The following is a 144,179-nucleotide window of genomic DNA, read 5'->3' on the forward strand; positions in this document are numbered from 1 at the left end:
AACTGGTGTTCCAAATGTCTCATGTGATTTAGTAAATAGTAATACTTCCACAGGTAGAAAACCAGTTCTGCACTATATGATCAGCGCCATAAAAAAAGACTGAGTGCAGCAATTTCAGTTTTTCACCCAAGATTTGAAAATACTTTTTTTGGTATGTGAATGCATCCAAATAATCTTTCCAATTCCTGCCTTTTCTGCTTTCCAAAAGTATTAGTTGTAGAAAACTGAATTGAAGGGGTGTTTATGTAAAGATGCAGAACAGTAGTAGTAATTACAACTACAACAACAATAATAATAATAAAATAATTTCTACTTTTAATTTCAGATTCCACAATCACAATTTTCTCACAGTCAGTGATTAAATGTGAAATGGCCAGAGTACCTGAAAATACAGCTTTGATTGCCAACTATGCAAAATATAGACAGTATATAATGTAGTATATGATGGGATAGGCATGAGAAAATTTCCATGCTTCTAACTGTTGATTTCCTATCTTCAGAACAATTACATCAGTGCATTTATAAGTAACTTTTTTCTTTTGTGGCATTCCCATGGCTGTTAGCCACATTGCACGTAAAATGAGTGAAATCTGGAATCTCTCAGGATTAGTAGTTCTCTTTATTCTTTGCTTTGTATTGAAAATCGTTCCTGTCAGCTGGTGCTCTCCAAGCTGCCTGGAAGAACTTTGGCATAGTTTTCCTAACCTTTCAAACAGTAAAAGCAAAACCCTGCTTTGATTAAAAAGGAAAAAAAAAGGCAAAAAAAGCCAGAGGACTTTGGCCCCAAGCCATTAAGGATGCAGGCGGCTGCGCTGCGGGCTGACAGCGTATTCCACAAACCCTGCAAAGTTCTCCTCGGGGTCCCTGGAGTGGCTGGGGCACTTTGCTTGTACTTAACATATATCAACTGTCACCCGACAGCAGTCGGTGCTGCACTGAACACAATGGAACATCCAGATGGTCTAAACAAAGCCAACAAATGTTCACTGCTATTAAAAGCTGTTTACATCAACTTCCAGTATTTCATGTGCTGAAGTTTATATTGTGTCACTACTGGGGTGCTTAGCTCCATCCTCAGCTCAGAGCAGGGATTTCTAAACTATTGTTGCTTATGTGTTAAAATAACATTCTGAATATGCCTTAAATACATGCCACTGAACTTTTTTCCCCCTTTTAAATAGGAAATTGGTTATTGTATGCTAATTGCATGCTTTCAAATATTGTAATTGATTGTCCCATCTAATTTCCCCTTGCTTTTCCCCCCTGGTAGCCTCCTTCCAGTACCTTCCCCTTGCACATGCATGTCCGACTCATGCTGCCTGTCGGGCACACAGCTGGGGGCTGCCAGGCTGGGCTGTGTCACTGCCTCAGCACAGGGTGCCCCCACTGCTCCCTGGCCAGCTGATGGAGGTACTGGTGTGTGGTGTGGTTTGCTTTCATCCCTGAAACACTCTGAGGCATCACCTGCTGTCCTATTAGTGATCAACACGTGGAGGTGACAAACGGACATTTCACACCTCCTTCCTCTGACCCTTGTTCCTGGTGTCTGCTTTACTGGAAGTCCACATCCCTGCCTTCTACTTGCTGAAATAAATTAATTGGTGGGACACAAGCTTAGATGTCTATTTTTTTTTCATGAGGCTGCAATAAAATTCTTAGGGAGACTGTGAATGACAGTGGTATATTTTGCAAGTGTGATTTCTGATTGATCATACACCATTCTTGAAAAAAATGACCAAAAAACGCTTAGAGCACTAAAAATATCCCTTAACTGCATTGATTTAAAGAATTGAGAGATATAATATTCTTTCAAATGTGAGTGAAAGATCACATGCAAGCTGTTGTCCTTCTGTGGAGTATTTGTTTGCAAAATAAAAAATTTTTTCAATTAATTTTAAAACAAAATCTGACTAGTCTTCCCTTCTCTGCACAAGCACCAGATTAAGGCATTAGAGAAGAACAAATTCAATCTGTAGCCTTTTCAGGTAAGAACTTTTTCTTTGATTTTCACCCTGCATATCTAACTGTTACCGGTCACCGTGCTAAAAATAATAAAATAGAAAAAAATGAACCTGAAAAACATTTTTAGACTACAAGAATCTAATATTCTAATATTGGCATTCACTACCTTTTTATAATATCTGTGGTGTTTATCCCAGCATATGTCATTCACCTGCATGTTAGTTGTAGAACTAACTTTCAGAAAATGGACAAAAATATGCTTATTTCTTCTGAGAGAGAATTCCCATCACACTTTTGGGTTTTTAAATAAATAGAGCTCTGCAGCACCATAACAGAGCTACTGCAAACATGTTCTGAAGGTTTATATGGGGTATGCTAGCAATATTCTTTCTAAGATGTCTGTAGTTTGAAGATCTTTGAAGATGTAAATGTATGAATGAGCAATTGTAACTCTGAATCTTGCTTGGTGTTTTTAAATTCTGACAAAGCAGAGGTACTTCTAATAGAATGTAATGTGTTACAGAGCTAGTTTCCTCACTGACAACAGCATGTGACCATAGTGTAAGTAAAAAATATAAAATTTTACTATCTGTTTTCACTATTAGCTGCAAAAGGTATATGGCAAATAGTGCATTTTACTGTTGTGTTTTAGCTGATACAAGACTAATTCCTGTTTTCAGAAGCTTTGAATATGAGATTCCCAGATTCAAATTGGATTTGCAAAACTTTTTAAAGTCAGTTCCATTTCATTCTGAGCTTTATTAAATATTTAACTTTAGGCTGTTTATTTGAAAATCTTGTTTGTAGGATTTTCCCTCACACTCCTCAAAGTGTTGCAGAGAACCAGAATGAACTCCACTTTTTTTCATGTTCCTCTCATTATTTTTTTGTTGCATAGCTAGATCTCCTTTCCATACTCTGTTGTACAAAGACCAAATCCTTGTCTTGGCTAAGATCCTTAGGTATAAAGTTACTGCTGTTACTGAATTTCCGGTCAGTTCCACAATGCTCCTGTTGTTTTCAGAGATGAAGTGACTCCTTACAGACATTATTATCTGGAATCTAATGGAAGGGGCCTGATCCATCTCTCTGGCAGGAAAGGTCTGTGATTCACCTTATTGTCCTGAGTGTTTTTGGTCATCTTCCTGTCCTGGTAGGTAAACGGCACCCTCTGCAAAGAGATAGCTCCCGGCATTCTGGTGAGTTTGTGTGCAGGACGCACTCTGGAACACCAGGGTAAAGGTTCTACATAATGAGGTTGCACAGTGTTCAATTCTTATGGGGTCAGTGCAGCAGAATTGTGGAATATATAGAAGAAGTAGGGTTAAATCCTGGTGGAACTGAAGGCATAGCATTTGAGATTTCTTTCCTGGAAAGTCAGGCTAGTTCCTATGTTATATTGCAACATGACAATAAAAGAACCAAATATTATTCTGCATTACAAAATGATTAATCTCTGATGTTTCCATCCCAGGGAGTTTATTGCCAAAACTGTAGGAAGTGGATGCATAAGGAAATGTTTTACAATAAAGATGACATCATTAATCTTCAGTATTTCTCTAAGCAAGACCTTTCCTGACCATGCCGAATGATAGAGAAAAAAATATTTTACTTTATATAAGGGAACCCTGAGAGGTATTAGGACAGAAAACTCTTCCAAAGCCATGGTTTTCATGTTTGACAGGGGTCAAGCTTTGTGCCCGGTGTAGATGAGCCTTTGGAGCCAGATTGTCAATCCAAACGCAAGCTGCTCCGTTTCCTGTTTATGCCTGTGCAGAGTTACACATCCTGACTCGCTTGCCTTCAGCTGCAGGTTTTTCCGCACTCCCTAGGAGATTTCTTCCTTAAAATGGTTTGTTATTTATCATTTAAGTAAGCCATTGGAATTTTGTTAATTCCTGTTTTATTTAACACATGCAAGACGGTGTCATTAGCTAAAGGAAGATAATGTTACGGTAGTAAGAATTACTGATACTACTAATTAAATGACCTTTGCAAAACAAAATCTGGTCAGCCTATGCCTGAATGCAGAGAACTGATGCCAAGTTTACTGCTTCACAGAGGACTGGCCTATTGTATATCTGACCTGAGGTTATCAGCAATTGAAACCTGGTCTAGTAATTTAAAAATAAGCTTTTTGTATATTACACATTTCCATTTTTCCATCTGTCATAAGATTAAACATGTTTCAGCGTAAAGGGACATTCTTAGAAGAGCAGTTTGCTTGGTATGTTTACGAATATGCCTTCGTTGACAGACTGTAAGAATTTTTTATTGTTCAGCAGTATAGCTCCTAAGTAGTAATATCTTTTTTTTTTTCAATTTCCTCATCCAATAAAGTGGACTGTAACCAAAGAGATCTGACCGTTCATGGTGCTTTCTCCTTTCCCTTTAAATTGGAGCACAATGAGAAAAAATTTATTATAGCCGGGTTAGGGCTGTCAGAGTTGTTCTGCATTGGCTAAGTCATGCTTTTCTTTAAAGGTAAAGTTTTAGTAAATTTAATGAGCTTTCTTAATAGGTACCAAAGAGCTTTTGTTAATGGTCTGTATGCTTGGCTTAAAAGCTAAAGAAGGGTAGTTACTGAGGAAGGAGATTGCTAATTAGGCCTTACTTCCAAGCAAATGTGATAAAGTGACTGACAATGAACTACATATTCCTCCCTCCACCTCTTTTGTTGCTTTACCATAGCTAGAAATTAGATCTTTTACACATGCTACACTGATTCATATAAAAGGATGATATTGAAGTTTGAAGGGATTTTATTAGTTTAACAGTGAACTTTGCCATAAAATAATTAATATATGGCATGAGTAGAGTGAGTATGTAATAAAAAGTCATAGTATGTTGAACCAGCATAATTGCAAGGCAAAAGAGCATTTTGCAGCTTATCTAGAAATTTGACAGAATTAGGAGAAGCCATATTTTCACTGTACTTGGTAGGAGAAGAATTGCATGTGATCTTCAGCTGGAGTCAATTGGCCTCATTTCAAAGTTAATGGTCCTTTTGGCCTTTACACTATCAAATAATATAGCCTTTGACATACTGATAAAGACTGGCAAAAACAGTAGCCATAATGAAAATGAAGAATTTCTTCCTTTGATCACTTTTCCCTAGTTTGTGTATAACTCCATTAAACTTGGTATGGCTACCTATGCTTATTAATATGGTTCTTGGTATGAGATCTAAGTACTTCCCAAGGATTAATGGGTTTTAATTTAGTGATACCACTATGAGGCACAAAAATCTCATTGTTCCCGTTTTAGGAGACTGAAACTAAGCAAGTCCATGCATTGATTTGTGTAACTTAGTGTAAGACTCTTAGAGACATTTCCACGTCCTGCTCTGAGGTGGGCTCAGCCACTCCTCCTAGAAACTTAAGTACCAAATATTCACACCTGAAATCTTTGTTATGAACTTTGTGCCCATTAAAACTCCCCCTCTCCCCACAAAAAGGAAACCCAAGGCAAACAAAAAACACCCTACAAACCATCCCAATCCACAAGCCAGCTTTGGAAAAGTCATTACACAAAAAAATCTTTCATGTGCACAACTGAATTAATTCCTTTTCTCCCAAAGCTTGTTTATATTTAATGACAGAGTAGAGATGAGGTTTAGAAATTTGGTTTTAATAGATGTTAAACTAATCACTAAATGCAATCAGGTTTGTTTCCTATGTTGTTTGAAGTCAAAAGTGTGGTCAGAGGTGCTTTCCAGACATTCCCTGTTGTCTTGATAAATTTTCTTAAATAACAACTGATGATAATATTTATATCTTGAGTAATGTCAGTATTGTTTCTATATTTTTCTATTTTTATATTCATTTATTGTTTACTTCTCACATTATAGATATACCTGATGTAAATTGCAGAAAATAGCATTTTAAATGCTTTTCCTGAATTGTCTTCTAAGTACCTGTAAGATCATGAAAACACCCTGCAGTACCCAAGTTAACTTTAGAAGGGTTAAGCAGCAATTCCCTTGGTGACCATGTTCACATTGTGAGATGCATCAACACACATGTTTTGTCTATCAAGCCAAAAGAATATCCCATTTAGGGCTTTTCCCCACAGTAATCAAGGCTGAAGACAGCAAAACAGCATTCCCTTCAGAGGATGCAGCAACAACATGAACTCAACCTTTGTTAAAGGCTAAGCTCTGCTACCAGTTCCTTTTGCAATATGTTGTAGTGTGACTTAGTTTCCTACAGTGAAGGCAGACAAGGTAAAAAATACAAGACTGCAGAATAATGTAATGAAAATGTGCTGCTCTGCATAAAGCTCCTGAGTTTCAGGCTTGCTGCTGGTCAAAGCTGGCCTATTGACCCCTGTCCACTCTAGCTGAGCTAACCTGCAGGTCTTTGCTAAGATATGTTTGCAGCAGGAAAGGTCTTGGGCTCTGATGAAATACAGAAGGTGTGCAAATAGGCTTTCCAGATGGTTTAGTTAATCAAATTAATATAAATCTGAGCCTAATGCCTTCCTTTATTTTGGAGGTGAAAGCAGTGTTGGGAAATACTTGAATCTTTGAAAATGATATTAAAACATGGTATTTGTTTTTCTCTTTTCTTGTCACTATTTTTTTTTTTACTAACAACAAAATTGATTTTTGCCTACAAAAAGCATTTTGGCTGTCTCTTTCTGGAAAAAAATGGACTGGCATAAAAGCAAAGAGCCTGTGGATTTGGCAAGATGATAAACACAAAGATTTCTCTTCCATTTGCAGTAGAATATTGCATTATGAGAATCATGAAGAGCAATCTCACTTCTATGCACCTTGGGATGGCTTGCTGGAGACCACTCAATTTTACTTCAAAAACCAACCAAATATAACTAAGGAAAACAAAACAAGGTATGTTCCCAGCTTTGTTTTAAAATATCATAGGCATATTTTTACTAAGGACATAATTTTGACAGACCCTTCTTTGTAAAATTCTCGTCTGCTCTGATCATTTGATAAAGGCTAATTTTTCCAGGTTGCTTTGCTTTTGTTTAGTTTATTTTTTTTCTTCAGAATTCTTAACCTTTTCATACTTTCAGTGTATTTTTAAATTATTGCCAAAATTCCCCTTCCTTCTCCTGTGGCTAAGCAGGAAGCCAGCAGGATACCAATACTGCTTACTCACGGAAATTAAAAACAAAACAATAGGTAAGAAAAATAAAGAAATAGAACAAACAAGAGACACTATATTTTCTGTTAAAGCTTAATGTGTTGTGCACTGGATATTCAGTATACTGGACCTTAAAGTATTGAAACTTCTGCAGGGGAGTTTCTGCAGAATTTGACTCTTAGTTCTTTATTTCAGTGTCTACAGCTGAAACATGGAGTTAAACTGCTAGTTTGTCTGTGTATCCAAACTCCAGGGAGAAAAAGCAGTAAGTCTTGGAGTCCATGGCCTAAGTTCAGGGGTGATAGTTTTTGGAGAGGCATTCTGTTTACTGGTTTATTTTTGTCATAGCCCTGCAGGTGCTGGTGTTTATGGGGTCTCCAGGCAGATACAGGTGATACCAGGCTGTTTGGACGTGTGTGTTCCTCCTACCCTCAATGTGTGAGGTGGCTCACTCTTGTCAGGTCTTTCCTGAGATGCCTGGACTCCTTTTCCTGAGCAGAACTGCAGTGTGTGCCAGGAGAGCACCGTCCTTTGAACCAGCCCGGACATGGGCACAAACATATCCCCTGCTTGTGCAGTTAAAGATTACCGTAGGGAGAAAGAAAAGGGGAAGTATGCTTCCATCTTCTTTTCCCTTTCTTTCAGTGATGTGGTGATGTGATCAAGTTGCCCATTTTCTCTTGAATCAAAATACACCTTGTTAGGGTGGCTATTTGAAACCTCTCCTAATGCAATTACTTAACTTCATTTATGTAACTTGTACCTCACCTCTCCTTCAAAAACACTGATTCTGAATTCTCAGTCTCCTGTTTTTCTCCAGTGTTGCGTATCTTTTATTCTCTTACATTTTCATTTGTAAGTTCATATGAATGGAGACTTGTATCCAATTCAACATCTTCTCTCTAGACTTTGGGATAAATAGACTTCTCCATTTGCCACTCACATGTGTATGAAGAACAGTTCATAACATGATTGAACTCCATTGATTTTTCATAAAAGTTTAATAAGCTGATACAGGTCAAAAGCATTGCAAAATTTGTTATAAATTCCTGTGGTGATCTGAACAAGACATTGGGGAGAGCTGGCACCAGATACACTTTGATTTACATGAAGGATAAATGCATGCATAAGTACACGTTGATTTACCTGGAGGATAACAAGGAGTTGAAACCTTTTGGTTAATTATTTGGAATATTGTGGTTCAGATTATGAGCTTTATAACCATTGTATGGCTCTCCTTGTTTATGTTTTGTATTTGTTTACAGGTGATTGGCTCATAACTGCTTTAGTAGGAAACTAGGATCTTGGAAAAATACTTTAATTGCTTCCCAAAAAGAAAATCTCAGATTTACACATGAGCCCACTGAAACTGACTAACTAATAGTTGACTAGCATTGTATGAATCCATTCAAATTGGAGGAGGTTCCAGTTGTGCTACAATTTTTGATCAAGTCTGGGCAGAATTGTCCGATAAGTTCCCTGAGCTGGTTGCTGTATGAGTTAGGTCATGTTTGAAAATTGCCTGGACAAAATGCAGAGCTAGTGGTACCTCAGTTGCAGGTGTCCTTTGGGCTTACAATACAGAGAACACCCATGCAGAAAACCTCAGTGTCTTCTGCAGGAGCTTGGAGATTGCCCCCAGGCCCCATCCCCTTGTCTGTGCTGGTCTGGGCCTGTGACTGCAGTGGGGGAAGCCTTGCATGGCCCATTGCTGCTGCTGAGCTTGTGGCCATGGGCCAGAGTCACAATCTGACCCTGGCCAGGTCAGTCTGGTGTGTCATCCCTCAGGACATAAATCTTTCATGAGCCGCAAAACCTTTTTATGGCTTAACTTTGTTCTTTGAGCGGGCAGACTGCAGAGGAACAGGATGTTTATCGTAGGTACAGTGACCATTCCCACTGAAGAGGGAATCCTTTAGGATGGGCACAGCTCCTTAGCGGGAAGCACCTCCTCTGCCTTGGCACAGAAGTGTAGATGTGGGTCCTGAGAACCTCTAGTGTGTGCTGTATTCCTCCCAAATGCACTAAGAATAGAATTTCTTACAAGTAAGGCACCATGTTTAACATAGCCCTTATGTCAGCATTATCACATGAGGTCTCACAGGGTGTGGTAAAATAATTCTTATCACTAGCTGATGTTTTGGTGTCACATGTGGCATAGAGATGGCTTCATGAAAAAGTGTAGAATTTTCTTTCAAATTCAAAAATCATTAAATACAGTTTGTTAAGAATATTAGGAAGTTTTGGCCACAGGTTTTGTGGCATGGTGCAAGTATCCTTCTAAGATAACCAAGAATGCCAACTTTCATATGGCTCTAACACACTGAAAAATGAGCCTTATGCTCCCTTGCTAGCTGGCTAGTGTAGTAGGGGAGAATTCAGTGCATGAATCCAAAGCCCTCTGGAAAGCATTTCTTTTATAGCTCCAATAAAGTCCTCTAGCTAGTTCAGTGTTTGCTATTGACACCAAAGGCACCTGAATATTCCTTAATGTACTGGAATGTCCCAGAGGGTCACTAGTAAGAATTGTGCATTTTCTGGTATGGCACAGAGTTTTTAAAGGTTCCTTTCTATTATCATCTTCATTGCTGTCCTACAGATGAAAAAACAGGCAATTTGCTCTTTGCTTTATGCGCTGCCTCAGTGCAACAGCCGTGTTCCAGTGTGATGCACTCAAAGTGTCAAGTACGAACCCAAAACTGGGGGGAGGATTCTGCAGCAGCTATAAATTCCCTCTTCTCCAGAGGTTATTTCTGCACTCACCCTTGATGTGCAGAACTTATTTCTGTGCTTGGGTTAATGTTTAGGTTTTCTTTATAGGTCATCTTTTATTCTAAAAACTAAATAGAAATCCTTCTGTTCATCTATTAAATTTGTGCTTTCTGTGTACTGTACGGTATGTTTAAGGGAGGGGGATATTCTTTCTTGAATTATAGTTCTTCAAGTGAATTGGTTATTTTCTCTATAACCTTTCCTGTCAGTGCCTTCAGAAAGGCATTCCAGCAAATCACTTAGGTGTTTATATTTTATGGTTTGTATCTTATCATTAAAATATGTTTTAATATAATTTTAGTTTAACCAGTGTATATGTCAGGCTCAAGATCTTTGCACAGTGGCTGTTGCTCCTAAGACACAGTAATTTGTTAGTAGCTCAGCATCTGATCTGTTCCACATTTCCTTCACACAAATAGGTCTTGACTTATGTTGTCATTAGTATTTATTCTGATAGGAAGTATTTATGGCAAGATTGGGACCTGCAGACAGTTAGCAGGTTTCAAAAGTCAGTGGAGAAGTGATCTTTTAGCCAAGGTGGCTCACCAAAGAAAAAACATGTTCTGAGCTAGGGATGGACCCAGGAAAAAGGTGTGGAGGACTTGGTTAGCCACAGGTCTCAACAGCAGCCTCCTGCCCTTGCTCCAGCTCTGCTCTCAGGTGTAGCAGCAAGGGCAGGGTCCTATGGCCCACCTAGTCTTGTAATTTATGCTGAATGCTGGACAAGGTAGGATACTGAAGCTGTTTATTTTCCATTCCTGTTCTGCAATGCCCAAATTACTCTGAAATTCCTGAAAGTCACTCAATTTGGATAAGTTTTGTGTGTTGTGTGTCCCCCTGCCTTAGCTGCAAAGGAGAGTCATCCAGGTGAAATATTTTTTGGACATACTGGGAAAAGAGACTGTATTTATATGAAACTCTTTGTTGTTTTTTTTTCTGTTATGTGGCCATTGACTTTAGATACAAGAAAAGTAATTTTTATGAATCCTTTCCCACTCTCTGAACATTAAGCACCTTTTTGCTGTTGTCTTGCTTATATTTTCTTATGAATCTCTTACTCTATGAATATGTGTTATTTTTTCCTTCTCTGCAAAGACTTGTGACTTTTCAAATGCATGTGAGTAGTATTTATCCCCCTCCCTTCAGGAATGTTTTGACTACTTATATTTTCTGTTTCTGAAGGATTCAGCACTGTGGGAAAACAGAATGCTGTGTAGAAAAGAAATCAAAAAATATTAATGGATTTAAATGAAGGGAAATGAAAATTAAATCCAGATTCACATTTGCCTATAAATGATTAGAATGAGCACAAGTATAATTTAATAGAAAGTAACTTAACTGTAGCTTAGTAATTCTCTACTTTATCCTGTGTGTGAATAGTTAGAAATGTGGTGTGCTAGGCAGGGAAAACAGTGTTTCTTACAGTTTGTATTTGACCATTGGAAAACAGTAATGTAGGGAATCTTAGTGATAAATCCAGAAAAAACAAGTCGACATTCATAAAATTGGCTTATTTATGTACAGATGATACCAGAGCTGCAGTTAACACTCAGGAAACTTTAAATTTCTGTCAGAGGCCTCTGAATTTTCTTCTTGTCTCTTTTTTGTCTTCTCTGCCCTCCTTGCCATGTTTCTCTTGTTTTCCAACTCCCTACTTGGCAGTTCCTGCTCCCCCTGTGTTGTCTCAGATCAGCTCAGCTGCCCAGGGAGGTGGGCACTAATGCCAGCACGTGGTGCTGACTTCCACAAGTCTGTCTGAAGGTGGAGGCTCTCCAGGAGCCACCAAGTTGAGGAGTGCCAACACTGGCAACGTTGGGCTCTTGCCATTCTCACAGTGCCTTTGTGGCCATGTGTAACCTCCACTGCCCTAAGCAGGGACAAAGGACACCCAGAGGGGCTGCAGGAGATCCCCACACATCAGCACACACCACACAGGCTGTGGGAGTAACCCTAGAGAGCTGTCAAGGAGCAGTGACCTGTGTGCCAAGTGCAGCCACCTCTCACAGCAGGAGCTGCAGGAGCACGGAGAGCCTGGAGTTTCTGGAAAGCAGTGGGGGTGTAGGAATAGGCTGTGTCTCCTCTAGTGGGACAGATGTGCTGCCTTGCACATGCCATGGTGTTGAGCAGTGGGGGTGTAGGAATAGGCTGTGTCTCCTCTAGTGGGACAAATGTGCTGCCTTGCACATGCCATGGTGTTGAGCAGTGGGGGTGTAGGAATAGGCCTTGTCTTCTCTAGTGGGACAGATGTGCTGCCTTGCACATGCCATGGTGTTGAGCAGTGGGGGAAGCTCCCTGAGGATGGGCCTTGCCTCAGCTGTGGGGATGCTTGTGGGAACTGCAGCCAAGTGCTTTAAAATGAAGTGTATGCATGTTTCCTGTATGGGAAGAGCTGTGCCCTGAGGAAATGGGCAGTGCTTTGAATGCAGAGGGTTGGTGTCTAAACTAACTTTTCTGGTGCCAGAAAAGGAGTGTGGGGCTGAGGAAAGGGAATGCAGCTGAAGGATTTATGTATCTTACTATTGTTTTTGTCAGTAATTGTCTTTGAAGTACTTTAAGTGAAATCATTGAAAAATGTATGAATAAATAATATGAGAAAAGACTTAATTTTGGCCATAAAAATATTTTTGGACTAACCTTTTAAGCTTTCACCTTAGTGTGTTAGACTCTGTAGTCCCAGAGTAGCTGTCATTAATTTTCATTTCCCCTTTACCATGAAATTTTCATGGTTTGTCAGGGTTTGGGGCAGTAGTCTGTGAAGTGATGGGCACCTTTCCTCATGTAACCCCTGTGCAGAATTCCCTCCTGCCCACCAGGCTTTGAGCCCGGGGGACACGTGCTCTTGGTCTTCTGCTCTGTGCCTCCTGTGACATCTCCATGCCTTGCAAGGTCTGATGGGAGACAGGGAGAAAACCTTTGTTTGTCCCTCAAAATGGAGGCAAGCAAATACCAAAATACCTGAAACCTTATAAGACTTTATGTGAAAGAGAGAGGTTCAGATACAGCATTCAGTGTTACTGATGTGCCTGAGAGCCCCTATCCACGCTCTGGTTTCTGCTTTTGTTTATGCTAGAGGAGTGACAACAACAGAATCACAGGGGCTGAAGTTTTCCTCTGTGGATGTTGCTTGGGTACAGTTTTTCTGAAAGGTTTTTGAGGAAGGCACTTCCTTGTTTTTCTAAAGTTTTGAGGATTTTTTTTTTCTCTCTGGTTTTTTAACTTTTTCTGTTTACTTCTCAGATTATAATTCTGTTTTCCCCTTTGTGCCTTTTTTTTGCTGCAGGCACCTAGTTTTAAATTTTTGTATTCTCTCTTCTGTTATGTTCCAGTGTGTAGGCTGGTTTTAACCTTGAATTTTTGCAAAATATCCCTTCCCAAAACATGCATGCCTTCATAATGTGCTTTATTTTGTGGATATATAAACTCATTGATCAGACTGGTTTTGGTATGATTTTGGCAATCATGCAGGTAAACAGTAAGAGCAGACCTACCTATTCTATGTGAACAGTGAAATGCAACTGTATTGTCAGAGAAATTAAAGAGTGGTTTATCTCTACCAGCATTACCTGTATTGCCAGGTGGTTGGTGTTACTATCTGCACTGACTAAAGCCTCTAAATCTCATGGAAATACATGATACAGATGATCAGCTGAAGTTTGTTTTAAGGGATTTGAAACAGGATGCAAGTTCTCTCTTTTTAAGAGGTTCCCCACCATCTTTCTGTAAATAGTCTCTATTAGTAATATAACACACATGTCACTAGTATGGACTGTGTTCTGTGTCATGAAATGAGTAACAAAAAAGATGAAATTTTCATTTTGTTAAGTTCCTCCATAGGTTGCTGGCAGAGGAAGGAGGTTGGTGGGTAGTGCTGGGTGCATAAGTGGTAAGATGAGCGCACACTCAATGCTTTGGTGGACTTTTTGATACATCACTGCAAATGTGAGCACAGATTTAAATAAGTGAATTCTTTTAAAATTAATTCAACCCCTTTTCTGGCAATACTCTTATTGAGTAAGGCTCTCTGTAAGAAACCCTTCATTTTACAGAGCCATTTCTGGTGGCTTTGAGGAGGAGCTGATTGCAGCATTTGGGTGTGACTGCAGAGGGGTAATAACCCTGCACTGTGTGCAGGGGCTCAGGGCAGAATGGAGGCTTTACCAGCACTCCCCTCCTCCTCAGCTGTGTGTACCCTGGCACAATGATCCACACTGTGGGTTAGGATGTTGTGCTGGCTAGGTAGTGGACTGTGAAATAGCTTCTTAGCTATATCAATATTTATGTTATGACCTTCTGTCCCTAGTGAAGGCTTATTTCTGAGAAATTAAAAAGAAAGAGAGAAACAACCCCCCTCCACCCCCCAACAACAAAAAACCCCATCCAAACTTTTATAATGTAAATAAGTTGAAAACCCCACAAAACTTCTATTGAGAGCTTTCTGGTTGTTGCTATGTTTTGGAGTAATCCATTGTCCAAGATACAGCAGTGCTATGATCTATTAGACTAATATATCATAAGAGTGTCACAGCTTTGATGATGTATTAATGGAATACATCGTTAGGGTGCCATAGCTCTTATGATGCATTACTCCAAACATGACCAGCTGGCTGGGTTAGCATGCAAGCATGGGTGTGTATGAAGTCGTGTTTCTCTACCTAAAAGTTCATGTGCAAGAAAAGTTAGGAAGACCTGAAAGTCAGGAGCTTCTGAAGAGAGGGATTGAGCTGGGTAGGACCAAAACCAAGGCTTGAGCTGTATGCTTGCAAAATCTCTGAATGTACAGAAAATGTGGGGAGGGAAGAAGAAACTGCCTTTACTGAAGCAATGACAAATTTTCATTCCCTTTCAAAGAGTACAGTGGTATGTGCTGTATTACATGAACAAGTTCAGCATTTTTCAAAAATGTCTTGACAAATTTTTTTCAGGGTATTTTTTTCAATTTGCTATCATATTTTCTGGGAAAATTAGGTTGAATAGGTTTTATGCAGATATAAACACCTCTGTCATAGCTCTTATTAATAAATTTTTTGTCGTATATGTCAGCTATTTCTGGTTTCAGAGAAGAAAGTAAGATAAGTTCTGGTAAGCAATCTTTTAACAAAATTTGTTTTTACCACATTTCCAGACATAGCCAGCTTTGGACAAGCTTTGGAGAAGCAAACTGATAAATCTCCCTTACCCTGAAAGTGATATCAAACTTGGACAAAAGGCATTTATAAAGCACATTCAATACTGATGATGATACTCACCTCCTTGTTCCCTAATAAAAAGACCTTGTGTTGTGTGTGTTTATACTTACAAACTTTCTATCTCCTGCCTTTTTAAAATGTGTTCTATTGTCTTGTTACAGATGTTATTGACTGCATGTATGTCCTTGAATAGAGTCTATTGCCTGATTTTGTTGACAATCCAGCTCACAATTGCTCTGGTCTTGCACTGGTACACATTTGCTAAATTTGAATATTGCTGTTTAATCTAATTAATCTCTTGGGGATTTTTTTTTGCCATTCATAGAGCTGGGTGCAAGATTTGCCCATTGTTGACCTTTTTCCTCCCTCTGCCACACTTAGAAATAGAAGGATGCAGAGGCAGATGTAAAATACCACTTTTTGCTGAATCCATAGAGAGGAAAGTATGGGAACATTTCCAGGCACTGAAAATCAACCTTTCCAGTATAAATTGCTCTTTTGCTCTTTATGATGCAAGGCATAAAGTATCCAGTGAAAAAGTTTCATTTTTCAGGTTTCACAGCACACAATATTTGCACTTTGCCCACTTTTTACATCACAGTATCTTGAACACTAGATGGCATTGGCTTTGTTAGTGTAAGTGGGGAGGAGAAGGAGGATACTCAAACCTCCTACCTTCAGCAGCCCCTGTCTTTCTTCCTGCCATTCAAGAAGCCCAATCAGACAAGAAAATCCTCAAGTTTCCAGAGTTAGGACCATACCAAGTGCTGCATTTTCAGGTAACCTTCCCTGATTGCTGCCCAGTCAGTGCCGAAATGACCCAGCCTACTTAGCAGATTCCTGCTGATGGGTGGTTTTGCACTGCCTGTGCAGAGCTGAGATTGTCCTGCAGCAACCCCAGACATAACCTGTGGAAGACACCGTGCATGGACTTGCCAGCTACTGTGTTACAATGCATTCACAGGGATTAGCAGACTGCATTCAGACTGCATTTTGTCTTGGTTGGGGTCTTGTTCTGTTTGTGGGTTTTTTTGTATTTTTTTAACTCTCTTCAGCTCTGCAGTAGTCACTGTGGTGGTTAATTTCTTCTGATCCTGTCATCACTCTTGCCCATAAGTACAGGAGATTTTTATATTAGTGGGTATTCTAGGCATCTCTCATTGGAAGCAGCAGGTAACTAGGGATGTTAAAAGCAATCTGCAGCTATAGATTTGTATCTTTTCAGGTCAGCAGAACAGTGTTTTGCAGCATGAAAGCTGACATTAGAAGTCGTGTTGCTGTCATTTAATAGTGCTAGTATGACCTTGGCTTTGTGTTCCGTTTTGTTGTAGGCTTATTTATGAAAGCCTAGGTGCAGAGCTTGAAGAAAATCTTGGCAAGCTGGTTGTGAGAAGTAATTTCTGTGTTGTTTCTGCTTCAAAGCTTTGCGTGAACTGATACCAAGTGACTAAATCTGGGATTAGATGGCATCCCTGCATGATATGGGAATTTGGCATCACCTCAGTGATGCCCTAGACCGTCTTTAATGGTCTGTTCTGACTCAAACCATTCTATGATTATTGGAATTTAATTCTGTTGACTGAACCTGTTTCTTTAGGGATGGTTTTGTAAAAAAGGGCTGTGAAAGCCATTTGTGCTCAGTGATACCACAGGATAAGATCAGTAGTAGACCCAGAATTCCCTTCTGTCAGAAATGTGCTGTTTAAAACACCCTGGGTAGGTTCCATCCCTTAAATTGGCATTATTTGTGGAATTTATATAAGTAGTAAAGGAATTGTTTGAGAAGCAATGCTTTGTTCCTGCAATATAGCAGTGTATTTTATACAAGTTGCTGTAGTCTTTGATTGGGGAGTCATGTATAACCTAGTATTAGAGGCAATTATTTTAATGACAGTTTAGTGACATATCACCAGACTTGGAGCAGATGGGTAAATGGATTCCCAGAAAACTGTACCTTTTGTTCTGTGATTATTATCTAGCTTTTGCTGATTAAAATTAAGACAGGAGGCGGCAAAATAATTAAAGTAGTAGAGCCTGAGTCAAGAAAGTGACTGAACTGTTTCATAAGGGTAGTAGTGGAGAGAAGTATGAAAGCAGGGCTGTCTCTTGCCTGCTATTCCTTTATTAAGCCTAAAACCTTTTCAAATGCCTGTTGTGGTAGTAGCTAGGGACTCAGCCCCAGCTCAGGGCTTTGTCATGCTAGTGATTAACATACAGCTTTCTCTGTAATGGATGAAATTAGAGTTTTGTTTTCTTTAATTAGGGTTGGGTTTTTTTTGCACTATCATAGGGGTAATATCAGTGATATTATTAGAGAGCAGTACCTTTCAGTTGTAGACATGCTGTGTTTCAACTTCTCTGAGCACAAAAGCACTCACTGCTAAGGCAAGGTGATAGAAAACTCTCTCATTCTTAACATACTTCCTGTGTGTTGTATCAGCCAGAGCTGGAGTGTGAAAACACTTCTCAGTGTTTGAAATGCACTCTTTGGAAGAGCTGTAATAGCTGTGCTTTGTGGCTTTAGCTTTTGAAAATCATATGCCAACAATCACATGGTCCTATGGTTGATGCAGTCCTTATGGTGTGTTTGAAATGTTAAATGTCCCTCTGGAACAGTGGTTCCTCTCTGAGGAACCTGTGCACATGAAGCACGTGGGGACCCACCCCAGGAGTTGTGTAGTTTGAACCCTTGGCAGAGTCAAAGAACAAAGGAGACTTACTCTCACCTGTTGTTGAACTAGGAGGTCCAAAGCAGAATTTTCTGAGGGATGTATTTCCAGATTTGTCTGTTTTCTTCAAGGGAACTTGGACTTTGTGTTCATCTCTTCTTCTATAGATGAATTTAGTTACTACATTGTTGACACATTTGCTTTAATATTGTAAAATAATCCATTACTTTTTACTCTGTTTTCACAAGCTTAATGTTTCTAAAATGTTTGGTGTCTGGTAACTTCCTCCCATGGAGAAGGACAGCTGGGCACTGTCCTGCTCTGCTTGCTGTCCTGACCAGCTCTGGCAAGGGACAGCCAGGCAGTCTCCTGAGGGGACATTTCAAAGCAGAGGAGGTGGGGCAGGGAGGAGAGTCTGATGGCCTCTGTGACTACTGCCTTGGACATGTACCTTAGTAATGAAGCACAGAGTTTTAGGAACTTATAAGGGATGTTGTCTTGCTTTTGGAAATGGAACGTAACGTTTCAATGCATTTGTCTGGCTGCACTGCAAGGTTGCAATGGATTTGGAGAGTAAATTCTTAACAATGAGTGGAACTCTCAGAACTTTCATTGTAATAGTACGATGTGGGATCCAAGCAAGTGTTGTAGCATAATTTATCGATGCCAGTGCTGGCTGTGTGTGCAAATGTGATCTTCCTGAACATGTGCGTTACTAGAAGCTGCCATGTTTTTTCCTTTGATAAGAGAGGCTGGTTTGGGAAATCAAAATAGATTTTCTATCTGATAGTTTCACAAGAAGTTCCTTGTAACTGTAACCACTGGCCAATGAGCCAAGTCCCCTCATCAACTCTTTCACTTAATGATGTCTTTTATTACAGTTCAGCAACCCAGTTGAGTGAGTAGCTGCATGGTGAACTAAGTGCCTCTGACAGCTCAGCAGTAAAAATTTTTGCACATCAAGTGCTGTGAAAATGTTCTCCCATGGCTTGAGTAGGTATTTTTTAGTGTGGTTTAGGAGAAATTACACACTAGCAAAACAAATCAGGGGAATAAGTAGCCATCAACATACAAGTAATGATCAAAGATCTGCTTGCTTGAGAGAGGTTTTACAGTGTGTTGATATCACCATACATATCTTTGTGGTCAGAACTTCAACAACAAATACAGAATGAGACCCATTCCTAACCTTTTTTTATTTTTTTTTTAACAACCCTATGCAATCCTCCCTCCTGGCTCTTCCTTGCAGAAAAGTACACTCTTGTGTGGATTAGCTTGGGAGGTTTCCAATTTGCAGTGTGTCAGGGACAGAAACCAAATAAACTCTGTTACGTGAATGGGCTGTGGAAATAAACTTCAGTATAAGAAAGCGAATTGACCGCCCTGAGTCATTCTCAGCTACTTTATTTGCTCTAATTGGTTTGCTTTAATTAATTACATTGTTTGCACTTCTGTTGTGATTTTGTACGTCTTCTAATTAAGTCTTGCCTTTTATCTTTTCCACTCTTACTGATCTGTGCAACAGGTATGCTAACTACCTTTTGGCATCCTGGCTGGAAAATGAGAAAGGTTTCCATCAGCAATGTCTTGGTGGTTACACCAAGCACTTACACAGGCCATGTAAGTGCTGCCTGTAAACAGCCTGGGCTGGGGCACAGAGATCCTTTTGTAGTTCCAGAGGTATAGATGGTGCCTAGGGAGTGAGACATGGCAAAGGTCTGAAGCTCAAGGGGTTTATTTCTGGGGAAGTTCACATCCTTAAGATCAGTTTCTTGGAAAAGGCCCTGCTTAGTTTTACGTTAATAAAAGATGTGTATTTGGCTTCATGTCAGAACTAGGAATTCACAGACTTTGAGAAACCTTTGAAGACCGTTACAGCTGTAATTGGTGTGTTTTGTCTTGGGTGGAGAATTGGAAAGGTTTATTTCGAGAATATACACTCTTAAGGGCAGGAACTGTTACTCATCTGTGTTTGGAAAGCAGCACCAACACAGTCTGGATAACAATGATACTACAGAAGGTTAAAAGAACAATTAAAGAGTGGAAATAATGACCTAAGGGAGAAACACTTAACTTTAGCACACCGATGACAGCACATCGTGTGTTTGGGGAAATCCGAGGGGAGAGAGAGTGAGAGAGTTGTCAGAGAGACTAATACTCTCAGAAGAAATATGTTGAAATCTCTGCTTACATTTCACAGAAATGATATCAAATAACTTGAAGAAAATTCCTTTGAAACGGAAAGAGGGAATTTGTCCTTATTTGTGTTTTCTCCCAGGAGAGCTTGCCTCGTTTTTTGGTTCTTTCTCTTTCCTTTCTGAATACCTTGGGACACGGGGAGTCTGTCAATAAAACAACATCTCCAAAGCCACACTTTATTGTGTGCAGGGAGATGCAAACAAAAACTACTGGGTAAAGCTAGCTTCCCAAGGCCACTCTTCCAGAGCAGCCTGGGTGCTCTGGAGCCAGCCAGCATCCCTCCAGGGTGGATACACCAGCGGTGTCATGTCCTGACGCCACTTAGCAGCTATTTTTTGTGTTTGTTGCAGGTTTGAGATGTTATTGAGACCGTCGTGTTTCTGGAACAGCACAGGATGTAGGTCAGCCTTGGCTATGTCCTGCACGTGGGAGGATCAAGGCGATGCATCCTGGGCATTTTCAGGGATCACAGGTGAGTTTGTGACTGAAGAGAGTTATGAATTCCTGGGTTGTGTGCTCTGGATCTCCAGAAGACAACTCTCATACAAGCTGAAGTACAGACCTATGTTCAGATACCTCACAATTGACAGGTCTATTGAAAAAGAACAGAATTTTATATATATACACAATTATACATACAAAATCATAATAATGATAATAATTAAAAATAAGAATAATAATTTTTAAAAGGGAGAGAATTTTTGCTCTTTTATCCATCTTCTGGAACATGTCAATTATGTCTGTATATACACTTTTTTCTAAAATAGTTCTTTAAACTACAAACAAATTACCATTTCTTCCTGGCTGCGTTGGTTTGTATTGTATTACTTGCAGCTTTCATGAGAAGGCATTAAAACAAAGCAGAGCAACTATAAAGTAACTACCAGGAAGAAAACAGGGTTTTTCTTGTGCTCTTGGCCTCGATTTTATCACCCTGAAGTGATCACTTCCTTTTTGGAGCTTTTTTCTTGTTTTGTGTATATTATTTCTGTGTGTAGTTGGTCACATGAAATCAGCCTCCTAACAGAGCCAAAATGTAAATTAAAAAGAAATTGTTGAGGAGTGAAGCTAACAGCATCAGTAAAGTGATCCTTTAATAAATCAATTATAGTCTAAATATCTGAAAATACCTGTTACTAACATTCTGTTATTTTCTTCACAGCTCCTGCAGGCAATAATCAAACAGTGAATCTGTGTTATTAATTACTTCCAAATATATAAATGGGGAAACAGTTCTAGAGCTGCAGGTAATCTCCCCAAATCTCCCTCCTGTCTGTGTTTCCAGGTTGGCAGCTGCTGGCACTGATGTTCTGTGTTGTGGCACGGGGAGCAGTTGGGCTGTGCAGTGTTTGCTTCCAGTGAGTGCCCCTGTTGTCTCCTTGGAGTTGCTGTTCCATCCTGACCAAGACATTACTGAGACACCATTGATGCTGCTCTGCAGGACATTCTCAGGACTCTGGCACACCAGGTGAGGTACCAGCCAGCTTTTATGACAGCAAGGAAAGGTGTCTCAGATGTTTCACTACAGAAAGTAGTGAAAGTAGTTATTTAAATTTTTTTTTTCCTCTGACAGATGGCCAAGGGGCAAAGTTGGGTCAAAGTTTGGTAAATAATAATTAAAAACTCCCCAAACAAAAAACCCAAACAAAACAAAAAAACCCAACAAAAAAGCAAAATTTGGTTCCCTTTTCTCTTTTTGTCAATGGCTCTTTTCTTGGTTATGTTGCATATTGCTAAGCATGTTTTTAGTGAAGAAAGGGTTGTCTTCCAAGAGTTTAATCCTAGCTCTGTTTAGATTTGTCTATTAATATTTCTGTGCAGTTCTTTGACTGAAATTCTGGGATGTTTCCTCCTTCCTCTCTGAAAACAATGTTTGGTAAGGACTGGAGATTGTTTAGGTCTGTGGAACTGGTCATTGTAAGCCAAGACACAGAGGGCTGATTGGTGACCTTGTCTTGCTTTTGGCTGGAGCTTCTTCAGGTTGGTGTGACCAGGCCCAGCAATCGCTTTCCTGTTTTGACATTGGTGGTTACTTTGCTGCTTCAGACATGCAGACAATATTATGTCCTTGACTTTTCCCACTCCCTGACACATTAAAATCTCTCCTGAAAATCCTGATATGTTGGTAAATTTTACTTACGAGTTTTGGTTTTGATACAAAGAAAAGGAAAATTAAAGTAGAAATGTGGCAGAGGGAACCTGAGTGGTACAAAATGAGTGGGAACACAACAGAAGGGTCCCCTGAAGAACGGGGGCTCTCACTGGGAGGGTGTGGGGAACATCAGTTGGGTGTTCAATAGCACAAGTGAGCAGAGGAGGGACACTGACCCAAAGAAAGAAACAAAAACTGTGAGATGTGTCCCAGCTCCACCTTCTCAGGTTCAGCACCACTGAGCTTCAATATCTGAGGTTCTGTATGCAAAAGCATGCAGGACTTGGGGCGAGGCTGCAACTGCAAATCCAGGTATTGTGTGACTCATAGGAAAGTGGTCTTGGGAAGAGTAGAACATTGCTGCGGAATACTTCAACTGCATTTGTGAATTGAAAAAACAATTTGACACAGTTTGTTAGGCAGCTGTAATGTTTGATGCTAAAACTAAGCATGCTCCAATAATAAGCTTCTGTTTTCACAGCATGAGTTGAATGAATTGATTAAAAAATTCAACCAATTATTCCATGTAGTGTTTTTTAATCTGAAATTTATATACAATGAAAAATAAAACAAAGTTTATTAAATGAAAATTAAAACCAATATGGCTTACTGTGGCAGGTCCCTAAAATATATACATGATAATTTATTCAGGCCTTGTTACTACTTCAAAGCAATTATAATAATCCAGTGTATTTTATTTATTTTTTTGTTTTAGATTAAAAGTGAATCAGTCTTAAATATTTATGAAACATAAATATCCTCATGTCTCCTCCATGTCTATGTGCTTCTCTTTTTATTTTACTTTTGGAGCTATTCCTCCCCCATTATCTCCTTTGCTATCTACTATAGTTTATGGACTGATCATAATAGACATTTACAATACTCTGTATATTTACTGTTGAGTTCAAGCACAGGCAGTCCTACAGACCTTCTCTTAATGTACAGTTGTAATGTGCTGCCTTGGTACACGAAGCAGAGCTCTTTGCAGAACTTCCCTTTGATGCATGTTGATCAAGATCAAGTTGTAAAGAGCAGGACAGCTGTTGTGATGTAGTGCAAGGTTAAACACCAGGGTATTGATTTGAAATGCCTGCCTCACTCTGCTATTCTGCACCAGCACTCTTTGGCTTATATGAGTGGGAGGACACCACTGCGAAGCAGGAGTTGAGCTGTGCTATGACTGAAACTCAATGTCCCTCAGGAAGCTGTGTCTCATAAAATATTTGCTATAGGAACAGAAGTACTGGATGTTTGAGCATGCTTTAGGAATTCCCAGAGGTGGCATGGGGGGTGTGCACATGTCTGTAGGCATGCCAGCAGCTACTGAATGGCCGTCAGCATTTTCTGTTGTACAAACAGCAGATTGTTTGGTGTCCTTCCCACAAACAGGCTTTATTCCCTCTGCTGCAGAGTCCCTGTTTTGGTGGATAATTGCAACTGACAGCCTGGACTGGTGGTATCCAGCAAATGTTCAGCAGCATCAGTGGCAGGGTGATTGACGTGAACACCGCACAGGGAGGCTCTTGCTCTGTGAAAGTTCTGGTCTGCAGCAGCATGATAAGCAATGAGTGCTACTGGAAGCATTCTGACATGCTGCATCTCAGCCTGAGAGGCATTTCACCCATTTACATCCTGATCCTGAGCACAGGGAGGGCAAGATGTCAATGGACACAATTTTGATTTCAGTGCTGTTGGTTTTGGCCTCTGTTTTGTTAGCAACAAATGGTAAACCCTGCAGTCCTTGCTGAGGCAGGGCAGCAGTGGTCTAGGCCTCCATGAATACAGACAGCATCAGGAGCTTGTGCTCCACCATCTTGCTTAACCTCATGTCTGAATTATTCCCTGGGGCATGCACAGGATGTTCACAGGCTTACAGCAGTTAACACAGAACTCTAGAGAAGTTACAGTGAAATGGAAATGAGTCAGGGCCATCCTGGGGCAATGGTGAAAACTCACCTATTTTTGGAAGTCTGTGCCAGACTTCAAAACTGTCAGTAAGATAGAGAGGATTTTGTTATGTATTGGAGCAAACCCAAGGGTTTGCAAAGAGTGTTTGATGCAGAGAATACATCTTGTCCCACCAATGTGTGACAGACCAGATTGTATCTATCAAGCAACTTCTAGTGCTGCTGTCTTCTGCTGAGGTGCACTGGTATCAGAGTAGGCATCAGCTGTGTACTCCATCTGAGGGTCATGTCCTCTTTTACCCTTATCATTAAGGAATTTTTTTGTTGTTGTTGACAAGGTGCCCTTAGAAAATGAATAATTTTTCTACTAAAGTGCAACTGAATTTGCTTGACTGTCACAGAAGTATTTGGGCTCATGCCAGTATCATTGTGTAATACAGCTCTAGGATCTGCCCCTAAAAGTTTATCTGCAACTTTCTTGGTTTGCCAGTTAGTTTAATGCTGTTTGCCATTCCAAATTCCTACAGATGCAACTATATGGAATTTCCCTGGAAAAAGACAGCAGCTCTGTCAGAGAAGGTAAAAATATTGTTAGGACTCCTGTGATGTATTTAGACTATGGACTTCAATGTAGGGGTTAATAGAGTGTTATTCAGTATTCCAGGAAATTGTCAAGATCACCAACTATTGTACTGGCTTGACCTGTGTTACATTGAACTCACTCTTTCCATGTTTCCAATAAAAACATACAGCAGATTGTTCCAGAAGCAGTGTCAAACTCAGTTAAAAATAAATCCCCTCATACTTTAAACATGTAGTGTGTATGCTAAATATATCTCACCAAAATATATCTCTTGTAAGGAAAACGATCTAAAATATATCAACCCTGAAATCTCCCCTGGGTCTCTGCAAAACCATGGGTTTCTGTTATGATTCCTAAAAGTTAAAATAATCCTTCCTCATTTATAAGCCACCAAATCCTCTGTGTTTTACTCTGCTTTTATTGCAACACTAAACCAGCTTTGTTTCATTCAAGTGCAGGATTTGTAAATAACTAATTATAGCCCTGTTTTTTCCCTTGAAGCATTAACATTTGGCACCTGAGAGAACAGCCCTATTTCAACTACGAAACAGTTCAGGGGAAGCACTGGACTGAGTCTCAAAACAGTAGGGTACAGCTGACAAGCTCTCTTGGAGCACTTCACCTCCTGCTCTCAGAACAGCAGTCAAATGAGCCAGAGGGCAACTTTAGGAAAATATTTTCCTCTAGTAGCAGTTACATCTGTCTCCTTGGCAGCCTGCACTGGCAGTCGTGTTGGAAGCCGTGGGTTTGCCCCTGGCCCTGCCATGTATTTACATTGCTGAGAGGTTATCCTGAGCTCTACTGGATTCTGTTACCTGATTTTCTTTTGTTCTGTCATTTTCCCTCCCTGATGCTTTGGCTGCTTAACTCTTTATGGGTACATGTAAAGTGAAAATTACATGTGCAGTATGAGATCAAAAGTATTAATTTGAAAGTATTAAGCAGTAAATTTCTTTCTGGTTAGAGATTCAGCTTTTCTTAAGTGTTTTAGCTGTATTTACTTGGCTTCAGCCTAGGCAATGTCACCATTGCTGTGTGAGCTTTTGAAGGTGCTGTTCTCTACACTTGTATCTTCCACTTGTATCAAATTCTCTTTGGTGCTCATATTTCTCCTGCATTTTACTCTCCTCTTCTGAGTAACTGATTTTTGACTGATGCTTCATTTCAGTGGAATGATGGTATTATAAAGACAATTATAAAGTAATCAGCATAGGCATATCAATATTTATTGAAATACTGAAAAAAATAATTCCATTGGTGATGAGAAACTCTTGGCAAGAACTGACATGACAATATGTATTTCACTGATACAGTAAGAGAACTTCAACTTCAACAAGTAACTCACTGCACATTCTAAGAGTTGCATGGATTTAAATCCAAGGCAGCTGCAGAACATCTGTAATACAAATAATCAGACTTTACAGATTGTCTGTTTACAAACACAGAACAACTATAATAAACCAGCCAAAGCTAAACCGTTTTGAATTTTAGTCTGCTTTTACTAATATATCCTGTAATCAATAAGGCAGTCAGAAGAAAATGCTTGGTTACAAAGTAGTTAACAATTAACGTGAGTGGGTTTTTTTAGTGGTTTGTTTTTTGTTTTGTTTTGTTCGTGTACTTTGGGCAATATGATGGGATTCTTGGAACCCCGCATGTAGGCAAATACATGTTCAATTATCTGAAAGCATTTTCATGAACCTAAATTGTTTCTTTCTTCTACATTCTTATTTTAATTCTTCTGTCCTGTATATGGATAATGGTGCTATGAATATTTAGCAATAATTTTTCAGCTTTTTCCTTAATATTCAGTGAAGTTCACTGTAGCATTTCAACAGGAAAAAAAAAAGAGAAAATACAGAATGCAAACACTTGAATTAATGCATTGCTTTTCTTTCTGAAAGGAAAGAATGACCACACTTAACTTGTTCATGTGTTTCACAGGCACGTCAATCTTTACTATTCTGTTAATTTCATTTGTTTGTTTGAGGGAGAGCACTGGTATTTGAATAATGTTTCTGTCTGCCCTGGGGGATGCTGAGGGGCTGTGCTCGGTTTGCTCGAGGTCTGTAGGACAGTGTGTGTATGCTGTGGTACAAGACAGGCATGTAGGAGTTGCAGACACTTGGCTTTGCTGTGTTGGTACCCTATGCATGGACAGAATATTAGAGCTGATTAATACAGGCAGTTAAATAGTGTGCTTCGTACTAATGCAGATGTAATAACTGATGTCTTTGGTATACAATGGATGAATGGTTGGATGGAAGTGAGAGAAATGCACCTTTTCAAGTTCACATGAAACAGAAAAAGTTACAACTCACATAATTTACAATAGATTTAAATAAACTACATTTAGGATTATGAAGATTTACAGACATTTAATCAAGTGAATGATTTTAATTTGTAAAGACCCTTCTGTGTCCCTGAACTATGTTCCACTAACTTGAAGACATGCTACAGTAAACACATATATTTGGCTTCTTCATTCTGGCTATATCTTATATAAAGATGAAACCAAAGAACAATAAATTAGCATCATAATTGTCTACAGTGAAAACTATCATATACAATATAAATAAACTATTAAAAAGCCAGCAATCTTCATGAAAAAAAATTAAAATATTAGGATTTTATACAGTTTCTACAAGTGATTGTGCAGCCAATAATCTCAAAAATTAAAGTAAAAATGAAATACCCCTATTGATTTTAGTGTCTCACGACATACAGTAATTAAGTACTGGTAAAATAATTACCAATTTAAAAGAAATAATAAGGAAATCACTGCTCTGCAATTTTATCACAGTTTTTCCCCACAGGACCTAAAGAATGTAAACACTATGTTTTTGTTAATGCTAGAGATTAATACTTTATTTTGAAATGTATGTTGATCTACACCTGCGCAGTTACCTTTAAGGGTAATGAAATAAGGCAAGACTTATAAATGTGGCGCTACATGTTAATACTGATATCTTCATTTGGACAGAGAGAGAAATGTTTGTTCTTTTCTAATATTTGTTCTGCAGCAGACTTTGGCCTACATAGACACAGCAGTATCACTTTTCTTTCTTTGCGTAAAGTAGATATATTACCTAACTTTGAAAACAGGAAGTTTCGTTAGATATTGGATGTTTGAGTTGAAATTTAGTTTCCAAATTACTGGCAATTTTAAAGATTATTTCTTAATAAGCTCCGTGGCATCATCCAGTTGTACAATTCACTTGTCACTTCTTTTATCACAAAATTCTTTTAAAAATTTATTTTTGGTTTTTTAACATCAGTATTTGGTGTTCTAATTTCTGTTTTCTTGTCAAAGAAAGTGTTGTTTAGCATGGCTGAAATATCTCTATTTTCTTTGTTTGGAAACAGCCATGAATATATAGCGGAGCCATCTTTTAGCAGCTGGTCGAGTATGCAGTTGAATTGGCTAATTTATTTTGGAATATTTCCTTAGCTGCTTAACTGCTATCTGATAAGAGCAGTAGAAAAGGGATACTGCCTGGTAGAACAACATGAACACGTGACAAAACAAACTTCAGAGCACAGTTAAGAATGCCAAGCTAACTGGATCCCAGACTCTTCCTAGGAGCAGTTTGCAGGCCCCACAGGCAGGCCCAGCCTCGGAGGGTTTGGTGGCCACAGCCACAGCACGTGGCCTAGGCCAGCTCTCTCTTACAGCTTGTTCAATGAATGCCACATCATTTAGCACAGAAGAAGTAAGTGTTGGGTCCCTGTAAGGATGGCAGAAGATGCTGTAGATGCCATTTTGCATCTGTTGTGAGTGTTTTACGAGTCCTTCTATGCAGTGAAGGAATTTAGTGCACTCAAATTCCCCACCATCTTAGCTCAATAATACAGATCAGGGTTTTTTTCACTTAGGTTTCTTCATGTTGGCAATCAGCAGAGTTAAATATACAATGATCATTCTGTCCTTTTTCTTGTTGACATTGGTGATGGTATCCACTTGGTAAGTTCACTCCAGTATAAAGTCCTATATAGATTCCTTTGGGGATGTGTAGCATATGATTCACAGTTTGCAATACAAATACCCTGATACATCACTTATTTACTATTAGTATTTGATTATTACACCATTTTGCAATGTCTTAAAACCACATTTTAATTAGTGTTGCTTGGAGCAGTTCAGAATAATTTCTTTTCCTTGAAAGCAGAAGCTCTAATGGGTATAATTTATGCTCTCTTTGCATGCAGCATCTCAATGAGAAGGTTATTACACGGCACATCCCCGTTCAGGTGTTTGTAGTAGAGGTATTCTTCGGCCTGCATACTGATGGCCCGGATTTCTGGTAGTCGCAGGAGAAGCTGCCCAAATTTGTCTGTTTGCTGTGGGTAATTACACATGGTGTAGTCCAGCAGAGCAGCATTCACTTGTTCCTGAACACCTTCCACAAGCTGGAAGTTCTCGAGGTTTTTGACATCTGAATGATAATTTAAAAAAAAAAACAAACAGAAAAAACCCCAGGTAACAATTCAGTTGCATTTTAATTCCTGTTTATGAAGTCAACGTTTCACTAAATTGATGTATTTTTTTGCCTCCTGACAAAAGCATACTTTACAAGCTGCTGAATATTCAGTGAACCCTTTTGCCAACTTTCCTGGGAAAATGATCACAAAAGAGCTTTAGTGGAGTGTCTTGTTGAAATTCTGCATATACCTCAAATCAATTAGACACCAATGGAGTCTGAGCAAGGTCAGCTCTTTTCATAGCTAACAAAAAGAAAGGTTGAGGATTCCTAAAGTAGAAGACCATAATATATTGCTAGCAAATGAGTCCCAAGAGGAAGCCCTATCTTTAACCTACTATGTTACACAATTCATATAATTCTGTATTAATTTTTCTGACCCAAGGTGAAATCTATGTCCAGGGTATGATGTAGTTAATTCTAATAAAAAATGACAGTGCTCTTGTTTCTGTTTGACATTTTCAAAATGATTCTGAAAGCCTTTGACTTGCCTAGCCTATGTTAATGAACCATCTGGTACACTCCAGTGACTGCCAAAATAATATTCCCTACTAGAAACTCTCTAAAATATATATTTCACTGACTAATGATCTTTATAAAATGAAATCATTGTCCTTTGGGTGTAATACTAGATAAGAATGGTGCCCTTTAACCTGCATATGGTTTCTGAAATCCAACACTGATTTTTTTTTTTTCTGGTATTGGACAACGGGGCATTTACATCAGCACGGCAGGTACAGTTTGTTCACTCTGCCTCTGTTTGATTATCTTCTGTTCCTATACAGCAAGTCCAAGCTCTGGAAATGCTGGTCAGAGATAAATGCCAGTATATTACCTCCTCATTGTTTGCTCCCCTGTGTAAAAACCACTCGGATGAAATTGTCTTTGAACATGTCTGGTGAATGCAGAAGTTATTCTAAAGCTTGCAAATTAGAGTGCTGCTCTAATGCAGGAAGAGGGAGCTGATTAGAAAGCACTTGCTGGGAGAGCTTGTTTTGGTTGTGTTAGATCATTTTTACCATCAGCAGAGTACTGTACCACTTTCTTGTAAGGCTAGAGCCTGGTGCTACTGGGCACAACTCTGCGGCTTATTCACTTTGTATAAAGACAAATCTGTTCATCTGTGGATATTTTTGGAGCCCAGGAGATGGAGAATTTTGCAGAATTTGGTTAATTGTAAATGCCAGCCTCTGATTGTGGGGAAATGAGTGTTTTCCTTTGCAAAACAGGAACACACGTTGGTCACCCGCTCCATCGGGAGCCTGGGAGGCTGTGGAAATTGGGTCTCACTGCAGCTTTTCCTAGAAGTGCTTTAAAGAGAGCAAATACTGATTTCTGCACATAACTTTGTGCTGGAACATGAAGGAAATGGTTAGAGGAGACAAATATTGTCTTTAGAACAAGAGAATAGGAAAGATGCCAAGGGTCCCCGTGGCAGCCGGTGGCAGCACACAGAGCCTCCAGAGCCGAGTTCCAGGCTGTGAGCAGGAGCCCCTCTGGAATGTGCTGGCTGCCAGCTGCATGCTGGATTCCCTCTTGCATGAACCGGGGCCAGTGCTTCCTGCTGGGGTTGTTATTGCCTGCCTCTTTCCTGTCCCAGTTTCACTGTGGAAATGAAGCGAGTGACTCCTGGATTTGTGCTGCTTGTTTGGGAACTGGGGACATAACATCCACCAGAATTTTGCTAGTTGACTTAAGGAACTTGCCAGTATTACTGAAATTGTGATGGCTGTCCAACAAGAATCATCTGAACTTTACATTATCCCAAGTGAAGAGGACTGGAAACTTCAAAGCTGCTATGCCTGGTCCCTTAGCTATTCAAACTATTTATCCAAAGTCTTTTTGCCAGTGTCTCTGGAGATCTTTGGATAATCATGTTTTCCTGTACTACACTGGACATTTTCTCATATAAAATATAGCTGTTTATTATTTTATGTACCTACAGAAAACTCCCAGGGTATTTTGTAGCTAGTGTAACCTGGTTTAAAAATTGGGTGTTCTAAGCATATTTTTATAAAGCTAAAAAAGAAACAGTATTACCTATCACAATTAGCTTAAATAGGTTGTTTCAGATGCAAAATATAGTCATGAATGAATTGCTAGAACATAAAAACTCCCACAGAAAACAGGGACTATGCTGGAGATTAAACTGTTTACTGATTAAACTGAAACAGCAAGGTAAAATGTATGATGATTTCAGAATCAGTATTTAGAACTTTTTTCCTCGGTAAAAATCAGGAAGTTTTACGAACTGTTATCTGATTCAACCCCTTTTAAATTCAAGGGGCATCTTTCTCTTACTCTCTGTCTATTTTGAGCTGTACTGTGTATGAGATTGTGCTGCTTGGAAAACCAGGTTCATTATTATTTTTACCTCCTGTTTAAATGTTATTGTGTGGATTATATATTTATTGAAAAATCACAAGATAAATTTTTACAGAGATAAAGAAGAAACAAAATGTGATAATTGCAAACTTTTAATATTTTTCTACAAAAGCAGCGAGTTTAATATGTGTTTTAGAGACACTTATTCTTCTGTTTGTAGCTGAATTGATGCCATACTCCAAGACAAGAGGCGGCATATTTTATGTATTATATATTTCCCCCAAACCCAGGCTCAGTGGCTTTTGGCAGTGGGTGCACGGGTGCAGTGTGAGGTGCTCCTGTACCCCTGTCAGCTCTGTGGCCTCAGGGAATCCCATGGGCATTGCAGAACTGCAGGGGAAGGTCTGTGCTGGTCTCTTTCCTCGTCTTGGGACAGTTCCTTCAATGTGGCAACAGAAGCACTGCAGCCAAGATTTAGAAACAAGTCCAGTTTATACTAACAATAAACAAAAGTAGTTCTGGGTTCCTGTGCCACATTCAGCCTGGGGAAATACTTTTAATGTCTTTCCTCTAAACAAGTTCTTGCTACTTGTGGTGAGGCTCAGTGCTTGTAAACAAGATATTGTTAGTTAACCAGTGAAAATATGTAGATTTTCCTGACTTTCTATACTGAATCAGGGACAGTCCAAGTAATCACAATTTAGGACATCACTACATAATTCATTTGTGTGTAGATGTCTTCAGGACTGCAATTACAATAGTAGGGACATAGAGGCAACCTGATTTGGGGTGAATCTCTGTGAAGTGACCAAGATCTCTGCATATGACTTTTGATGTGTGTTCTTATCTCATATACATTAACAGTGAATGTTGCAGTAAAGCAAATGAGACAATCTGAACAGAGAGAAGTCAAAGGATATGTGCTGAGAGCACTGTGTAAAACTCCAGTGTCATCTCTCAAGCTCTCCTGGGATACTTATATGTTGTCAAAAATAGGTTTGCTAAACCCATAATTGCAATAAAAATTATGGTTTTTTTTGAGAGAGAATCATAAACTGTAGCTCTGGTTAAGATGAGTAATAACAAAGGAAAACATGTGAATATTAAGTTATTTCCAGTACCTTCAAATTATGCAGGTAGAACAAGAAATGGTACCATTTTCACTGGTGGTACTTAGTGTTGGTTGGTAGTGATACAAATAATAATGTTGGGGTTTAAGTAGATGGTTTTCCTGTGGTTTGAGTTTGGTTTTGTGCTCGGTGTTTATTATGGAACTCTGGCCAAACAGATTTAGTATTACAAGTATTTCCTTAGACTGCTAAGGAGTTAACTTGGTGAGACACCAAGCAATGCTGGTGTAGCTGCTGAAGGCAGTCAGTACAATGAGCGTGAAATCTGCTGCTGATGTGTACAGCACGACATCCCTTATCCTTTCACATAATTCCTCATTCCTGTTAATTTTTTTTGTAACTGGAATGTCTCTTATCGATCTTTACATCAGTTAGTAACAATTTAAAGTACATATGTTTAAGCTTAATGCAAGAAATAATTTTCTGAAGTTTAGATGCTTGTAAATTAAATAAGTAGGAGTAGGTCCCCCCTCCCACCCACACACCCTTTAAATCCTAGCAGCTAGAAAAAGTGTTTTGTGTTGCTACAGTAAGTATCAGTCTCTTAGCTCTTCTACTTTATTCACTCAGGGACTAATTACCAACTTTTTACATGAAACAGCCTTACTGTGAGCTCACAGTGGGGCGCGCATCTTTTTCTATCCTTATTGAAAAGTAAACCCTTAGGTCTTCTGGAATATATTATATGTTTTACAAGAAATAGCAATTGCTTTTCTGTCAAACAAAGAATTTTTGTTCCCTATAGCTTACTTTTGACGATTAAGACAAAAACAGTATTATAGTGTGTCAGGATCTGCTCTGCAGTCACAGTGAAGGTCTGCCAGTATTCCCAGATATCCCCCATTTTGATTATTTTCCACATCTGCCATAAAACCGTGCGTTAAGCTGAAACTGCATACAACATTCAGCCCAAGGAGAACACCTCTGCATATTTTCCCCCAAAATGGGTCTGGTCTTTAGAGGGGAAAAATATTTAGGTTTCAGAGAGATTTTCTCCCTCTCATATTCCAGACATGAAATACTGAAAATTTGGGGGTGTACTAATCTATAGAGAGTTTTCTTTGGTCTGGGAATTTTGAAAAGAAAAATGAAACAGAATGAGAGATTTAACTTTGAAAAATAGTAACTCCTTGGGAGCACTAAATATTTCCTAGAGAAAGCTGGTTAAATTTTACTGCTCATGTCTTTTATTCGATGCTGTTTTTACATGAAGCCATGAAGAGGTGTGAACACAGCTCATTTGCCTCTTTGTGTTTTGCACCATTGCAAGGACAAAATAAGATTTTGAGCTTCTCCATGGGAAAGAGGATTTCTCCCTTTCACAAGGCTGCTTCCAGTCTCATGAATACTCCAGGCACTAGGGCTTGTTACCAGCCCTGGCCTGAGCATCCTCACCTGAGAAGGGTGAGGAGCCCTGTCATTTAAGGACTTTATTGAAACCCAATGCCTCTGAACTTAGCAGCTCTTTGCAAGGAGCGATTAGCTCATTGATAAACTGTTATAGTTCTGATGAAGACTTTTACCCCAAAATAGTTCAAACAGGGGGAATTAACCAGGACTGAGGTGATGTTATCAAACCTCCCTCTATTTGAACAGTTTTGTACTACTTTTTCATATTTTCTGCTAGCCCTGCAAAATCTGTGCATTATAGGACTTAAAACACAGGTAGATTTTTGACATGTGGTAAAAATTTTTTTGAGGGCAAGTGTACTAATGGTTGATAAAGTGCCAATCTCTGAAAATTACCCACAATTCTCCTTCACTGAAACTAAGGGCAACAGCAGCAGTTCCATATAGCACATCTGTCATGAAGGCAGATGCATGCCATTCTATAGCTAAGCCTTCTTGACAGACGAAATGCTGTAATGAAGGAAGATTTATGGTAAAGATAAGCTCCTTACTACAAAATTCCCCTCAATTTTAGTACAGCAGGACTGTGCTGAATATTATTCACTTAGAAGTCATGGGAAACAATTCTTGATAAATGTTTTTTAATCAGTGATAAGCTGCATATATTTAGCACTTTCCAAACCTTGAAAAACCTCTACACTGTAAGAACAAAAAGCACTTTTCTTAAGACTCTCAAGTCCAAACTGAATGTGTAGAAAACTTTTCCTGTCTTTATGATTCTTTTTTGGCAGTGGCTAAGCTGTCTGTAACAGTGCAACAGTTGATCTCTGGCTATTTATTAGGGTCATAAAGTAATTTTCATTTTCAGTTGAATGTAACATCTGATAAAGGGCACATTGTTTTGAAAATCTTAATTAAATTCTTCTATAGCAGAATGTTTCGTTCATACCAAGTATTGGGCAAGACTGTATATATTTTTAAAGTGAGAACAAGATACTTAGGAGAACAAGCTGCAATTCCTAGTCTGGATCCTATTTCACTCCCTCAGTTTTCAATCTTGATGGACTTCTGGTTTCTTTCAGAAGAACTCAGGCTCAACTGAAACATTTTCATATTGCTTTATAGTGGGCTTCTTTCTAATGCTATTTAAAATATTGACACCTATTCTTCTGTTCTAAAAAGATTGTAAAATGATGGATTCTTACTGAGAAGCTCCTGATGGCTGTTAAAAACCATGCTTATTGATTTTGTGAGTAATTCTATAATTGCTTTTGGCCCTGTTAGCTCTGCAATGGGAAGAGAGACATGGGAAAAAAAGGTGGATTCCTCTCGTTGTGTGAATGTGGAAGTAGGTTACTACATTTCAGTTGTTACTTTTCTTACAGTACCAGTAAAGACAAAGGGCAAAGCTTAATTTGATTTCTTGAATCTTTATGACTGGTGTAGTTACTGAGTCATCACTCAGGAAAATAGAACAGCTTGACTTTCAGCAGCTCAGGCTGCATTTACTCCCTTGGAAGTTAAACAAACAAAATCTCCACTCACTTCTTGTCCTGACACCCCAGGAACCAACATGCTTATTATTTGCACATGAAGCATACGTGATATGGTGGCCATTGAAACACAATAAAACAAGATCCTGCCAGGCCTCTGATAGAAGAGTTGCTCACAGATCCTGTCCCAAATTCCACAGTCAGCTACGCCCTTAAATACAAAGTCCAGCATTTCTCACTGCAGCTTGGGAGGGAAAAATATATCCAGGTACAGCCACAAAGCCAGGGGTGGTAGATCCACACAGCCAGGGGTATGGGGAGCCAGTGGGGATGAAACTGTGCCCCAGCCCAAGAGATGTGGGGACAGACCACAGCCCCAAGCAGTGGTTCCACTGCTGGCATTTCAGCTTTGCCATGCTTAAACTCCACTACCACCTCACTTTCTTTCACTTTCTAAAGCTCCCTCTCTGCCTGAAATTCTGCCCCTGCTGAAGTCCAGCCTGGCTCCTGCCCTGTGGGTCAGCAGTGAAACGTTTCTTGTCTCTTGCTTATCTGGGACTGAGGGCAGCCCATCCATGGCCCAAAGGTTTATTCTGTGGGTATTTTAGTCCATGCTTCAGCATTCACTGATATGAATGTTCCATATAAAAGAGTAGCTGCTGCTTTCTTTGAAGACATGACAGATGAACAGGAATTTGGAGAGCAGTTGCTGTGTTGTGTCTTCAAGGAAATTCCCCAAACAACTGGAGTCTCTCACCATGCCAATGGGTGGTGCCTGCTATTGCTTGCTACAGGCTGTTCTCAGTGAAGGTGTGCTTCAGTCATTAGGTTGAAGCTCTGCTGGTGCATTGGAAAAATTAACCCAATGTGGTTAAGCCCATATTTACTGCCTACCTTGCTAGGCTGGTGGAAAGGGAACCTGCCTGGGCTGATGTGGCTTTCTGGTTCCTGCTTCTAGGCTTGTTTGTGTGTTTGATCTAGTGACCGCTTAAGGTAAATGACAGATCAATTATAGAAAAAATGTCTCAATCTAAATCTCTCTTTTCTAGGAAGAAAAATTGGTAACCACTGTCTTGTGGAGGCATGGTCATATTTTTATGAGCACACATTGGTAAACTAGGGCAGAAATGATTTAGTAAAGGTCTCACAGATAAACTGAGAAAGAAGGTGAGTCAAAACTCATTACTTTTCTGAACTCCTCACCTCATCCAAGGGTCATAATATATGTTTGGGCAATAAATGTTTGTCTTTGAATATTCAGTTAGAATGAGCATTGGTAATAAAACTACTGTACTAATTATCCTCCTATCACCAAGCTTTATATATATATATATATATATATATATATATATACATATATATGCTTACATGCAGGCAAATCTGCCAGAGCAGTAGTATCACAGTATCAAATTTCATAAAGGCAGAAATGAGGCTTCTGATGAACTAAAAAATGAGAGAAAATAAGTAGGAAATTTATTGAACCAAAGAGTTTCCCCAGTTAATTTCTGCAACATCATTTGAATCTTCAATAGCACACAGAGTTGTTGGTGTTTTAAGGGAATTATCTGTCAATGCCTGCAATTTGTAGGGTGTGAATAGTTTAAGAAGTCATAAATATTTATGAAGTTCCTGGGAATGGTGATAGGACATCATACAAAGTCCTTGAAGTTATGAACTGAGGCAGAAAGGGTGTTATATGCAAATTGCAATAATAGTGTGGTATAGTTTTAAGAAGACCAAAAACCAGTCTATTATTTAGGTGAGAAGAAGCTGAATATTTAGAAAATAAGGAATGAAAATTTTTGAGAGATTTGCTTTTACCTAGAAAAATTTTACTCTGCTTTTGCCTAGACATTTGTAACTTTTCTGAATGTTTGCCTTTATTGGTCTCATGAGAAGCTTGCACATTATCTGTCTTTTCCCTTTCTATCCCTCTCTTGCTACTCAAGTACCGTTTGAAGTAGGAATAACGGAACAGATTAATCTCGGAGGTATTTTTGCTGCTGCCACTGGAAGGTGACCAAGGGGTAATATAGTCCAAAAAGAAGAAATATAAATATTTTCTGGAAAAATATAGGATATAAATTTCTACTGAGGTTAAAACACAGAAATGCAGCTGCCACTGAAACCTTTTTGAGTATCAGGCTCTATCCTTTTATAAAGCCCATCTGTCTCTGCAGATTATAAAAAATGCATGATCATAAAAAGCAGTACTCCTTAGGGGAGAAATCTCTCTGTACTAATCTTGTAGTCACTTCACAAAACAGTTTTTAATCCCAAATTTGCATTAGATTTTCAGTCAGGAACTTTTGTGGTTTTTGCAAAGTTTTCCTATTCCATTAGAATAAGATATGAGGTACAGTTTGTTCAGGTGGCAAGTCCAGACTATGAATAAACCAACGTTATCATATGAAAGAGAATTAAACAGGCAGATCCAAGTGGGGATATATTAAGCCAAATTTAAGCTCCAGTAGTTGAATTTAGCCTGTACTAGATGTCTGGTTTGCCTCAGGATATATTCAGCTTTCCAGCTAATCGACTGAGGAAAACTGCCTCAGGTATGATAAAATTTACAAGAGAGCTCAGTCGAATAGCTCTTGTTATAAATACTAGCTTAAAGGCATTCTTCTGGTCTTTGGGATCAGAACTGTATTTGCATTTAATTATTATATTTCAAACTTTTTCAACTTGGTTAAAAATATTAGACCAGCCAGTTTGGATTATATCATTATAGTGCTCTCCAGATAATGGTTGAACTTCATACCAGATTTTTATCACTGGGTGAATATTGTTTGGCTTTATTCTTTTGTTAAATCTAAACTCCCACGGGAGTAAAAATTATTATAATATATTGTCATTGAGAGAAGGAGAATTAAGCAAAGGTGTTTTAGTGATGTGCTGATCTAAGAGGTACAGCACTCTGCTATGATTTTCTGTCAACATAATTGACCAACAATTCAGAATTTTAAGTCTCTTGCACTATTTTCAGACAAGGCTTAGTGTGAGAACTAATTGTCTTTTAGTCATTGATTTCAAAAACCTCTTTTTACCTTTTTCTGAGACTTTTCAAGACATGGTTTTACTAGTTCTATGTGCCAATATTTGCGCTAACAGCTTGAGGTTTTTTTCAGCGAACCAAGTTGCATCTGTGGAAGCTGATTCTAGTTTAGAAAGAACATGAAAAAGACAATCACCTCTGCCTGTGTAAGATACAGGAAGTGGAAATCAGTAACAGAACTATTTTCTTTTATAATTGTGCTGAGATAACATAAAATTAAATGCTTTTATTTATTTGCTCAGTACTGAAAGCACTACAGTAGAAACAAATACACGATGCCTGTTATCCAAACACTTCAATTCTGCTATTATTAAGAGGTGGACTCTCCTTTAGGCAGTTACAATTCTTTTCTATGTAAATGTAGCTGCAGACAGCTCACAAGACATTGATGGTACACTGAAGCTGGTGCTGTTTCAATCCCCTATCAAATTAGCACTGACAAAAAACCACACTGGCTTAGATGAAAAGAGCCAACAAGTTTGGTAATGTCATCTACAGGAGTGTACCAGTCACCAGATCACTGTCACACCTGACTGCAGCAGCCCATGAATTTGCTTAAATGTGTAAAGGAGAAGTGCCTGTATTGCCTTCGTGGACAATGAGCACAGCCGAGGGAGATAATTTTCTGCTGCAGTATTTCAGAACACATTGTTTCTGACATTAGATCTGAGAGAGAGTTGCAAATTTCACTTTTTACTGTCCCAGATATCTGCCCTTAGTTGTGGAAATGGTTTGGCAAATGGGACGACAGAAGCCCAAATAGGGACATCTCCAACTACACTGCAAGTGTCAGTGCTGCCTGTAGGAAACACTGGAGAGGTACCCAGTGTGTGTCAAAACAGCCTTTGGACTATTTTTGCAAAGATTTAGATGTGCTCTTCATCCTTATTCCTTAAACTTTTAAACATACACATATGAAAGCTAAAGAAAAGCCCACCTGAAAGTCCCTCTGGCAGCATGGTTACTCATCAATCAGACAGGGTAGGGAAGCGAGGAATAGAGCAAAGACTCCTACACCTGCATTTCAAACATGCAGCTCTTAGGAGAGAGAGAGTTTTACTTTTCAACTGCCTCTGATTTCTTGACAGGAAGTCCTGGTCAGAAAGGACTGGGCACTCTCAGTGAGGTACTGCCTCAGCACATTTTTAACATTTCAATTGCTCAGTAAGAAACAGCAGCAGGAAAACTGCAGATTAGTGCTCACTGCTCAGCTCAGACTGAAATATTTTGGTCAGATATGGATGAGATGTTTCCATAGATAACACAGTCACAAGGCTTAACAGGAGGAGCATGAATTATGGGGCTTCAGATCTACACTAGCCAAGAAATTGTGCTTTCCTGTAGCCTTGGAGCCATGGCAGACAGTGGGATAAGCATTTGGCAGGAGACAATTGATGTGCATACACATGTGCATCCTCATGCTTTAGTTTCATGGAAATCCACAGGCTCTCAAATCTAAGGTACTGAGCATCAACCACTGCATTTACAGCTGTAAATCACCATAGTCTCAAAATGCCAAAGTTACCGCTAACTCCTGCAGCAGAGCTGCCCACCTGCCCTGCAGGGGCTCCTGCCCAGTTGCTGGGCAAATGACCTGAAACGTTGAATGGCTTGGGCTCCTTCAAGGCAGTGCACTCACATGCTTACTGTTCTTGCCTTTCTTCATTTACATTTGCTAATTGGAAGTTAATTTGTTCCCAGAAGCAGGCAAGTGTTTTTAAACCAAAAATTCCACTATTTTTTTCCAAACCTTGTGTAGAAAAGCAACTCAGTGCTTTTCCTAGTGCACAGTCCTAGGAGCACCTCTGAGTGTGTGGTAACACTGTGCTGCCTCTTTCAACTCTATCCTATTTGTGTTTAACACAGAGATTATTGGTCTGTTCACCAGTCAACTTGCTTTGACTAATAAGATAGACTAGTTCAACAAAGATTAACACAATTCTTACTGCTTCTGTCCAACCAAGTTAAGCACAGCCCAGCAATTTATTTTGGTATTAATTTCCCCTGTCAGTGTTGTATTAAAAAAATACACAGATGAGAGTACAGAAAGTACAGATCAAGCCTGACACTTCGGGAAAAAAATCACATACTGGAAAACTTGTCATAGAATCCATGGTGTCAAAAATCTTAGATATTTGTTGTTTTCAATTCAGACATTCTTCATTTAGACCAAAATAACAGACATCCGTAGTGCACCTTACTGCTGGTGACTATTTAAGAAGTAGGTGCTCTCACAGCATGTTACTCTTTATGTGCACCGTAATGAAAGTTCACTATTGATTTTTCGGTAGCTGCTTGTAACTATTATAGTTGATACATCAATAGAAAAGGAAAGCACAATGTTTCACAGGAGGCAGAAAATCAGAGAATACATGATGCTGTGACAGTAAATCATGGCATAATCTCAAGAATTGATAGATGGTTACTGGTAACTTGAAACCCATGGCTTTCTCTGAAAAGACTAACCTATAATCGTCCAATATCTTCTAACAGACTGACTGCCCATAATAGTGGTAAAGGACACAACACAATGTTTCATTTCCAGAATAATGGTTTCCCCAAACCAGGTGGTTGTGGTGGAATTCGTTTTGTGTGTTGCAACAAAGGAGGGAGAAAGAGTGGTGGGAATGCCATTTAGACTAATAGTTACAAGTTGTAGGAAAAAGACATTTTTTTTTTCAGAAAAGAGCATAGAAGGGTTTTGTTTAAAAAATAAAAGAGGAAGAGAAGTTGTCATTAATTTTTAACTTGCAAAAGTCTGCAGTTAGTTGAAAAGGAAATGCAAAAGAGCTGATTATTCTTGAGATCAAAATATTGGAGGTGTTTTGTCAAGAAAGGCAAATGCAGAGAAAATACATTTACTGTAGCTGTTTCCAGTTCCACAGTATCCTGAAAGGGAGCCAAAGGCACGTAAGTAATGAAAGCTCTTTTAAGTGTTTGCTTCTGTCTGCTGCACTTTTGAGGGGCATAACAATCTCTGAATTTTACAGTATGCCTAGTGAATTTTTAACAGGAAAGTTCTTAATTGCTTTGTTCCCTCTTTACTCCCTGGCTCATCTCTGTAGCTTCATCTATGGTTTTAATTAATCGTGAGGCTCTTTTTTTCCTGTCTCAAAACAGAAAGTGAGGAAGTGCCGCCCGTAAGAAGTGGCCAGCTGGAGCACAGTGTGCAGTCTGGATGGCACTGCTCCCACAGTCACCTCTCACAGTGTTCCTCCCTGGAAGATATTTTCCTTGTGCAGCATTGTTTTCCAGCACTTGAAAAGTGGCATGTGATTTTGGTACCTGCCCTTTTCCCCTTTGCTGGTGACTCCATTCTCTAAAGACAAATGTGTCCCAAATAGGATGGCCCTAGATAAGAGGAAAGGACTTTCTCAAGCTACAACCCATCCAACCTGCCTCAACTAGGCTTGAAGGACACCTGTCCTGCTTAGGCTCTAGGTTTTGCCCTAGTGAAAGACTGGACAGTGTTGTCTATCTTGTCCCAAGCAGTTTGCTGATCTCTGTTACAATTTTTGGTGTTGGGGAGGAAAGATGCTGTTGTAGTCTCCTTCCCCACTCTGTTGTTGAAATCTTTCTCTTTGCTGAGATGAGACTTTCCTTCACCTGGCAAGCAGAGGTGTTGTGTAATATGTTTATAATACTCATCAAACCCTCCCAGTACTGAAGATGATATTAAATGTAGGATTTTCCTTAATAATTTTTGAATAACCTTATAAAGAATATTCTTGAACTACTCTTAGGATGATGTGTAAACTAAATTTCTTCAAACCACATGGACTGTTTTGGGGTTTATTCTTTCAGTTTGCCCCATGCTAAATGGCTCTGCACAGGACCAGGGCAATACTAGGAACTCCTGCTCTGAAAGCTTCATCCAGTCTTGGTAGCAGCATTGCCAGAACGTAAGGAATTGCAATTTTCATTCTCCACCCCTTTCCTGCCAGCAGAAATCATCTGGGACACGCTCCAAGCCACAAGCTTGTGAAAGAGTGTTTCTGCACAGTCCCCTTCTGTCTCCCAGTTCAAGATTCGAGCTGTGTTCAAGGCTGGGCCATAAAGTTTGTTTCTGAATTTTCCTTCATTGTTTCATTCCTGTTTGCTTCTGTTTCCTCCCTTTCCACCTCTGGCTTGGCTTTGATCACAGTTCTATGGTTTCTCTTTCCTTCCTGGCCTTTTCCCCCCATTTTCATGACTCCTATCTCAAGCCCTCCAGTCTCTCTCTGTTCCACTGGTCCACACCCCTGTTGTCTCTTGTTTTCATCAATCATTCCTGGTTCCTGATCTGCCCAGATGCCCTCTTCTCTTCCACTCTTCTCCCATCCCTCTTGCAGAACCTTTTTTTTGCCTGTGATTTCTTTTCACTGTTGCTTTACAGCATTTCCCCTCTCTGTTTTAATTCCCTTGTTCCTTTAAAGTATTTCACCTCTCTATTTTAATTCCCTCAGACACAGACTTTGCTTTTGTTTCTCATTCAGTGCTCAATCTTGCACAAGCAGCAAAGGGCTAGGAAAAAGAGGGAAATTTGCCATAGTCTACAATGCATCTCCAGTAAATGGCCAACATTATCCATGTATAAACTCAGGTAAGAGCCTCTGCAATGTATTTTTTTAACTAGAAATACATGAGGCAGTTTTCAGTCTATGTATTCTGGTTTTAAAAGTATTTAATAAGCTGTCTGTTACTAATGCAAAGTTAATCTCATTCAGTGAAACATTTAAGCTTATGTTCAAATCAAGACTATAGGGTAGTATTACTGGCTCCAAGATTTAGGATATTCATTCACTTACTGTATTTTAATATATAACCATTTATTCCCATGTTATACTAAGCACTTGACTAACAAAAGTAGTCACTGATGTTAAAGATTTCTGCCAACAGCATCTGAAAAGATTCTATGTAATACTGTATTTCCTTTGTTACCTATATAATACCTTTAAACTTGCAACTTAAACATCTAAAAATGGTGAGGAATTGTAGAAGTATTCCAAAAGTTGAGACACCTATAAATGTGGGTTACATGCAGGTAATTTTTCCCCCTTATAGGAGGTGTTTAAAAACCATCCTTACTATTATTCTATAAACATAATGGGGAAAAAGTGCAGAGCACACTGATTGGGCTGTTCTGAAATCCCCGCTGTCTCCACACAAAGACAACAGTACAGAATACAAATATTGCTTGATACCCATGTTTCTAATTACTTGCAAGATTTGTATCTAACAAATATATGACCTAATTTTCTCTCAAGCATCTAATCCTATTGTTATTTCAAAACCTTGTTAAATATGCATTTTAGAAAAAAAGGACATGAAAAGGAAAAGTACTTGCCCAAGATGGTTAATCTTTTTTCCATGGCTTGCAGCTGTCAGACAAGCAGACAACATAACCAAGTAATGAACAGATTGAATCAAATTCATGCCTCAAATAATGCCATTGTACTCAACAGTTACATGAGGTAGGAATTTGCAGCATTCATTGCATTTAATGAAATAAAATCAGGAACAAATCAACAGCAATTATTAACTTTCCTCTATAATTTAGTGTAGTTTATTCAAAAAACTCAATCAGCCATGAAACAGAAGGCTTTCTCTGGGATTCCTGGAAGATTTTTATCATTCACTACTCCTACATGCAGGGCTGAGATGAATGATAAAAATTTTATTTATTAAAAAATATTGGTTTAATTTTGAATTGTTCCTCATAACCCCAGAATTTGTATTTTATTCCTTTTATATTACATGCTTTTTTCTCCCAAACCATTGATTGTATATTTCATGAAGACAGATACCTGGAAGATAGACACTGTCCTACTTTCTTTCATACTGCCTGCATTTGTGTGGAACCTGCATAGGAGGATGGACTAAAACCTGCCAGCTCACTGAAATAATGTTCTTAGGAGCAAAACATTGTTTGTCAAAGTCATCACTCTGTATGTCATTTAACATCTTAAAGAAATTTAGGGACCGATTTTTAATTGTTTGGCTTTGCTATGGGTTCTGACAGGTAAGAGAAATGAATATATCTTTGTTTTTGTTTTTCCATAAAGAAATAAAAGCCAGGGCAAAACAAACAAACAAACAAACCACAACACTTTTTCCTGCATGTACTAAATAAACTTCTAAAATAGTCCCTCAAAAGATGAATTGTCAAAGTTTTAGACCTTGAAAATGCAGCAAGGAACTATTTTCATGCTAAGTGATTTATAAAGGAAAGGATCCAATTTTCTCAAAATGTAATCAAGATATTTTAAATCAGATTAATTTTAAAATGTTGTTTGTTATGAAATCTGTAGAGATTTCAAACGGTGTTGTTCCAATCTGCCTCTACTCTACAAAGTATCTTTAATACTTTGGATTTTACCACTGTTTACAAAGATAGATAACTATTGCTTTTGTTTACCAGATTGCATAGTTGAGATATTATTTTAAGGACTTCAAAGTAATGGAGTGAGAAGCAGAATTAGAGACAAAAGGGTTGATTTCTCTGTTGAGCAATGCTGTATCCATGAAAAGAGAACATCCCTCATGAGATTACTCTGAAATGAGGTTTTGTCCATATTCATTTGCTTTACTTTCCCAGAGGGTTAAAGTAGAAAAGTGGAATAGCTCTTCTAGTGGCAGAGTGGAGTAGCCTGGCTGCTTTGCCTAGATACAGAGAAGAGTTAAATGTTCTAGGAGCAGGCTGGCTGTTTAACTGTTCTGCTGGCCCTCATCATCTCTAGTAAGAAAAGGATCCCTGATTTCCAAGGCAGCATGGAACATACAGCAGTGAGGGACTATGAAAGATTGCTGGCAACTGTTCACATTAAAAGCTACCAAATTTGATTTTTTCAAATGCAGAAATATTTGTAAAACCTGAAATTAGAAGGCATGATAAATTTCAACTTCTTGACTATTTAGGGACAAGAAAGGACCCCTATAAACATCATTGTTACCTCTTTCAGTCTTCTGCTCACTGCAAGCCATAACTTTCCATCCAACGGTTGGGCATCAAGTCTATAACTTTTGACTGAGCTCTGTTGCAATAATTTAGAGAAGTGCCATCTTGACTTCAGATTTAAAGAAGCAGAGCTTTCATCGTATCCACAGGTGATATCTTCCAAAAGCCAGTGATCCTCACCTGGAAATTTGTGTATTCCTAATGCAATTTATCCCAAACTGATATTACAGAGCTAATCCTGCAAATGTATTCTCACTGATTTCCATGGGATGTGCACAGGGGACATTGTTTAGCTGATTAAATTTTTAACAGACACACGTTGCTTCAGCAGATCACATCTAAGTGCCCCAGCATTTCATCCTTTGGCAGTGGCAAACAGTGCTGCCAAGGTACCCTTCCTATTCATTGCTTCCCTGTCTTGGCAACTTTGCTTTCCCTGCCACATTCACTTTCAAGGCCTTGTGGCTGTTCCTGCCTTTACCTGTCATCAGTCATTCAGTGTCACAAGGTCACCTCCTGCCCTGGACTTGCCTGGAATGCCACCTCCATTTCCCACCTACCACCTTTCCAGACCAAGTCCTTTTCCACTTTCTCCTTTCTGCCTCTCAGGCTTAATATGCCAGATCTATTTATTCACCTTCTTCATTCTCTTTCAAAACTTTTTGTAGTGACATCTGAGGGAAGCCTGGGCTGGGTGTGCTGGGAATGTGCCTGTGATCCCTGCATTGTCTGCCAGTCAACACCGGTTTATCAGCAAATATGGAGATTGTGTAATTTTAAAGAAGCAATTAAAAAGGTCACCTGCCATTCAGGATTCCTCATCATAACATTAGGAAATGTTCCTATTGCTAAGTTTGTCGCAGTGAAAGGATCATCCTAGCTAGATGTCTCGTTCTCCATTTTTTTGAGTTCACTCCCAGGCACTCTGCATATAAGACAATAATTTAAAAAAGTCTATTTGAAATGATGCAAAAAACCCAATCAGAATCCCAGGGAGCAATTTTTTGTCAGAAATTGGTATGTGGAAAAAGGTACTTAAATAAATCTTGATTTTATCTATTAGTTAGTTGTCAGCTAATAATAAATTATGTTTAGTTCTTCCCTTGTTATAAATACATATTGATTAGTTTTAAACTCTGAACTTCAGAATGAGTTATATCTGGTCATTGCTAAACTGCTCTCTTCACTAAGAAAAATATCCCCAACACCTATTATACTGCACTTAATTAAGACAAGCATCAGCTTTATGTACCTTTATTTGCTTCTGCCAAGTCTCTCTGGTATAAATATTGAGCAGTTGCAACTCTGGAATACTAATTGGTCCTTCTTGAATTCCACATGATCACATAAACTTTAGGAAGTGTTTCTCTGCCAGTATTAGCCTCCAGTACATACTTTGGGTGGACATGAGGGTTGAGACAGCCTGAATCAGACAGGTATGCAGTTAGTATTTTTCTGAATTCAGATGTATTGTGGGGAAGCCTGAAAGCTGTGCCAGAGTGCTGTCCAGAACCCCTCAGCTGCTGATTTCCTGGTTTTTACCAGGTGCAATTGTACAGGCATCCTTGGGTAACAGAATGGGTGAATCTAAGAAAACTTCCAATGGTTAAAATAAAACCACCTCGTTATTACAGCCCAACTAAACATGTGTTTTATAAACAGCACATATATAACAAGACCTATGGAGGTCTAACAAGACCTAACTATTTAACTAAGAATAGTTGTGTATTTACAAACTCCCAAAAGTAAAAACAGCAAGAGTGATCACTTTGAAGAAAGCATTAAACCCTAAGTACTGTTTGTCCCCGTGAGAGAGAAGTCATGTGTAATGACAAGTCCAGCCTGGATAAGCTCTCCATTAGTGGCTTGCACTGGCTTGCCAAGGAAGACTGTCATGTAATGCTTCTCACTTCAAATTCACAGCACCTGCTTCATCTTTATCTGCAATCAAGATCTAAATGCAAAATTTGCCAGGTTATATCTTTATATCTGTAGCACACTTAGTTATCTATAATTCTGCATGAATTGATTATTGTTTAATTTTCTGGTCTGCTTTCCTGTTTTCCTTTTGGTTTGATAAAACCCCTACCTCACTAATTCCTTCATTTCATTCTCCTATTACATTTGTTTGTGTGCTCTTAACTATCATAATTAGTACAAAAATCTAGTCAATATTCCCTGTTATATTACCTCCAGCTGATGCTTATCCTCTTATTTTCCTGTCTGCATAAGTATGATATTAAACTTTCAGCAAAAGTATGGTAGTGAAAGTATTGACAACCTCATGTTTCATCTTAGTTTGCTGCTGTATTTTTTTAATCTTCTCTGTGTGTTTAGACTGGAAGCTCCCTGAGGCAGAGATTCTGCTGGTCTGTAAATCTAATAGAACAATGACTAGAAAAATGATGTTACATAAAGTACATTAAAAGGTGCAATAGCTATTTTTTTCAGTTGCAGATTGCTGTGTAACTGCATTGATTTGAGTTGCTGCACCAGGTGGAACAGAGCACAGGCATTTTGACAGAAATGAGAATGGAGTGTTGCAGATCTAGATGAACTTCTGCTGAATTTTCTGCCTAAGTAAGACTGGTTTGTTAAAAAACTGAGTTCTTTTTTGCTAGATTTTTTTCTGTTGCTTAAGCAAGAGCCCATTGTTTGATGACACCACAATTAAATGTTTATCATTTGTACTGGACCCTCTTGACTCATGTTAAGTGGGATGTGAGATCAATAGTGGCTCTGCAATTATTTGTCCATTGATAAAGGCTTCATTTCTCAAATGAAGTACATTTGTCTGTGTCCTGACAGTGATAAGGGAGCAGTACCAGTCAGCTGCTGCCTAGTCCAGCATTGACCTGCACAGCCAACAAGTGCCTGGACATGGGTCAAACTATGTCTAACTTTTTCTTACTGGCATTTCACTTTACAAACTGCTCTGATGGGAGTTTAAAAAATCATCCTTGCTGAGTTCACATAATAAAAGCTAGCAGGACAAATGGGAAGTTTTTGTAAAGAGAAAACAATGACTGATTTCAGGTAAAATGACCAGTCCGTAAAGTTACTGGATGGTAAAATGAAGATGACAGAAAACATTCCATTTAAGGCACTAATTTGGTTATTCAAGCATCATTTAAATTTAGTAATTTGTCAAATTTAATTGATGAAAATTTCTTTTGATTTTTTTTTTTGTGATAGGAAGCAAAGTTTGACTCCAATAAAAAAGAGTGAAATTCTCTTGGCTTTAGTGAGGTCAAAATTGCATCTCCCAGTAGAGCATATGAATCTATTTCAGCCCCAAACTTAGACAATAAATCTGATAAACAGTTACAGAACTGTGTGATCAGCATCTTTCTCAGATTTTTGCATTCCATGTGTTGGACAGGAGCTCATCAAGTAGTATTAAAAGTAGGTTTAACACTCAAGTCAGTCAAAGATTTTCTTATTTTTTCTGATTTTTGCAATTTGTGCCTATATCTCTTGAGCTGCTGGGTTTTTTCTGTTTTTTTTTTTTTTGTTATCCACCTGTCTTTAGATTGCAAAAACAATTGGCAGACATACCTGAGTTAAATTGTGGTTTGACATATTGATTACTTCACTCCCTAAGGTGGAATTAAGGGGAGAATATCTCTATCTGTGAAACCACAGAAATGATGCCCCTGAAAACAGACTTTCTTTGGGGTTTGCAAAAATAATGTAAACATCAGTCAAAGAAGGGTTGGCAAGGGGAACTGCAGTCAAAGACTTTTATGTGCAGAGAGGTAAGAAAAAGCTACCCGTAAAGACATTTGCTTTTTACAGCTGAGAGAGGGAATTTAAAAATTATGTAGTTCTTCATATTTAACTATTTTATAGCACTGAAGAGATAGCACAGTTAAGAGACTATTTACCAAACTATTCTGGCTTACTGAATAATTGCTGAGTCAACTGTACCATTCTGTAGTTGGCAGTATTGGTCAGAGGGTCCCAGCCAGAGCAGGTGGCCCTGGGAAAGGATCAGAGCTCCTTTGCCTGGGGTCCCACTCAGCGAGGTGGTGCCATGACTGCAGGAGGAGTTGTGTGCTGCCAGTCACAACTGCTGCACATAATATGCATCTGGCTAAGCCTCAGCAGCATCTTCTTTAACGCTGCCAAAAATCAAAAGGATTTTCCTGTATAAACCCTTTGCAAATCCTTATGAGTAAATAAAGAACAATTACCTCTTTAATTCAAAATCTTGCTAGCAAAACTGATATAGCTTAATTCTATTTTGAAAAAATATTCTAAGTACTTTGGGTTTTGAACAGGGCTTTACTGTTAGTTTGCTAAGATAATAACTTCTGAAATGTTAAGAAAAAAGGCAGAACCAAATTCTTTGCCCTAAAGGAGATCGCTGGCTTTTGAATAGACAGACAGAATGGTACAGCCATGAATAGCAAACAGCTTTATAAGACAGTCTCATATGTATACAGTCATAAGAAACCAAACAACTTCTTCTCAATAAATTAATTCTGTGGATTATTGACTTCATATTGCCTTTGAGAGGCTTTATAGCAAACATTTACTTTTCAATCAAGCACTGGACTAAAGAACAATAGTAAAAGGTTTCATTGGCTTGGTTAACACTCCTATGAACGTTCTCAGAAATGTAAAAAGGCTGTGTCTTGAAGCACTTTTTATTCCATTAAACATTACAGAGCCAGATTGTCAACAGCTGAGGTTTTTGAAATATTTTTTTTATTAAGTGATACATTATTGGCATTAGGACCAGTTTTCTGTAGAGATGCCTAAGAGATGTAGATATGTGCTAAATGCACCTAGATACTTAGGTACAATAATTGCTCCCAGTTATTTGTGTAGAATTTGATGCTTAGGTACTTTTGACAGCCCTGCTGAATGCCTACCAGCATTGTTAGACACTTCAATGTCTTCTAAACCTGACTTGCTCTTAGGCTGTGAGGTGTCTTTTTAATTTCAGCTACATGATTCATTTGTTCTTTTGGGCAGAAACTTAAGTGCTAAGCTGGAAAAGGTGTTTTTCATTTCAACCTTGTCATCATTCTCGTTAGGTATTTGCCTCTGTCCTGTGGGTCAACTGGTAACATCTTTACATTTTACTCTTTGCATAGTAACATCTAACTGTGACTATTAGCAAATGGAATTTGCAGTATGCTAAATAATGAACCAATTGATTTCAAAGGTGTAACTAAGACCTGTCTTAGCTACATGACTTTTACATGCAAGTGATGTGAATACAAGGTTCCTATTAGCAGCAAAATTAGCTTGTTTTGTAGTAGCATAAATGAGAGAAAAACTGGCTAACCTGGCTTGGTACAAATTTGCAGGTTATTCCTGCCCAAGTGCTTCAGAAGTTGAGCACAGTACCTGGCAGAAATAGAAGAGCTGGAGGTGTGAGGATGATTCCTAAATCAGTGAAAAGTACCAGAACAGCTGATGAAAATCATTAAATAAAAACCCTCCTAAATGTGAGGATTTGCCAAATGCACTTCATTTATTCAGCTAATTTAAAATGTCTCTGAACTGACATAAATTCTCTAAATATTTTATAAGAAGAAAGCTACAGGCTTTATTTGTGCCACTGTATAATGACTGAAAAACCTACTTATGAGTTAGGAAATATGAATTCTTGTTATCCATCAGATTAATTCATAAAACATAATTTCTGCAACAGATGGTTTGCTTTCGCTTCTCTGAATCAAAGATATTCAAGCAATGAAACCCTGAATAGAAAATGTTAATAGTTACCAAGGAAATCCATCATCTCTTCCTAGGATTCAAAATGGACATACCTCAGAAGGGTCCATTCCATTAGCATCAGTCTAATTTCATTATAATTTGTAAAATCTTTTCTATCTTCTGCATATTCTGTCCCCTGTACCTCTGAAGTATTGGTCTTTTATCTTCCCTACATTTAAAGGGAACTTTATCTAAAATTTTCTCAAGCAGGTTCAAATTCTGTAACACCTAGGAGGGACATATTTAAGACTGTAATTGAGATCTACAATGTGATCAAAAGTGTCTCTTTTAGTCTACTTGCAATTGTATCACAATAATTTATTTTTAGAATTTGATCAATTTACGGAATTTTTTAAAAACTGAAAATGAAAGGAAAGAATTACTAAATGTCACCACTGCTGATATCTTTCATTGTGTCCTTGGCTCACTTACTCTCTTTGTAGACAAAAACACCTTTTCAGTAAAACAGGAGGTTTTGCTATGGAGGCATGGCTGGGCCTGACCTTATTTATGTTTTTAAGTTTCTCCTTTCAACTCTCTGCCAGAAAAAAAAGCTGCTCACTTGGGCAAAGTTCATTTAGACCAGCTTTACAACAAAGTGCAAACCTGAGACAGAGGACAGGCAGAAAAATCTCTTCCCATGAAGTCAATAAGAATCCATCTCTCTGAGTTCTTTTTTATTCTTGGCACCAGTGATTTTTCTCAACTGATTTATTGGAGGGCACTGGTTTAACTAATTTGTCTTGCATAGGTATTTTTCCCATTCTGTCCTCTCCACTAGTACAAAACAATCTTCCCCTTAAAGATTATTTCCTAGCCAGATCTCTCCTAAAGCTATTATCATTAATTTGCACTTTAGGAGTTCCTTTCACTTTTAAAAAACTATGAGATACATTCCTGATTTATGGGTTACAGTGTGACAGCCATCATATGCAAAGAAGATTGTTTATACTTACCACAGACATCCTTGAATAAGAGGGAAATTTCAACCATATCCCCACTCCATGTGCTTTACATAACTGTATTCTATATCATTGAAAATCATGGCAATCTGTATTTTCCACTGTTCTCCAGGATGTCTAATAGAATTTTATCCTTGTTCTGGAAAAATCAGTATTCACATACCAAAATACAGAAGGTTTATAATACACCACAAAATTCCATAGGTTTTAGGAGTAATTTCCATGGAAACACACTTTTAATGCTTATACATAATTTCCCTGCAACTGATAATTTAAAAATGATCCTCAGATTACTGTGAACCACATTAAACATATTTCAAAATCATGTGTTTCATGAAAAATTGAAGGAAACCAAAATATTTTCAATGTGTTTTTGAAAAACCAGTAAGTATGAAGATTAGAGTGTACCTACCTAAACTAAACAGCACCAGGAATTTGAGACAGACAAATTCTCGTAGGTCAAACTGCAGCGAACGAAGCTTTGCTACAAGTTCTTGTGCATGGCTCATAAGATTGTTGAGGGTGGCTCCAGCTTGGGATGCTATTACGGAATAATCCACCTGTAAAAGAGAATTACATTCCTATCTGGTTGTCACGCCCAAACTTTAGGATATTTCAAGCAATAATATGCAACCAGGATACTCCTGGATATAGAAATCACTCTTAATTTAATGATGTTACCAAGTCAAGATGATTTTATGTATAAACCAATTTCAACCCAATGGTATATATTGAAAATAACATTAAACCATATATCTTAATGGTACGTGACATCACTGTGAGTGCTGGTTTGTCTGTATTAGCTTTTTTAGAAGCTTTAAATAGCTGCCTATGACACTGGTAGCTGTCCACATCTCAGACTTGCTCCTTTGGTGTCTCCTTGTAATAGTATGATCCTGCAGAGAACAACTGATGGAATGAGCTTTGTGCCTACCCTGGCTGTATTGCTCCAGAGGGACACAATGATATTCATGGGAAACAGTCCTGTATCCAAACTTGGCCAGAAACATCTATTCAGGCCCAGAAATGTCGGTGTATTCCCACAGGAAACAGAGGTATTGTGTGGGTGGTTGCTGTTCTCCTCAGCTACACAAAATCCCTGTAATTGTTGGAATTGACTGGAACTCGCTTGTTCTGGCAACTGCTGCCCTGCAGGGGAAGGAGGGGTGGCAGGTGTGTGACAGCCCAGCTGCCCTCACACTGTTCCCAGCAGTGACCACAGTGCACAGAGCTTCTTCCCCTGGGCTGGGGACACAAGTGGTGCTGGCCTCTGCTGCCCTGGGCATGCTGTCCCTTGTCCTCAGGGCAGGCTGACCTGCCTGGGAGCTTTCCTTGTATGCAGAGATCCAGCGGAGGGCTGGAGTTAATACACTTATTAACAAAGGGAAAATTCACAAGCACAGGATACTTAAGGCCTGGCATTGCTGGCTCATCCTTGGGTGATCCTCAAACCTTGGGCAACCTCCCCAAGCCCAGCAAGCTGAAACTGTTCTGGCTGCTGCCAGTCCCATTGTGGGCATATTTCCATGCAGTGACTGCCCCAGCCCCTGCCACTCTGAAGGTGTGCCTGCTTGTCACAGGATGGTGACCAGTGGGGAAGGGCACAGCCTGTGGGAATGCTGTGATGGGAAGGAGAAGGGAGGGGCTGGAGTGGGCTGGCTCCAGGACAGGGCAGTGGTTGGTGTGGAGCAGGGTGTAACTGCTGTATCAGAACTGGGGTGACCTGAGCAGCAGCTTGAGCTTCAGTGCTCAGCCCACTTCTCATCAGAGTGCTCCACATCCCCTGCAAGTGCCACTGTCCCATGGACATGGCCTGCTGTGCTGCTGCTCCCCACAGAACCACTCCTGGCCAACTGGCTGAGACCTAAATGGGTCAGTGGCACATTTTCAAAATGCTCTAGTATTACCATCACCTTTCTCTTGTAGGAGCCTCCAAAACAGGGAAATTGCTAATCACACTTCATCTAAGTGAAGTCTGGCTGTAAATTACGACTAAGCACAATGGTGAGTGCTTGCTTTGGGTCAGTCATTTGTTTAATGGAATCAGTGCTCTCAGCCCATCTCTAAGGTTTCCCATAATAAAGTACTTAATAAAGAATGGAGTGGTATCGCCACAAGAAACAAACCAATACTGCAAAATTTTGTTTTTCCTGGCTCTGATCCCTTAAAATCTGTTCGTTTTATTTTTTAAACATGTTAAGTAACAAGTATGTAGATTTTTAAATTTTTAAAAATTATTTTATTTTAAAACTATTGAATTGCTTTTGCTCAAGTATAAACAGCAGTAAAACTTGGAATACTTCTAACCTGACAAAACTGCAGCAAGGAAAGATAGAAAGATGACTAAAAGAAACTAAAATTAACTTTTCCTGGTAATGACCTTAATATAATCAATAAGTTATTGACTTTTAATAAGAGATTTCATTTATATGTACTCTTATTGCACCCTATAAACTGATTGGAGGTAACTGCACAAATAAATGAGGTTACACTTTTTGAATGGAGGTTAAGAATAACAAACAACACTTTGCAGTGTTGGAGTAGTTTGAGTTGAGTTCATGCTTCAATTAAATCAGTGGATTATGCTGAAGAATCCTGTGAGGTAGGTTATTGCTCTCTTTTATACCTGGGGAAACTGTAAGTAGTGACATTAAATTGTTTACTCAGGGCCAAAGAAATCTGTGGCAACACTATGATCTGATCTTTGGAAACCCCAGCCTATCCATCTTTGAAAAACTACTTGCTAGTTCATCTTTTATTTATCACTCTTTCTACAGATGCATTTATGCATATTTCTTTATGTATATATACCTCTATAAATAATAAGAAAATACTAAGTTACATACCTCAAATAATTTTTACTCAAAAATCAGTTGGATGTAGTGACATGGTTCAACTACATTGTATTGAGAAACTGGTCGCATATAAATATGAAATTTCATAACTTAATATCCCTTTTGTAATTGTTAATGGGGGGGAAGTTCCAAATCCCTTACTGAGCTTCCAATTTGTGGGGAAAATATGCTACTCACTTCATAAGGAGAAGTTAAGATGTCTGCATGTCAGAATATCAGTGGCCTTAGTGCAGCGATTATGCCATAATGGAAAAACCCAGTAGATGCCTGGATCTCCCAGCATCCCTCTACTGGAGAGCTCTCAGGCAGCCTGCTCCTCTTTCAGGTGCATTTAATATTTGCAGCACCAGCAAATTTGTCTGGGAGGCAAGTCCTCATCTGCCACTCACCAGGAACAGGCTGTATTAAATTTTTATATTTATTGACATTTCATTACCATAATTGACTGCAGTTGGTTCTCTAGTAGAAGGCACAGGGCTGCCTCCTAAGCAGGAGAATTGGTCCCTTGAGTAGGATTTGCAATTAAAACAACGCAGAATGGATTTTTTTTTAATTGTGTAAATATGATGAGTTGAATTTTCAGCTTTAACTAGAGAATAGTAGGTGTGCAGAAGGCTTTTTTCAAGAGTGAGCAAAATTATGAGTCAGTGGAAAGACGACCCCCAAAGGTGTCAATCAGTTTATACAAAAGCAACTGTGCATGAAAAAGCCTCAGTTAATGTCTATTCTGAAAAAGTGGTCACATTAAAGACTACACTGTTCTGCTTGCTTGGTCCTTTATGCAGAAATTGATACTAAAATGTGTATTAATTCTTTCACCTTCCAACATGATTAAAAGCACTTTTAAAAGACAAAGATTTAACCAGCTTGGATTTTGTGCAAAATGCTTAATTGTATAATGAAGTCAGAGCATTTACTTTATATTGCACATTTTACTTCATGTTGTGTATTGATTTCATTTAGTAAAACCAAATCCATGACTGAAATATTCTTGCATCCCAATTAATACTACTACTTTTCACATTGATTTTGATGTTGAGGATGTTGTTTGGCATTTTTGAAAACAGCAGCTTTGTCAGAGCTTCCACATAGCCTAATTTGGAAGTACAACAATGAGCTGAAATTATGTCTGCACAAACAGAAGTGTGAATTCCTGCTGTACCCTGGGCTAAAAAAATGCTGTGGCCGAAGGCCAAAAATAAAGGGAGCACTTGGGTTTTTTTTTGTTTTGCAAATGGTGTTTCATGGTAATTAAAGATTTTTGAAGACAAATTACTGGGCTCAGATAGTAATTTTTCTGGTGGAATCAGATGGTGGCTTCTGGTATCACCTCCTCTATGCTCACGAAAAAGTCTAACACTTAATGGTGGAGTTAAGTTCCATTTTTCTTCTAAAATTAAGGAGTGTTTCATTATTCTAGAGTATGGCTGTGGCTTCATGGGTAAATATTGTGTGGAACTGCACCATCCCTTTTCTATGCTTCAGCAAGCTTGAAATTATCTCCAGAATATGATTAGAGTGATTTTACTTCTTGATCGTGTTGCCAGGTGCTGGCTGTCCCTGAATGCCTTTCCTTTCAGCCAGACAGGAATTGTACAAGTAAGGAATAAAGCCCCTGCTGTAGCTCTGTTCAGTATAATCTAGCAGACTAAGGCAGTCCAAGTTAATAAAAGATTGGGTTCATATTGGATTTAGTAAATTAGACTACTGTGAGCTTGGGGTCTGAAGGCAGAGGCAGTGGGTGCCCAGGTGCAGCAAAGGAAGCATCCTGCTCCTCCTGCTCTATGGGGTGCAACCCTGGCCAGCACCTCTGGCTGCTGGGGGGCTGCTCCCCAGCACCCCCTCCTTGGCTTCAAACAGCACTGAAAGCCTGGCTGGCCCACACTGACCTGCCCTGGGTCTCTGAGCCCTGACCCTGCTCGAGTGGATGCTCAGTGGATGAGCCTCATCTCAGAAGCATGCATTCAGTATATAGCAAACAAGCTCATTCACTATTGCAACCTTTCCACTGTTTCCTGAGATACAGGTTTCACTGGAAACTGCAGTGGTTATTAATCTCGTTTTGGGCTTTTAATATAATTCTTTAATTAAAAACAGTTACATTTCTAAGGAAATAAACATGGAAAACACTTTGAAGAGGCACCTACATAGAAAAATTGAGGAGATTTCAGAATGGAAAAAACCCACAGATATGCTTGTATCTGCTGGTTATCAGGTTTGGATATATTAATTAAAATTTTGTTGACTTATGCAGCATAAGATGCTTGTCATTTTAATGTGAGACACAATAATAGAAGATAATGAATTAAGTTGCCAGTGGCCTTTCCCCTAGGATGATATGGTGCTTGATAATTAACTATAATATGCAAATAGTAACACTCCAAAGTACTGCAGAGTACAATAGAATCCATTTCTTTACCAAAGTGTTATAATGTACTTTTGTGGTTTTTTTAAATTTTGAGATGAGATGATAAACAAATCACTGCTGTGTTTGATATTCAGTAAAGCTGATCAGAAGACAGAAAACCACTGGAAAAAATTTTGTGGATATCTGTGTAACATCTCACAAGGCTGTGTTAACTCAAACTGCTTCTTCAGGAGCTTTGAACCATGTAAGTTCATTCCCCCTTAAGACTTTTTTATTTTACCCAAATTTCTGCTCTACTGTTTAAAATCCTTTCCCACAATGGGTAGTCAAGACTGGTTGTACTGACCTTGGATCCCATCACTATCACTACACCAACAGGCACTTGGGACAGACTCACGTGGTACTTTCTTCAAACTGAGTTTCTGAACAACTTTGTCTTTCATGCTGGGCAAGCTTAAAATCAGCTAAGGGATTTTTCCTGAGTTTGTGTTGACAGATTAGTTCATTAGCATGGGACTGGTCTGGAGGACTAACAGGCTTGGAGAAATGCTGCCAGACTCCAGGCAAATAATTTTGTTTTCTTTCTTACACAGAGGAGCCATGTGTATGAAATACAAAAGAAATGTGTTTCCCATGAAGACAACAGAGTCAGCATGTGTAAAATGAAAGTTCTGGTGTTCAAGGATTCATGTAAGGTGCTCTCTCCATGAACCTTTACTTTAACAGGGATTTTAGACTTAAAAATGTAGCGCTATGATGGTTTCATGGCAACACAGCAAAGTACATGTGAATTAGGATCAGGTTGTTCATAGGTATGTCTATAGCTACATGAAATACTCAAAATATGTAACAAATATTTGGAAAAACCTGAATTCAGGGCACTTCATGATTATAACTGAATTTTGATGTGCTTTACCCAGTTTAACTGAGCACATCTAGTTAATCCCCAAGGAGCAGCCAGCATAAAATCTTCATATTTTCATAAGGCCCTTTTAACAATGACCACAACTTTCCTTTAGGCAGAAACCACTAGACTAAGGAACTGTGCAAAAAAGCTAATACTATACTGAATAGTGAAATAATGATTGCTTGACCTCATTTGTATACTCTTTGAATCAAATCCTGTGTTTATTTGCTCATGTAAGGACTTGTAGATTTGGCCCTCAAATGCCAATACCTCTTTTGTTCCCACCACAACTATGAAGCCTCACTGGCTATAACACAAATTGAATGGGAAAAAGATATTTGCTAATTTCAAAAAACATAAGTAATAAGTTTCCACTAGATATCCATGAGCTTTCTATACCTATGACTTGTGGATGTCCTTTGCAGCCACTCCTCTAACACTCTTGTGCTTTTGTACTTCAGTGATACTTCTGGAAGGGTGATCTTTCTTGACAACACCATCAAGATCTCCTGCTCTTTCTCTGGTGCTATGCTTTAGAATAGAAATCCAGGTGTAAAGATGCATTTGTGTGATGACTTCAACTAAATCAGTAGTTTCAATGTTCTCAAAAAATCTGAGATTTAGACACATTTTTGGATGGCCTTTTTAATTGGAAAGGCTTTGGCCAAGCTCAGCAGAGGGAATATTTGGCAGTAGAGTGCAGGTATGAACAAAAGGAGCAGATGAGGCTACAATTCACATGTTGTGCATTGACTGTTGCAGGAAAATGCACGAGCAACAATATTCTGTGCAGAGCTTTAGCATCTACCTTATGTGTGCTGGGTCTTGGAAGCTGGCAGTGTATTGCTTTTGTAGAAGATGCAAGAGGAAAGTGCTGAAGTTGGAGGAATTAAAATTCTGTAATTAGAAATGGTCTGTTAAAATTACATGGCACATGGCAAGCCTACAAAACTCAGCATGTGGAGAGCATATTGGCAATGATTTACAATTAACCACCACATTGCAAATCACTCCTTAGCTGTTTCCTATTATGAAATTTTGAGAGTTGTAAAATGCATTTGTGCTACTTTATTTCCTTTTGAAATGGTAATTGCTACTGCTGAGGGGCAGTACTTAGTGCAGAAAATGAAGTGTGCAGCACAGGGAGGAACTTGTTTCTGAGGAACTGCTGAGGAATTGTAATGATCTGAAAAAAGTGCTTTCTTGAAACACATACACACAAAAGAGCTTCATTTATGAAACCCCAAATAAATAACAAAATAAAATAAAACACAGTCTCTTTTTATACAAGTCCAGAGCTTACTAGTTTGTTGCTGACTGCACTTTTTCCCCATCAAAGTGGGAACAGTGGATTGACACTGTGTAAAACCCATAAGTCAGTGGCTTGAGGGAAATGCAGATATATGGAAATGTGATAGGAGTGCCCTAAAGTAATGGGTTTTGAGCCAGTGTATTTGAAAATCATCAAGTGTTCTTCTAACTACAATCCCCTTTCAGATACCTAGTGCAGCACTGACAGTGGTACCGCCCTGGGGACCTGGATGAAGTTTGGCTTTTGTGTCTGAGGAACAGAGGCTGTGCAGTCTAAGTGGAGAGAGCAGGTATGTTCTAATTAAGGGATGGTAAGTTCCCCCCTTACAGCTTCCACCTTGATGGTGATTTGTAAAAAGGACAGTGTTTACGAGTAGCTTTTATGGAGGGATATATTAAGGAAAGCGAGGAGTGAGGCTTCTCAGGTCTTAAATTTGCTAACTTGTGACAATAAGCTTGATCTCTCAGGTAATAAAGTTGGCAATCTAGCTCAGGTCTTCAGTTTATAGTTATTATCTTTGAAAGCCAGGTGATTGACTGTAATTTTGCTCATAGTGCTTGGTTGGTAGCAGAAATATAAACATCTACAGCACTTTTCATCAGAAGTGTCAGAGTGCTTTCCACACCTTAATCAACTAATTTTTATGAAATGGTGGCATGGTTTTTCCCTATCTCTTCTGTGGGAACTGAAAGGATCAGGACAGTAATCAGAAAGCATGCAGGAATGGTGCACTAGCAAAGACTCATAATGCTCATCTAGAAGTGTGGCTTCCCAGAGTTATTTTACAGTTTTTACAGAGGACACAGCCACAGTTTAATTGTCCTTTCATAAACACATTTGAACAGATGTTGTGTCTAAGAGTGCAACAGTCTGAGTCCATGCTTCCCAGATGGTTTACCTTGACAGGTAGGAAAAGAAACAGTTGTATTGGATCAACTGGATCAACTTGTCTAAAAAAGTAACTCACTACAGGGATGTGCAAAAGCAGTGCACAGCAGCTGAAGCCAGGAGTGGCTCAGGATGGGTGATGCAGAAACACCATCCATGTCCATGTCCACTGCCATGGAGTGATAATGTTAAAAAGGGTTCAGCTGTAGTTGAAACTTGCAAGGGATGTTGAATTGCTAGTCTCGGATAAACCAGGAAAATGTGGGACTGCAGCTGGATTCAGATGGTGATTTTGTGGCAGCAAGCACAGACCAGGCTGAGGTTCTCAGTGCCACCTTTGCCTCAGTCTGCCCTAACAAGATCTCCTGGGCTCCATGCATTGCATCAGGGCTCAAGGAGGAAGAGAGTTATGCTCATATAAGCACTGGGTGTAAGTTGGAAAAAAAAAAAAAAAGACTTCATAGGAGAACCAAAGAAAAGCTTTCTTCCCATGGAGATTGTCAGGCAGTGGTACAGGCTGCACACAAAGTATTGCAGTTTCTATTCTTGGACGTTTTCAAAGCCCAGCTGTAAAAAGCCCTGAGAAACGTGGTTTGAGCAGGAGTTTGGACTGGTCCTTAAAATTCCTTCCAGTCTGAATTGTCCTGTGATTTTAAGATTTGTAGCTCTGGCAATTCTAGATATTTTAAAACTTCTGCTTAGCTCACCCAGCCTTGTCCATCTAAATAAAAGAATTTGTTCAAGAAATGATTTTTACCCATGAAAATAATTTGAAAAGATGCTGGTTTAAAGTAAATGCTTTTGATGCAGAAATTGCCTATAAGCCATGTAGTGGCACAGCTCTGGCACTGCTGCAGCACCTCGACTGGCAGCAGCCTTAGTGTGAAACTGTGCCGTGCACAGCCCAGTGGGGCAGGCGCCTGCTCCTGGAAGCAATCTGGCTTTTCCACTGAGGAGCCAGTGGGGCCAGAGCTGAGTGAAACTGGACAAAGCAGGGACATTAAGGGAGATTTCAGAAACAGCAACCAGAGACTCTGTAGTTCAGGTCTAGTGTCTCCCTGTTTCTCAAAGAGAATCTGTGATACATCCATGGGAGTATGTTCTGCAGCTGTTAGGAATTGTGAAATGGGAAAAAAGACTGGCTGTAGAATTCTTGTTGCTGATGTAGTGATATCACTCCTGCTCTTAACCTAAGTGCAAAGAGGAAAGTAAAAATGTGATCGGAGACTCTGGGGGTGCTTCCACCAACTTCAAAATGACAAATTTTGACATGGAAAGAGAAATTTGATTTAAAGAGGGATGTATTAAAACTAATTTACAAACATGGGCAAAAATGAATGCAGTCATTCCAACATAGCCAGGTTTTAACCTAGTTGGAGACTGCCTGCAAATGCGCAGCTTCCCAGTCCAGCTGCTGATTTGCAAGCAGTACATTTAATAAGCATCCTGCTACCTGTTGTCCAGCAGTGAAGAAACGCTCTGCTTTGCCTTGAGATCATGTACAGCTGGGGTTTTTATTTTCAAGGAAAGATAAAAGTGGCTAATGAGGTAAGAATAACTACTGTGGGAAAATAGGGACAATGGCTAGAATTTAAGGGTAGTTAGATACCTCTAATGATTTCAGTGGGATTTAGGCACTCAGTAACTTTAAAACAGTGCTAATCACATAACAAAGGAGACACTAATTTATCAGTTCTCTCAGGAACAGAAACCTGTCAATGTACTTATAGCTTTGTAAACAAGCATCCTGTGTGGTAAATGAAATAATTTCTAGTAAAATAGTCTATCTTGCAGAGCATGAAATGGAAAGGGAATCAGTCATTTTCTCAATTGCACCAATATAAATCTTGATATAAATTACCAAGAGTAATGCTTTTGCTAATGCAATTAGGGAGTACAATGATATCTGAGATAGGTTAGTGACTTTCCATGAAGTGCAGGAGTCAGTTCTGTAGATAGAATTTGAGTTTTCCCAATTCCTTTCTTGAACAAGTAAATCATTTTTCCTTTCTACTGTAGACCTCTTAATCATAAATGCAAACAGGAGAATCAGAATCCTTCTGATTCTTACAAACATTTATTCTAAACGTTAAGAAATGGCTGCATCTTTAAAATTATAGCTAAAGCTGTAAGCAGATTCCACAACTTGCAGACACAAATGGTGTAGCACAGGAGAAGGAGCTTTTTCCCACGTGTGTATAAATTGAGGCAGTTCAGTTCAGTTTGCAACTACTTAAATACCAAAGAGCCATCATTTGTTGTCACTACAAGACAGAAGCATAATGTACAGGCACACCTTGCTTTTCTTTGATACTCTCTCTTTTTTTTTTCTTTTTTTTCTGTCAAAAGCAGAACAACAATCTTAGAAATAAGGTTCTTGTTTTACTGTCAAGATCGTTATGCTTTGGAAAGCATAGTGGAGACAAAACTTTCTATTTCTTTTGTGTTCTCAGTGCCACCTGAGAACACAAAAGTTCTCACTATGTTTTCTCATAGTTTTCTTATATTTACTACATTATAGCTCTTGCATTTTGGGAGATCCTTGTATCTGACACATGAAGAAAATTACCCCTGGATAGCCATGCAGAAAATGCAGAGTGCATACCCTGAGACGGTTTCTGAGACACTATCTGCTTTTATAGCCTATGAACAGAATAATTTTCCTGTGATTAGGTGTCTCAGCTGCCCAGTTTCTCACACATGTGCATATGTCTCTAAAAAAAAGGTATTTCTGAGGTAGTAAGCAGCAGGCTCTCTAGATTTCTGACCCAGCCACTGCTTCTTTTCAGTAAGTCACAATTCTGAAGGGAAGAAAACTATACATGCTTAAACCTAAAGCATTAGGTTTGGGAGTGTTGTTGTTAGAAACCATTTAGCCCCAAGGAAATACTGCTTCTTGAGGAACACTTCTGTTCTGCTGCTTTTCAATTACTGAAGTATTTGAAAAGCAAAGTGCTTATGATTATATCTGCTTTTTCAGGTTTATCTGTAATCGGCAGACTAGAAGCAGAGTGCACAAGTGATTCTACCTACACTACTTATGAAGGATCTCTGAGAACACAGTAGTGCTTCTGACCTAGTTAAACTCCTGGTATTTTGAAAATTATTATAAAAACAAGAGATGAGTATTTCTCTCAGACCACATACTCACTTGTTGCCCAGTAACCAGAAGGATGGAGCCTTCTTTCCCATGTACCACTTGCCGATAAATGTGATCCAGGATTAAGAGTTCGCTCCAGCAGTTCTGAAGCAACTTCATTTGGTCATCAACCTGTAAAGGAAACACAAACATTGGTGACATCACTCCAGGAGTAAGTCTGACATCACACTGGGGAGGCAGCCCTCCTTCCCACAGCTGGCTGACATCAGGAGAACAGAGATGCTGTCTAGAACTATTCATGCCCAAAATTGCTGTTTGCAGTTGAATAAACAGAACACTGCTGTGGCCTTTCTCTGTAAAATGTACAGAATATTTACTCCTGATTAGATTCTAGGAAAGCAGAACTAGGAATTAGATTCTAGGAAAGCAGACCTTTGCGTTGTTATGCTAAGTAGTAATAATTGTATATTTATGCCAATGGGATTTTATTTTTACCCAAAACAAGAAGAGCAGGAAATAATGCTGATGTGAACTTTCTCCTATTCCCCATCTTAAACCTTAGCTTCTGGAAATAACAAGGAATCTACAGATTCACAAGTGTTATTGCTTCTACAGGCCCAAGTCAGAGACAGGTCCCTAGCAAATTAAAAAGTGAAGAGAGGTTAAAAAAAAACTTTAAAAAAGGCTGTGGTTCTATGACAAGAGAACACTTCTTAATGAGCAGAAGCTGAGCAGCTTTGAGTGTCACTGGTAGGGCAAAAAGGGGCAATGCACAAGTCAGTGGTGAGCAGCAAGACACATCCATGAGTGGATTTGGGAACAGAAGGAACATACTGGGCACCCAGAACAAGGAACCTACATTAAGATTTTCTGAAGCGATTTGGGATCTGTGTCTTAGAGGACAAAGAAATGTATCTGTAAAGTGACTGTAAATGCAACTAGATTGTATTCAGTCTTCACTTGAAGACTGAAAAAAAATTAGGATTTCCATGGAAATGGGAGAAAAAATTATCACAAATTAGTGGAAGGTAGCCTATGAAATTAAGTCATGGTAAGCATCAATATCTTCCGAACCTATTCTTACTGAGCTTCCTGATTTCTTTTTAAAATCAAAGTCTTTGACTTTAAATGGGTGCCCTGAAAGAATTGAGAGGTGCGTAAATTAGTCTTGCTACAATTCAGGGTGGTAATAGCACCTATGTAATTGAAAGGACTCCAAGAACCTGCCTAGACAGCAATTGCTGAACAAATTAAAAATGCTATAAATGCTATAAATCTTGTTTCAATTGCTTTAGAACTAGATTTTGTCATATACAGGAAACCGCACTACAAAGAATAATCCTGCATGAGCTGAATTAGATAATGCAGTAGGTGTTTTCAAGTTTTATCAAATATGACCTAATGAATTTTACAACTTTGTTCTTTCAGGCTTGCTTTCTAGTTGTGTAGTAGAGAAGGAAGTAACATTTCTTATGAATAGATTTTTGTAATGTCACCTGTGAAATTTACCCACTATTGTGTCTCTCGTTCCAGTCACTTGCCACATAGCTCAGACTTCAACATCTGAAACAGTGAAATCTTTGCTTCTTCCATTTGTCTTAACTTCCCTTCAAAGGCACAAGAGGCTGTGTGCTGCTGTTCATGTTTTCCCACACAGACAGAACGAGGCTGATTTGGTATTAAAAATCTCTTGCTCTGCCCACAACATGTATTTGACTACAAAACTGTTTCAACCAATTGATTTGTTGGCTCAAGAGAGGACAGTGAATCACCACATTGATACACTTGGGCCAGGTTTAATTAATTCTTTGAAAAAGATATTTGAAATATACAGATTCTGTTACTCTTGCTTTTTACATGAAACTACTCTTTGATCATTTTCTCCTCTGAACAAAAAGGGGTTGAAAAAATCACAAAAATCAGAGACATCATGTTAACAGGATAATGTGAATTTCACACAAAGCTATCACAACTTACATCCAAAGAAAACAAATTTTGAGAGAGTTTAAACCTTCAGCATCCATGTCATAACACCTGTTACCTGAAGAAGATGTCAAGCACATGACTGGACTATAAATGACTATATATTTCCAGTGTAAGCCATCTGTCTCAGCCACAGGCTTTTGAAAACAAACCACACTTTAGAGGTCTGGCTTTCTGAAGATCCCATCAGCTACTCCACAATCAAAGCTTACCTCCCAAGCTCTATCCTATCATTACTGAGGCAGTGCTGTGAGAACAGTGCGAGATGGCAAAATCACAAAAAATTGTTCTGCACATAGTCTGTTCCTGCTGTTTTACAAGCCTGACAAAACTAGCACAGTGAACATCTGCTAGTGGTTCACAAAATCTACTCCTCTGTGTTCGCTCTAATTTAACTAGTGAAAGCCCATAAAATGTATAGCATAACCAGCTCTATACACATCCCAAACACTGTGTTGCCTGCAGAAGATGATTCGTTCCAGCTGCTTTTGCCATTTTAAGAAAGATCTGCTTCAGTTTGCACTAGGAAGGAAGAAAGAAACATGACTTTAATGAGGATTGTGTATTACTAAAAGGTAGCACAAATGACCAGTTCCAGCCTACTTCTGAAAGACACGTAGATGAGGAAAAACATTTAGATCACATTGAACAAAACCAGTAACGCACCACTTCTTATGTTGGAACAAGCTGGTAAAGTTTATGACGTGTGTAAGTGCAGCAGAACACAAACACCATTGTGTTTCTGTGGCACGTCAATAAATGTGTTGCAGAAGCATGTTGTGTGTCAAAATGAGAAAATCAGCCTTTGACCAAAACAATTATGTGCCTGAAACTGATCCTGAAGACAAAGAGACTCAAGTTTGCTTCTGAAGAGGAAGGTCCTCTGCAGAAAAATCCTCTTGTGGACTTCAGTCTTCTGACTCCAAACCTGGAGAAGGCTGCTCTGCCATTAGCAGTGTAAGCAGAAGAAAAGGTAAGATTCTGTCTCCAAGACAGCCACATAGAGTATTTCCAGGAGTGGAGGAAATGGATTCTCAGTTTGAAGAGGAAAGGTCTAACCCTGAGCACTGTGGTGACAGCATTATCTCTTGGCAGGAGAAGAAGATAGGAATGGGAGTGTCACATCTGCCTGCTAAACCCTGGCCTCCCCTCAGCTGGGCCCTGGGCTTTTATATGGAATTTAGTGGAAGTTTGTAAGTCTTACTGAGGCCTCTATTGACACTGAAATACACAATCACCCCTTATCAATTATAGTTAAAGGGAGGACTTATCTCAGAAATGCTGGTTACTCATCTGAAAAACTATTTGTGCTGATGTTATAGATGAGGAAGGCTAGTGTGACACAAGAGTAGTATTGTTGTAGAGTGTATGCTTCCCACAGCACAGAACGTTAATCATTATAAACTTTTGTTTTTTCTGAAGAAAACCACTGAAATTGCCAAACAGTAAAATGAAGAATAATGTGTATGCTTTGCTGAAACTCACCTTAATCTTATCAAAACCACACTGTGTCTTTCTTTTAGGAAAGTATTTCACAATATTTCGCGCTGTAACCAACAACTGCAGATTTATTGCAATTTTTCTTCTGAAGAGATATTTTCAGCCTGAAACTTGATGAATTACCTGTTAAAAATTTCAGGGTCATGGGTTTTTTGCGTTGTTCTAAGTTAAATATTTTCTGTGTAATTATTGCTGCAGATTCAGTTAAACAATGTGTTCACCTTTTACCCAGTTTACACCTACTTTTCTCAGAAGCTGGAGAATCCTTTTTCATCTCTGTTCATTTACATCAACTTGCCACAGTAGCTTTGGGCTTTTCTGCTACTAAAAATTTAAAAGGGTATCTAATGATTTAAAAAAACCACAATAATTGAAATTTATGTGATAAGACTGTGCTGGATTCAGCTGAATTATTTTTACTTATGATTCTAATAGGGAATGCAAATATGGAATAACATGAAGCATTCATCTCATAGTGCCACTTTTAAATTCTATGGCCATTGAATAGCCATTTCCTAGTGAATATGAAGTGATTAAACATCTGTCTGAACTGCTCAGCCTGAAGCACATCGGTTCAAGGAATGGTTGAACTTTCTTTCAAATGCAGTTAGGAGATCACTCACAAGTCATTGCAGACATATAATTTGAGTTGTTACTCCATTTTCTTATGCTATAGTGGTGCAAATCACCCCAAATCAAAGTTTTATAAGACAAGTGCACTCCAGAGACTATTTTTTACTCCTGAATGCATGCATGGTTTCCAAATCATTATATAGGTAGGGAAGGATTTGGACTCTCCAGATGGCTTGCTGCTAACAGTGGGAAACCTCCTGTGCAAGGTTGCTGTCAAAAAGCAGCACGTAGCAGCCAATGTGATTTTAGAAGTGAATGCACATAACTTTCAGAATCAGTGAATGCCCTAATAAAATGTGATTACTGCCTATAATCTCAGTAATAAAATGCTACAAAGTTCAAGAAGAAATGATTTAATATTAACTATGATTGTTCCAGCTCTTTACTAGAAACCTATGGGTTATAAAAATTTCTAGGTGAAGGCAGGGAGTGGTCTTTACAAGTCTGTGTTTGGTTAAATGACTCTCCTGTTTCCATCTAGCTCTAGCATGAAGGGAGTACAAATCTATTCAAGTTTGGTAGTGCTTTACGTTTGTCTTGATTTAAAAATGAAAAGAAATAGAGAAATACTTCAGTGTGTGTCTTTTCCTGCTCCTTTGCAGCCTGTACAGAGGCTGTTACACAAGTGCAGTTGTACTTGGAATGTACCTCTGTGTGTAACTCTTTCTCTAGTAATTTCTGAATCCACCAGTCAGACACAGAATATTTCCACAAGAAGCTTTACTATTCAAGATACTAAGTTTCTATATGCTTTGTTTGAATCAGTGTCCACACAGAGGAAAGTAACTGCTGAATACCACGCTGAAAGAAAGGTTAATGTACTCATCCTTTATTCAACAGCAGGGAAGTAAGAAAGAGGAAGAGAGAAGGACTATAATGCTTCATTAGCTCCTTGCTTATGGAACCATTATTATTTGGAATATCAAATTACTTTGGAATTTTTTAAAGACACAGACAAAGAATTTATAGCACGAAGCAGCATTTGAGAAGTCCCCCACTTTTTTACCCTTCCAAGCTGTGGAGGGGTGCATGTGTGGTGCCCATGCTCTGAAAGGTGAGCAGTGTTTCCTGCTTGGGAAATGTGGGCAGGGAGAGCAATGGCTTTGCCACAGCTTCTCCTCTCACATGGCCCTGGACAGCTCCCTGGGAGATCACTGGGAAAGAGGGCACCAAAGCAGCACTGCCCAGACATTTCCCAGTTTCTTTGCTGATCCTCCAGAGAGTCAAAATTCTTTAACAGAGCAGCCTTGAGCATCAGCTCACACTCATCCTCTTTTCTTGCAGGAATAGAACACAGGTGCCTGAGTCTGGAGACCTCAGATTGCTGAAGGAGTAGGGGTGGGCAGCAGATGGTCATCCTGCTAAAGAATTAGATCTCTCTCATGGATCTCTGCACTCCATTTAGAAAGTATTCCCATCTATTAAGGAGAAGGTAAATGACCAATCTCAATTCTACAAACATCAGGTGAAAGGGCTGTTACAATAAGTTTTCTGTGTATATAAATCTATTATATAGGGCATCAAATGCGACGCATTGCACTCCTATTTCTTCTCCTTTTCCTCACATTTATCTCAGTGCAAACTGCATGAAAATGACTTGGTATTTCACAGTCAGCATTATTTCTGATGAATTATGAATGTGTTTTTCTTAGGTTCTTTTTTGGGTGGTTGTGGGTTTGTGTTTTTTATTTTATTTAACTGAAAATAAGAGAAGTATTTCTTTTTAGTCCCAACTGAAAATTTTGCTTACAATGCAGTGTTTCTTGCCTCTCAAAGTGAATAGAAAGATAAGGAAAAGGGAAAATTAATTATTTTTGCTATCTGTTTCACAGAGTAGAGGCACCTTCTTTAGCACTGGACTGATAGAATTTACCTTCAAAATCCTACTCCTGTGGGTATTTCTGCAGATGTTAGTACAGCCTAAGCTAATGCATAGTTTGGTCTAGAATTTTAAAAGAATTAGATAGAGCTATGTATTTTATGTAGCAATTTTGGTGCTAGAGCTGTGTTGATCACTTGAATTTCTCTGGAAATCCACCTGTTTTTTTCTGATGTCAACAAACTAACTACAAAATTGTGTTGGACCATATTCTTAACTCTTAACTTGTGTGGATATCAGTTCACTGACTTGCAATAAAATCTGAATTAGGCCCACGTGATGAATTGTTAGCCTTGTGGGTTTGATCTGCTTTTTAGGCTTCACAGTGATGTCCCTTGGGAAATCAGAAGACAAAACTGAGTCCAGTAAACTTTATGGTACTACTGGTGAATGTATTCCTAGTATAGTCTATCAGCAATTTCACTGTGTTGTAGAGCGGCCTGTGATTAAAGTCTCTGTGGTCTTCTCCAAGTCTCATTTATTTTAGCATTATCGCAGAGGATTTCTAATGTCTATATAATGTTCTATGTCTAATTTCTTTATAATGTTCCTTTTCTGTTTGGTGATTAATTGCTTAAATTATGTTTTCATTTTTCTTACAATTAGTGTATTGCTCCAGCTGAAACATATTCTAAGAGTCTACAGATAAACTCCAATATCAGCTCTCATTTTTAATATCATTTAGATATCAGCAACATCAAATCTCAACAGGGATCAATACAATATATGGGGTACATTATTAATATTAAAAGACAAAGTTCTAGTAAGAACTAACATTATTTTTGACAAAATAAATACTCTATTAAAACTCAATCAAGCAGGCATTGCTTAGAAAATGTTTTAAACTTGTGACAAAAGACACATGCTAATACCAGAAAGCAATCTTTAATATGATAACAGGCAACCGGAGTAATTTCTCAACACACTTAGGATCCCATTCTTTCAAGTGTTGCATGCCCCAGAACACTGTTTTTTGCATGAGTTTTTAACAAGAGTTACTTAAATCAGCTCTCATTTAAATTACACTATGTGGTTACTCTTCTATTTAACAGGCTTAGTGTTTATTTCCAGTACAGCTGTTAAGTGGGTGTGGAGTATGGGAAAAAGGCAAGTCATAAGTGAAGAGTAATCTTACTCCCTTTTAACAGGTGACACCTACAATGTTGGTTTGTGTACACAGTGTGGGACTGTATTCCTGATTGCACCAATGGGAATATGCAAATAATCACCTGAAGTCATGACTAAAAAGAAGTTACTTTAACATTAGAGCACTGTAAATGAGAGAAGAACGATTTGCCAGGTGAGTATTAGTGACAGTCAGGGTTGGACACTGACAAACCACACAAAGAATCCAGTACATTTAGTTTTTCGTACAATTTGTAGTTATCAGCAAATCAGTAGTTTTTTATTTTAAATGTTATCTTTTGATTGAATGGCACTGTGATATTTTTCAGGAATTAAAATTTGTTGGTTTATATTTTATGTTTCATAGTCCTCTTAAAACTTTTGACAGACATCCAGCTATGGAAAGGCAAGTATTTCCTTCTGCCCGTATTTGAATCAGGGAAACATAAGGGTGTAGAGTCTCCAGACTGAGGGCTGGACACAGAGTCACCTGTAATGCACTTTGGCAGTAGAGGCTGGTGTTGCTGTGGAACACTACACTTGGCATACAAATGTATTCCACTGTGTTTTCCTCTGATTTGTTGTAGAACAGCCAGAAAAAGCCACAGCAAAAGCAGTAAGAAATCATGAGAAACGGTATCTTCAGTCAAGATGTGAAAGGAGATGGTGTACTGATGAAGAAAAAATACAGAAATGTTGTCTCACATCCTGAGGGCTGCAGCAGTAACAGTAAGTCACTGGGGCAGAGATTAAATGAGAAAGAAGACGCAATGCTACGGAGAAAATGAAAGAAAGATCAGCCTTATGAATAGGTGTTGTCATGTATTAAACCAGTATCCATCTGACTTGATAGAAAATATTGCTTAAAAACACCACCAAAGGAAGCTGAAGTCATACAAGAAGGTTGTGGAGGTGTAGTGATGCATGATCCAACAAGGTACACAGGGATGATCTGAAACACTTACTACTTCTTTTTTTTATCTTAGAAACATTGCAGGAGGCTCTCAGCATGCAGCTACTACCATCTAGCTAAATCCTTTCAACTAGGAACATTGCCTTCAAAATATGACCTCCTTTCCCAACAGAGCCAAGTGTGAAAGAGCAGACAGAGCCATGTTATTAAAAATCACAGGAAGTCCTGATTGAATGAATGTTTAAGGAACAGGCAAGTGTGTATTAAATTTTTTTTCCATTCATCCTTTCATTTGGCTTTGTTTCATTTATTCCTACTTCCTGTTTCCTGTAGTCTAATTTGGAAATCTCTGAAGTATCATTAAAATACAATTGTCACAGCTCTGCTCAGGTCCCATATTGTCATTAGCTCTGCAATTAGGATTAATATTAATTTTTAAAAATATCTTTGGAGATACTGGTTTTACTTGGGTTGTTTGGTATGTTGATGAGAGGAACTTTTGCAGTACAGAGCACAGAATGAGTGGGAACCTTATAAGCAAAAATGACAGTAGACTGTGACACAAATCAGTCAGCCTGACTTTCTCTGCTGTCACAGCCAGGCACAGGTATACAGACTGTGAGTCTCTAAATTGGGTTCCTACATGTCTGCATGCAGTAGAAGATTAGCTGATTAGTGTGTTTGGAAAAATTGAGAGAGTAAGTACATCTAACTCACTGGGTTTTTCTTAGCATGTTTCTGAATGACAGCAGGGATGATGAACAACAAAATCCAGCTGCTCTAATTACTTCCTCTTCACTCATCAGTGCACCACACACCTCTACTGCAGGAGCTAAGTTTCAGACTGGGAGAGGCTTGGCCAATGGGCAACAGCTTCCAATAAAATGGAAACATTTTCTTCAAAAAATCTTTTTTTGCATTGCTTATGTGCAAGTATCTGACAATCTGCTATTAATCAATTACTTTGGTTTGTAATTAGGTTTAATATGAATTTTATTATTGAAGGTTTGACATGACTAAAAGATTACCATAACACCCAAATGTAAGAAGTTTTGTTGTTTATTCCCAGGTTAAGCCCAATTTTACCAAAGTAGAGTGCATGATGACTCTGCCTCTAATAAGTTTTTCTGAGCTGTATTAGAACTTTTTAAAATATGGCTACTTAAACCTGTATCAGGGCAATTTTTCCTGGTACATAGAATAGCTTGAATGATTTAAAAGTATAAATGAATGCAAGATTATACAAATATTCAGCATTGTGTCACTGACAGGTAATGGACTGAATACTGTCTTTGGCTAATCTGCCTGAGGGTCTGTTTCTTTTAGAATATAAGATCTTTAGGAACAGACTGACTATTACCGTCTTTGGGCAGTATCTGTCTATGTTACCATAAATCAAATAGCAGTAAAGGGTTGCCTGACTGCATGGAGCATACATGGACACTTCTCTGTAAATAAAATTATCAGTCTTTCAATCTAAACTGCCAGCTTCCAAAACAAACACAGAATGTCCAGTTATATAATACAACAAGATATTATCAGTCAAACTCACTGACTTCTTACATAAATATGACCATCAGCTTAACAATGCCATGAGAATATTTTGCTCAGTAATCTTTGCACTGTGGCATAATCATATAACCTGACATCCTATGTAACCATGAAATACCAATAGTTGTGGCATTATACAGAATCCTGAGCGTGAATGATGCACAAGAAATTCTTACATTATGAATGTCTTCAATATTGATTCTACAATTCATATGCAGACAGAAATACAAAAATGCCTGGGTTTCAACAAAAGGCTTCAAGGAGCCAGTCCTTACTTTTACTGCTTTGTATCTGTAAAGCCTTTGATAATGCACACATTTTTAAAGTACACCCTAACATAAGCCAACTTCTACATTCAGCCTCATAAGACAGCTCTTTTTGTATTTCCTCTTGCATGAGCACACACTGCACCAAAATCCAATATACTGTATCAAATTTATGCATTTTGCAAATATATGACTATTTGATAAATGGAGTTGAAAGTTGAAAATGGTTTTTTTTTTGGTTACTTTTCGCAAATGAAGAATGTGCATAGTTTAGTTTGTAGCTCACATGTTGCATTTAGATTGCCTCTTTCTACAGTGCAATGTGCATATGAAGTTCTCTGAGATGTCCTAACTAGATTCACTGTAAGTACTTATCCAGAATATGCGATTAAAATGTAATTAATTTCTAGATATCATCAATATTCTGTCATTGCATAAGGGGAATGGACTAGGTGACCCATGAAGTCTATTCCTACCCTCATATCTATTATGATTACTTTATATTAGTAAAATTACTTTTTAAGGTCACTTTTATGTCATGGTTCCCCTTACACAAATATTTGGTACGTTTGGCCATTTATGTGTATTTTTTCAGTTCTGCTTAGCATGGATTCAGTACAGGCAGAGCACCAAATGAAGGAAAAACGTGATATTTTCTTGTAAATAATTCATAAAACAACGTTATGACCCTTATTCCCCGCGAGGCACCCAGATAATGAGCCACCCAAATGAAGCAGTGAAAACATGTACTTCCTCTGCCATGGGTGTGCCCCTGACAGACTCCTCAGGGTCACAAACCCATCAATCTCTTTTCACACATGAGCTAATCAATTCAAAGAGGGAAGTGCCAATGAGCTATTAGATCAATATGGTGAAGTATGGAGATTGATCTTATCCCAGAGTGACTACATTAACAGACTCGTCAGTGTGACCTCTGCCCTGCGGCGCACATTATACAGGATTGCAAGTCTGAGATCTGAATGAAGACCTCAGGTCATTGCTTTTAATAATCTGCTTTGCTGAAAGAACTAAAAGTAAATCTGTAAAGGATGACTAATGAAAATATGAAGTGCTTTCTGCTCCCCTAGTCTTGGTATGCTTGCAGAAATCACACCAGCTTTTTACAGCAGCCAGCAGCATTGGCCGTGTCCCACAGGCACCTGCTCAGCCAGGCCGGGCTGTTGGCGTTTGGGAGAACAGTTCAGTACAGCCTCTGAGAGACAGTGTGCTCTCCAGAAACCAAATACAACAGGATAACAAGTACTAGCTCTGTCAAAATCACTTAAAGTCTTGGCTGAACTGCCAGACTGAGAGCTGGACTGGAGTCCTGGTGGTCTGAATTATTTAGCTGGTGTAAGTGGGATGGCAGGAGCTGCCACTGCTGTGGAAGTTGCTCAGAGTGCTGCCATGCACTGAGTGTTCCTTCACCAAGCAAAATGTTCCCCGTACTTGCATTAACTCGAGGTCCAGCCCTGGGAGTCAGTCTGCTTTCAGTGAGGCCAGAGGCCAGTGACTTTGGGGAGAATTGATCTGATCAGAGGAGCCTGGTTCACAGAACTCATGAGCAATATGTGCATACATTCTATAATGCTCTGCTGTCCCCCAATCAACCTGTGCTAGTAAACATCACAAACTCTGCAGGAAGTCTGTACATGAGGTGACCACATGTAATACTATAAGCAACCATTTCGAGCATCTCATTTTAAAGACTCATTCTTTTCATATATAATTTCAGAGATGCTGAAAAAAAGGTACACTTTTTTTCTCAGAGCATGATATTAGTATTGTTAATATTTTTAACTGTGAATAATTTCATTGCAATGAAACATTTATGTATATAACACTTTTAATACTGTATTTTTATTATACCAAACATTTTTATTGTTCATTGTATAATTGAATCAATGAATTAGGAAAAGGTTACTAAAAAAGGATTAATGCATTTTTAATGAAACTAAATGATAAAACTTCTGTTACTCACTGAGAATAATGGCAGATCTATCAGGTTTATACAGATAAGGGCTTTGTGAGTTTATCTAAAAGCCCACATAATGGCCCTCATTTAGTGTAACCTAGAGAAACAGCCCTAGCAATCCTATTCAGGATTTTAATTCATTGTTTATGTATATGATCTCTCTTCCGCCTTGTGATCAGAACACCTGTCTAATGATGCAAATATGAATCTCTTTAGCAGACACATCTATTTCCACTTGTAAAACACTTACTGAAAACAATGCTCTTTCAGAGTCTAAATGGAAGAACCAAGCAATGCAATACCACTGGGAAATGTTTCTGGGCTCAGGGTAACAGATACGGAAACCAGTGAGAACTCTGCGCATTAATAGTGAGAATGTGAACATTTCAACGCTCGCATAGCTCAAATCCTTAATGAGCACACCAGCCTAAATTCTAAACACTTTTCAGGTAGAAACTATTATGCTTAAAGATATCCCAGTAGAAAATCCTTATGTTGGTAGACCACTGATTGAAATGTGAATGCTGTACAATGTAATATAGAAAACTGTATGGCAGCTGCAAACTTGGTTCTGAATCCTACAGAGACACTAAATATGTGATCTTTGCAACCTAGCATTTAATTTTTGATTATTTTGGAATGGATATGAAAATAGATAACAGGAGGTTATATTAGTACAGGATATACTGGAGAGGAGGGGCTTTATAATGACACCCTTAGAAATATATTTGCATTTTTTCAATTGGAGGTATGTTACCAAACTTCAAGAGAATGATTCTGGTACTCTTCCTACCTTCCAGTAGAAACTGAGAGTATGCAGAACATGTGTGGTGCACAAGATGCTGCTCAAGAACTTGTCTGAATTCTGTGAGACCACATAATTCCTAGTGGTGAGCCACAGTTACATAAATCTCATTACCCAAATGGGCATACTTTTTCCAACCACTAAATTGTGGTTTTTACATGATGTCCTTTCCAAACAAACTAAAAAAGCTATTCTATAATAGAAGTGTTTTAGATCTAGAAGGGGTTTAAAATCCTGATATTTTATTTGTGTCTTTCCACTTAAAAAGGAAGGAAACTAATACACATCCAACAGTACAGGTCTCAGAAGGACTTTGATGCAGGAAAGCTCTTGTCCTTACCTCACTGATGGGAAGCTGGTGATTAAATATTTTCACTAAAATGAGAGTGATTCTCCTGAGCAGGGCCAAGGGTAAGTAAGCTTATAGCATATACAGAACCAAAACACCTTTTCCAGAAATAATAACACCATCTTTTTAAGATTCAGTGCCTCACACTCAACAAGTGCTAGAAGTAAATGCTGCCTCCCAATGGAAACATAAAGTTTGTTTCCCAAAAAAACAACCATAGAATTTCTAGTCCAATTGTTTTAACCTACCTCTAGTAAGAAAAGAACAATTTTCATTCTGGATTTCACAATCAAATATTTTGGTTTATGAATTTCATACCAGTGGGCTCACAATGCACTTCTTGAGTAAGGCAGATGTCTTTTCCCTTTACAAACAAACACTTGAAAACTGGTCAGAAATACAAGGAAGCAAAACTGGAATCATGGTGGAGTTCAAACAGGGTCGTGAAGTTCATGAGAAATACAATTTATCTTATGAGTCTGCAATTTATCATACAGCCTCACAACTCATAATTGCAATATCACTGTCACACATGTGCTATCAACAGATGCATCTGCCTGGTGACAGAATCTGTGGCTGCATTAGGGATATCTACAAGTGGCATCTATTTGGATGCTTATTATGTATCTGAGTGCAAATAAGTAAAACACATTATAGTCAGTAAGACATGGTACTAAGTTCTTTGTAACACAGGAATGGATTGAAAAAAAACTATTCCACTGCAAGCAAGGCAGAGAACATTTCTGAAAACTTTCAGAACAGAAAAATAATCTTCTGGGAAAGTTACAATAGATTCAAAATACATGTCTGGAATCTAAATGCTTCCTCAGCCTCGATAGAATAAATAATGCTTTCTAGGTAAGTACTGCAGCTCTTTTGATAACATATATATTAATATATTAAAAATGTCTGTAGATTGACAAGTGCTTTGTGGGCTTATACTGGAAAGCCAATAGCTAATTATGAAAGCCTGACTTGACTAATCAATTATTCAGATGAACATTAGGTGCCTATTATATGCGTAAACATGGGAATTATATTTCCCCTAAGTAACTTTCTAAAATAACAAACCCAAAACATGTAAATTTGAAACAGACAGAAATGGCACTATTATGCCCTTATTGCACATGCAGAACTCCCACTGAATTATTCAGGGAACAGTGAATCGGGAGCCTCGATCTTCTGACTCTGAGCAGCACAGCAATAGCAACACATGCCATGTAGTATTTGTTATGCATGTAATATTGATTTAGCTCGTTCTTGCTGGTCATGTTTCAAATTCTTTTCATGTTTGGGAGATAGGGAAAAGGAGTAGTATCTCTGGATTGATATTTGCAATATATTTTTATGCCTGTTGAACACAAGATTATCTGATAAATTAGTAATACCGTGTCTTTTGATTGCAGGAAGAACAAGCCTTTGAAAATGAGCACCAGTGAGGTAATGAATTGTGTTTTGAAAAGGTTTATACTTGCTACATTCCCCACCTCCTGTACGTAAAGACTGGGAGAGCACTGGTATTACAGAACAGATTCACTTATGTTTCTTTAAGGCACAAACCACAACAAAATAATGCATAATTGTCCTTTGCATTTAAAAAAGACCATGCTCTTAAACAGCATACAGCAACAGGGAAACCAGAAATAGATGTGACCAGACACCTGCTGACAAACAGTGACAAATCCCACTGACACTGCAGTGACCCCCAGTTAGTCAAGATTTAATTAAGGAGTATAATTAAGTCAGTGGAATAGAACACTAATGAGTGGTGTTTTTTTATATGGGTAATTACACATAAGAATACAAAGTGAACTAGACCCCTACATATATCATTAAAATAAGCAGTATAGAAGGACAACCAGGGCTTAAATATTTTTGTTTTTTCTCTGCAATAAGGCAGGTTGAAACACCCCATCTTGTCAAGCATATGTAACATGCTTACAAATGCCCCTGGCCCAGCCAAGCATGTGTCTAAGCATGTTGGTAACATGACCTTGGTGGCACAATGCACATCACTATGGCTATGCGTGCATGGGGCTGCCAGGCTCTATCTGTCACTGTGTTTGCCTGTGTTTGTACTGGGCAGGGGTCACTTGGGCTCCTTTTCTAACAAATGACATTCTGTTGCTATTCTCTTACAAGTAACACAGCCCCTGGATTTCATTTATCACAAGTGTTGATTACGAGGAAGACATAGGTTACAAATTGTTCCTATGATTATCTGCATGTTGGGCACAGTATACCTTTACAATCAAATGACAGAGATTTCTTACAGCACATCCAGATCCAGTTCTCTGGAATTTATTCTGGGAATCTTCGGGCAGTTGAATGAAATAGCTGAAATATCTCTGACTACATGCTTTTTGCTTATATTTGCTTACATTTCCAACATAAAAGTATTGTAAGGTAGATTTACTAGATTTTAAACTAGGGTGGAAAACATCATCATGAATAATGATGACAATGGTAGGGGAAAAACAGCTTTCCTATGGTCTTGAAGATGTAAAAGAATGCCTGTGTAGTTTGGGGCCAACTCTCTACTGGGATTACTCTATCTGCTCCCAGCTGGTAGCCTGCAGTTCATGACAGCCTTTTATCCGTTATCAAAGCAACAAGTGGAAAAGCAGATCCTCCTGCCTGCTAACACTCTGTTCTGTTCTCTCTGTAGAATTTCTGCTTCTAAATCTTTCCTTTTAACAAGTCCTCAGATTTCCTTCCTACGGCTGCAGGAGACACTAAATATCTCTCAAGTTTCTAGCTCACTTGTCTAACTTAAACTCTGCAGAACACTGAAGGAAGAAAGAATAATTGCACTGCACCAGCATGTTTTCCACAGGAACTGACTGAAATGCAGAATGAGCCTTATCTTGCTCACAATGGAGTGCTGAGAGTTTAGCAACTGAGTTCAGTGACAGCAAAAGAAGAACGTAATTACTCAAACAACATGGTACCAATACAATGCTTTTACAATTTATGTAAGTACAAGTTTTACTATTGCAAAAACAAAGCAAACAAACTGCATTGACACTTACATCATATAGCCTGCATTTACTTTGCTTTTTTAGTAGCACAGGAAAAATAAAAACAGGTAGAACTAGGAGATATTTAAGTATAATTAATGTAAACCCTTTCAAGCAAATTCTATCTACTGAAACGGAACAGTTATTTTTTATTAAAACAAATATAAATGAATATACTTTATATAGTAAAAATATATATCTAAATTTTTTAAAAATCATGCTGTCATGGAGTAATAGGCCTTAGATACACAATCCTGTAACAGTAACTACATTCAGGTAAAAATTAAGATAATTTAACAAGCTTTTATGTAGGCTATGTTAAACAAAAATATATGTTAAGATTTTGGGGGTTTTTGTTAAGCACTTCGGTTTTTAAACAGATTTTCCACAATTTATGACAGTCATGCAAAGACAGAAGATGCCATGGGAATGCCGTTGTGGCAGTGAATCTGGGACTTGCTCTCTCTCTGGACCTAGGCCTTTGTCACCAGGCTCCTCTGTGCACGCCAAGGTGCCCCTCTGAGCTGGCCACAAGAGATGGGGCAGGGCCAGGTCCCACCAGCACCATGCCCTGCCCACAGCACAGTCCTGTCACACTGAGCAGAGCCACCTCTGGGGCCTCTGGTGCTTTGCTGAGACATGGGCAGTAGCATCTCATTTTCATGAGGTGCCTGAGGTAAACATTCTGGAAAAGGACACAAAAATTTAAAGATGTGAAGTTTCTATCTTAGTTTTTTTCCCATAAGCTGCAGCACATGCAAAAACCCTAGCAGAACTTTAATGCAATAAACCAAGGGAGGTCATAAAAATTATGCAAATTATTTCCTCATTTTCATTTTTCTGCAGGCATGTCTCAGTATAAAATACAGGGTTAGCAGGAGGGACTTCTGCATGGGCTGCAGACACGAGTGCATAATGGGTCCCTGACGTCTTCTTCTGCCCCGTGTTTGTCCCCGCGAGGCTGCCCCTGCCCGGCCGTGTATGAATGAACAGAAGTGCCTTTCATCCCCCACTTGCCTGGCGCTTCAAAAGGAATTACAAGAATAGCAGCCACAAAAATCCAGCTGCCTGCCAAAAGGCCCGCACACGTCCCATTCTCACAGGCATGCAAAAGGTTGGAGAGCTCAGCAGAATTTTTATGTACGGGAGCAGGCCCAAGGAAAACTCACACGCCATAACCAATTGTGGACAGAGGATCATCTATCAGCAGACAAATGCAGGAACTCCAGAATGTCTCTCCTCAAATGAAATAATATATCTTTGAAAGCCAATGCCCGTTTTAGGCCTGAGGCCCATATATCAAGCCTGAGAGGCTTGTGGATACGCTCCAGGGCCATTAACCTTCCACCTGTTTCCCCTTGTCCTTCAGGATGAGACCCTGCCCTTGATTTTACTCCCTTCCCCTGTTCATCTTCCGACAGAGTGTAAATGTAAAGCAGAGGGCCTGTGAAATAATTCAAAGGCAATGGACCAGGGACATGGTTACAAATCTCTGCCACTGGCACTGTGACTTATGCAGGCAGTTTGTCACACATGAGCCAGGTGACCTCTGTGACATAACAGAGAAAAATATCGCCCGAGATCAAAAGATGAGATTCAGAGCACTCTAAGTAACTCTGGTGTACACAGCCACGCTATGCGGTGGCCAAGGGTTTCCTCTCCTCCCAGTGCTGCTTGCTCCCTCACTAGCGGACAAGACACACTGCTGCTAATTTCAGTAATCTCTTTTTCTCTCATCTCTTTGGAAATCTTTCCTGTAACCTGAACATCAACATTTGTCTCCTTCTGAAGCTCCTCTTTTTCAAAAAAGACAATTGACAAGGAAAAATTGAAAAAAAAAATTGACAAGGAGGGACAGCAAAGTGTAATTCAGCAGATAAAAATTAATTTAGCAACTAAAATGCATCATGATTGAAAAGGGTGGATTAGTCAGCTTTGTAAAGAGGTCTATTTTAATCAAGCATTTTAAAAAATTTTAAGTAGTACTGAAACTTTGTATGAGCAATGGTGTGTCTAGTATTGCAGTAAAAAGTGTTCAAACTTCAAACATTTATTGGGATTTGACTCTCATGATGGTAAAAATGAGAGTTAGTATTAAAAATTATGTAATAGACCCAGATAGCACACTTCTGTACCTATTAATATTTTACAAAGTGATATACTACAGAATCAGAATAACGGTCACTTGAAATAAACCAAATCAGAGTAATTTTTTTAAAAAATTGTGAATTCATTTTTCAAACTGTGTACTACATAGGAAGTCTCCCAGCTGTTTTGTACATTCAGGACTCTGCTGGGTGCAGACAAAAGAGTAAGGCCTAATGCAGTGTTTCTCTTTCACTCCCTGTGACCTAATGGTATGTCTGGTATGGACATTTAATTTTGTCTATTTCATAAATTAAAGAAAACCCACAACTGTCACAGTATCCCTGGCATGATGATGAAATGAGAAATACAACTGTAGCTAAATCAGCCTAAATCCCATTCTAATCCTAAATCACTTTGGCACTTGCCAACATCTACTTGATGAAAAACTCAGTTTAACCCATGAATGTATATAAAAATATACAGACACACAGAGAAATTCAGCACATTGATTACAAGTGTGCCAAGTGTTACCTTATCAGCTATTTCATCCTGCTTCATCTCATGTCGACTTGGAAAATTTTGCAGTGTTCAAGATCTTTCTCAAAATCACCTTGTGTTCCACTATGGAAATATATCTAAATTCACTACATCTAAAAGCATAAAAAAGTTGGACAATGGATAGGTTTTGAGGCTAAATCGTGCAGCAGTTACAAAGAAACACACAGCTGAAAATCATTTCATGTTTCCCGTTGACTAAAACCTGATGTACAGCAGTAAACCACTCTGTGCAGAATGCTGCAACAGTAAACACAGTAAATGCAAAATTAGTATTACAAAAAGATTACTGTGAAGTGTTGCCACATGCATTTGTAAAAATAAGACAGCTGTTTGATTTTATAGTGCTACAATCTTTTGCTCTGGTTCAGGCCATGTGATTAAACACACATTTTCTTCTTTTTCATATCTCTAAAGAAAGTCTGTCAGAGACACAACAGTCAGCAATTACAGGTCAGTTTTGTCACCAGTTTCATTGAACTCCAAGTCAAATTCCAGATGTCTCCATTTTTGAAAATACCTAGTGTTACTTTTTGTGTAAAACAGAGGTGTTATAACCAAATTTTCTGGCAGTCAATCTTTAGCTCTTTTACACTTCTACGGAATATATTAATTTTTATTTAGTTTTGGTTTCACTTAGGCTTTCTGCATTTTTAATATATTTGATGTATCCCTGAAAAAATTAATATTTAATTTCAAAAGCACCTAACCTAATCCATTTCCTTTTACAGTAAGTATGATCTAGTGCATCTGCTTTTGTAATATTCATGAAATCTGGAAATCAAGGCTAGGCATCATATGCTACCATCATATGCTAATAGAGGGTTTTGCTCATTTGAGTGTTTGATCTGTTTTGAATGCCCAAATGGCCTATTAGAATTTCCAAGACATAAACTACTGTAAATGTTATTATATATATAAAAATACTATTATATGGGTATAGTAAATTTTAATTTTTATAGATACACACTCAGATTCGCATGAAATAATTTGTCTCATTTACCTCCTGCCATGTGCTTTTTGTGTAAATAGCTGCTGAGCAATTTTATAAAACTGAAGGTTAAATTATGCTGATTCTAAAGAAGAGAATTTGATTCTTGGTTATAATATAACAGAATATCTTGTCTTGAGGAAAAAAGCCTTAAAATAATTGGTTTACATAGTATGCGCATGCTACAAGCCCAGTTAATTGTATTTTTGAGTGGATATGCCTCTCTGATTCAGGCATTTGAAACAAAATAAAGCAAGGAGTATTTAACATTAACAGTAATATAACAAATAATAATAATTTGGGGCATGAATCATTCCTTACATTCCTTTCCAGCTACAGACAATTTCTGTTGGGAAAAGTGCCATATAGTATCGACAGTGACAACAAATTGTATTGTGCACTGAACATCTGTTTCCGACTCCCACACTGATATTGCAGGTTGGCTACTTCTGATTTAGTCTTCACAGGCTGCCCAACCACAGAGGAACTGGAAATTACTGGTACGTTCAACTTTTATTATTGGAACACAGGAAAACTTTATCATCATGCTGGGAAGGTCTGTGTCTTTTGAAATATTGGAAGGAGGATTATGTGAGTGCAGAAAGCCACATGCGACAGTTCTTAGGAAGAAGGGGAAAAGTGGCTGCTGTTCATTGTGTGTGTCAATACACATGGGTATGAATGTCTGAGATTAAAATCTCAAAATGGAACAGTATTTCTGTTTTCAAGATGCGATGTTTGGTGGAGATGGTTTGGTGGGGGGTGTTTACTCTTAATAAAACCAGCAGCACTGCAGAAAAGGACTGGATTGTCCCAGTCTTGCTCAATAGGTAGCACAGTGTCCCTATACAAAATACCTCTGGAGTTCAAAGCAGTTTCTATAGGGCAGAACAGACTGAGGTTTAGTTTGAATTGCAGGCTCTAGCCCCAGAGAACTGAGCTGTTCTAACTCATATTTACTGCACCAATTTACTGTGATAGCAATTGAAACAGTAAGGCTGTGTTAACTAGCGGAAATTACACCTGTTAAAAAAATCAAAGCCAATACTAAGCAATTTTTTCAAAACTAAGGGGAGTTTGTTGGAATGATCAATGTCATTTTTCTCATAGTTACACCACCATTGTTAGGAAAAAGGTTAAGTTCCACTTTGGCTGGGAAAAAGAAGAGAAGATACATTCTTGACAGGCACCATGTACCAGTTTGATAAAGCTCCAACTCCTGATCTGTAAACTTTTTTACAGAGAAAGGAGAGCAAGAAATTCCACTGAACTCCTGTTAACACTAATTAGAGTTGCCAGCATGCAGTGGAATCAAAGGCAAAACATGTGGAGCTCCCACTGAAGTCAAGAGGAGAAGGGTATGACTTAAAGGAGAGGCATGCAAATTAAAAATAAATGTGGTTCAACTTTACCAAATGAGCTACTCATGTAAATACACACTTTGAGGTCTAACCCTTCCTACTGGGAACACTCTCCCTGCAAGTTCATTCCTAGTCAGGAGACAGCATTGTCCTTGACCACACTTGCCAAATGAGAGCCTGTCTTGTAAATGATGGGTCCAAGCCATGGACAACGTACAGCAATTGCCATGTGTTTATTTCTAGTTAAAGTTGTTACTGCTGTTGCTGTTGTTAATATTCTTGTAGTTTATTCACTGTTCTATAAGCAAGAACCATTATTTTCCAAGTCCTGGCATCAGAAAGGCAGTGCTACTTCTTACAGCAATTTTGGATTTCTCAAAGACTTGAAATTCTAGGTAAAATCTTAGCAATATGGCAAATGTTCCAAATAGTATTAGGACAACCCACGTCTTGGCCTCACATGCAGAAGATTGCCTGTTCTTGTTTTTCGTGAATATGATATGTTCTAACTCCAACAATACTCAGTAGAATTTGTTTGTTAGCAGCTGGCTTTCTATGTCCTGCTCTTCTCTCCATGTGTAGATTAAAGGTACCTTAGGGACTGTGGAGTTGTCAAAAAAGAAACTGAAACTATTTTATGCTATAGTGACCTGGGTATGAGCTACACATCAGTTTTGGCTTCCACTTGCTCACCGGATAATTTGCACCACCACCTAATTTAGTCTCATGTCTCATAGCCACCAGTCTAATACATGCCTGCCATTCCCACAATTCTAAGGACAGGGTTGTTATTGCCCTAAAACCACTGCACAAACAAACAGGAGCAGAAACAGAAACTTTAGGCAATTGGCACCTGTTATTCTTTCTACATGTTTTAGCTGGTACATGAAGGAAAGTTAATACTTAGAATTAAATAACTTTGCAGTTTTATTGTGATTTTTACTGAGCTCTAGAAATATCAATATGATGACTGCTGGCCTTTATGATCCACATACCATGAAACTTTTTCTCAAATATTTCCACCTTTTCCAGAAACAGCGCACAAAGATTTTGAGGGCTTGTCGCTGAAACCATTGACTGATTGAAGTAAACAGTCAGTGGAGCCCAAAGCCACAAATAATTGCGGTTACTGCTGCCTATGGCACTAACACAGTATTCAAGATCTTAACTTGCACTTCTTACTTGGACAAAATTCTCATTGGTTACAGTAAAGCTTTTTCTGATATGCAGTATAAGACTGGGTCCATAAGCACAGGCTGACTTACACTGAAAAAATCTATATACAAGACTGATTTGTTCAGCTCTCTATTTAGGAGAGCAAGTAGTTACAGGTACATATTTATTTCCTTGCACAGTGAATTCTGGGCATAGCATGGAGATGAGGAAGGTTCCTATCACTGTTAGTCTTTTCTGCCCATAGCTTGAAGAGGGATGAAGCAGATGTGACCAGACAGCCCTGTCTCTGCCTCCCATAAAATGCTGGATCATCCCTCAGACTAACCAGTTGCCCAAGAGATGCAGAAAGCTGCTTCTTGAGTGGTGAGGGATTATGACTCAGCACCACCAGTGTGCTCATTACTCAGGACAAACTGGGAGAGTGCAGTAAGCATTCCCCAATAAATACCAAAAGGTATCCAGATGAAACAAAGAGACGGTATTGACTGCAACACCAGAATAAAGATACAATTCTTCCTCACATTCAGTGTCACTTAGTCAGGGTGATGTTTCCTGTACTCAGCAAACACGCCAGTAAAAGAATTTCCTTGGCATTGAGACAACATGGAAATGTCCTTTTAAAATCAGTTAATACCAATAGAACTCATGAGCTAGCTGGAACCATTTCCTATGCTATGGAAAGAACACTCAAATAAGGTTAACCAAGACATTTCACCCTCCCAGCCTCCCCCCTCCCCATCTATTTCTGGATGTCTTCTTTTGTTCACCCTTTGCTAATTATAGTGGCCTTGCTTAGGTGATATTTATAGTCTTAAAAGAGTTGCCTGACTTTCAGAACACTTTATTCATGTATATTTCCTGTGTTTATTGTTGCCTTAACTAATTTTTTAAAATTAATTTTACTTGATCCAAGATTTTATTTAGCAACAAAAATCAAAGTAACTTTTCTTTCAACAAATGCAAGAGCTGTATTTAGATGTAAAAAGCATTTTTCTATTTCTGAATTTCCGAACACAGATTTTAGTTTCTTTCCCTCCCTAAGTGATGAGTATGACAGAAAACTCCAGAATCAGACAAAATGAAATTTCTTTTTTCACTGCAGTATGGTTACTTGGTATTTTATTTTACTAATTTATCCTTTTTTTGTCAGTAATGGTTACTTTAATGAGTGGGGTGTTTCTAAGACACAGTGTTAAATATTTTTTTTACCCAGACTGCCCTGATGTTTTTCTAACCACCTATAACTGAAATTCCACAGGTTACAGAAGTGGAAAAAAGACACTGAGAACATCTACAGAAAATTACATCTTCACCTTCCCACCTGCACCATATTTCATCACTTTCTTAGTTTTTCTTCATTCCTTCTTAAATCTGCCCTTTTGTTTCTTCTGTGGTTGCACTGAAAATGTGCCTGTAGTGATGCCACTAGCAACAACTTTCAGTCCCTATTTCAAAATAGCAAATAAAGAACATTTTAGGGAAAAATCTGATGCGTGCCTTTCAACTTCCTTGACAGGAGTTGGAAATGTTAGAGCAAGACTAACTGGTGTTCCACCTTTCAGCAGCAAGGCTTTCCCCGTCCCTGGAAGCGGCCGCAGTCAGGTGCGCCCAGCTCAGGTAAGGGAGAACACCTGGCGGCTCCGGGCCGCCGCCGTGTCCGGTCCCCGCGGCACACGGGAGCCCCTGGCTGGGCTGGCCAAGGGCACGGTGCCTGCCGCAGCCGCTCCAGGGGACGCAGGGAAGTGAACGGCTCCTTCTCTGGGAGAGCTCCTTCCCTGGGGCGCAGGGAAGTGAGCGGTTCCCTCTCTGGGAGAGCCGCTGGAGCCCCTCAGCCCCTCGAGGCTGGAGCCCGGGGCTGGGCACGGACCCCGCCACACGCCCGGCCCGGCCCTGCCCGCGCTGCAGCGGCGCTGGGGCGCAGAGCTGCGGGCGGCACCTCGGGCTGCCAGCTCCGACCCCTTCACTCGGTCCTGAGGCGGCTTCAGAGGAGCAGAGCCGTGGCTCGAGTTAGTCGCTTTTTTCAGCTTTTCTACCATGTTTGCTGATGCCTGCGCTGGGCACAGCCCTTCCCTCACCTGCCAGCTCCAACACCCCTCATGGCCCCACCTGGGCCCCACCCACGGCGGCATTCAAGCTCCAGCCAGGGCCCTGGGCTCCCTCACTGCCGGTACGTGTCTTTGTCTGGTCCCTTCCAATCCTGCCATGTCCTTGGGGCTCCCCAGGCTCTCTGTGAGGGAGGTGGGGTGGGGTGGTCCTGTGGGGGATGGCGGCCTCTGCCCCTCAGTGAGGCTGAGGCCATGGTGCTGCCGTGCCCGGCGGTTTCTGTGGCACATGGAGAGAAAACGTTTCAAATCCATTTTGTAATGGGCTAAGATGGTGTGTTGTGATTTAGGTGACATTAGCTCTGAATAAAAGTGTGCTGGAATGGAAAATACTTAAGTCCTTTAGTATGTTCCTGTGTTTATACAGCTGAATAAGGTGTCCAGCCTGTTCTGAGTGATCCTGTGATTTGCAGCACAGTTTGAAAGCTCTCAGCTTTAGGCCTTCTCTCCAATAATGAGTCTGATGACTGAGTGCTGTGGAAAACATATTTGTGGTGCTACTAGAGGCAGCACCAACATTTATGGTGAGGAACTACACGGTTTCTCACTCTCCTAGGTATGTTTTGTTCAGATGATGTGCTTCTACAAGGCTTTCATATGGCTATGTAGAAGAGCATCCATTTATATGATGCAGCTTCAGCAGGGCTTAGTAGAAAGTCTGTAAGTGACTTCAGTATGGCTGGGATTTCATCCTTACTGCAGGTGATCCTAAAGGCTATGGGTTGACAGAAGAACATCCTTAAATCTGACCAGCTTTGATAAATTTATAGAGGCACACTTCCACTCTAACTGGGAATCATCTCATAGATCAGAAATATGATGGAGATATTGTATATAAGTGCTGGTTCTGAATGATACAGATACCATACAAAAATTCTGGATCGGAATGGAACAAGTTCTCTTCCTGGTCTAAGATCTATAGCCTGGTTATAATAAAATATCATAATTTGCAGATCAAAAAACAGCTCCTTTTGGGATTTGTTCTTTGGGCAAAAACTTGCAAAAACTGTACATCTTTGCAAGTGAAGCTCTGTCATTCTGACAATAAAAATGTGACCTTACTAGGTGAAATCAGGCAATATATCTGATTTTTCCAAGAGATTGGAATTGTTTAATTTTCAATGTGTAAAGCTCTCCATCATTTGGCAAAATGATCAGACCCTTACAGAAGAAAGTAACAGCTAAAATTTGCCTGAAAATACAACAGTCTGTCAACATGGCTGAACATTCCCTGTTCAGTTTCTTAGTACAGGAGTTATTGTTGGAGTTAACTTTAACATCCCTTTGGACTACTCAGCATGCAAGATCTAAAGAGCATTGGTTTTTCATCTCACCCTACAGCAATGTGATATACATTTGCTAACACACCCAAGTAATCTTTCTGTGTCACTGCTGGCAATTGTCAAACTTTAATTGGAGGCTTACATTTTGAAGGAAAACAATTAAACTGTAATATTAAACTTCTGGTTTGTGTAACCAATACCTCAAACTCAGATTAACTCAGTGTCTGCTTCAGGATTGTAGCAGGAGTGGCTGTAGCTATGTAATTCCTTGTGTCCATATGTAAGGCTATTATATCTCTGCTTAGGGGCTAGCAGCTTTTTGAATGGTTACTTGCTCAAATTTTCTCTGTAACAAAATGTGTTACTGCACCACGGCTGTTCATGGTAACTTTGCTGGTGAAGTGCTGGGGGCAGGTGCACTCAGGTGCAGAAGTGGCAGTGCTTCCAAAAACACCTGCATGGAACATGGTTCTTAGTCACAGCGTGATGCTTAACTGGCAATTAGATAGAAAATTACTGAATCCAGAGAGACTAAACTCAGTCTCCTGCTATCAGGGGTGATAACATCCGACACCACAGTGAGACTAAAGTACCAGCTCTGACATGGAAGGGCATAAGAGAATGTCATCTTTATGCCTAAAAAATGTGCCAGCAGTGACCAAACTGTTTAGAAAGGCTAAAAAATCACATGCCCTCATGCTGGAATACAGTGTTTAATTTGCCTTTTTCCAGAGAAGAGCCAGATCCTCATGAAGTTTATTCTAACAACGTGTTCCTCTACATTTTTAAGTGTTTGAGGAATATTTTTCTTAGACCCAGACACACTGAAGCCCTACTACAAATCAGCAGTTATACATGCCAACATATTAACTAATCTGATTACTGGAATCAAGTGTATTCCTGTACCTCAATTTCTGGCAGCTTCCGTAACTGAAAGAACACTGCAGAAATTTTATTTCATCAGCTATGTGAGTTGCATTTCCTGTCCTGATAAACACACACTACAAAGTCCAAAAGCACTTCAAGTTATCAAATTGCACTTGATTACTTAAGTCTTAATAATATATCAACCTTTCATCATCCTGAAAATTTTTAAGGTATTTCAGTGCTGATCTTTTTCTCAAAAAAACAAAACCCCAACAGAACCCCAAACTATTTTTTGCTATTCTGTGCTAATTCAATTTAATTATTTGATTTCTGTTGTATAATTCCTGACTTTCTATGCATTCCTTGGTACTCAACTACATATGAACTGAAATTTGAAATTAAAGCTGGTATATAAGAATTACATTATTACATCTATCTAAATTGATTTCACAGAAGAAATTAAGAGCCTCCAGGAGTTCTGTTAATCCTATTCACATTAAGTTTGCACTTAGAGAAATAAATTGAAACTCTGATAATATAGTTTCACTTCTGGGGAATATGTAACAAGGCCTAAAAGCTAGGCCTTTGTTAGTTTATGAGCTGCCAAAATATCTGTGGTGCCATGTACAGTGCAAGTTCTCTAGACAGGGTGCTTTGGAGATATGTGGATAAACCACTGTTTGTTTGAAGGCTACAACTAATGTAAGCATGAGCAAATTTACACTTAGAGCAAGAAATCTGGCTTGGGACTGACACAGTCTGACATCAGTGAATGGTCTAGATTTGCAAACTCAGTGAATAATTGTAGGATGAGCTTCTTTACCATGAAGTGCACTGGTTTTTCCCGCAATCATTCACTACAAGGTTTGTGCTCACATGGTACTTTGACCTACAACATCCTCACTAAAATAGCCAAATAAGGAAAGGTAGGCTTTTTTGTGAGTCACCATTCTTTTAGTGCCTTTTGTAACTATTAACATTCAGTTGATTTTTTCTGATCTTCAGCCGGAAGAAAGTATCCTGAGGAGTGTTTTTCAATGCAGGTCCTGTGTTTCTCCTGCTCCAGACAGAGACTGCTTTCTTTTATGGGTTCAGTAATAGTTAGCTCTGGAAGCAGTCTTTGAATTTTCCCTGATGTGGGCTGATGAGGAAAGACCAGTCTAGAGAAACTGTCTGCATCATTCCTTGGGGCCAGGCAGCCTTTGGACTCTAGAAACTCTTGCAATATTTTCTTTTTAGCTTTGTACAAAGACCTTTCACCTGACCAAGACAGCTGGCGACAAATCTAGCATCTCCAGGGCATTCCTGAGTTTTCTTAGCTGAGGATAAGATGGATATATCTTACTTTTATATTTACTGAGCTTTCAACAACTCCAGAATAGCAAACAAAGGCCTTCTTTACTATTACTATTACTATTACTATTACTATTACTATTACTATTACTATTACTATTACTATTACTATTACTATTACTATTACTATTACTATTACTATTATCCCGAGTCTCTTAGGATGTAACCACTGTATTATTTTGTCTGTGTATAAAGAGCCAAACAGAAATATATCTCATTATGAATAAAAAAGTAATATGTAACATTAACCCCCCAGAATTTATGGCTTAATTATTCCTTACAAAGTATTCTGACTTCACAAGACATGTAGGGATGTTTGAGATTTTAGCAGGTGTTAAATTCAAATTTACTGGATTGCAATTGGCTGCTTTGGATCTTACTCTGGCATTATTATTAATCCTGACTACTTGGCTTCTTTAATTTTTCCATTAGTTTCTGATATTCTACATGAAGATGAGAGGATCTGCTCCTCAGCAAGTGTGAAAATTATCCTTAAATTACATACTTAAATCCTTACACAGGTGATATTCCAATGCAGTACACGCTGTGGGTAGTTCCACACAGTCCATATTTTTCGCTTTTACATCCTCAAATTGTAACATATTCCAAAAGAGGCAACGAAAATTTGTAGATCAATAAGTCAGAAGATTGTGATAAGCTTAAACTGGTGAAAGCTTCAGAAAATAAAGTTTTAAAACAGATTTTTTTTCATTTGTGATTTCTTTAAAAAAAACCCAAATCTGCACTCAAAAGGAAAGAAATAAGGGAAACTTAAAAGCTGTAGCTCAGTGGTTGGTGGGTTTTTGTTATCTCTAGGGTAATTGTGGCCTAAACCACTGACGGACTGGGACAGCATTTTTTATCATATCCTCCCCCTGAATTCTGCTAACTACAAATCTCTACATTTAGCAGAAAGGAAAATGATTGCTCCTTTATATTAATTGAAGAGATGAGGGTGTAAGGCAAAATTTATAATGAAAAGACACAGTAAATAATTGTAGACATGCTCCTAGCAGCTAACAGCCAGTTGTGCGAGGCATCGCTCATCATGACAAAGCCAAGATGAATTGCATACAAACCACATTTACAATTTTGTACTGTTTAATTATTTGAGTAATTTAAATTTTTAGTCCCAGAAATCTGTTAATGCACCTGTCTTATCTGAAAGACATCTCAATATTCCATTGTTTAGACAGGTAGGAATAAGAGTAAAATATATTTTTGAGCAAATTCATGCTTCTCAGCTGTGAATAGATAGGGAACAAAGTTAGCTGCTCTGAAAATCTAATTGCATCTTTATCACAATTGCCTCCCCTTCCTTCTGCATTTAAAATATGTCATAGTCTTAGGTGGCTTTTTTTAACCTACAGGTATTCATGTCCTGTGGAGCAATCTAAAATAGCTGCTTTTGCTACCTTGATCTGAAGAACCTGAAATCGTGGATGGATAGAAGAGAACTGCATTCAAGAAAGGTTTGGAAATCTTTTGTTTGATATTGTTCTTGTCCTCTCAACTGAAAAGAGAGATTTTGTTACCCAGTGCTGTTAAAAAAGTAGGGTCTGATCGAAACATTCTTTTGAAACTGAAAAGCTTAAATTTTTTAGCATTGTGTATAATCTGGTCCCTAAATTTTGGATGTGGATGGATTTCTTAATGAGTTGTTATTGTTCTGGAATGCTGTGCAATTTTGTTGATCTTGTCCGTCTAAAAAAATAATCTGGATATGCCGGAAGGTATGAAACTGTCTGACCTCAAAGCTTCCAAGATACAAAGGGTACAAACACTACGGTGAAAGCAATGCCTTCTACAAATGTGTGAAAATCAGTTCATAAGCCAAAGGCTCTACGTTGCAAATTTTTAGAATATGTGTATTTCCAGAAGCCTGTGTGTACATGGTAGTGTATAATACATCCAGAACCAGGAGAAGTTGGTCAGCATTTTCATAAACAAATTTCTGCATATTTTGTGTCCATACTAGTAAACATAGGTTGGTTGAAGAACATAATCTAGGCTGAAGTTGGAGGTGAAGGCCATCTTCAAACTGTTCCCAGTGTAGCATGTTGAATGCTCATAAAATTTGTCACTTTAATAATGAAATTTTAGGGCAGATTGTAACTTAAAAGTTTGTACACTGAAAGGTATATACAAGACAGTCACTTTTAACTCTAGAGTACCTTACTCTAGACTAAAATACTCCCCAGTGTATGGACAGAAAGATCTGGTCTCGGATATTTGCCACATAGTCTACTGGAAATATAACATGTCCTTAATTTCAATTTTTAAATTATTTAAAATGAGTAGCATGGCTTATAGCTGACAACAAAATTGTATACAACTGAGATAGCAAACATGTGCGAGTCTTTTACTGTCTTTAATGCATTTTGGTTTTCCTCTCTAAGTAAACTTCCTCACTTCTTTCTCTTTGAATAGACTGAGCTTTCAATGATTCCTGCAATCATTCTCACAAAAAGAATGGAAAGAAGCTGAAGTTGCATATGCAGCTTGCTTTTCTTGTAATCTGGCTTTATGTCATGTGTCCATGTCCCTATGGTCATGACAGACATGCTGTTGTGGCAAGCTCTCTGAGTGCACCTTTCAGTGGATCTCCCTTTTGTGCTCTTAACTCATGTAGATTCAATTAACAGTGAAATCCTACAGCAATTGTTACATTTGGAAGCTGAGTTATTTTCTCTTAGTTTGAAAGGAGCCAGAAATTACAGTCAGTCACAAAACTTTACAGATTTCAGTAGCAAATACTCCCTGCAGCAGACAGACACAGTAACTAGCAGTGTAACAGGGAAACTCAGATGTGAGTTTAGTTCACCATCTTGAGGGGTTTTTTGAGACTGAAGATTATTCTTTCCAGAGCTGATTTTTGTATTGAGACAGTGGTTAAAAACTGTAGTTCATATCTATTGTCTGATCTCAAATTTCTGGCTTAAAATTTCTGACTTGAAATTTCAGACGACAAAGCTGCTTTAACAATAAGTCTGAAAAACGTAAATGCGTGAATTTCTGTCCACTAGAAAGCTGTGCATGAGGATTTCTTGGGTGCTCTAGCAAAAATAAGAGCATTGTAGCAACCTAGACTAAAGGAATCCCCCATGTATCAGTGGTGATGAGAATCAAAAGGAGTCCTTGAGGTCTCTGCTTCTTCATTGCTTTCTGTTCCATGTGTATCCTGCTTAGGTTTCAGCCTGCACAGTTAATAAGACATGGGAATGCATAAAGTAATATCCCATTGAGAAACTGAATATTCCAAATATGGACTTATATAAAGTGAATGGAGGTGGACAGAAGTGGCATTCCCCCATATGTTAAATAAGGTAATGAAATAATTACACAAATGAATGTGGAATGGTGGAACAGGTGTGCTTACAACCCTGAGTACAAGCCAGACACTGAGCGATGTTGACAGGGAAGGAGTAGGATTATGTGAGGCCCTATGGATGTTAACAATAGTTGTGACAAATACTGAAGTACAGAAAAGCTGAACTGAATATTGAATCTCTTTGCTACAGCTAATTACAGGCTCAGGTGGAAGTCAGTGGCAAGTTTCCCTTCTAATAGCCTGCCTACTTCAAGCCAAATAAATAAAGAATGAGATTCTTGGAGGGGAGAAAACAAAACTCATGCTTTCCTGCTTGAAGTAGAAGATTGTAAGAAATAGTATTTTTTTCTGGACTGAATGATAATATAATGTAAAATTATTACCTACCTTAAGTTCTCTAAAGAAGATGCTACTCCTCGCCCACTCAACAATGGAGAAGAGGGTTTGGTCAGCCATTTTACACATAAGCCCGAATGTGTTGAGCTTCTCATGTTTGCTTCTGTTGGCTTGCTCTTGCTGCAGATATGCCATGATTTTAGCTTGGACTTGTGGCTCATCAGGCTCACATTTCAGGAGTTCCAATATCAGATGTGGGATACTTGCTGGTGAGCTTGTTTGATAACTATCCATGTATGAGTAGCCCATTATTGACTCTGGTGAGCTGGTGTAAGGGTCAGGGTACTCTGACTTGATAGCACGGCTTGGAAAGTGGCCGTAGGTTTGGTAGCCTTGCAAACTGCCATGGGGTGGCATTGTCATGCTGATGGGAGAGGTCACAAAGGGGCTTCTGTCATAGTCTGTAGGAGGCAAGGCAGTATGGTTCAGAGGTAGGCCTTTAGAAGCTGAATGGATGTTCTGGATTGCAGAGGATATTGTCAGGTCGGTTGGCATTGCTTGGATCACCTGAGTCATGGCTTCCAGTTTCAGTCCATTGGCTCGGATAAGAGCTTTCTTCTGCTGCTTCAATGCCCTGTCTCTCTTGTACATTGGTCCAAACTTGTTTCGACCACCACGCATTCGGTCAGCTCGCACAGCTGTCAGGGGAAAGGAGGAAGTAAATCATTACTAACGCTTGGAATTGACATTCGTAATCAAACAGATATTAGAAAGGAGAAGAAAGGTAAAAATTTAACTCTTCTTTTGTTGTTTTTTTTTGTTTCAAATTCAGAGTTGCACTTCTATTCCTAAGGAAAAGGATTTATTTTGACTTAACAAATGTCACTTTTTTCTAGTGATTTAAATGTCACATGCATATATTACTAACAAAGAAGGACTTCTCTGTACGTTGATTAGGACACAGGGACAAACACAATGGATGGCTACAGGAATTTCACACCTGCTATGGGATCATGTGGAAATCTCAATGTACATTTGGGTTTATATCAAGCTACTATGTCATTAAGAAACAAGGGCTGAAGTCCAGAATTTGTCTGAGACGTATCCAGCAGACCACATTGTCTCATTATAATCATTCCATTACTGCCTTCCACCACAGCAAAACATCTGAAATGTAAATTGTGAAATGTTCAGTAGTCACAAAGAGGAATACATTTCTCTTGGCAAAAGGGAAGCATTTCCTTTTGATGATTCTGTCCAGGTTGGTGTAAAACTTTGAGATTTCTAGTTAGCTGAGCTCTATGGAAATGTTTAGCTGCAGTTGGAATGTGCAGACAGAAAGCTGTCCGCTTGCTGCCTTCTACGTGGAAGATAGAAGTGAAACAGAAACTATTGACACTGTTCTGGTTTATAATATCTCTGGAATTAGAAATAATTAAAACAAATCCTACTTAACAGCTGCCTTGGGAGTCATACTGGTGGTCTCTGTCACCGCAGTGTCTGTCACCATGGGATATATGTGATGGACTAGTGAGGAGCTTTCACCAAGCCCACCTTGCCCAACGGCAATTAGATTGAAAGAGGAACCTTTGACAGCCTGGTGACATGTTGAGACTGCTGAGATTGCTGGAGGTTAAGTTCTTGAGCTTTTTATCTTAGGGATTAGTAGGACATTAAAAATTTATTATGAATGCTAGATACGCATAATACTGTACCTTATCACGTAAGGACTTTAACGCTTAATGATTTTTTTGGTCCATGTAATTTATGAACTCAACTTTTAAGGCTTTATATGTCACTATCAGGGAAATACACATATAAATGTCACAAGTATTTACAATTAAGAGAACACATGTTCTTCCAATTTTCTAAACAGTGGAAAAGAAGTTGTATGGCTGTGTAAGATAGATAAGAAAGTTAAAGTACATTTTCTGCAGTACCTTTAAAACTACAGGTGTTTTGCTTGAATTTGTAGGGAAAATGAGCTGCCAATATTACTTCTGAATGCTGACTTTTAACAAAATGCATTAGTAAATGTAATTAATTTTAAATCTTTATACACAGTATCCCCACAGGTACTCTGCAATTAAAAACTGTGAGCCAAATAGGATTAGCAAGTGCTTTTATATACATCCCACTCAAATTTAAAGTGAACTTTGTGTAATGACAGAAGACAAAGTTTAGTCTTGTATCATTGTCAGCAAGTGAGAGGAGTTGAAAGTAGGAGTAGACAAATGTATTTTATCCTTCTTCTTAATGCCAGCAATGACAAAAGGATTCCACATGTCCTGTAATTGTACTATTTGAATTTGGAAGCACATGCAATGATTCAGGATGTTTAGTGCAGTGTGTCAGTGCTAGCTCAGTCTTGTGGGCAAATACAACACTATTGAATCAATCAAACTGCAGGAGGCTGATTTTTCTGTTTATCTTCAGTTATATCAACAGCTTCCCTTTGCCAGAGCCTGGTGACTGCCTTTTGTCCTTTCAGGTTCCCTTCATGGCTTACAGTTTTCCTCCTTTGCCTGACTTTTTTTTTCTGGTTAAGCGTCTAGGGTGAATGTAATTTCATACAGTTGTAACAGTAAGGAATTTAGGAGATTGTCCTTGGTCAAGGAAAAATGTCATCTGCTGTGAAATCTGAATTTTAATATTTTATATATCAAAGTTAGAATGAACCATGCATGATTCACACATTCAAGTTGATGATATTTTTGCATTCAGTTATCTCAAAGGGTATTGTACACTTTTCATTGTTCTCTGTAGATGAGAAAGTGAAATGAAGTCAAAAAGTGTACTTCAAAATGCCTTATCCTCTTTCAATCACAACAGCCTCGCAGGTGTAGCATCACAAAAATATAGGACACAACTTTAGAGATTATTTGGCTCCTTAATCTCAAAGGTAAGTCAGTCTGAGAAAAACCCTTATTTTATCTGTTTCTCTGTGTTCTGCCTTGTTGTCAGAAGAATGTACGTAAAAAAAACAAAACAACCCAACCCTAGATAAAATACAAATAAAATCAGATCACTCTCCATAGCAAATGAATATTTTTTTTTCTAATCTGGACAGTTGTTTTATATTTAATCTAAATTAAGTCTTTTTTAAAAGCTGCAAAATGATTCAATCTACATCCATGAATTCACGAACTTTAAAAGCCTGAAATATCAAACTATATACTTATATGACAAAATGGATTATGGTTTTGACTGCTTCCTAAATGGTAGTGATCTACCATTTACTTATTAGATTTTTTTAATAAAACAACAATTTCACTGACCATACAAAGTAACCTTTTATTAACATTTCAAAGCCATAACTATATAACTTTTTAATATAAAATACAATGCATTAACATCTTATCCTATAATTTTATAGTATAGTTGAAGATATCAACAAGACTATAGCTCTTACCTTCCAATTTCATTCCAACACTTAGACATTTTTGAAATCGACAGTAAGGACATCGTTTTCGCTGTGTTTTGTCAATCTGGCAATTCTGATTTTCTATACATGTGTACCTTTTGTTATTCTGGACTGTTCGCTTAAAGAATCCCTGTATGATAGACACAAAAATTAGCCTGTTTTGCTTGAACGTGTGTTTCATTCAGCATTTCATGGAAATCATTGTAAGATAATTTTCAGAAGCCATTCAAGCACTTACAAAGCTACATAGTTTATTTTAAATTAGCCAGCTGAATGCAGGAGATAGCCACCAGATTCCAGAGGAGGTTTTCTTGTGTTAGTGCTATGTTTTATAGACTTAATGTCAAAGCTGGGTGAGACTTTAAGAAGGCTGTAGCCTTCTGTGCTTCTAACACCAGTGGCAGAAATAGTGACACTGACTGCTGCCTTTTGTATTCTTAAATCATTGCAGAATTATTAAAGTCTTCCTTTTCAAGTAGTTTTACATGAAATCAGTAGTTGCAAAGATAAGAATAGTACAGAGTACCTCTGGCTATTTTACATCCCAGTGGGGCATGCTGGAGGCATAGTAAGTGCTTGTCATTCACTTCTCATTGATTATTTCTTTAGTGAAAATATAGGGGGCTTAGTTAATTTTTCCATGCATCTAAGTGTTTTAAATTGCATTTTTCTGGCAAAGGAGCTTCACTTACAGTGCACTGCTTAAATAACTGTAAAAAACCCTTTAAAAATTTTTACATTGAAAAATCTGACGTAAATTCACAATTATTTAAGCCTTATAGCAAGATAGACCAACACAGGTATACTCATCTTTCTATGTCTTAATTGGTTACTTGACTATGTGTGTCAAAGTGACAGAGTTTCCATGAAAAAAGTGCATGGTCATAATCACAGAGATCAACATTGCAGTATTGACAAATGAAAATAAAAATCTTAAGAAAAGTCCATTAGATTTTGCAAAGCTGATCTGCATGAAGGATAATCATCCTACTTTATTTCCAGAAAAAGAAATATAAATCAACTAAAACCAGTATTTAGCACAGTTAGCAATGAAAGTTGTTCTAGAACTACATCATGACAGCAAAATACTAAAAAACAGTGACAAAAGTACAATGCAAAACAGTCCAAGTTGTTTGCATTTGTGCAGAGGTCTCTCTCAAAGAGACTTCTACATCCTAAAGCTTTTTGGTGGTTAATTATTTTATGTGAATATTTTAAGAAACATATCAAAAATAACCCAAAATATTATACATCTGGTTTATTTATTATCTTTTTTTTTCCGCTTGTATTTGAAACAGTTTTGCTGTACTTGTGTTTTTATGGACTGATTAGTACAGAACCTTGCAGCTTTCACAGGTGAGTAGTCCATAATGGTACCCAGACACTTTGTCTCCACATACTGGACACAGCTCTTCAAGGTCTTCATCATAAGAGTAATTCACCATTTTAAACTGAGACACTGGGGGAAAGGAGAAATAGCATATTCAATTAGAATTTACATTACTAACTCAAATATTCTGCAGCTTTCTCATCTAGAGACAAAGCTTACTTAAACAATCACACCACTGAAAATAGGGAGAAAAAAGTTTTATGTAAAAAAAACCAAGTTGCATGGAGACATTCAACTTCCCATCATCAGCAAAGCTGCATGGTACTTAGCAAGTGTAGTAAAGTGCATCAGCTTCTAAGTTTTATGTTCTAAGTATCTATACTTATAGAGTGCCTTTAGCCTACTCCTTATTTTATGGAATCACAAACTGAAAGAATTCATTTAAATCCGAAAATGTTCAGGGGCAAGCTTTAGAAAAGCAGAACGAAAAGATTGTCGCTTGTAGATTGAACGTAATTATTTTTCGTTAAAGTTTTCTTTCAATATCAGCCCGCAAATTTTTAGCTAGACTAAAGCTGTATCTCACAGAACCAGCACTTTTGCAGACTGTGAAATCCAGGTTAGTTACTCGCAAAACCAGGTTAAAACCACGTCCTCCGCGCCTCTCGAGCCCGTAGTCTCGGGATGACCGCCGCCCCTGCGGGCCAGGGCAAGCACTGCGTGCGGGCACCCCCGGCTGTCCGCAGCCGGCAGCTCCGCGGTCCGGGGGAGACGCTTTTTAGCTGTTCCCGTGTCGGCAGAGAGACATGAGCCGGAACCGCCGTTCTCGGGGGATGCGCTCAGGGTCTGCCCGGCCGGCGGACCGGGCGTCCCCCGCTACCGGCGGCGGGCGTGAAACCTGCACCGCCTGAAGTTTCTGCCGCTCGGGGAGAAGGAGGGGAGAAGCCGGCAGTCAGAAGGGAACGGGAGGCTAAAATAAGCGGAATGAATGCTCGGAGCGTGCCCACTCGAGCCGGGCTATCCTCACAAGGAGCCCAGTCAGCCCAGCCGCTCCGGTTACTTCTAAGAAGCCTTGCTGCTCAGTGCAGGGCCCGTTTCCTTCCCCTTCCCTGCCGCTAAACCTCCGACCTTTTCGACAAGCACTGTGGCAGCGGAGGACTCCTGAACACGGCGAGAGGCGCTGGGCATCGCCGCTGGACTGCTTAGGATGTCGCCTCTTTGTCTTTAACTCTGCGGCTGTCACAGTTCAGGGGCAGCGGGGCGGTCAGACGGCCCGAAGCCCCCGGCCCGGCTTGCCCAGGCAAGGAGCTGCACCCGGCGCTCGAGGGAGCTCCCGGGAGCATTATCCCGCCGTCACACTGCCGGCAAAACGTTTCCTGAGCCACCTCGGCACGGCCGGGGATCGCCTCCTGTCAGCGGCCTGGGGCGGACCACGGGGCGGCCGCAGGCGGAGGAGGAGGAGGGACCGGCCCTCCCCTCTGCTCCCGCGGTGGCGGCTCCAGGGTCTGGGACGAGGTTGCCCTCCCCGTAGGAAAGAGTGGGAAAGCAGGGGTTTTCCGAGCGCCGCGCCCTTGCACGGAGCATCCTCCACAGGAGAGAAAAGGGGCGGTCGGGTCGCTCCCAGCAGCTCCGAAAACCCCGGCCCACCCAGGCTCCCAAGAGAAGAGGGGACAGTTTCTAAAGAGCAGCCGGGACGGGATTTTCTGCCCCGGGAGAGTCGCGCGGGGCGGGGCGGCCATGCCGGGCTGCGGGCTCCAAGGCAGAGAGCCGACCCTCGGTGGGGTCTGTGCCGCCTTCCTCCGCGCACCGCTCTGGCCCGGAGTACGGCGCCGGGAACAGCCCGGTCCCGCCACCCGACGTAGACATTTCCAGCGCCATCCCAGCTCGGGCATCCCTCTGCCTTCCTGGGTACCCCGCAAATCTGCCACGGAGCCCTCTCCTGCGAAGTTTCGCGACACCGCCGCTACCACCTGCACGGTACCTGTGGGCGCCGCACCCGCGGGACAGAGCCCTCGGGTCCCGTTTTGGGACGGTGTGTGACACACGGGGTGCTCGCCAGAACTTCCACGCGTACCTCCACCTGCCATAAACTTCGAGGCAGTTTTGCGCAGAACGGGGATTAGACCGAGATCCTGTGGATCTGCAGCGGGGCCGGGCAGCGTCCGACGGGACGTCTGCACCCTAGGGTAGGCTCGCGCCGGCCAGATGCTTGGCAGTTTCTCGGCCCCGTTTGCACCTTCTGAGCAGAGCTTTGTCGTCGCCTCGGCCCTGGCACCCCTGCCCCCGGTACTCAATCGAGCCACCCTGAAAGCCGGCCCGGGAAGGCAGGGGCTCGGCGGGGCGCGGAGCGGGCGGTGACGGGGCAGCTCGCAAGCAACTGCCGCAAACTTTTTTGGCAGGACGAAGGGGCGCTTTGCCGAGGGAAACCCGAGCGTGCGCGGAGGGGGAGCGCCCTGCGTCTCCCCCCTTACCTTGCATGTTTTCCGGCATCTGCCCCTGTTCCCCATTCGACCGGGCGAGTCCCAGGGCCTCCGTTTCCACTTTGGGTAGCATGACAAGGCGGCTGCGGGCCGGGCTGGGGGCTCCGTGTCCGTCCGCGACACCAGCACCTGGACACGGCAGCACAGATTTAGCTGGAGCAAGGGGCGCTCGGCGGCTGCTGCCTCTTCCCCCTCTTCCTGTTTTTCCCTCCCTCTGCTCCGCGCCAGCCCTTGCCCAGTTGCAGCGGGAGTACCGAGCGGCCCCGGCCGCCGGGAGGAGCCGCCGGGTGCCCGCGGCTAAGGGAGCCGCGGAGTGGTAGTCGAGCTGCAGGCGGCGGGGGGCGGAGGAGAGAGAAGGAGGAGGAGGAAGACCGGGGGTGCTGGGGAGGAAGGAGGAACCCCGGGAGCCCGCAGCAGCTCCGCCCGGGGCTCAGCGCGGCGGCAGCCCGGCGCCCCGATCCATGCGGAGCGGCACAGTGCACAGGAGCACTCTGCCGCCGCTGGTGCTGCTGGCCAGGGTTCCCACCCCCGTCCCCCTCCTCCCTTCCTCCCTCCCTCCTCCTCCTCCTTCCCTTCCCCCTCCTCCTCCCCCTTTTCCCCCCGGTACAAGTGCGGAGGTGCCGAGTCGGGGCCTCTAGCCCCGGGCCCGCGGGGAGGCGCTCCGGGCGCCCGGGGGCTGTGGGGAGCGAGGACTCCGGCGGAGGGGGGCCCCGACACCATCGCTGCAGCCAATAAGGCAGAGGCGGGATGAGCAACACCCCCAGCGCGCACACATGCACAGAGCGCACACAGTGGCCCAGTGCAGTCACCCCTACCCGGTTCTTAAACGGGGCTGCGGTGTGAGGGTCTGGGCTGTTGCCTCCCCTTCCAGCCCCAGCGGAGCCCGACGGGCTCCCAGCCTCGCCAAGCCGGGCTACGCTTGCACTGCCTTCAGCGGCCGTGCCTCTTTGCTAGTGGGCAGCCACGCTCAATCTCTCTCGGGGCCGGTGGGGCAATGCCTCCGCCCGGCCAGCGCTGGTTGGGGAGACCCCGGCCCTCGCCTTCCCTCTGGGCGAGCGGGGGTGGACAGCGGAAACCGCTGCGCTTGCGGACACGTTGCCGCCGCGCAGCCCTGGAATCTGAAACAAGCAAGCGGGAACCGCGTTGGAGCTCACTGTGCTTATTCAGGCTTTTTGGGTCTCCCTTCCCTAAGCGTCGTGCGAAATCGGTCAGTGCCAGTCTCTTCCCTTGCACAGAAGCCAAAGCCCTGGCAAAGCCATCGCTTGAGCCCCCCTTCCCCGGCTCACAGTGCAGCAAGCGGCACTATTTTCCAAGTTGTCCTAAAGAACTCGTTTCTCGCAAGTGTGTGCCTCAGAGGCGAGAGCCGAGCGGTCCCGCGGCGCGGCGTTGCGGGGGCTCCGGGGGCAACTGGGTGCCGAGGGCCCGGCGATCCGGGCCGGAGGTCTGCCTGCCTTTCCGCCCCGCTCTCCGGGAGGGCCCGGGGGGTTCCGCGCCGGTCCTACTGCGCCGCATAGGTTTGATGGTGTGGGATGAGCGATATTTGCACCTTGGAAAGCATCCGAGCCCTTCGTCCGAGCTCTCGGTTGCCCGCTCTCCTCTGACTCTTTAATCTGTATAAAGTGTTGGAGGAGCTGAAAATGTTTGGCGCTGAAAACTGCTTCCGATGGAAAGTCAGGCGCGGAAGTGTCTCCATCGCGGAGTATGGCATTTCCCATCGGCTGGGAGAGCGATAGTGAAAACTGGCGGGTGTTGTAACCTATTCAGCAGTGCTGATGATCGCAGGGCGAACCCGCGCTAGGACAGGCGCTGCACATGCAGAGAGCGAACTCGGCTGTGCTCTTAACTTTTTGCAACCAGTAGCTGGGACACCTTTGCTAACGCAGATTCCTAGCCAGCCCAACATCAGCGCCACCGGAGTAGAAGTCTTTTTCCCTTCTCGGTGCAGCGTTTGATATTTGGGGGATGGATCCAACGCTCAGAGAGGCCCGGACCCCTCTGTCTCCTTCCACTCTCACCTTTCGCCATTCGCCTTCGGGCGGGAGCACGAGCGGGCGAACGATACCAACACGTTATTTCTCAAGTTATAATTTCATAATTAAAGAGGTCGTCTGCGAATAAGTTTTAGGACAGCAACATGGCGAGATGCGGGGCCGAGCAGTTCGACGGCTAAGATGGGTTGGCTGAAAACCATCTAGAGAGAATGACCCCGTTTCTAGGCAGAAGTAGCTCGTGTTGAGACCCTGTCTCGGCCCTTGGGGATTTATTCCCAGGTGCATTAGTTACAAATATTCCCTCTGTCAGGCGCCACCGTGTAGCATCGCCTTGCGCTGATCCTGGGCGGCTCAACGCTGGCGGCGACAGCAGCGCAGCGCCGATCCCGCTCCCTCCCTCGGGCAGCGCCGATTTCGCTCCCTCCCTGGGCGCCTGCCGAGAGGGCTGCGGGTCGGGAGCCTCCGCTTCGTGGCGGGGCCGCGGCCCTCCGGCCTTCCGAGCTGCGGCCGGGCGGCCCGGGCCCGGCGGGCGGCCGGAGCTGCTCGCAGAGGAGCGGCACCTCCTCGCAGCCCTTCCCCGCAGGAGAAGAGTCCTCGGGGCACAGCTCCAAGCGCATTTACAGCACAGCAACAGGACACCTGCGGACCTGGGTCCTGCAGCCCGCTGGGCTCCATCAGGGACGACCGGTCCCCTCCCTCTCGCTCGCCGCCGGATAGGTCACGCCGCTTGGCGATTCCCCGACGGGGCGCTCCATGCTGCCACTCTCGCTACTGCTGCTCCGGGAAGGCAGCTGCGTTTTGGGGAAAAGCCGGGAAAGGAAACGCCGTATCCGGACAGGGCAGGCGAAACCAGCCCGAGTGGGGCCGGGCTCAGGCGGGCTGTGGCCCCCGCGGGCGCCGCGACTAAGTGCCCCAGCGGGCAACACTCTCCCGCCGGCGCGACCCTAGCATCCGTCCCCGGGCTCTTCCCTCCTAGTCGGGGGCTTAGTGTCATTCTGCCAGGGAATTGTTTGGAGGGAGTGTACCAACTGTACATGGCAAAGTGACTCTGCGTGCTATCGCTAGGGATGAAAATACTTTGGAGTGGTTATTACACATCCACATTTCTCCGAAGTAACAGTTTAGGGCAGTACATATTATAAATGATACCTGGTCCCTTGTGGCTACATTTAATTTAACATGGAGTTCTAGCTCTCACGATTGCCTTGAGCAACCTTAATTACCCTTTCTTCTAATCTCTTCTCCATTCCTTACCAAGTTCTCCAAACTTTTTTATTTTTTTTAATGCGATTTCTCTCCTGAGTTTGCCTGCCTTGTTCTGACTTTGCCTGAAGGTCTTGATTGACGCGTGTAATTATAATTATAAAAGATGATGGCTCGGGGAGCTTCCAGCAGCCTTGATTAGTACAAGGAGCAAGACCTGGAATACTTTATACTTCCCTATTTAAATGTATGTGCATTTACATTTAAAAAAACCCCACTCTCTAATGTTAAATAATCTGAAGCTTTTCCACCTCTTTGTTTCCAAGGCAGAGGTTTCTGTATGATGATATTTCAAGCTCCGATTGCTTACAGCTTCCAAGAAGGCACAGAACCTGAGCAAATTTCTAGGTCTTTTTCCCTAAGCAGAGACATTTCCAGCTTGGAGTGGTCTTCTCGATGAGAAACAAATAGCATGCTCTCTTCGAGCTTTCTGTCAGGATGTGTCCCGGAGAAGGTTTAATTTACCTTCCCAGCAAAGTAGCGAAAGAGAGCATTTGTGGGGTGGGATGAGCGGGGGAGGGGGGGAGGTAGATGTTCAAGAAAAACTTCCCAGAAACAAGTGAAATAGATGAATAAGCGGAGGACTGAAACTCTTCCTCTGGGAAGTCTAAATCCAAAACCGATCAAAAAGACTTAAAGGGAAGTATTTAAGGAGGGAAATCCTCATCTTGTCTCCCTTTCTCTCCCGCTGAACATTCCCGTTTGCCGCCGGCGCAGAGCCGCTCTGAGCCATCACTCAGTGAAAACATTGACTTCAGCCAGGCTCGGGGAGGGAGTCAGCATCCCGCATCCTGTCCTCGGCGTAGGGACGCAGCCTCGGGCACAGGCTGTCACTGCCACGGGCACGCAGTGGCGCTGCCTCGAGAAGCGCCCCGACGAAGGCAGCGTGCGGCAGTGCGGCCGGCACGGGATCCCTGGGCAGCTGGGAAAGTCCAGAACGCGATTTTGCTGCTTGACCTCACACACCTGTCACGCCCAACTTTACGAGACTATTTACACCAGGAAAAGCATGGGCAATATAGTTCCTCTCCTCTCCTCTCCTCTCCTCTCCTCTCCTCTCCTCTCCTCTCCTCTCCTCTCCTCTCCTCTCCTCCTCTCCTGTCATAAGCAGATCATCCCTACAGTACATGGAGCAGACTACCTCGAAACCTTCCAAATCCCGTAGCCAACGGTCTTCTTTCATCATTTTGCCGAGGCGATATTGCATTCAGTTCCTAGGGATTCATTAAATGGAGATTGCTAGTGCCTCCAGCTCAGGCTTTGGGAAAGAAACTGTCCCTTCTAGAAAACAAAACAAAACAAAACAACAAACAACCCAGAAAAAAAAATCCCTAACTTACAAAATCAACCCACTCCAAACACAAAAATACACTTCCCACTTCCCCCTCATTTTTTCATTTTCTTCTTTTTTCCACTTTTTTTTTTTTTTTTTTTTTGTTTGTTTAGTTTGGTTTGGTTTTGATCGCTCTCAGCAAAACAGAGTGGATGCCTCAGACTGAAATACTTTTGTAGTAAAACGCACGCCACAGAGGATCACGTCTGTGCCTGTTGCCTTCGTTTTATACAGCTAATCATTCATTTTTGCTTTACAGAGATGTCGTTCCGCTCTGGTCCGGCATAGAGAGCCATTTCCAAACGGTCAATTATTGACCGAAAAGCTATTTTTCAAGCTCAGCCAAGCTCCTGCTGCCCGCCGGAATACACTGCTCTTATGAGCACCTGGCAGCAGCGTGATGCAGAATGACAGGAGACTTCGGAGAGAGGAGCGAGCAGGGCCAAGTGGGTGGTAAAGCATCGCTCTGATTGCCTTTCTTTTATTGGTAAGTGAGTCATCAGTGAGGTGTCGTAACACTTCACCGCGTCCCGCCGCCGTCTGCTCCGTCCCGCCCGGCTCGGGGCGCGGGGCCCCGCCGTGCCCCGGTGAGCATCGCTCGCCCGGGGCGCGCTCCCTCCCGCGGGGCGGCCCGCACGCCTAGGGGCAGGGAGGCAGGGGCGGCCAGCGCTTGTTGCTGCAAGGCATCTTTCCGACCGACATTCTGCTGAAGTGACTGGAGGGCGTGGAAGGGCTAAGGCATGCCCGGGCACCCCTGGGGACGGGGTGAGCCGTGCTCAGGGCTGCCGGCACGGCTTCCCTGAATCGATCCCATCATCAGGTCTCTTTCATTCAACACTTAAAGATCCAGTTTTGCAAGTAGGGACTCTATTAGAAATTCCCCCCTCCCCTTCCCGCCCCGAAATGACATGAATTCTGTATGGAAAACGCCTTTAGTTCCGCACTGTCTGGACCTGTTGCCGCTAATGGTGCGACGGGGAAACGCGCTCGCTGATCGCTGCTGTCTGCCGCGGGGGCGGCGGCTTCCCCCGCAACCGGAGGCGGGGAGGCGAATCCATCAGCAGGGCTCCTTTCCGCGCCCAGGAGCGGAGCCGCTGCCCCGCGGCGGCCGAGGGACTGCCCGGACCATCCCCACGCTCCCCTCCGCCGCCATCCCATCGCCCCTTCCCAGCGCTGATCATTACTACTCTGATGAGGCGATTCTGTTTCTGTCTGTACTCCCCTTTTGGAGCAGAGTGTGGAACCTCTAGTTAGAAAGCTAGAGCTTAGTCTGGGAATAGAACTCCAAATATATTTGTATATACCACAAGGCTCCCGTCAGGGCTGAGCGCCGGTCTCTGTATCATAATAGATAATTGATTTCTATCCTGCACAGACAGGCTTAAAAATGAAATTTCTTTTGCTGAGGCAATTGACCTTGATCTGCTGGTGGAAAAAAGAGATGGTGCAGGTCTGCTTCTTCCCTCCCCCTCCCTCCATGTTTCAAAGCTTGGAAAACTTTATTTAAAAATAATTTTTATAGCTGATCTTTATAATGAAAAAAGTTTAAGCTCATACATAGCTATCTGTCCCAAGATTTATCCATACATAATGTAAAATAATAACTATGAGAAGATAAACTAGGCATAGTTTACACTGAGAAATCTTGATAAGGATTGTGTACATTTACATGTCTGTTCATTGCACATAAGAATGTATTAATATAAATTAATAGATAAAGTTATATATATATGTACTCATGTAATATGTAAGTAAACTCTAGACATTGATAATGATCTATCATGAGAAGTTTTAATGGGTTTCCCCACAAGACAGACGCACACAAATCCTCCTGCAGACACTTCTTCATTTTCACCCTATATATATAAGACAAGTTTGAGAGCTGACCTTTAAATTATCCTCACAGACAAGAAGCTTGAGGCATTTTGTCAGTAGTGGAGCAATCCCTCACACAGGCATCATCTTTGCCTCATGTATTGTGGTATTTAAATCAGACTAAGAGAAAAAAATTGGATGTAAATGTAAATACTGCTCCTTTTGTAGATAGCTCATTTGCAGTATAAGCAAATGAGGACAGGAAAAGTGGGAAGAAAATTGATAAGAGTAACAGCAAAAGTCCCATGATATAAGAAAATAACCTATGGCATATCTTACAGTCCTCACACAGCTCAAACTGTTCACTTCTGTGAAAGCTTTGCCTGCATAATGCTGGCCAAAATCTTGATCCAAACTTTTAAAGATAGTATATACTGTCTTTGTTAATCACATGAAAATGCTACTATTCCTATTACTACTAAACATAAAAACTAACTTTGCCAAATTCATGAGCCCTAATTTGAATACTATTAATTGCCTGAGGACATACATTAAAATGAAGATGGCAGTAAGTATTCTACAAGCTGAAAAATATCAGAGTTGTAAACTACAAGTAGATTTTTTTCCTCTTATATAACCATTTTAAAAAGTAAATGAAACAGTTATTTCTGTTAAATAATCACAGCTAATTCTTATAAAAATTGCATAATGTTCCTGATGATGCTAAGACAAGAGGCTGATTCGAGGAAAAATAAAACTAGTCAAGTATCTTTGTATTGCCTCAGAATCTGGTAGAAGAAAAAAATCATGACACTTCCATAAAACCATTTATAAGTCCATATGGTGTTTGTCATCTGGAAGATAGGATGTACTATTAAGATTTTGTGAATTCTGGTTGCCTCTTTGATTGTATGACTATAAACCTAAAAGCAGGTGTCAACAACCAGTAGTGCCCACTCACACTCCAGCTCCAGGCTGGTTGTATTTGCCCTCCAAGGGAGAGGTCCACTGCTATTTATATCAGTGGAGTCTGATTTGCATTCATGGGGGCTGGAAGATGCCCTCCTTGTGGCGAGGAAGCTGTGACATGTCAGTGGTTTATAACAAAAACTAACTTATTGTCAGATGGGGAAATGCACAGAGTGCTCCCTGACAAAGGCAACTCAGGCTTCGTGGTGGGAAGCAGCAAGCATCCCTGCCCTGAGGGGCTGGTGGGATGAGGGTGCAGAGGCTGTGACAGCCTCTCACAAACCCACCCACTCTGCCTTAGTTAGAAAGGGAAAATGGAAGGAGAATGCCAGGAGGGTCAGGACAAAAGCAAAAGTCTGGGGATAGGATTTACTCTTACGAGCATATGACCCTACTGCTGATTGTACTTCTAACCTGGGAGGACAGCTTTTTTTCCTAAAGAACTGCTCTCCAGTGCAAATAAGAACAGAATCTGGCTACTTCCTATTTGGTTCCCCCAGCTCCAAGCAGAGGCCCTCAGGTTGGTGTGGGTTCCATTTAACCCTTACAGGTACATCATGATCAGTTCACAAGGCTGAGTTAGGTGAGTTTTTCAGTGATGCTACCATGGGTTCTGGCTCAGCAGTGTCATGGAAGGACAGAACCCTTCCCCTGATCAGAGTACACAGGATTTTGGAAAGTTTCCCAAGATTTAGGCCTGCTTATTTCTGGGCCATGCTTTATGAATCTGTCCTGGTATTTTTGTGATGCAGCACATGTATAAGTGATATGGTGACAAGAGTCTCTGCTACTCCCTGTAGCAATCTGTTTTCTCATAAGCACATGATTTTGGGAACTGAGACCTGCCAGTCTTCTGGAAACCATGAAAATAGCATTTAATTGGTCTAAATATCACAGGTGAGTGTCTTATTTTCCCTTCTCCTAGGGTTTTATCCTTTCACCTTAAGAAACCTTATCTCAGTAACCACTCTTCAAATAAATGAAATGTATAATTATTTTACTATTCCTCAGGAAAGAGAGCCAGAGGGTCCCTCCATGGCAACCAGAAAGAGGAAAAGTTATAGAAAGGCCTGGAGGGGAAGCTGGACTTGCCACCTTTTCCATGTGTTTCTGGGGGCAGAGCTGTGCAGAGGAGTACCCCACACCTGTAGGGAGGCACAGGGACTCTGAGGGGACATCTGGCTGAAACACAGTTGGGTCCAAGGTGGGAGCCCTTCTCTGGGAGAAGCAGCAGCTCTACCCAGAAGACAAAGATCAGTTATGTTTGAGGCCGTTTCCTGCAGCTGTTGCTGTGCTCTCCATCCCCACGGTCCCAAAGCCTCCCTTGATGGCAAGGTGCCCACATCACACCCAGCATCAGGATGAACTCTTCACCTGCCCTGTGATGACGCACTTTGGGGCAAGAGGAGGAAAGTGTGCCCTGATTCCACTTGTGGGCCAAAGATCCCTTCTTTCATCCCTGCCAGGAAATGCTGTGCTGAGGCACAGCCTTGCAAAGCCCTGGGCTGTGGAACCTGCAGCACTGCTAGGTTGGCTTGTGAAGCGCCTTCTGCTCCGTGAAGGAGAATTTTCCCCTGGTAAGCCTTCTGCAGCCCTGCTTGGCCCCAGTTTCAGCCTGGGCACAGCCTGGTGGGACAGGGGAAGGGAAAGACACCTTGCTCCAGGTGTGTGGTGAGAGACAGAATAGCCTGAGACAGGAAATGTGTGCAGAAGGGCAGGGAGGTGGTGGGGACATGCACCCATTGGGGCCAGGCCACAGCCATCACAGCATGGGACAGCCTGGGACATCTGGCTGTGCAATGCCCCTTGTGCCTGCAAGCCAGAGCAACCTGTGCCTGATGGCTTTCTGACAGGGAGCGGGTGCTGTTTCCATATGCTACTGAAAGTATTCACTTCTTTGCTGCTCTGAAGTCTTAACTGACTTCTATTACCCAGCCCACTCCCACTGAGTGACATATCTTAATTTTCAGCTGTAAGAAAGAATTTGCATTTGACAGAAACCACAGTATCACTGAAAAGGCAAAACCATTCCTGTGGTTTTCTTCAATATGAATTATCAGGCCAGAAGCAATTTAAATCTAATTTTTGCAAATGTTTCTACAAGTATACACAGAATTTCACAGTTATTATCAATCATAATAGATAAAAATACTGTTAATTATCCAATGATATATGTTTGATAATGGCATTATCTCTAGAGAAAATTGTTACTCCATGGATCATCATCTGTTTTCTTATATTTTTACATGGTATTGTAATATTCTCTCTAGCCTAAGTATATGTGCAAATTAATCATAGACTCACCCAATTGTAGTGATTTTTTCAGTTTGGATATCCAGAAATCTAATATATTTATGCAGAATCTTCAAAACAGTTAGAAAACTGTTACTTACCAGCTGATGTAAGTCCATGTTTTATAGAGTCCTGTATGGTGGCTGTGTGAGAACCAGAAGACATTATTAGGTGTAAATATACCGTACCCTTGGGTACAAGGGGTACAGCATTGAGTACAGGAGAGGTGCAGCCTGTAAACTTTTCTGGCCTTGAGACCCAGGCTATGATAGCCTTCAGTGAAAGTCGGCGTGATGAACAACAACAAAAAAAATATCCAAGAATTCAGAAAGTAACAAGCATGTCTTTGAGTGGACTCTGTACTTTTTCCAGCATTAGTGACCTGCTGTAAACCATGTATCCCATTTCATGATAGTCTCTAATCAGAAGAATTGCAACTTGTGATAGGTTTGGCACCATCACGTGATTTAGTACAGCTTGATAAGAGACCCTGTTATAAAGTGACAGCAAAACAGATAAGAACTGTTGGCAGATAATGGCAGAGAAATGATTAACCTAGAGTGGAGAGGTGCTATGAAGCCCAGAGAGGGGAAGGTTGTAAAGTTATGGGGTCATAAGATCATACTGAGTGGATGAAAAGCCATACCAACATGAGTGTAATGTCTATAAACTCAGACTTGTGACCTGTCTTCTTGATGTCATCACCTCTTTGCACAGTGGACAGCAAGCATGGTTGTTTTGGCTTCTGTAAACACTCTTTGGATGGCAAAACAATCAAGCATTAATTCCTTAAGGGAGGCTTTTGAATGCACTGGGGATTCTACACTCTGACTAACAGCACCAGCAAATCTCTCCTGATAGTTTGTCACACAAAACCATTTTATTGCCCCAGTCCTCAGGCTGGAGAGTAGCTCCAGGTTGTAGCCATTTAGTTGAAAGCATGTACTACTTTCTCACTAAAGAGCTTTACAACATGGTTAAACATTGATATCCCAGGATTATGATACGTAGAGTATTGCACTCACCTCTAAGGCTGTGAGGCACAAACCCTACCCACAGCATGTCAAATGGCTGTCAAGTGTTTGGCTTTAAACAATTTTTATGAAATGGGCAGCTGTGCAGATGACTGGGTGATGTTTCAGCTCAGCTGGTTCTGCTTTCACCCTGTCCAGAGGAAGGGCAGGGCATGCCAGCTTCCAGCCTGAGCACAATGTGCCTTGCTCTGCAGTGCCACCGACAGCCTCTGCAGCTCCAGCCCAATAGATTAAGTCTGCATAGTCTTTGTGAGATCAGACTCAAGCCTGAATAATCAGATGATATTTTACATTTCATTTCTCTTGAAAAATGGAGTGAAGCTGTTCCACTGTGGGCTAGATCTGAAGCCTCTTGAAGTCAGTGAGAGTTTTTTTCTCTTTAAACTTGCAGAGGGCTGTAAAGCAGCATGTGCCTTTTAATATACTTTGTCATGGTGGTTAGATTTTGGTGATAGAGTGGCAAACAGACTAGTTCCTGCACAAACTGAACTGCTTCTCTTGGCTAGGATGAGAGCTTGAGAGCTGGTCTGAAAATGGGGCTGGTGTGGCAAACCAAGCAGCGACTGGGCATTGCAGCCAGGAACCCTGCATTATCACTTGGTCTGTGCAGTACTGCCCTCCTGTAGAGGCCCTGTTAGTAAGGAGGACAGGCTGCAGAGGGAAGGTCTGATGTCTCAAATTCTTACCTTCATATTTGTCACTGGAAAAAAAATTAACTAACTAACAAATCCGCTTAAACAGGTACTGTGTTTTTGAATCGTCACTGATAGTTTTTATCTTTTAGACTGAGTGAAAGCTGGGAGCCAGCTTTTCAAACAGATTTCATATAAACCTAAATAATTGGACTCTGTCTCTTTTAATTCATTTGGTTGTCAAATAGATTTTCAATTCTATTCATAAAAAGTGGAAAGAAACATTTATTCCATCAGAAAAGACATGTCTTTGGGGACTGGGGATAAAATAAATGAGAAATGCTGCAAATGATACTGTGGTTAGAAACTTTCCATTGTATCATCAGAGACATTGCTCGAGCACTGTTGGCCCATCTTCAAGAGCTTCTATAAAGGAATCTGCCGTATGTGGGGGAGAGAGATATTAAATCATAGGAAATATAGAGAAACTTCATGCTTTTGGCTTCAAACACTGTAATTCCTTTCCTTTTTTGCATCAGTATCAAATGTCAGGGTCACTGAAAAATGTTCTATTTTTCCCTTTCTGATACTTTGTCTCCACGGACAGAGGAATGTATGCCAGGTGCATAACCAGACAGACTTTCTTTGCCTTTCTTTATACCTAGTCCAGTAGGGGAAAAGAAACTCCTAGGGAAACTCCAGGACAGCCTATATCAGCCTGTGATCCAGCAGCTCGATGTGTTTAGCAGTGATCCATTTGGAGTCCAAGTGAAACGAATCCATAATGAGGCTTAGGAGTTGTGCCACTGAAGTACCTGAGTTCACGGCTCATTACTTTGCTTGGTCAGGAGTTTGGAACTGTAACTTTTCACGAGTAAGTCCCTGCTAATGCAGCCACCAACCTCACCCAGAACAGCTTTTCCTAGATGTGGTTGGAGCATTATAGACTCACCTTGTATTTCCCTGTTTTTCAGTGCTCCCCTCTACCTTTCTTTCCTTCCCCCGTTTTCATCCCGAGAAGGTGAGATGAGTTAATTTTGTTATTTCAGATATGCTTTTCTGTCTCAGATCTTTCAGGAAGATAATTAATTGATAAACTTTGAGTTTCTTTTTTGTTTAGCCAATTCTTGTGTGATGAAATTGTCCCTTGTTTGTCCCTCTAACAAATGTCCCTCAAAGAAACTGTTCCTGATTTCAAAAGCTTGGCAACAATCCCTTCTTTGACTCTTGCACATCAAATTATTTTGCAACCATTTACCACAAAAATGGAGTCAAAAGGAGGTTCTCGTCTCATGGGCATTTCCACAGGTGGCATTTCATTTGGGCACATAAGAATATTAAGAAATAAGCCTTGAAAATGGACTGACTGAAATTAAAAATTACCTTTTTAAAGAGCTTTATTCCCCGACTTGTATAACTTGGTGTAAATTTAGTGAGCTCAGTCATGATTTTGTAATTTTCCTGTAACATTTTGGATATTGCTTATCTGAATTCCGCACGTTCCTTGTTATTTTCTATGCCATCTCAATGTATTGTTGTTTTTATTATCCATACAACTCAGAAAAGATATCTGCTCAGCACAGTGCTCATCAAAAGAGGGACATGATTCTCATTCTACTTAAAGTGCAGGGCAGACGTGGCATTGATCTTGGCATGGTGCCCTCCAGGCATGAGCTCTCTGGTCCTGAGAGTAGTCCAGTTGATTTCAGCTGGAGCGTTGCATAGGTGGGAAGAGATTTGCAAGCTCTGTTCTCTGATCCAGAAATCGCTCTTTTAAAACTTTTCCTTTATTTCAGTCATTCTAGCATTCCTCCGTATCTATCATGAACATTTAAAATTCTTTTGGATGCTTCAGTGTATTTTCTCCACCTTCACGAATTTTATTTCACATATGCAAAACTAAGTCATTAAAATACAGCTTTATGCCTTTTCCTTAGTAGTTCTGTAAAAGAAATTGTGAGAATCTGATATATCTGATGCTCTTTACCCTTTGGATTTTTCAGTGGTTACAGTACAGAAATAGAAGGTGTAATTTGTTAAGGAATTTTCATCAGCTGATCCTTAATTCCTGTTTGGTCTTACGGTACAACTGCACTATTAAAATTCCTTGTTAGTTTTGTTTTTTTATTTGTATGTATTTTACATATGACGTTTATTATGGCAGTAGAATGCAATTGCATTAAAATACATTTCAGTGTCTGCTACTCCTTTACTCAGGATTTTCAGCTTATTGGAAAGGAGCTCTGGAGAGCAGAAGTTTCTGCATGATGCCTTCTTTATGGGTGTCCAAATATGAACTTTTTTCCTTGATTACATTTATCAGTATATATTAGTCTCTCATGTTTCTGTTCTCTGTTTAGATGAATACAATTTATTATAAACCATATTTGGAGATGAATAATGAAATGTAGGAATTATAAAATTGCTTCCTGTGGTTTTTCCTTACTAATTACAAAAATTATTTCAGTGAATATTTCTGATGATAAATTAATATCTAGAGGAGGAGGTAAGTACAGACATTTGCAAACACTTTTTTTTTTTAGGTTAATTGAGCCATCAGGTAACCTCCAGGATTGCTTAAAAGGAAAACTCAGTTCTGTGCAGATGGAAGCATACAGTTGTGGATCACAAAAGTTCTCTTTTAGCCTTATTTATAGGAACAGTATGAGCTTTGTTGGGACCCACATTTAGTGCTAGCTCTCTGCACTGAAAGATAAAACTTTTTCATGGCAAGAGGAGTTTCATCTGCTGGTCTGTATCTGTGTAAGTAGCTTCAATTTAAATTTCTTGTACACCTCTTTTTTTCCACTAATCTATCTTATTGGTGTACAAAGAGAAAGTTATTAAATAGTTATGGACCTTTACAAAGCTTATCTAGGAGATATTTACTGGTAATGGGAGCAGAGTGTTTGTGAGAAAAGAACAGATTTCAGTGAAACAGGCAGGGGGAAATGACTTGCACGTACGTAGCAGTAACAGGTGTTGTGAACTCATCCATCATCTCACACAGAACTCAGGAACAGACAACAGTTTCTTAGAACACTATTAATAAAATATCAGGAATTTATTACTTTGAAAGGAGGAGAAAGAGGTGAGAGGGAGTCTTCAAGTGAATCTGAAGTGGAACTTAAAACCTTCTGAAGTTGGTATCTAGATTATTATTTTTTAAAAGATACGTACAGAGGATGTAGGGATAACTCTGTTTCCACCCCTGTTCCCACACCACAAAAACCTTCCAAAACCTTAGTTGGAGGTGGGATGGAAATACTGAGTCTTACATCAGGAAATTAATTTGTGAAAGACCCTGAGTGCTCTGATGAGTTTCTGAAAAATTTCTGCTCTGAAGGAAGCTGCATGTGTGCTACACCACACAGACTGGCTTTGCTTGAGACCATGAAGTAAGTGCAAACTGAATGCTACTGAAAGGTGAAAGACTGGAAGAGGAGAGCAGTTCAGTGGCATTTCATGTCTAAACAGAGAGGGTCTCCTTGCTGAAACTCATTTATTACACCAGGAGCAGAAGGATGTCAGGAGGCTGATGAACTGCCGAACCGCATGTAACACATTTGACGGGCCACATTCCAGCCAGAGGGAGGAGAAATCAAGGCTTGAGTGGCTCCTCAGATCTGGTGTACAGGAGCACTCCCACTTCTTTTTGTCTTCCCAGTGAGCACATGCAGAATTTGTTCCAATTTCCAAGCTGACTTTCATCAGGAAGGACACTGGGCAGGAGAGAAAAGTAGGGTAAAGGCCATTCAGAAATAAGGATTTCTGATAATTTTATTAATAACTGTGAGAAATGTAGCAACTGGCAGGAGAGATAAGTGGATTTTCCTAAGCTCTGTTATAGGCAGGTAAATATTGTTCTGGTTTATGGCACTAATAATTAAACAGAGCACTAGTCTGTCTCTTGGCAATTTGAAACTGAAGGTGGTTGGTTTCTGGAGGCATGTGTTGAAATCTGAACAAAAACTACTTCACATGTCAACTTCCATAGTAGAAGGCTGTATATATTCTGTCCAGTGGATATATTTCAGGAGCATATATAGCACTGAAATAACATGTTTTTTTTCAGTGTCCTCCAAGTCATCTTGGCACCACTTTTGGTAAATATTGCAGTTCTTAAAAAACAGACCAAGTAGACTTAAGATCTGAGAAATACTAATTCCTTCAAGAATATTTTCTCCCTAGTGCAGTTAAATGAATAATAGATTAGTATAACAGTAATTTTTTTTTGTATCTTTTATACAATATGCTCACAGTTTATTGGACAGTATACTTATTTCATGTGCTTAGATCATAGTAAAAAAAAAATGCAAATGGCCCTGGAATTGGAGTACCTATAATCCTGGGGAAAGCAGTAGCACCTGGGACTTCTGACAAGTCCTGACTTTCAGAAACCAGCTTTAAATTAGACTGTTAATGCATTTGCAATGGCATGCAAATCTTGTTTGTACAGTGCCTACACCAAGTTCTGTGTCTCAGACTGGGGCTTCTGGGTACTTCTATCTCAGAAAGAAAAATGAAGAGATGTTCAGGTACCCTTATTAACCAGGAACTTACATTATTCTCATGCTAAAATTGTTACTCTTTCCTGTGGTCACTGCTGCCAACAGTCCAATGAGACTGAAATGTTTTTCAGTGGCCCAGACAACAGCGTGTACGGCTAAGAGGGAGAACTGCTCACAGCCTCTGGAAAATACTGTTTTACAAAGATGTGTATGCACTTGAGAGATCTTTACTAAAGCAACATTAGGGTGATAAAAAAGGGAACATTTTGTCAGGGCCTCCGGTCACTAATGGGCCTTAATGACCCTGATCACTTTCATCTGGGTGCCCCTCACAGCTCCTGCTCACGGGGCCACCTGCTCATTTCAGCTCCAGCTAGGAATGTAGCTCCTTCTCTGAGCTGTGCTGGCCCAGGGCATGTTCTCAAAATTATTCTGTGGATTTTCTGGGATGACTTCAGACCTTGGCTAATCTTATTGCTTCTGCACAATGACCACAGGAGCCCCAATAGGACTTGGTGCTGCTCTGCTTTCTGGCTCTCATGCTGTGGGACTGTGCTCTGTTGGTGAGTTCCCTACTCTGTGTATGTTCTTGCTGCCTTTAGCTTCAAGTTTGCCTCCTCTTAGGGGGCAACTGGCTGTTGCTTTCCCCTGAAGCTTTTTCTAGGTGCTCTCCTCATCTCTTCCTACAATCTGGCACTAAGTACTCCTATAAGGAAGCACAGGGACTTGTTGGGGCTTGAAGTGCTTTTCAGTTAGAATGTGGAGGCTTTTCAAAGCAGTTGGATTGTCTTAGGCATCTTCCTGTAGATATATAGTTATGTGGATTTTTTCTGTTTAATTAATTGTTTTTCTTTTCTGAGGGGGGAAGTTTTTGCTCTGATAGCTCACAATGAGAGGTAGTTAAGATGGCTGTGCTCTTTCCCTCTGGTGAAGCCTGGACAGGACACTCGGTGACCCTCACAGGATCTTGCCTATGAAAAGCTTGCAGTAGCTCCAAACTAGGTGATTGCTGTGGGGATGCATAGCCCATCCTAGCTGCTCACTAGTGTCCCAAGAGGGGACAGAGCACTTGATAGGTGAGAAGCTAGGGCCAGGACATTTGTAATGTGCAGCTCAATCATGCTTCTGAAAAGCAACCTCGATGCCTTGCTTTACCATTAACCCACTGCCACGTCCGACACAGGCATCAGTTGATGGGAGATAGTGGCTGAACAATAGCTATTGATTTTTCATTTCATATTAACGGCATGGCAAGCTCTGAGTCTGATAGTGAGGGTAGGATGCTGGTGTAGACATTCCTGTTTGGCTGTGAAGGGAGTCTCCTTGCCTTTCCTGGACCCTTACCTTGTATAGAATTCTCTCATTAAAGCACCAAACTATAACATATATGTATGTTTCTGCTGGTTTTTTTTATTTTTGTCTTGGAGCAAGCATCTGTTAAGCTTAAAATAATAAATGTTTATCAATTATTTGACCAAAGTACACTGAGGGAAATGGCAAACAATGAATAACAGAAGAGGGCTGGAATAGAGTGGAAGCTCTTTCTGATTGGAAATGAGTGTTTAGGCAAGTACAGAGAGACACTGGCTTCATTTGGTGGAGAGTTCAACAAGCTCTGTGGTTTTCTTTATGAGAAGAAATATTGACCTAGAATCCTTTTCTAACTTATCCTGGTAAGATCTGTTTTAGTCAAGTCACTGGCACTATAATTGTATAAAATATTGAGAAGAGATGAGATATTGTTTTGAAATTTCAAAAGTTTGCAAAATTATTGTAGTTTTGCAACAGATCCTAGGATTTTGGCAGCAAGTTAAGTGGAATGCTTACATCATTTCTCCTGTAGTATCAGCAAACTTAAGAAACTTGCAGAATTCAAGTGAAATAGTTTTAGCTAACAATGTTTCCACAGCATGAATAAAAAGCACAGGTTGTTACTTCAAACACAAACATTTTAATACTTTGCTGTTTTATTCTGTTGCTGTTTGATTTTATTCCCCCTCCCTTTTGGCTGTAGATGTTATTTTTCACTCTCTGCCTGGCCTGTCACTATCTCTGCTTGTGGACAGCTTTGCTCTGGCTGCTGCTTCCCATATGTCTGAAATCTTGGTACCTGCACAGAGCACCTTCTGCTATACAGATGTTGAGGATTTTCTGTGTTAGACTTTTTTGCTGCTTGCAGTAATAGCACTGCTGCTGTTACTAGAAATGATTATATAAAAAAAGGGTACAGTAAATAGCCTATATATGCAATACTACAATAGGCAGTACTAGCAGTCTAAGTCTGAGCTCTTGCACTGTAGTCTGGAAAAGTAAGGATTGCTTTTAACCTTTGAATTTATAGGATATTCCTTTACCTCCTGTGGTTGCCTTAATTGCAGTATGGCATTTGGTTCTGCAGGTTCTGCTGGAAAGATGAAATCCCCAATGTTTTGGTTTTCAAGTCCCTCTGACTACTTTGGATGTTGAGGGTATTAGGACCCCATTCCTGGTCTGGGCTATTTGAGCAGAACAGTTTGTGACACTACAGCCTGAGTGGTTTGCAATGTAGAAAGGCCCTGGCCTGCTTTAGAAAAACCTTAACAATAACCAACAACTTTTTTGGTTGGTAAAAACCTCAAACTCCACAGCAATGCTAGAAAGCTTTAGCTCTCGGCCTTTGTAATAGATTTTTATAGGATTTGAAATGAATCCTGATCCTTTAGCAAAAGGTTGTTGAGGAAGTCTTCAACTCAATACAACCATGTCTATACATCTAATGGCCTGTACGGCAGTTTGAGCAACCTGTACAAAAGCTAAGCACCCCAGAAGTACCACAGCTGTTTTTGATTCTGCCAAATCATCTTTGAGTTGAGCTAATTAGAAAATACAAGTTACACATGTTAAAATGAAACCTTCAAGAAAATGGAGTCTTCCATGCAAGACCTCTGCATATACAGGCGAATCTGAGACCTGGCAGAGTTTCACAGGCTGGACCTGAAAGGCTGCAGCTTTCTGCTTGTGGAAGGTAAAAAGAGCCATCCTTTAAAGCAGACAAACCCAGGTGGCTGGCTAGTGAAAGAGGTGATCCTCACTTTATCTTATTTGATTTCGTTGCTCACAATGTTGAAAGTCATCTGCAGTGTGTAGTACTTTGTGCTTCTCCTTAAGCCTCAAATGGTTTTATGCCATTGTTCTGAGAAGCCATTTAATTGTTCTGAGAAGCCATTTAGAGAGTTTTGAACCACTGTGATGATAGGAGTCAGCCCTAGAGTCACTCTGAAGCACAAAGGCCCTATTGTCCTACCATATTACTGAAATGTTGTTAAGTATAGCTTGCTCTACTTGTAGTTTTGGAATGGTTTCTCACATTTAAAGCATGCCAGCCAAGAGGAGAATCCTTACTAAACTGTGACTTCGAGATACAACTCCTCGGGTCCCTCCCCACACAGTGTGCACGAGCCTTTGGGTAAGGCAGCATCAGTACACGCTGCATTTCCTCACAGCCAAGTGTCTCATTTCCAGGGCTGTCCTCCTGCTTCAGAAGTGGGTACATGTATTCATTAGTAAGGAATTTGTTAAATTAGGTTTTGTTAAATGGTTTTATTAGGGTTTAACAGTCTTCAGAATTTAACACCAGTTTCACAGAAGAGTGGTTTAAATTAGGGCTGTAGTGTCCTCCCTAACCTAATTGGAGGTATTATTGTGAAATAGTACTGATTTGTCGACATTTACCAAATGCTTTAGCAACATCATCTGCTTAAGTTGTATCCATTCTAAAATTGCATTTAAACAGGACAGTTACTATAACAGAAGGGGAAATTCACTGAAATCTAACACAGATCTTCATAATCAGAACAATGTTTTAGAGGCTAATAGAATTGGTCTAACTAAATTAGTTTCTGCTGGATTTATGAGCGCCTTATTTTCCCATTTTAAATGGAATGAAATGTTAGCTGAAATTCAGCAGATATCTACTTAGGGTAAAGTTGTGGTGGTTTGTGGGAGAAGATAAAGCCCCTTCCTTCTTCCCTGAGAAATCTGAACCATCAGCACGGCACAACTGCCTCGTGCTTCCTGGCTGACTGGGCAGAGATCCCTTGAGTACCTAAGGAAGCAGTCATATTCCTACAGTGTTGTGTGTTTTTACAGGCAAATACATTGCATTCTCTGGACTCTTGCATTTCTTACTCTTAACTTTCTATGAACTTTCTTTTTACCTTGTATTACTTTATTTCTCCTTTTTTTTAAAATTAGCAAATGAATTCAATCAAGTCTTTATTAATGTTCAGGAAAGACAATGGTGTGAGGCAGTGGTGTTTTCATTAATATAAACAATTTCTATACAAAAAGGATTCAGCTCTGTTAATAGGAACTATTCTGTAGCAGGGTTTCCTGTACATCTGTGCTAAAGTGGAGCACATCTCATCCCACGGAGGGAAGTGCAACACATGAAGCTATTAGAGAGAACCTATAATATGGAATAGAAAAGATGGCCAGATAAATGCATAAAAATCCCTTTATCGTGCTGAAATTTGTGTTGAAGCAAACAATTTTATAACCTGGGCTGCCCTACCAGCATGAACACAATGAGAAGGCAGAGTAGTTTATTGGTCTGTCTTTATTATGTAGTGTATATATAAAATGCAGTGGGGTTAATTTGAAAAGTGCCAAAAGTGCATTTTTAACCGTGTGACATGATTTGATTTAATGGAAAACACCCCAGATAAGACATATGTTACTGTCTATAAAATCCACAAAGTTGTTAAATACTTCTGGTGATATTAATCAGTTTTAAAGTTCTAAAAGTTTTAAGTTTAAAGCTTTTAAAGTTTTAAGCTTTAAAATTGCAATTCAACAGGATGTCTTTATAAAATATTCATAACCTCATGCCTGAGATTTGCTACTTTAATGTCACACTATTGTGATATGTCCCTTCTCTGTCTACAGGAGGGTGCAACATCACTTAATCACTCTACAGGTAGCATGGTTTAAAACACTTTTATGAAGTTCAGTATTGAGCTATGGTGATTCACACTTGCTGAAGATCTAGTCCAAGGTTCATAAAGTACATTGAAATAAGGGGTAGCAGGTATCACAAAAATGCAAAATATTCCATCAGTGAGATAAATGGAAGAAAATTGTCTTCAATTTTTAACAGTGGTAAACACAGAAGTCTGAAAGAAAATACTGTGTACATCATCAATATGCAATGACTTCAGTTTGTGTGGTATCAGTTCTGTAATTTGTTATACACAGTAAATTATCCTGCTTAAATTTAATCTGGTTCCTCCACTCTAGATTAACAATAGATAAACTTGTCCTCTTGGAATTGCAGTTACTAGATTTTGGGCATGAATAGAGGTTTTAAAAATTCTTTTGCCTCAGTCTAATCATTAGAAGTATTTCTGTTGAAAAGTGAAAAACTGTTTGAAATGCTATTTGTACTTTCCAAATGCTTGGTCAGAAAAGCTGTTTATTTCATGCTTGCTTTTCCTGGGGGAAATTAACCTCATGTTGTAAATTGCATTGATCTCTACATACTCTCATGACACGAATCACTGAGAACAGGGAGGTGTCTCAGTGCCGCCCGTGGTGAGTTCTGTCAGTCTTGAAACTTGGCTATTCTGTTTGCTTTTGCCCCAGCAAGGTACCTGGGAATTTAATTTGGGAACCTTGGCCAGTGGTCTTGGGCCCTAGATCAGGAACGGTGTCTATTTAAGCTGGCAGAGATTGAATGACTGATGTTGAGTTTAAGTGAAACTTTAAGGTGCTGTTAGTTTTGAAACAGTACTTACTGTCAGTACTGCTGAAATACTTTTGAGATATAGAGGTCTGTCCTTTTGAATATTCTTGAATAAAGCATAAGGTAATCCCTCTTGTAGGCATTATGCATGTGCATCCCATGGTAAAAAATGTGTGTCCTTGGATCTGGTGGGACAAATTCTTCCCTTGGTTACCTGAGAGAAAATGCAGAGTAAAGCCATAGCTGTTGTTGGTTTCTCCACTACTCGGTGATGCAAATGAGGCCTGAATTCATCCCACTGCCTGTATCTGTTATTTTGCATAGAAGCGCTCACTGTGCTGAAACATACTCACATTTGCAAGAATGTGTCTGTGTAGTTTACATTTCCAATTTTAATTTTTGAGCCATGTGTAAGAGACTCTAGGGAACAGTGTGTACTGTCAGCAGAAGTTATCTTTTTGATGAATCAGGCACATTGTTTGTAACCGTGCATTTGATAGACATGTTGTAATAAGGTCCTGAACTGCTTACTGTGTCTTTATGTACCTTCCCCCTCAGCAGTTGTAACTATTGTGCTGCTTGACCTATATTAATGGTACTACAAACAACAAGTTTAACCATTAACTTGTGGGCCCTGTTTAAATGGATTTTACCAAGAGATGAGAACTGAAGATTTAAGGAGGTAAAAATTAAAAAAAGGGCTACCCAATATGATGTGTTTTAGTGCTTACTGATCCAACATACAGGGTGGGAAGGAGTTCAAAGGCCCGGGAATAAAGGCTAACATCATATTATTATAGTCTGAATGACTAGTGCCATTAAAGGTATGGACAAGCCTTCCTTAGATGTTTTGTTTGTTAAATAACTTGTGAATTTATCTGTGTGGTTGTTCCAATGAGGTTTGCTTGCTGTATTTGCTAGTCTATACACAATGGAGCAAGAAGAGGCTGAGAGGGTTACACTGATGAAGGGCAAATATTGCCTGCTTGTGCTGTCTGGGAAAAGGAAAACTGGCTCTTGAGTAATGTGTGAGGAGACAGTAAAAGCTAGAAAGAGTCCAAGTGGAAGGAGCCAGTGTGAGAATAATGCTTTAGGTATGGAAAGACCTGAGCAATTTTGCTTGATTTATGTGGACTGAATCTCAGGAGCTTAAGTTCACTGTGCAGAACTTGTATTTGAGACCATTAAATGAAAGCCAAAACTCTGATTTCTGTCATATATGACTCCATAACCTCAGAAAAAAGCAAACTGTAACAGCTGATCTGTGGTAAGTGACTCGTGTGCACAAAGCCAACAGCAAACCTGTGGTTGTTCAATATCTGATGTGATTTCATGGAAAAGTAATTTTCAGTTTCTAATTTATTGACATCAGTGATCTTTGACTGAGGTCCTTAAAGGGTAGGCATGCAGAAGTTAAGCTGGGGAATGAGGGGGTGGGAAGTGCTGTGCTCTGGGATGTCCTGGCAAAAGCTCAGTTTTCCCTGATAAAGCTGCCTCATCGTATGCAGGCAGGGCTTTAAATGTGCTACTGTTTCCATTGGGTGGTTATCTCTGTCTGCTGGGATTTCACCATTCTGGCTCCACAGGGCATGTGCAGGTGTCTTGTGCAATCCAAGTGTGTGTCCTGCTGATTGACGGCAGAAATGTGTGCTCTAGCTAAAAGTAGCAGCTGATATTCATAGGTGCAAATGTCTGTGGCTCATTGCACCTGAGCTGTTGTTACGCATTGTTAGAGCACGGAACAAGCATCAGGTAACCCCTGCATACAGTCAGAACAGAATCTGAGTGAAAATCCCTCACATTGATTTGGGGCTCTTGCAGAAATGCAGAATTGCTCATTTTACATAAGGTGCACCAAAACCTGCAGTTAGAAACATGCTCTGGAAATGTTTCATATACATATATGATCATAAATAAGGATCATATACATAAATACCATTTATATATGATATGAAATATATCCTTATTTCAGTGTAGTTGAAGCAAGGTGAGTGGAAATGTACCTGTCTTGTCACTGATGTAGTTTTTTACTGAAAGAGGCAAGATGAAACAAATCCTTGTCAGCCCTAACCATTAAGAGTTGTTAACTGACATCTTTGGGCCTTGATTTGAAGATTGTAAACAGCTTGGTGAACACTTAATTAAATCACTGAAAACTTCATCATAGGAAGGGAAGCAGTGAACAAGACTGTCAAACATTAAGTGATGTATAAGACAAGCTGGGGAAGGAAGCCCATGATTTTAACTGCCAGGTTTCTTTAACTAGGGACTTCCTTGTCTTTTTTGGATTCCTAAAGACAAAGAGGCACCAAGTCACCCTTACAAGGAAGTGATCTCAATTAGAGTCAAAGGGGAAAAGCCAGAAATATTGGGGAAAACTCACTGTGAGCAAACAAAAATGCAACAGCGCCAAAATAATTTTTCTTGCCCCTAAGTTTCTGTAATTGCACTTTTCTCTCATGCCAGCATTTCCCAAGGTTTCTGTTTAAGTAAGTTAAACTGGTAAAAGCTGGTGTATATGCAGTTTCTGAGGATTATTTCTGCTTTCAATAGTTATTCCTAAAATTCTACAGGAATAAGTTTAGCTGAGGAAAATCTGTTTTCAAGTTTGTCCGTATGTTTAGTGGCATTGATTTCTTTAATCTGGATTAGCAGGCACAGTTTTGCTTCACCCAGAGCAAAGGTGGGAGCAGGGCAGGCCCCTATGACTACTCTTGACTCTTTTTTTTGTCTATCTATTCCTTCAATTTGGAAAGGGCCATGTTCAGAATGAGGTCACAGCACGGTGATTTTGTTCTGAACATTAACTTTTGTTCTAGCAGCTGTGCTGGCTGGCACCCATGCAAGGAAATTTAGCATTTCCCACTGTATTGGTACAACAGTATGATTTTTATTTTGCTCTAATGGGCACGTTCCGGCTCATAATCATGAGAGGGCCTGGCAGATGAGCTTTTGAGATGCTTGTGAACAACTCTGGTGAGACGCTCCCCCCAGTTTTGTGTGTTTAAACTAGCTTGCAAGTCTTAAGATTTTTCTCCTGATGACTTCAGGTGGGAATGTTTGTTTACTTGCCGTTTAAAGCCCCTTGTATAAGTTCTCACATGTTACCCTGATGGGAAGAAAGGGAAAAATCTAATTTAATAAACTGGTTGTTTTTTGCCAGTTCTCAGTATGAGAAGGGAAAAAAGAGCAATTTAATCACAGAATGTGTCCCGTGCAAATATGGGCAAGACAGGTTAAATGAAAGCAGTAGTTTTAACTTCTTGTCTTCTTATAGCTTTCAAAACAATTGTCGGCCAAGAAGAGTATTGTGATCCAGTGACAATAAACTGACTCAACAGTGTCACAGCTCAGTTACCTTTTGCTCATTTAGTCAGTCTCTCTACCTTGTAGTAAGTCAGCCCCTCTATCTTTCAGCAGCTGTCATGGTAAGACTGCATCTTCTAATGTCTTGATATTTCTGTGCTAAAAGTTTAGTGCGAGCTGTTTGAGAGAATTTTGTCTTGTATCAGAGCTATAAACCTTATCTCAGTAAATAGAATAAAGCTGGCTAATGATCACCAACTCTTTCAGGGGATAGGTTTGAAAAGGTAGTAATTTCTTTTGACAAAGCAGAAAGCTTCATAGAGAAAATAGTCTTCATTACATATCAATAAAGATAAGCAGCCTTTTCCAGGCTGTGTTTTCCTGTAAGAGTACAGGAATGGTGTGTGTGTAACTCGCTTGGTGCTCTCTGTTCCTGAAAATCTGAATCTCAAGCCATACTCTTACACAGAACAGGCTGGAAATCAGTGGAATTTGTGCATGTCTAAGGACTGTGTGATTTTATTTATTGTTATATATATTTTTGTTTTTAAATTGAAGACATCTCAAAGATTAACTCATTAGAACCATCAGGGGGAAATGGAAATAACTTGTTTGATTATGTGGCTCTTCTGAAATGGAGGGTTGCCAGCTGGAGGCAGCCATATGTATGTACAAGATTGCAGCTGGGAGTGCAATCAGAATTCCTTAAAAAGCAACTAGATGGTGCTTGCATTTATTGCAAATTGTGTAAAGTAAAGCTCAGGAGCAGGGAAGTACATTGTGGAATGATGAAAAAGAATCATGCTTGCAAACATCTTCATTAAAAGTAAGTAGTAGGACAAAGTGAGATCTCATGAGACACCTTGGGATCCCCATGTGCATGTTAAGCACAGTTAGATAGGAAAAAAGCTATACAGGACAGCAATGTCTCAATTTGTGCCCAAAAGCCTGAGGTGTAATGTTAATTAACTGGCAAACATGGGGTTTTCTCTAGCTCTGTGTATTTGGACTTCTAATGATATTTGAATTGACACATAGAAGCAGGTCTTTTAGCCCAAAATCTTTTCTTTCTTAGTCTCATTTAATTGCTTTCACTCTGGACTTCTCAGTGCTTGCTTTCCTCATTTTCTCACTTGCTTTGTCAGAGTAAGTTAGAGCTATGCTGTTCCTTCCAGTGACCTTACTTGGAGATATTCCAAAGGATGTACTGGTTTCTAAATGAAATAATTCTGCTTCATTTCTTTCCTTGTGCTTATATCTGTTACCTTATGAACTCTACAGTACTACACACAGGTTATCAAAAGTTGTTCTATTAAATTATGCATTAACCAGCACTATATGTTTACACTGTGCATGTTTAATGGCATATTACTACAAATACTGCACAGTATAGGGACAGCAGCTTAGTAAAAAGCATATTATGAGGTGAAAACCAGAACTAATCAGGGTTTGAAACTCTGTGAAATGAGAAGTTTGGATAGACCAGCTCTGGGAGTTTATAGGCTATAAAATGTACTCAGTGCAGATTGTTTCCCCTCTCTTTAGGAGGGGAAGCACCTTGAGCTCTGTAGGAGCTCTACCAGTGTGAGGATTGTAGGGCTGGAGCTCAGGGGCAGCACAATGGAATTTTACCTGTGCCAAATTATGTATTTTGGAATAGTTTGAACATATTGATAATGGTTGGTATTTGAAGAATGTTTTGGTGCTTTTTGGAGCAAGCCCCTCTACCAGCATCACAATAAAGGGGTGCTGAAACAGATGATGACTCATATGACCGAGTATTACAAACCTCTGAGAAATACAACTAAACTGTTCTTGATAGCAGCTAGATAAGAGGATGTCCATAAGAAAATAATGCATTTATTTGCAAGCTGCTTCAGGAAATAGAGATGTATGTCTGCCTCTGGTGTCCTCTGTTGGTTTTGGTTGCACAGCACTGGCATCCAGGCATGCAAGCCAATCTGTCCCTGTTCTGATAGCTGTTAGTGTGTAAGGGGAATATTAGTATTTTCTCTGAGGTTTTGTGATCCTAGGACACAAAGGTAAAAGGAAGGGCTATATTGCTGTAGATTTTGGATAGGACTGGGTACAAAGTGATGAAGTAATTTACCAAGACCATATGAGATGGGAAGCTGATTTGTTTATGGTTCTATGTTTTCATCTTCATAAAAAAGGGCACACTGCTTTGTAGCTGAGGTATTTTTTTGCCTTTTAAATAAGACACCATAAATTTTGTCACAAACATTGGTTTTTGTCACAGCTGGTCTACCTGGTACCAGGTATATGTGACCCAAACCTCCTAGTTTTGGCCAAACACTGGCTTGCTTCCTGGCCATTCCTGTATTCCTATAAAAGATATACCCCATAATATTCACATTGCAAGACTTAATACTTTGAGAGTAAAGATAAGAAATTAAATACTGTCAGTGTGATGGCTACACTGTACACAGAGTACATGGGTGGATTCTGCATTAGAGTAGTGTGGATCCTGAATGTCTCTCATATATTGGCAAATATAAATTTGTCAATAGGCTCTGACCAGAGCCTCTGGTCCAGGGCTGCTTGTGACTGTCCTTGAGTTGCCAGCTGTGGTCAGTGTCTTCCAGTGCAGTGTTCCTCAGCATGCAGCGTGGGAAGCAGGCACCAAACCTCGTACAGTTCTGCTGCAGTACTCTTTTCTTTCCTTATTTCAGTCAAATTGAATTTGCCATTTGGGGAACTGCAGCTGGGCCAAGGTTTGGGGGACTGAGGATTTGGGTTTTTCTCATAGCCAAAAGAGGTCTTAGTATCTTTGACATTGCATGGGACTGACATCCCAAGACCCTTGTGTTATCCAAACCCATAGGAAAAAAGTCTTCCTGGAGACACAGGAGAACTAGAAAGACAGATTTTACTGGATAATAATCCTAAATTGCCCCTGTGGTCCAGATATTTGGGATGTGCTAGACATACCCTTTAAACTCACTTGTTTTTTGGCAAATATTGTTTCACTACTTCCATGCAAAAGTCTTTAATTCACAGTCAGGCCAGCTACTCTTTCATGATCCTCACTTAAAACAAAAGTGCTATCTCTTATTATGAAAAACTTACTAGTGCTTTTAATAATGTTTTTAATACTTTAGTTTTTGGCAAGTAGCCTGGACATGTTGCATATTATGAAATGAGCCAAATGGCTCTTCACAATAGCTGTGGTAAATGCACAAGTGATTTTGCTGCTTTGAAAACAGGAAAAAACCTCGTGTTGCATCATTCTGGCTGGGAAGTGCTCAAAGTTATTGTGACAGGACTGTATTTTGAGCAATTGTTGGTGATTTGTTTTTTAGCACACAAAGAAAGTAATAAATCTGTCACCCTGAAAAATCAGGTTGTGACCTAAAGGAAGGAGAAAATTGTGGCTTTAGGTAAAAAAGAGTGACCTGTCTATGAGGGTCATTTATCATTATAACAAAATTGCTGGTGCTCTCCTAGCTGACCAGGAAGAAAGGCTGTGGTAAGCAGAATTGAGGGATGCAAGCGTCCGAATATTTTTAACTGATCAATATTTTCAGGATTTACAAGCAGCCAAAAACCTGTCAGCATGCAGAGTAAGTTCACTGTGCATCTGTTCTAAGAAAGAAAACAAGGGAGAAAGAGTTTATTTTGGCCATTAAAAATTAAATGCATTTTAGATTTGGCATCAATAGTTCAATTCACAACTGTACCTTAGTGCAGATGCCTTCAGCAGCCTGTATGTCTTGTAGTGATACAGAAAATATGTATGACACTTAACTCCCAAGGAGGTTGAAACAATAAATAACATAAATTCAGGGCGGGGTTAGCAGCATTAATTGTCTCAGACCTCACTTGGAGTGTGTGCTTTTGTTGTTTCAAAGTAATAAGACCAAAGTGGTTTTGGTTAAAAAAAGAAACAATCCCCAAACTTTCATTCTTAGCTCACTCTCACTTATTCTGCATTATCCCATATGTAAATAGATTTGCATGTATCTTATTAATAAAAAAAGGCAAATTGAGGGCCCCAAGTGAGGTGGGTAGAGATTGGATCCATTGCAAAGGGTATGTTCAATGAGTTCATGTGACTTGCATGGAATAACACCTGAACATGTTTTGAAATACAAGATTGAAGAAGAAGAATTCTTTTTATGTCATTACTCTTAAGTATCAAACCTATCTCAAAATTTAAAATACTTCTGGTTAATTCTGGAAAATATTTTCCTACTGTTCCATCAGTCCTAGTTGTGAATTTTCACTTTAATCTGTTTTTATAGAGTTCACAAAGGCATAATGAGAGTGCAGGGAGAAAAACCCAATGCAATTTCTTGTACAGTAATTTTCATGCCAATTGCTAATTTCCACTGATTGCCTTAGTTTAGGAGTGTCCTATCAGACCAGAACATCCAATGCTAAAAACCAATTCTAACATATTTAGAAAATCATTTATGATTCAGGCTATCACTTATCATTTGGCATTACCAGCATTATATGATACTAGGAATGTTTAACAAACCTATTTTAATACAATTTATGAGGACATTTTAGTGTATCAAAGCTGGTAAAGTACTGTACACTTTACAGGTATTATGAAGACATTAAGATAAAAATCACATAGAAGGTAAAATATGAATTCTATTGATTGATACACTGTTGACTACATGGCAGTGCCAAACTCTGGTGTCATTCTGTACCGAAGTACCCTGTCAGATTTTACCACTGTGGAGGATGAGGCTGGACTAGAGGCACTTAACTGAGGTCTCACCACTTCATAACTGAGGCTTTCATGCTCTAAAAAGATTAGACTCTTTTTTTAAACAGTTCTTCTTCCACTTTGAGGAGTCAACAAAGTTAGAGTGGAAAAAAGGTTCCCTTAACTTTTCATGAGATAGCAACATTTTTGAATGAGAAGGTTCTCTCACCAGTATATCTCAGATATACTTTATTCAAATTTGGCTTGAAAATTTCATACAAAATTTTGTGAATCTGTGCTCAGACATGTTTTTTGTTATTTATATATATATGTGTGTGTATATACATATATATGTGTGTATGTGTATTATTGACTGAGGTCAGACTTCCAGAAAAGCCTTTGCCTATTATTTTTATTTACTATATTATATATTCTGGTTTGGGTTTTTTGCTTCCATTAAGTCTATATTTACAAAGTCATGTAGTGATAAGACAAGAGTGAATGGGACTGTGCATAACATTGACCCAGCTTCAGAACTATTGGGATGCTAGATAATTATCAAATCTGTGGATAATCCTTCATTTCCAATATATAGATGTTGATACTATTAGCTATCTGTGAAACTTCCAGTCAGAAGTCTGTTTTTGCTTCAGCAGATAAAATGAGGATATGTTAAGTGTTCTGATTTCTTAATGTCCTGTTAGTACAGAAACCATTGAATGGTGTCTGGAACAACCCCGTTGTTGTTTTGCTCCTATTTATTAATCAAATTCTAAATTGCAATGCAAGAAGTCATAGCTGTTCCTAGAGTTCTTTTTATCCTATTATTTTTGGAGAACTTCCTGATTCAGATGTGAAGTGTTATTAGGACAAAGGTGCCAGGTTTTATCTGGGCAAATTTTCTTGCTGTTTTTAGGAACAAATGCGATTGTATTGGGTACCACAGATTGGCACTTAGATGAGGCTGGGGCAAGCAGCTAATCAATCATATCTGGGTAATAGACATCAGTGATATTGCTTTGCAAGGTTTACCCTCTTTGATTTATACTAGAGGATTGTTTTTTATGGGACTTTTAGAATATTTGTCACTGAGTAATGTTTTCATGACCAAGCCACAAACACAAAGCCAATATTTCTTTTAAAGCTGTCGATCAAGAGTTTGATTAAATTTGTACATATTTTGAGAGCATTCAGACTGGATGCCATCAAGGTGCGATGAACAGAAGATGCTTCTAAAGCAATAGTGATGCTCAGCCTGAATTGCTATTGACCATCACCTTGTCGAGTCATTTACAACAGGAGGATGTGAAAATACAACTACAACAAGAGGATGTCAAAATACAACTAAGTCAAAATGCCAGCCCTTAACAGGCAGCTTGTACTCCCCTTTTGTTGATCTAGAGCTCTGCAGAAACATAAGCACCATGGAGTCTTGAGCCATTGTCCATTAAGCATCACAAAATATTCAGCTAAAACACTTCGACCTATTTCGTTGATTCTGAAGGGTTTAAAATCTTTACTATAACTCAATGCAAAGAAATAGCAGCTGTGACTATGTTTATGAGCACCTCATTGTTTCATCTATTTTTGGGCCCTGCCCAGTAGAGGAAAGAAGGGATTGAACTGGGGTGAGTTCAGAGGAGGCCATCAATCTTCCTGGGTGCTGGAGCAGTGGGCCTGTGAAGAAAGGCTGAATACCCAGGACTTGCTCAGCCTGGAGAGAAGGCAGGATGGAAGCAGGGAGAAACCCAACAGCAGAAGATGAACCCAGGCTCTCACTGAACTACATGGCAAGAAAACAAAAAGACTGGTCAGAAATTGAGTCTGGATGTTTGGTGTGGGGAAAAAGAAGTTAATAGGAGGCTAAGGAAGCAGTGGAACAAGTGCAATCAGTCCTGGAGATTTTCTGGAATTAGAAAGGCACTGAGAAACCTGCTCTGGATTCAATGCTGAAGCTGCACTGAATGGGAGGCTGGACAGAGATGCTCTGAGATTCCAGTTGGAATGGTTTAGTGTTTTTATTTTTTCCTCACAGGACTAGCTGGGGGGACTTTTGGAGTGGTCCAGGGCATCTGGAACCTCCAGAGGACTTGTTAGATGCATGCAAAAGGGTTTGGAGCCTAAGTGGGCTGTCTTTCCAGAGGTGAATGGGTAGAGAGGGCTGCACCCTTGGGACTCTGTTCTTATCTCCACCTTCATTTATCTGAAAGGTTTTAGTGATTCATGTGGACTCACTGAAGTATACACAGAGCAAGTGCTCTGCCATGTGATGGCAGTGTAGAACGTTAAGTCACCAGTGAGGCAATTGGGGTGAAAGCTGTCAAAATCTGCTGGGTAGGTGATTAGGGAAAAATGTATTTGGGCATTAGGGAGATGTGATCAAGTTCTCTTTAAATCACTGTCTGAGACTTGGCTACACTGATAAGATAAAACTAAGACATTACAAATGAAGCAGTGGAGACTTAGGTTGTAGCTTACAGTCAAAATTAAATGATGTTTTAACTGTATCCTTGAGGGAAATTACAATGTAAAATGATGAGAACTACATGTTCCTCAATGCTATGCAGAGGAGGCATCACAATGAACAAATCTTATCTCCCTGTTTGTAAACTAGTGTTTTGTCTTTAATCTACCAGTGGACAAAGCTATTCTGATGCCTTTTTGTTGCTCGTTATGGTCACTCTCATCCCCATGTGCTCAGCTTGATTCAGTTCCAAAGCATCCTTTCCAACCAAGACATTCTTATTAGAAGACAACATATTTTTGATATTTTGTTAAGAAAGACTAATAATATTCAGCAATTTTACAGCACTTTTACAGTGCTTGGCTCTGATCAAATACATTTGCAGCAGAGTATGGCCAGTCAGGGAAAGGGAGAGGAACAGCATCCTCATTCCCCAAAGCTGACTCTATCAGAAATGCCACATGCTTCCTCTTCAAAACATTTGCATTTTAACACATGAGCTAGTATTTCCTCCTGCTGTCTCAGACTCCCTGGGCTTAGGACTCCCCAGTACAAGAGCTATATTGGGATAGAGCTTTCTATATAAGGTTGCCCTGTGTTATAAAAATGCTTGTTCTAATTTTCCATCTTCCCCTCATTTTGTTTGTTATGCTGTATGAATGGAAGGTCAGGCAGAAAGTAACTAGAGGAGTCTTATTTTGGGGCCATGTAATTAAATGCAAGAATTACTCCAAAATAAAGGATAGCAAGGAACAATTATGACAATACTACCTCTATTATCTGGATTTCAGGAGCTCTGCACTTGGATGTGACACAGCTACAATGATCACTAGAAGGGTGTGGAGAGATGTGCTGTATGGGTCATTGCTATGGTGAGATGTGCCTATTCAGGATGGCAGCAAAATTTTAACCAGAATACTATGGCAAACCTCAAGTATCTGGCTTAGGCATCAGTTTTTCAAGAACAGATATGTTTCCAACCTTGTTTCCTAGCATGTGGCATTTTTGCTGAAGGCTTGGCTTTCACCAATCACTTCACTGTTCCTTCCTGCATGTCTTTAGCTGTGAATGCTGCTACTTAATGGGGTTTAGTTTCCTTCAATGGAAATCTGTAGTTTATGGATTACTTTTGCTGTCACACCTTGTAGCATCTCTGGTTTGAGAGGACATAAGCAGAAGTGGCTTGATGATAATCTGCTGGTTTTTAGCTGCACATTGATTTTGGACCATGTTGTAGGTGACTGTGATGGGATGGGGCAAACCAAATGAACAGAGAATGTATCTCAGCACATAAGCACCCACTAAGCCCAAGGGGGGCTCACAGCTTTCAAAAACATTATTAACAGGAATTTCTTGTGACAATACACTTTTGAAAATACACTTTTTGTGTAGTTATTACTGTGAACACTGAGTCAGGTTTTTTTGTCACCGTGCCTTTATGACTTGATTAGTACAATAGTGAGCCTTATAATGGCAAAGGACCTGGCAAATTATTAGTGAAGTCCACTTTGTGGTCCACTATAAAGTGTGATTTTTGTGTTTGAATAATCTCCCTGTTTATTGAGGTGTGTGTGCAAATGACATCCCTATAACATTTTTTTGGGGTTTTGTTTTAACAGAAAAGTTTATGAGCAGTCAGATATCAACTTAGCAGTAGCTACTCACAGGTTGTTGGTTGACAGATCTGCAATATAATGTATGTTTGAATACAGAAATTGAAGCTGTATTTGTGTTCTTGAGCCATCCTAGAGCTTTATGAACAAAAAGAAGACAAGTTGCCACCACAGACAGTTTGCTGTGCTGTTATTCTACTTTGCAGAAAACACTTTTTAGTAGATTAGAATGAACTTTTTCATGGCTAACTCATTTTAATGAACTATTAACTAAATTACCTACCTAAAATAATTTTCATCTTAACACCATTCCATATACTAAGCAACAAGTATTCCTCAGGGGAAAGGATATTAAACCTTACTACCAAACCATTGCAATGGGTTACAAATGCTGCTGAATGTTCTTTATTCTTCTTTTTTGGTGGCACTTTAGTGCTAAATATCTCCACATATTATTGGAGTGACATGATGCTGAGCATCTTTAGAAGCCATAGATTGAAGCACAAAATGCTTGATTCATAGAAGTATTTCCAAGGCTTTTATGTGGTGACTTACAACTAAAATAAATGAGCAAAGCAGAAGCCTGGATTTGTATCAATAAAAATTATGAATTAACTCTAAACAGGCATGTAAAAATGAACTAGGCATTTCTTCTTTCTATGAGAACTCTCTCTGATTGTTGTAGAGGAAAAAGTGAAATAGACAATAGTAAGTATAATATAAAAGAGATGCTAATTTAAAGCATTTGCTATAATGATTTTTAAAGGAAATATATTCAACTCTTCTAGCATCTGTGAAGACCACATTACACTTGAATGCTTGCTTGCTACTCTGGGTGGGACTATGAAAACTAAAATAAGCTTTATCAATAAAAACCTGTCCCCCTGCTACTTGCAACCTTAGGAAATTAAAATTATCATGTCAAATCATATATAAGGCAAGATTTAACGTAGGTTTAAAACTCATTAATGAGTAGCTGAAGATCGTAACTTGTAAACCTTACACTGTTAGGAATTAACATTTATTCAAAATAAGAAGGAAATATTTCTAATGGCTGAAATAAGTTAGAAAAATAACTTTGCTTCATTGTTGTTTGTACTAAACCAAGTAGAACAGGAACAGTTCTCATAGAGAGCCTGCCTGTTACTGTCATGTCACAGACTCTAGTGCAACAGGGTGTGAAGTGCTCCAATGACTTGCTTAGGATGGTAAAGTGACCCTATGACACAGCCAAAAACCCCCTCAAGTACTGGTTCCTGTCCTGTGACCTATTCCCAGGAACATTTCTGCTGTAGTCTGAATAAGGACATAAAATGCCTTTATTAAACATGAAAGATGCACAGACTTTTGACGGGATGTATGAAGACAAAAGTGTCATAGCCAGGCAGTGCCTCTCTTATATCCATTTTTAGCCTCAGTTCCAAGTTCATTTTGGCACAAGTCTGTTAGCCTATACTGATAGCAGTTAGCTCACTTTGGATATTCATGGAAAAGTTTTCAAAGAGGTACAGTCTTCTGTATCCAGAGCAATTTACTGAGAGGGAATGCTGACTGACGCAAAAGAGGTGTGATCCCCCAGCACACAGCCCGTGGCGCGAACTTCTGGACCAAACTGAATAGAATAGTTTGGGATTGACTAACCCTGGTGTGGTGCCTGAGCTCTGCCACAGATCTGCAACTGGCCTTTAAGACAGCATTTATGATAGATCTCCAGCACTTAAGATAACAGACCATATTGAGGCAATGAAGCCTGGGGTGTTGGCTTACAGAGATAACTGTGGGTAACAAACTATCAAAGAAGAAGAAAAGTGTGAAATTAAATTCATCTGTGTAAATGTATTTATATATATTTGTCTGTATTAATGCACAGAATATTTGGAACACTTTTGTGGGGGTTGGTGATGGTTGTTTGTGGGGGTTTTTTTGGCAATATGAGAATTAGGGAATTTTGAGAAGGAAGGAAAAAGAATAAGCCAGAGTATCCTAGACCGTGTGGTTGTCATGGAGCACTGCCCTGTTTGGCTTTTCCCTCCATACTCCTTCTGTGTTGAATACCAACTTGAAAAAGACAGATCTGAGAGTACACATGTATGAGGTTAGATGCCAGCTGCATACCAGACACTTAAGACATAAAAGAAAACTCCTGACTCGGACAATGCTTTTAAGCTGTTGAGATAAGAAACTGAAATTCCTAAAATGCAGGATGTCCTGCTGCAGGAGGGGCCATTGAGAAGGAAGTGGAAGGAAGCTGGACAATCCCAAAGAGAACCATTCACACAAACTTATTTTCAAGACCAAATCCAAAACCCAGCCATGCAAGTAAACTTACATAGGAGAAATGATTGCAGCAAACAAACTCTCTGCCACCTGTTGTCTTAAAGGGATATAGGCAGTGGTGGCAGCTGTAATGAAAGAGCTGAACTTGTTCTTAGTCATTTGATAAGTTTTAATAAAATGAAAGTATGTGATTTATTTCCCCAAACGGAGAGAAACATATCTCTTCCCATATATTAAAATAAGGTTTACTGTGGTGTGTAAATATGCAATAACTTTAGCTATACAAAGCAGTCTATAAAGAAGCTTAGGACCTGTTCCTAATCCCTCTAACTCATTCGGTAAGTCTTGGAAATGTGCTTTAGATCAAGTTTTAACACTCAGGAATTTGCTTTTACTTATTGTTTCATTTTTGCTAATTGTCTTATTGCCATGGAACTTGGGAAACAATTTTATTAACAAAATTTTGTGCTAAATATAGACACTAAATCTAAATGCATAACAGTAATTGTTCTTTACGTGTTTGTAGAGATGAAAATGAATTTAATATATATGAAGTTCAGTATTGATATGTGTAAACATATGTGTATGGATATGAATATATTTGTACAAAAATGAAAAAATGCTATAGCTGCTTGCTCTTGGTAGTCATGTTTTGAGAAAAAAGAGGTTTGGAAACAATTGAAGATCCATCCAATAAAATTGAATTACTTCACTTAGTTAGGTGGAGATTTTTGCAAGAAGTAGGAGAACACATACCTGACAACAGAAAACGGTATCAGAAAACTGCAGTTTGACATGGAACATAGAACCAATTTGTTTTAATTCATGAAGATACATAAGAAAATGTAGATATTATTTTTGGGGCTTTTTTCATTTTTATCAATATTCATACATTTTAAGTGTTCTCCCCTGTTACATTTTTAATTATGTTGGAGAAATGTGCAATGTAGATTTCCTCTTCTCAGATGAAGTGTAATATTATGGAAATATATTAAACTAAAGAAAAAAATAATCCTGGAACATTCCCACTGGCATCCACCAGTGTGGTTCTCAAATATCAAATGGATGTACATGACAATTAGCTCAGGCTTTGCCTTAGAGAAGCACAGAACAGGATGCCAAAGTTCCTATCCTATGATGCAATAAGTTCTTTTTTTATTATCAGAGCTTCAGTTTTCAGTTAAAAACAACCTCAACTTGCACTATGTCCTTTATTCTCTGTGATGTGACTTGGTGCTCCTTCATGGAGTAACTGATCCAACTCTTCACAGCAATTCCTTACAAGAGAACTGTTAACAAAAACTGACTGGAAATTCAAATACTTTGAGTGCAGTTAAGATTGATTTATACTTGCAAGAAAATATTTCAAACTATCATATTGCTGGTTACATTTTTTCCTATATGTATTCTACACACACGGAAAAGTAATATCATCTGTGGAACATCAGTCATTCAATAGACCCTGCTGCTTCTGTGAATGCTACTTCCCTTAGATTTTTCCACACAACTGCACCTTAGGCAGATAATAGCGTTTAGTGCATTTGCTCATTAAGCCAGAAGTAGCAATAATTTTGCAGCTGTAGTCCCTCAACGTATGGAATATTCTCCCATGCTTTGAAAAGTGTAATGCACACCTGTGGCATACGAAGGCATGTTCTTTATTTAGGTAGATAAATGTTTTGGAGGATTAGGACACTTGCCCTAATCAGGTTAAATGTCAAATCATTGCCCATTAGGGGCAAAATGAACTATGGACACTATTACAAAATTGAACTGTCTCTATCAGCCTCAGAAATTATTAGTGTTTAACTAGACCTGAGACAAGAGAGACAAGAGCTGATGGCAGAACTTGGATTCTGCTAAGGTTCTGTTTTGCTGGTACTGTAGAAGAGCTTGTTAATGATCACAAAATTTCCAAGTCGTTCCTATTGGGGAAACATACATATTTAGTGTGTTTATACTACAAAAGCAATTACACATGGTTTCCCTGATTTGCCTTGAGATTACTGAAGATGAGAATTCAGCCCTAAACTCTGACAGCCCTTCAAAATGTGCTTACGTACTGTCTACATGAGGAGGCTATGTCTCATTTTAATGCAGTTCTTGGAGAATTTTATTTCAGTTCAACTTCACTAAAACCCATGGCTTTTCATCCCTGAAGCCCCATCTCTTCTGTTTAGAAATGTGTCCTATTTGGACGGTCCTGGCACCAGTTTGGGGTAGTACTTCCCTAGCAAGGAAGTCTAGCTTTAGGTCGCATTTTTTCCTGTGGCTACTTTAGTCATGTGACATAGTTTCTAATAGGAAAAGTTACCTTTATCCATGTCTCTGTAGTGACTGATACAGCAAAATACCTAAGTTTGTGCTGAACCTTAAAAGTCACAAGAAGTCCTAAGTACAGGGAGCCCATGTTTTAAATTCAAAACAATTAAAATCAATCAAAACCTTGTGCCAGTGTAATGCTTTGGCACTATTGTTGGCATGACTTCAGCTTCAGCATGTTTTGCTGCCCTATCATCTTTATTTGGGTAAAAGATTAATTTTGTCTGGCAGTTCATGGAGCAGGGTTTTCCAGTCCCTCATGAAAGAGCTGGCTGCCTCCACTGGTGAATAAAAATACACAGGTGTTGGTAGTATGGGGACTATCTGACAGTGGTGCATGCTGAAAAATCTTGTCTGCATATTCTGTGTATCCCATGTGAGCTCTGAAGGAGAAAAAACAATTTTTCTTACAAGACAGACTTTATTTTCCTTGTAGGGCCAGTAAGTTGCCAAAGGACTGATTGCTTTTTATAAATTGACCAATAATGCAACAGGAATAATAAAAAACAAGTGAAAGAATGAGCTTGGGAGAGCTTTTTTTCCTGGAAATATGAACTCAAATGTGAGGTTAGTATAGAAACATGTCACAGCTTTTGTACTTTTCTCTGCTGGTAGCTACATGTTTGGGGATCAGCTTGCACACATGCAGGCTGTACAGCTGTGGGAAACCTGACTGCGGCCTGGTTGAGTTTACCTGGGAGGCATGTAGCATTTCAGAGGATAGTAGGAGATGAAAAGTTGTCCTGCCTCTGTAAGCACCATATGACTTCTGCTGTCTTATCTGTATTGGTAAAGCCCTTTGTGAAGTAAAACAACTCAAGTTACAGACCTGAAGGAGAATCCAGTAAACTGGTGAAAGCTTGTATGTCCTTCCTTTCAAGCAGCTATAGGACACTGACAATTTTTTTCCCTGAAATAAACCACTAAACCCATTTTACACCATTTTGTGTATTCTGAGGCATATGTATTGAAAAGAGAATTTTAAAAGGAAAATCAATGGGAGCTTTGGTGTTAAATTTAAATACTTGCTTTCATTCCAACCTCTTATACTTGCTATTACCTGATAATTTTGGTTTTTATTTGTATGTGCTGATGTGTTCAAAAGTAGATGCTTATGCTGCCACCTGCATACAATAATCAGCTTGTGCAACCTCAGGGATGAACTCAGCTGGTGGCATAAGCAGAAGTGCTTCAACCAGGACGTGTGCTGATACATAATCTCCGATGCCTTGATAGGAGTAGATCTGAGGCATCATAGGCATTGAGAAACATACAAAGCATGGCTGAAACTTGATGGGATATCACCCCTGCTTGGGAGAATCAGAGTTAGGCCAAGAGTGAGGTGGGAAATAGAGTAAAATGCTTTTAATTTCTAATGCAGCAAAGAGCAGCACAGGCTGCCTGACACCAGTCTAGTGCCACTTAGGTCTTCTGCTGCCTCCTTGTGCTGGGCTGGGTGCCTCTCTTGCACTTTACAGTCCCCTGGCAGCAAAAAGGGGAGGTTTTCCTGTAGGACAGAGAAATCTGCCTTAGCTTCAGAATAAAAACCTTCCAGCAGGTCAGAGAACATACTAAAGTTTCAAGGTGGTGTGTATGAGAAGCAGAAGAGAACCTTTGGTTTAATGAAAGATCACTGTGAGTCCCATGTGAATGATTGCTAGATAAGGAAAAACACAGTCCAGGGAACACCATAATGTTACTGGAAGCTATTCAGTGCTGCACAGTACATGGCCATAAATTTCATATGAAGGTTATAACAGTTTTCTCCTCAACAATTACACACTGAATGACTCTGAAAATGATAGTGGGCTCATCTGACATGTCTTTATGATAAAATATTTTTAAAAAGAGGAAAATCAGAATGAGAAAAATAAGGAGAATATTTGTATTTTGCCTTCTCCTGGAGTATCAGAGAACTATATGCAAGGGTGCTCTATAAAGTCATATAGGGGACAATGATGGGGAGAAATGAGGATTTTGTTTCTCGTGGCCACACACACAAAGGCAGAGACTGGCACTTCTGTCTGAGGTCTGTGCCAAGAGGAGCAAAATACAGCACCAAAATCTGGAGACTAATACTCTCCATTACCTGGGTATTCTAGAATGCCTTTCTCCCTGCACTCTGTGCAGGGGTGTTTCAATAGCCAGCATGTTCCTGCTGTGGAGTCTCGCTTTTCTGTTCTGTTTCCTGTCCCCTACCCTCAAGGATCTCCTTCAGCACTCAAAGGTTTTGGGTACCAGCTGCTCCAGGATCAGAACCATCTCTCCTAGGTAAAGGCAATGGCTTCAGCAGTATCGTGCAGGACTCAAGTTCCTGTTTTCCTTGTTCTCTCGTAATCACACTTATTGATGGAAAGCTCTACTTCAGAATGCATTTATCTTTTTTCTTTCCTATTCTTAGTAAATATTTTTATCTGCATTTTCATCAATTCAACACATCAGACAAAATCCTGAATCAATTTTGACCCAGGAATCTTATGAAATCAGTTGAGAATGTTTTTAATTTGAATATATACATATTTTATTTATATATCACATTTAATAACATGAGCAAAACTATATTTGTGGTGTGCCAAGAGCTGGAGTTGTTATACTGAATAATATTCCCATGCAGCCTAATGACTGAGTGGTGCTCCAGGGATAGGCAGTATTCTACAGCACTGTGGAAAATACTGATGTTAAATGTTGGTGCAGTTTTACTGTAAACATTATTGAGAAAACAAAAGAAGCTGCAATCTGCCTTTGGTGGAAGTGCATTAACTGGCAGTATCTTAATTGGCAGGCAGTTTGTCAGTTTACACCAAAGCCTAATCTGGTTCTATAAGAACAATCTCAACACAAAGATACTGTAGTAGGAAGCTGCAAACAATGACTTCTCTGTAAGTTCTTCAATCCCTTAAACTTTTACCAGGGGTGATTTGGCCAGGTCTCATGTAGTGTAGTTAAACTTCCTTCTTTGGTACTGCACTTTTTTTCCCCTTTTCAAACACATGTTTTTTCTCTCCCTCTCATACTAGCAGATGGTCTCCAGTTATATGCAGGAGCTTCTGTTCCCTGGGTTGCTATGCAACAAAATGCATCCTATCTGCATCCTTTCTGCACTGTATCCCGTTTCCGTTCAACAACTCAAAATAACCAGCTTAGTGCTTCAACATGCTGCTTCCTCTTTTCTACAGAGTTGAATATCTATCAAGTATCTTCCTGGGCTTCCTATCTCTTCCTGTTACAGCCTTGAAAAAAAATGTGTTTGCCCTGAATTGATTTTCCTCATCACTTCCTATTTACATCAGTCCACTTAGTGCTAAGGCAGGCAAAACATACATAAATGAGTCACGCAGCTGCTAGCCCATAAAAAAAAATAGTGTCAGCCAATTGTGTGATGTTTGAAAGCAAGATTCTTCATTGTTGTCAGGTGTGGAGTTCCTGTTTGTCCTTTTTATCGTGGTTTTGTTTCCCTACTGATACCAGAAAGTTGAAAACAAACTTTTTCTTTTTCTTTTTATTTTTTCTGCTGGACTGGTGAAAAGGAAAATATTAATCTCCGGCACAGCAAGGGAGAAGATGTGACAGAATTAGTAGCATGGTTTTCCCTGGCTGATAAGGATGAAAACTTTTTGATGGGGTTCATTTTGTGTTACTGGACCTTGACCACTATGGTTGCAATTGCAAGTTTATGAAGTACTTGTTTAGTATTTACTGCCAACACTAAGTTTTGTGTGATCTAAAGTATCTACACTGCTTTTTAATGCTCATCAGGGTAAGTGCAATTACTTTGCACTTCTAATACTTTATAGATGAACTTAATTCCAATTTTGATCATATGTTGGCTTTCTCCACA

At 39.9% G+C, this 144,179-nt stretch overlaps 1 protein-coding gene across 3 annotated transcripts; it reads right to left on the bottom strand.

Moving 5' to 3' along the window:
* Positions 1-25,759: 25,759 nt before the first annotated feature.
* Positions 25,760-103,382, bottom strand: NR5A2 (nuclear receptor subfamily 5 group A member 2). 3 transcript variants are annotated; one of them, XM_030953232.1, is made up of 8 exons: positions 103,271-103,382; positions 102,108-102,245; positions 99,647-99,765; positions 98,295-98,436; positions 94,934-95,580; positions 63,492-63,611; positions 52,423-52,570; positions 25,760-28,977 (listed from the first exon to the last, which is right to left on the bottom strand). In XM_030953232.1, the coding sequence occupies exons 2-8, from the start codon at positions 102,187-102,189 to the stop codon at positions 28,730-28,732; spliced, it is 1,506 nt and encodes a 501-aa protein (XP_030809092.1). In that variant the 5' UTR covers positions 102,190-102,245; positions 103,271-103,382; the 3' UTR covers positions 25,760-28,729. The 3 variants fall into 3 exon arrangements, with proteins under 3 accessions (XP_030809092.1, XP_030809091.1, XP_030809090.1); XM_030953231.1 differs by lacking the exon at positions 103,271-103,382 and adding an exon at positions 102,724-102,773; XM_030953230.1 differs by lacking the exon at positions 103,271-103,382 and adding an exon at positions 102,371-102,610.
* Positions 103,383-144,179: the final 40,797 nt, after the last annotated feature.

The sequence above is a fragment of the Camarhynchus parvulus genome, chromosome 8 (assembly GCF_901933205.1).
Source record: "Camarhynchus parvulus chromosome 8, STF_HiC, whole genome shotgun sequence".
In the NCBI taxonomy this organism is placed as follows: domain Eukaryota; kingdom Metazoa; phylum Chordata; class Aves; order Passeriformes; family Thraupidae; genus Camarhynchus; species Camarhynchus parvulus.

Excerpts from the sequence above, each read along its gene's own strand:
- NR5A2 (XM_030953232.1), bottom strand. The coding sequence starts at position 102,189 with ATGCTACCCAAAGTGGAAACGGAGGCCCTGGGACTCGCCCGGTCGAAT. Across the intron at positions 95,581-98,294 it reads TGTTGGAATGAAATTGGAAG|CTGTGCGAGCTGACCGAATG; the intron begins GTAAGAGCTATA and ends TTCCCCTGACAG. Across the intron at positions 28,978-52,422 it reads CCTGGTGCTGTTTAGTTTAG|ATGTCAAAAACCTCGAGAAC; the intron begins GTAGGTACACTC and ends ATTATCATTCAG.